The sequence below is a fragment of the Phaethon aethereus genome, assembly GCF_964289735.1.
Source record: "Phaethon aethereus genome assembly, chromosome: 2".
NCBI classification, from domain to species: Eukaryota; Metazoa; Chordata; class Aves; order Phaethontiformes; family Phaethontidae; genus Phaethon; species Phaethon aethereus.
In genome coordinates, this window is record NC_138582.1 from 95,758,540 (window position 1) to 95,902,718 (window position 144,179).

Consider the following 144,179-nt stretch of genomic DNA (forward strand, 5'->3'; position numbering starts at 1 on the left):
ACCCATTCACAGCAAACCTGTTGCCAATTGCCATGATAGGAAGGAAAATAAATTTTATCTTTAGAGCTTGTGTCCTTGTATTCTGCCTACCAGCAGTTTGCATTCAGATGAGCTTCTTGCCAAAGTTGCTGCTGCGGCTTCTGGCCAAATGTGTTAGGGAACAGGCAAGCCTTTGTACATGCCTGGAATTCTGTTTTAGATGAAAAATCCAGACAAGAAACTGCACCATCCATTCAATCAAGCAAACAGCAAAAATTGAATCAGTGTGAAGACACAGCATCTCAAATAAGCTTTTAGACTTCACTGGTTGTCTGGAGGATTAGAGCTGTCTGTAGAACATACTGAAAGGTCACCGCCTCGCTGCTTTTATCCACTGCACTTAAATGTGAAAAATAAAGCAAGCAACTTGCATCTTGTTGCAGTTCAGTACTTTATGGGTCTTCCTGTTCTGTAATATGAATCAAAAAATGATGACTACATGGATTCTGTCACAAACCGTAATGATAAGACACCCCCTGAACATATAGTAGGAAAGAGACATAGAATTTTACATAGAGTCATTAATCTTCAAATCTGAAAGTAAGACAAGCTTCACCGTTAAGTAAAAGCACTCTGCATTTGGCCAAGAGAAACCTTTTGTTCCTGGAGTGAGAAGGAAGCAAGTTCTGTTGGGGAATGGAGGCATCCTTCTTGTGGGAGGAGTAAGAAATGCCATTTTTTATTCACTTGGGGGATAAGTAGAAAACAGCATATAAAATTGAGTGAAACTAAGTGCAATCTTCAGGACAATGGGTGAAAAAGGAGAACTGTGAAGGAGAGAAAATTACTCTTGAAATAGGCCTCTAAGGTAATTTAACTTAATTTAATCACTGAATGCATTCAATATTCAGAATGAAAATGAATCCACTGCTCTTAAACTCTTGCTCAGTTAATTAGTTCGTTCTTTCCCCTTGGTTGTTAAGCTGCTCCTCCTCGTGACTCCAGCCTGATTAGTAAATCACTCCACAAGATAACTAAAGGCTCCAAATTTTTCTTCCCTAAGACTGGCCTGGCTACTCTTGATCTTGTTGAGTTGTCCTTATGTCTGCATATAAGATGCTCGGATGGAAAGGATCTAGGTTGGACTGCTTATATTAGTAGGAAATAGTGGTACGTAGGGGAGAGAGACATTAGCTACCAGAACTGAATTCATAATTGAGACTCTACAGTCTACAATTTACTGAAAAGATTCAGAGTTATATCCCGCACTCATTTACAGCAGCGTGAGTTTGGAATTATTCCCTTAATGTCAGTGAAGTTACTCATGGTGTAAAGCAACAAGTCCAATGTGATGCATGGACAGCGACCGCTGCTGTTGGGAACAGGATAACGTAGAACCGTAAAAAATTTCCGTTCGGTTTAATTGTGCTCATGCACTTCTGTTGTTTGGATGGGAGACAGAGCAGGGTGTGAACGGCGCCTCTTCTTATTCAGGAACATCTTTATTTTGAAAACAAAGTGTCTTCTTTCGACTGAATTGTTTTTGAACTCCTTACGGTGCGGCTTCTTCTTGAAATATTTTTAAACAGAAGTGTGTCGAGTTCTTCTGCTTCATCAAGTAAAAAGATAAACAACTCAGTTTTGGCACCATTAGGTTGCATTTACAGTCTATCGTATTACAGAGACATTAGGAATGATGTACTGATTCATGGAAGTAGCAGCCTTTAAATGTCTCATCAGTTTGGGAGTGAAAAGAAATGGTAGACGTGGGATTTGTCTTTTTGTTTTAGTTGGATATGAAAATGGACACAGAAGCAGAGTTACAGCAGATTAGTATTCCAGATACCAGCAAAGGAAACATATTTAGCCAAACTTATTCTTAAATATTTACTGTATGATAATGTGAACTATGTATTATCTGCAGATGGCTCATAAATGGAACTGCCCTGAATTTGTACCAAGTCAGTACTGGGAACAAACAGCCTGCAAGAACTTTTTTAAGGTTGCAGTCCCAATTCATGATGTCATAAGTCATGGTAATATTCTTTGATAAGGCTTCAATGCCACGATCACATACTACTTAGATGGCTGGAGGACTTGGACTTTATTTACTTCGAATTCAAAGCATGCAGGAAGGGAAAGGATGGTCCTGCCATGGAGGAAAGTGATTCTAGCCTAAAGGGACTAAATTTTATTGCTGCTTCTGACATAAAGCACCTAGCTATGTATGCTAGGTGTATGCTATGTATGCTATGCAAATTGCTTAAACTTACTTGGTGACCTACTGCATGTTGCTAACTTTCTACCCTGAGAACAGTCAGATTTCTGAGGTACTGAGAACTTAGAGCTCTAGCTGAAATCAAAAGGAGCGATGCTCTGAACCCATGAAAAATCTTCTATACTGATAAGCAACCTCAAAAGTCAAGTTGCACACTTCCAAAATCAGCACTTAGAATAAGTGGACACTTTTCACCTTTTTAGCTCTCTGCAGCTCAGCTCTCTAATGGTGAAATCGGGAATACTTCATCTCTTAGTAGTCTACTGTTTCTAAAGCACTTGGAAGATACTGTGGTGCTGAGCACTGTGGAGGATCCCATGAGGAAATCCGGCAACATCTCCAGAGCAGGACTGGAATGCTGTTCAATAAATAAGGCCTACAGCTACACATTAAGCAATGTAGAGAAAAGCAATGACAGCACCATTGAGTCTATCTTAATGTGCCTAATGAGACAGTCCTGAGGGAAAAATGGCCTAAGAATGCATAATTAAAGGCTGTAACCTAAATGATACACTCAAAAAAGCTGCATTAAGGTTACAAAGACAATGTGACTTCAGGCAATTTCTAGCGTATTGATGCTCAAATGTGTATTCTCAACATTCTTTTAACATGTTTTTTCGTGGGTAATTAATACTGAGCTCTGTTCCACTCTTTAGAAAAAAGTAACAATGCATTGATTTGACAAAACGCAGTGTATATCGCCATTTAAATGTGGGAACTACAAAACAGTAGACAAAGTATTTTTGTCAGCAGACTCAGTATTTACCTGAGTTTGCAGGACAAGGCTTATGTATATCTGTGTTTAAGATTGCTGTTATTTAGCAGAAACTTCAGCTAGGATACTGTCTTGAGAGAAATTGCCCTGAGTTCTTCAAGGAGCAGTAGCAGACGTGTTTGTACATGAAACTAGGCATAGAACTTCAGTGGCTAAGCCTAGTATCATTTAGCTAGTTACTCTTATATTTTACAATGCTTATAACATTTTATAACATTGTTGTGGTTTAACCTGGCAGTGAGCTAAACAGCACACAGCCATTCGCTCACTCCCCCAGTGAGATGGCGGAGAGAATTGGAAAAAAAGGTAAAATGCGTGGGTTGAGGTAAAGATAATTTAATAGGACAGAAAAAGACAGGAAAATAATAATAAGGATAAAAGAATATACAAAACAAGTGATGCACAATGCTTACATTGCTTACCACCCGCTGAACAATGCCCAGCCAGTCCCTGAGCGTCAGCCAACTCCCCCCAGTTTATATGTTCAGCATGACATCATATGATACAGAATACCCCTTTGGCCAATTGGGGTCAGCTGTCCTGGCTGTGTCCCCTCCTAGCTTCGTGTGCCCCCCCCAGCCTTCTCGCTGGCAGGGCAGCATGAGAAGCTGAGAGGTCCTTGACTTAGTGTAAGCACTGCTCAGCAACAACTAAAACATCAGTGTGTTATCAACATTATTCTCATCCCAAATCCAAAACACAGCACTATACCAGCTACTAGGAAGAAAATTAACTCTATCTCAGCTGAAAACAGGACAAACATCAGCTTGGGGAAACATATGTCCCAATCCTACAAAGCATTATCTTCATTGAAATGAACTCAGATGCTGCATCTACACATATATTTGCAATTGAATACTCGCTAAAATTATTTGTAGGTTTAGGTCAAATTATTTTATTTGACCATCAGTATCACTGCAGTTTCTCCAGCAATTCTTTGCAAATATTCAGTGCAGGTGTTGGTCAGCCTGTTCTTTATTTTTTCTAAGCTGTTCTGTGCATCCAGGTTCCTCTGTTGCATTTGTCAATGCATTGACACCAATTTTTATCACCATTTTCACAGCTCAGGCAATAAGAATATAGTGGAGGCAGGGAAAAGGAAAGCAGCTTCCTAAAACGTAGTCATTTTATTACATAAAAAAGTGATTAAAGAATCTGCTTTGGTTTTCATACTAAGATGTTGCAAATCTGTTACAGCTAGAACAGCTCAAGGTTTTCTGAAGACAGGAAACAGCATCTTTTCCAACAAAATTGCCACTTGTTCATTGAGGAAAGTTAATTCCTTATAAAAACAACCAATTGAAGAATAGTTTGTTTCCTTACTATGAGACACAGCAATAATTTTTTTAATACCTCTGTAAATTTTCCATAAACTTTTATATAACAGGTTCAGCAGCAACCCTGACTTCACATTCACACGCCTCCTTCCTCCTTCCTCCTCTCACCAATGATTCCTGCCTTCTCTTTTCCCCACCCCAGGCTGCAGCAGGTTACCTCTCAAAGTGTGCTAACACACCTGTTCATTTTTGTTTGACGATCTGTTTCTACCCTGGATTAGTACCCTGGCAGGATCACCTCTGCCTCTGTTGGAAGGCTTCAACTCCGGTTTGCTTCAGATAGAAGAAGATTCTGATTTTAAAGTGGTTTTGGATTTTAAAGTGTTAGGCAATGCTGGCTCAGTTTGCAGGATAGGTGATCCTTTACATGTTACTTCATTTTTTCATTTGGTTGCTGGAGAAGAATGCATTTGCAATTAAATGAGATTTAAAAGCAATTACAATCAACCACACCACCAGATGGAGCTTCTTTTCTGCCTTTCCCACTGAAGGTGCTGAAACTGTGGGACTGAACTCACTAGGACTGTGGGACACTGTACTTATAGTCAATGAAGTAGAAAACGCTCTTTTTTTATTTCTGGCGATGCAGGATTAAGCATGCCCGCATTCATATGTGGCTGTTTCAGTGATTTTTATTTGTATACTGTTAATGATAGCTATTGTGCCAGAACTTTGCTTTTGCAGGGTAAGGCTGTTATCATGCAGTCATGTTTCTTGTTTGTGCGCTTGAGAGTTTTCAAGTATAGGCTTACTTGTTAGGATGGTACAGCAGTACTAAAGCAGCACCTATTTCTGCTCTTTTTTTTCTACTGTAAAAACTATTAATGTTCTTTAGAAATACAAACCTCTCTTTTTTCAGACCACTACATAATCTATTTTACTCATTGAAAATCAACTCTTAAGTCTTCTTTTGTGCTTTTGGCAGTATTGTATTGTGTTACAATACTTAGTTGCTGGCATATATGTGTATCAGCTGAAGTTACGATGTTCATAAGTCATGAGAATCAATATAAATGAGTGTGATAAACATTCTCTCTCTTACAGGATATACTCTGTCAGGTACCTGGTTTGCTGTCTACTATCACAGCTTAGCAATTGAGAACAAACTGTAACTGAGGCAGTCCTGGGGACCTGCAGAGAGACAGGGTTAAACTTATTCCTTTTTCAGCAGTTTGGAAAACTACACATTCAAGCAAACCATTTTTAACATCGGGTTTATACAACGAGATTACTTGGACAGCTTATTCCCGTGTTTTAACGCAAGTGAAAAAAATGAGACTGACGTACAACTTACCCAGTCGTGACTGCTGGACTGAAAAGGTTGGCCTGCGTTTGCCAGGAGTTACTAGAACAGGCTACATTGCACAACTCCCAGAAGGTGGGGAGGTACTGAGCTGATGAGGTCAGGTTAACATTCCATTATGCCACGTCAAACACAACTCTAAAGACCAGCGGAGGTTTCGCCAGCTGACGTCATGAAGGTCCTTCTGACCAGCTGGCCAATTCTGTTGTCCTAGGAGAGACCAAATGAGTTCATGCCACTATTGATTTTGAGTGAGCTACACGCCTTGCTGCTTGGGAAAAAAACAAACACAGAAATACAAAATAGAATTAATGTGGGTACAAGTTCATGTCATTTTCCATTTTCATGTCTCATTTCCAGCGGGCCCTTAAGAGCAAAAAAAACAGAGGAAAAAAATCTAATGCATTGGACATCTAATGTTCATATGCTAACAACTGAAAAAGCCGGTCTAGAGATGTATTGTTCTGTCATTTATGTTTTACATACTTCCTAGGAGTTCATTGTGGAGGGTGTGTATGTCAAGCATTTGGAATTTTGGAGTGTCCTTAGTCAAGAGGTAAACATACCTTCTGTCTGAATAAGTTTCCTTTCAGAGTTTTAAGAAGACATTGTTTTTTGTTTTCCAGAGGCGGTCTGCTAGGTGGCAGGGCAGGAGCAAAATCCAGCCATTTCAGACAGACGGCAAGAAAAAATTGGATCCTTTTAATAGCCCAGCAATAGTTTTGGGGGTAGAATGCCCTTTATATCAAACTACTCTGGATAAGATGGAGCTCCTTTCTCACTGAAGTCCAAAGCAATATACTAGCATAACGTAGGGCAAGAATTTCATCCAAATTGTATTTTTCCTAGATTGCTAAATAAAAAATGTACATAATCGTAGAGGTTTTACACGTGAGAACCTGGATCGTACTGTTCATCAGAAACCTTTGAAAGAGATGTGGTTCTGCAGCTTTCTGGAGATCCACATTAACACGAACAAAACCCATAAAACAAAACCCTTTTCAACTCCTATGCTGTGAATACATTTTGGAAGCTGAAACGCTTTTTCTCACTGACAATCTGAACTTTTCCTTTTCAAAGACTATTTGGGTTAAATTGTTGAAATGCAAAAATAAGTCACTCTATTAGGATGGCAGTTTCTATGCGGGAGGTTTTTTTATCATAATGTAATTTACTGATTAAAAGTCTGACAAGTGGTTTAAGATTTTAAGTGTACCACATGAATATAAAAAGTTTAGATAAATATCTTATAAATATCAAAGGTATTAAAACAAATCTTGACACCTCTAAAAGCCACAAGAACCAAGCAACACTTCAGAAATTTTAGTAAATGGAAAGTTTTTGTGCAACGTGGTTTTGTCACGGCTAATGCCAACTCCGGTCTGAATTTAGTATTTGTTCAAGCACTTGGAATCTTTTCCATACAACTTCTGCAAAACAGATGAATCTTTTGTACCATTACAATGTATTTGCTTGTCATGAAGAATGGGCCCAATTTTGTACCAGATGCAGAGAAATCTCAGACTTACTGAAACCAAATACGAAACTCCACCTTCGAAGAGGTTAGCATTTCACCCAGATGAAGGGATATTCCTTGCCTTATTGCCAAATACTCAGTATTAGTAATTGAAAAGGATATTCCACATCATTGCAGGAAACACAGCCATTGCTGTAATTCAGGAACACTGAATAAATATATTTTAATATATTTAAAGTAATTTCTACATCCCATAAGGAACGTCAGGCGCAAGTCTGCTGAGACACAAGACAAAATATGCAGCAGACGTCTCTAAAAGTGATTGTCTGAGAGACTCGAAGTTCTAAAGGATTTTGTTTGCTGAACATCCTGCAGAAATTAGGTTTAAATCTTTGTATTTAAGATTTGGAAATGAAAGTAATTACTTCCAAATATTTGTTTCCATTTCAGTACTTTTTCCATTACAGATGTAGTGCATGCCTTTTTGGAGTACAGCTGCTTGGTTTTCCTGCATAAAGAAGAAAATCAGGTCTAATAATCTAACTTCTGGATAATTTCTATTCAGATTATAATAGACCCACTGACTTCTTCATTCAGTGTTTGACCATCCTCACAAACATAGTAAACTGAAACCCTATCCTTCTTAAAAACGCAGAGAAGCTGGAATTTCCCATGGGATAGGGAGCATTTTTTTCTTCAGTAAGTGAGGAGACTATTAATATCCTCCCTGCCATTTTTGTACAAGCAACGTGACTGTTAAAACTGGGATGAAGAACTACATGACTTTCAAAGTGAAGATCATTGAGAACTACTGCTGCTAGAATTTGAGAAAAGATCTTATTAATTTTGTGTATTAACTGTGATAATCCCTGCATATTTCTAAATTCCTGTAAATTGTTTCAGAGTGCTGAGGAGTTATTACTCATTCACGTTTTCTGATAAGCTATTGTCACAGGAGATTTTCTTAGAAAAGACTTGAGTGGAAAATTGGAGAAATTTCGCAGATTTGAACTAGGTACATCCAGAAGCAGAATACTTTCCTCTTGGACTAACTAGAAAATCTGCTAGTTTTGGATTTGAAGGTTGAAACTAATATTAAAAGCACATAAAAAGAAATGATGAACAGTGTTTGAATGGGCTTCTGGATTACATTGTGTGGTTGAGCTGAATCAACAGAACCCTCCAGTTACTTGACTCCAGGCGTCTGCAAACAAGTATTTTCCTGTTCATTTTGTGTCCAAATGATGACGACTGTTGATCCAAGCTTCTTGACCGATGTATTAAATCGCACATCAAATAGAGCTCCAAACCAAAACCTCTGATCTAACAAGTCCTGAGAAATACATACCCATGCAGTCATAGTGGGAACTGAGAAAGCAATACCATGGATCACTTACCAGTGATTTGCACATTCTTTTTTTTTTTTTTAATGTCATTCCATAGCCATCTTAGGATGCAAATGTTCCTGCAAGATGTGAGTGTTGAATGCAGGATGGGGACAAAGTGGGAAGCTGGGAAACAGGGAGGGGGGAAATGAAAGAAGAAGGTGCTGTGTCCATCCTGTGTGTAGTTTATGACAAACATAACTGGTCAAAGCTCAGGGAATGCAAAAAGCCTCCTGACTGCGAATCTACCATCTCTCTTTTACTAGGAAATCCCTCCGCTTTTATCTTAACATTTTCTTTAATAACAAATGTGGTAAATAGTACTTAGAAGGCTGAGACCCTGGTTGCCCCATTCTTTTAAGAGAATCCATTCTGAAACACCTAAGAGACAACACTAAACACCTCCTTAACTAATGTCCACTGGCATAGTTTGTCACATAGTTGGATATCTGTTCTAGAGGTTTATCTGATTTTAAATTACTCCCTTTCACAATGGTAGCAAATCTGACTTCCTTTTGTATGCCGTTAATTGCCCGATTTTAATTAACAGATTCCTGTTGCCTTAACTGCTTTTGCTTAATTTCTGTGAACAGTAGTCCTTTTTGCAGGCCTGTCTCCCAGAATTATGGAATATATAAGAAATGCATATTAATTGCTACAATATTACTTAACTTTTATCAATATTTACAGTAAGTTTCTCTTTTTGCTGTCCCTTATTTTGCTTGAACCTTTCACATTCCTCTGTAATTTCCAGTAGTCCAAATGGTTTTGCCTTATCAGCAAATGGCATGTTTTTTCCCCTTGCTGCTTAAAACATTTGTTAATGATTTGGCAAGCTGAGAAAGCCTGTGTTAGTGGGATAAACGCCACATGAGGAAGGGTGGGCTGGTTTCTTAATTTCTGTTTCCTCACCATAAAATAGATACCACTTTGGGAAAGTATAGTAGTAGTGTTGTCTTTTATCTGAGGAATCTTGAGGAATCTTGACAATATTGTAAGTACGAAGCACCGTTACCTACACATTATTCTATTCTTTTTTCTTCTTCCCAACTTGAGGTGCCGCCAGCCTCGGATGGGTGGATCATGAGGTCTCATTTCCAGGCACAGGTAAGAAGGTGCCTCCATTACAACCTGTTTTCGTGAGAGCTAATGCCAAGAGGAGAGTGGCCCAACGTTGTTGCCCACTGCTCTGTTACAGCCACCGGCAGGTCAGGAGTGGTGGTGAAAGCAGGTGAAACTGGTGCCTTCCCTGCCAACAGTCGTGTGTGGCTAGAACACCATTGTTCCGCTACTTGCACTGCGTCGCAGTCCTCAGCTGAGTTAACTCAGGAGCGTGCTCTGTGGTTTGGTACTATTAAGTTGAGGCTGCTTAGTTGAAAGAGCTTAAACGATGGCACACCAGCGTACTTGGACGGCGGTAGGCAGAGGAGCGCTCCTACGAACAGCCGGGGGAACGTGGCAGCTTGCAGCAGAGCGCTGGTGACGAGGAGCTCACGGCAAACTGGTACTCGTCATGTTTTCCATCAGCACGGCTGGTGCCAGCAAGAATGTTTGTCCTTCGTTCTTCTTCTTACAATGCAGAAACTAAACTGAACGGCCAACAAACGTCGAGAGCAGGGCAATAAGCTAAAGGAGTCAGATTGTTTGGCACTCCTGTTTGCTGTCCAACTCTTTGGTCGAGGTACAGTAAGAACATCCTCACAGCAGCATCTGCTAAGGAAACCGCTTAGTGGTGTTTCTGCCGCTTTGCCATTCATTCCTCTGCGAGACCCAGACTGCACACTCAGTTGAACTGCACTGTGTTCACTCACAGGGGGAGGCTGCTTTTTGGTAACCAGACTGATGCTAAAAATAAAACAAGCTATGCAAAACAAATTAAAAAACCCCCTCTGATAAATCCATAGCGGGAGTGTATTGCTTCAGAAAGTACCGTGTTATTTACATATGCTTTTTAGTGTCTCTTCCATGAGAACAAGTATGGAGGGAAGTTTTAATAATGTAGGATTCTTGCAATAATCCGTGCAAATCACCCCCAGACAATAGCAGTGGCACACACAAAGTACAGAGTTAAGTTTGGAAAATTCTCAGATATGGATCTCGCCATACTAATGAACGTATCGCATTATGAAGATGCTGTTTACTATACATCATGCTCAGCAAATAAAACTGAGGATGGTTGTAATTCTCTTAATTTGTTTGAAAGGTGAAGCCTGTATTTTGTTTTTTGTCCTTGATTTTTTTTTTTTTTGCTGTTGTTAAGTGGAAACTTTGAGGGCAGTCTGACCTTCAAAATATCTGTGCCTCCTGATCCTTTGGACTTTATTTTCCACAGAGTACCTCTGGTACCAAGTAAAATGGGAAAAAAATGGTTAAAGCGATTTGCTCACAGAAGATACCATACTTTTGAAAAGCGAATGCCTTTGGTTTCAGGTCTCAAAGCTTTTCGCTGCAGCTAGGATGGCTGGAAGCCAATTTAAACATAAAAGCTGGGCGGGGGGGACACGACTTGTCTCACAAACTCCCGGCTGCAGAAGACGGGCGTTTGGTGGCGACCGCGGCGCACGGGCGGCACCCAGAGCTCCTCCGGCCCGGGCGGGCGGAGGGGGCGGCCCAGCCCCGGACCCGAGGGGCCGCTGGGCTCCCCGCCGCCCCGCCAGCCTGGGGCTGCGCGACGTCCCGCTTAATCCTGACCCTCTGGGCCTTCTCTTCGGGCTGTCCCTGGTGGGTTGAAGCCTAAAAGATGATGATGAAGAGGATTATGAAAATAATTATAATTAACTATAGTAATAACGAAGTCCGCTCCAGCAGCCTATGCGTTTCCCCCCGGCCTGGCTTTGCGGGGCGGCAGCGGGAGGGGCCGCAGATCCGGACCCGCAGGCACGGCCTGCTCTGCCGGTGCGCCCGTCCTTCCTCCCCGTCTCTCCGCCAAAGCCCATAAAACGCCCGACAGCGTTGCTCGCAGCTCCCGCCTCCGCGCCCTGGTAACGGCGGCCGCGGCGGCGGGCCGCGGGCGGGAGGACGTGCGTGGCCGCCCGTCGCGGCCGCTCCGCTGCTCTGGCCCTATTGCCCGTCCCGGGAGGTCCCGCCCCCGCCCGCAGCCCCGCCGGGAGGCTCCGGGGCTGGCGGGGGGGCGCGCCCCCCGCCCGGGGCCTGCGGCGGGGGCGCCGGATAAAGCGGTGCCGGCCCGACCGCCTGCCGCCACAGGGGCGGCCGGGACCGGCCCAGCGGGGCGCCCCGCCATGGCGAGCCCCGCACGCCCGCGGCAGGAGCTGGCGGCGGAGGAGCGGCGGCTCCGCGGCGCGGCCCCGACGGTGCCCCGAGACGCCAAGCGGGAGGCGGCTGGGGAGCGGCTGCTGCTGCTGGGGCTGCGCCGCTGCGGGCGGCCGCCGGCCCCCGGCCCCGGCGAGCGGCGGGCGGAGGGGGAGGAGGAGGAGGAAGCGGAGGAGGAGGAGGAAGCGGCGGCGGGCGAAGGCTGCTGCAGCAAGTGCAAGAAGCGGGTGCAGTTCGCCGACTCTCTGGGGCTGAGCCTTGCCAGCGTCAAGCACTTCAGCGAGGCCGAGGAGCCGCAAGTGCCGCCCGCCGCGCTGTCCCGCCTGCAGAGCCCGCCCGCCGAGGAGCGGGACCCGCCGCCGCCCGGCGGGGACCCGCCGCCGCTCGCCCTGCTCCTGGTGCCCGACTTCCCCGACGGCGGGGAGCCCAGCGCCGAGCGGCTGCGGCGGCAGCGCGTCTGCCTGGAGCGGCTGGGGCGGCCCCCGGCGCCCGCCGACGTGCGGGGCACGGTGCAGGTGCTGGGCTGCCCCGGCCCCAGGGAGGTGACGGTGCGCTACACCTTCAACGAGTGGCTCTCCTTCGTGGACGTCCCGGCCGCCCCGCTGCCCTCGGCCCCAGCGGCCGCCGGCGACCCGCCGGCCGAGCGCTACAGCTTCAGCCTGTGCGTCCCGCCGAGCCTGCGGGAGGGCTCGGCCCTCCACTTCGCCATCCGCTACCGCAGCCCGCAGGGCGAGTTCTGGGACAACAACGGCGGCCGCAACTACACGCTGCGCTGCTGCGGGTCCCCCGGCGGCGGCCCCGCGCCCGCCGCCCCCTGCTACTGATGCCGGCCGGGCCAGGGGAGACGTGAGGGCCCGGCGGGACGGGAGCCGGCGGCCGGAGCCCCGCACCCTGAGGCCCGTCTCGGGAGGGCGGCCGCCGGCGCCCCGAGGTACCCGTTCCGGAGACTGCCCGAAATCTGGTTCTTAAGCGGGCACTTCGGTTTTGCCAGCGAAACGTGGATGTGCGTAGGCTCGCAGTGCTGTGGCTTGGGGAATCCTTTTCCCTTTATTTTTTTTGGACAGAACAAGGAGACTGAGTAGTGTGGGCTTTGATTTACCTCTCCTGAAGTGAATTTTTGAGGTCTTGATTTGGGCTTGACTTCACTTACCCGATTAGTCAAGAGACGGCACGGAGCACTTGTGTGAAAACTTAGCGGCGTGTCCTCTACAGATGTAACTTAGCATCCTGTCTCTGTCCTCCCGTTCTCACATCCATTTCAAAGACAGAATACTGCGACAGCAATAGTGGGCCTTTTATTATTTTTCGTTTAATGGACTCCATAACAATATGATTCACTGTTGTGAGCACCTGTCAAACTCAGGACAGACCTGCGTGCCCGTCCGACCTTCGCCGTGCCTCTGGCAGCTTTGAACGACAAGCAGCCAGTTTTGGGGGCTGGATCTGGGGCTGGACTGGGCTGCTCTGGTTTTTGTCATTCAGTACACTTTGATACTGCTTCCCGCCTCCCCCAGGCGTGTGCAGATCCCGTCTGGCTAATAGCAGCCAACAGGGACTTCTGCAAAAACGTTTTTGCTTAAAATAGACTGGTGACTTCTTTCCACACAATTGACAAGTCTAAAACTGGGACAAAGGAGGAGTTAAAATATTTGCTGATGCTGGGTTTATCAGGAGAACTTCGGTAGCACCTTTGAGTAATGCACTGTAAAGTAAAAGATGGCACCTGTCTCGCACACAGTTCTGTCTTTTCAGATTTGGGGAGCGGTGACTGATTTGGATGACCTTCTCACTGAGGAGTGATGAAGCGATACAGAGGGGGGGTCCTCAGTAATGAATGAAAACAGGTGCCTTAGTTCAGCTCTCCTTAGGTTACATTTTGCACCACATTTCTCAGTTATTCAGCTTATTTTGCTACATATTTTTTGGTATTTGTTTGTTGCTGGGAAAGGGGTTTGTTGTGCACACAGTTGGACTTTATAAGCGCCAGACACTTGAAATAATCTCGATAGTCTTCACTCTTACGTTGCAAGCCTAGAGGTTGACTACTGCTGGTGTCCCAAGTCCTGAAATTAAGCAAAAAGTACCAATGAAAATGGGTTTGTAAGAATAAAAAAAACTTTTCAAAAGTTAAAAAGCTCACCAATACAAATCTTTTTTTCCGTATAGCAAAATGTGACTGGATGCTTCTTAGTTTCGCAACCCGGTTGTGCCCCTACCCTAATGTGTGGGGTGCAGAGGGGACCAAGCTGTTGGTGTGCCTTGCTGTAGCCAGGGTCGCTGCCCGTCCGTCAGCAGCATCGAGGGCTATAGCTGGAAATGACTGTGGTCCTGCCAGAGCCCCGAGCACCAAGGCAAATCATGCTGGCAGTACGTTACAGCCCGGTACGCTTTTGTAACGGGTCTCTCGCAGAGCTGTGATGTGAGGAAGCTTTACTAGCAGTGGTGGAAAAGAGTTGGCTTTTGGTAGGCTCTACTTGTATTATTCTGATACAGTATCTCAAAATTCAGGTTAATTTTTTGGATGAAAAAATAAGTAGATAAGACATGGTCAGAATGCAGAAAACGTTTTGACCTTTGGATGCATGTTCGTCAAGTCCCTGAAAGATTATCTTCCTTTTTAAAACAGAGAGTACTGTGAGTTTTCTTGAGTCTTCATTTCCTCTGAAAATCAAAAACATTTTAAAGCCCATTATAAGCACCTTAGAAAAATTTGTACCTCTGTAAAATTCCCCATGCTTGAAAATAAGTCTTCAGATCACCTGCCCTCTCCAGAGAGCCGGTACAAAATCGGAGAGAAACGGGGCTTCCTGGGGAAAAGACGTGAAGCAGAGGGAGCTTCAGACTGAAGTTCCTGCAGCTCTGCTAACACATGCACCGCTTCTGAAAAGCAGCCTCCTGCCCTCCCTGCCCCCTAAAAAACCCGTATGTAAACCACAGTATGAGAATATGGCCGAGTATAAAGAGGTGTTTGATTCCCTCGGGATCCGGCTTGCTGTGAGAACGGTGGCCATCTGCGCTCCGAATAACGGCTTCGAAAATGCAGAGTACAAGCTCCGTGCGGGCAAACAGAAGTTCCTACTGTTGTTTTCCAAGTTACATGTAAACTCTTGCCAAAAGCATGAAAGGTTTTGAGGCAGAAGAATGAACTCTACTTCCCTACACAAGTTTGCTTTAAAACTATGGTGCGTTACAGGATATTACATGGAATAATCTGGTATGAATTGGCCTTTCTGCAGATAGTTGTGCCGATGAAATAGCGTGCTCTTAAGCTGGTATGTAATGCTAACGGCATTAGGCTTGATTCCTCACTGAAGTACAATGTAATATTTGGGGCTTCTGGAGCTCATTACTAATTCTGCGTTTTGTTTATTAATTGCTTCAGAGAAGGAGGAAACTTTGCCAAAAAAAGGAAGGGGTGGGATCTCTCCTTAAACAGAATTTAAAGGAGTAGCCGTATTCTGACGGCTGTATCTGGGCAGAGGTGCAGAGCTGGTACCTCGAAGAATCCCAGCTAGCTGTGCTTATTGATAGAGGGCTAGAAACGTTCTCTGGCACGCTGTAAACTATGGGCAACGGACGTAAAACACCCACATCCAGAAAATGTAACATTTCTGTGTTCTCTTCAGACGTCTGACCTGAAATTCAAAATGCAAGAAAGTATTTGCTGAGATGAAACAGTAAAATGCTTTGAGTGCTTCAGAAAATCGGTGCCAATTTAAAGTCCTGCAAATTGTGTTAACTAAAACACAACATTTTTGTGCTTTGATAACAGGTAAAGTGCTTTTATTTATTATTAAGAATAACTTTTTGTGAAAGAAAAGGGGGAACCTCTCTCAGATGAGAATCAAACACACTCACTTTTGAATAGACAGTACATTTTTGTACTTCTAAGGTTTTGCAGCAGTATAGATTTCCAAAGCAGGTTTCAAAGACTGCCTGTGCACAGTTCTCTCTATTTTCATAGCTGAGGTTCTGGGGGCTACAGAAAGGCAAGGCCTCACCAAAGATTTCACTGGGCAGCAGTGTAAAAATCAGAACTGGACCATGTGTGTACCTAATGCTTGCAAGCTCACATCACCAAAGCACAGGGCTGCTGCTCGCGGTCGTAAGTTGAGAGACATGGCACAATTGCAACTTTATTCTTGAAGAAATATATTCAAAACGAAGTGGTTCTATAGAATCAAAAGGCCCAACAGAGTAAAAGTTAAGTGATGCACTCTTCTTCTTTGGTTGCATTACTGGTAATGTAGTATTTTATAAAAAGATTCAGAGCATAACTTTTGGATGATGTGCTTATAAACACCCTCCCTCCCCTACCTCAAGAAATAAGAAACGACAAAAGATTTGTTAGCACTCTTGGAAAAACTCCAGCTCCAAAGATTTTAATTTTATGGAGATTTCAGGTTTTTTTTCCCCATGAATTAAGAGCTTAGGGGAGAACTAGCTGCCAAATGGTTTTATAGGTGTATATTAAACCAAAAGGTTTAATATGTTTGAAACTCTATAGTGGGTAACTGTGAAGGGCATCAAAGTTACATGTTCCTTAAGCAATTTTTTGCCGCTTACACTTACATTTAAATTCAGATTTAAATGAGTCAGAAAAGGACTGTGAAGCTAAATTTACCTTTGTGTCATGAAGAACTGCAAACTTGCATGCAAATTACTTCTGTTTTATTTAAAGCCAGGCCTTTCAGTCAGAACTTGAAAAGCCTGGCTTCTGCTCCCATTGGCTTCCCTGGGATTTGGATCCAGCCCAAAGTACTGCGGGAAGGTAGGGGAAATGATCTATGTTTAATTGTCTATTCTGTTCAGAGTCTTGTGTTATGGGGTTAGGATAACATGGCACTGTGATGAATGTTCATCTGTCAAAATCTGCTGTCTATGTGTGGCAGTAATTAAATCACCTTAATTGTTTTTCATGATTCTCTTTAAGAGAGGGAAAATTACTTGCCTTGGATTAGCATATTGCCAAAGACTCTATAAATATTTATGTGGTGCACTCTTGCAATGGAAAGCCTGTACATTCTTCACAGGTCTGCACAGTTCTCTTACTCTGAACACACAAGAGTAGTCATTTGAATGCACTACTTACCGTCACTTCCCTCTCTCGTAAAGCTGCAGTAGATATTGGGCTTAACAGTAAAAAAAAGGTAAGTAGTTTAGAAAGAAGCATCTCTTGCAACACATTGATATTTAATTTCCCGTGCAAGCTGCAGAATCTTTTGAAGATGCATGTTTGTGAAACAGGTTTGAGAGTTTCTCCTCTTACAGTTGTAGAAAATACACAGCGTTGGAAGAATTATTTGCTTCTCTCTCTTTTTTTCTTGCCTCCACATTAAGGGCTCGCGCACTATTCTTATATTCTAAAATACTGAAAAAAGAAAAAAGTAGGAATGTAAACTCTCAGTAAAAGGGCTACGCACCTTCCTTCTTTTTTTTATAAAGGTCATCAAGCAAAACATTCCTAAGAGTATGAAACAATTATGCCTGTGTTAAGAACCGTGGAACAAAGCGATCAGTATACTCCTGACTCAAATAATGCCTGGATTTCACTGTAGATCATTATGGAAAACTCAGGAAAACAGCCCGTGCGCAGCTCTTTCATGGCTCTGTTTATGTGCACGTATGGTACTTGCTGGGTATCTGGAGAGATGCATTTATGTTGCATTACAGGAAGTTAAGTGGAGGGGCTGGTGCTTCTCCACAAAATTATCATTCCACCTGCTGATGCTGGAAGGTGAAAGTAATGCTTTTAATGCCTGGTAACTTGGTGAAGTTTTATACAGAAATACCTTTCTAGAAATGTGAGTAGTAACTTAAAATCCTTCTTGGCCTATTTCAATGTTGTATGTAAAGTGTTGACATGCTACTCTCTTGGGTTGCTTTCCTCCAGGACAGAGCTGTACCTCTGATCTGCCTGGGCATTTTGAAACTGAGCTTTCAATTGCAGTAAAATCTCCTGAGAAGCTGTAACACACAACAGAAATGCCTGTCCTTTAAACAGTTACTAATATTAAACAAATGGTTCCTTTTTCTCTACCAGAGCGCCGTTTCCAAGTTTATACCGTAAAAGTCATGACAAACTTCAGGATATGTAAACATGCAAATTTTGGTGCATACTGCTGAGGTTAAGAGACAAACATTTTTAATATAATACAAAAGCAAGCTGGTTTTGCTAAGACATTGCAGCTTTAGTAAAGCTATTTATTGCGCTCCTTTCTAGTCTAAGGAAAAAGGTTATACTTTTTATAATAGTGGACATTTTACGTAAGTCATGGGATCATTCCTTTGTGTTTTAACTATTCCTGTTGTTTACACTGCTTTGACAAAATCCAGCAAAGCTCCTGACAGTGTGCCAAGAGAGAGATTTAATGAGGATTGCAACGTAAACGGAACTGGTGAAGCACAGAAGGTGCAGCTGTAAGAGCACAGCAACTCTGAGGCTGGACCACAGTGCCAGCTCTCCGGTGCGCTGGCTGCATCAGTGACGATGAGCGTACGCCTAGGCAAGAGTAAGAACAGGGCAAGTGGATATGACCATAATCCTGAAGTCATCCCAGCCTACAAGTATTTCTGTGCTGGACTTTCTAAGCTAGATGTGATTTTGAAGTATTTTCCTTCCGTAGTTTGTAGGATTTCAGTAATAAAGCATTTGGTAAGCTATGTTTTTATAAAGAACTGGGTATGTTACGACAAAATTTACTTACAATGCACATTAGGCAAGGAAAAAATAGTATTTCTAGGTATCTTCCAATCATGTACAACTGAATGCACATAACTAACTGTAATGGAGGGTGTGCTTACATGTGTGTTGGTGAGGAAAGGAAACCTATAGATCTGTCCAAAACAGAGAGGGAACGGACATTTAAAATGCAGTGATTGTGTGGGGTTTGAGTAGTAAATGTTAATACCTTTGCTAGCTTTGCACTTCTTAACAGAAGTTAGATAGTATTACATAGGCTTTTGGGCCTCAGCAGCAGAAGTTTTCTTATGTTACTTCTAATATGTAATGTATAAATACTGTATGGTAAGCTGATGGTTAATTTGCAGTAAGAGCTTAATTTTTCCTTGACTGAGAAAGTGAGCTGTCTTAACCTCCGCACTATGGATCGGGGAAGAGACGGAAATTACAGAACCTGATTATTTTTTTTTTTTTCTTGATGGGTCCTCTGGGAGAAGAGGAGGCTGAGGGGAGACCTTACCGCTCTCTACAACCACCTGAAAGGGGGCTGTGGTGAGGTGGATGTTGGTCTCTTCTCCCAAGTAACTAGCAATAGAACGAGAGGAAATGGCCTCAAGTTGCACCAGGGGAGGTTTAGACTGGATATTAGGAAAAATTTCTTTACTGAGAGAGTCAAATATTGGAACAGGCTGCCCAGGGAGGTGGTGGAGTCACCATCACTGGAGGTGTTCAAAAAATGTGTAGACGTGGCACTTCAGAAGATATGGTTTAGTGCGCTTGGTGGTGTTGGGTTGATGGTTGGACTTGATGATCTTAAAGGTCTTTTCCAAGCTTAATGATTCTGTGATTCTGAAGGTTACTCCTGCTTCTTTGCAGGTGTAAATAACTAAGGGAGAGATAATCTGAGTGGTAACCTTGAGACAGAAAGTAGGAGCACAAGGCATGAATTAGGAGTGCAGTAGTTTCTCTACCACCAAAACATAACAACAGAATTTTTAGGCATTAATGGAGAAGTAATCTCCTTCATACTTTTGAGGGAATTAATAAGAAATTTCACATTCCCATGACTGCACGCCTATATGACAGCATACCATCTGTAGCATCTACACCTGTATTCTTGGTGGAAACTGAATGGCAAAATTCACTGGAAAGGTATTGGTACTTTGGAAGAAGTATTTACAGGGCCACTATTTGAAAACAAACATTTTTTTTTTAAGACATGGTGAAAACTTAGATTTAAATAATAAAAATGTTACTGATGGAGTTGTCCCTCTTTATAAATTAGGGCTACACTATTTACAAGGATGTTTATTTTGTTTCCTAGCATTCATTTGCAGATCTTGAATTGGTATGCAGTGCTTGTTCCAGTAATTAAGCTGTTTTAAACAAGGGTTTTGCATGTACTGTTTTAGGAACCAAGTTCCTAAGAGTACAAAACTGGCAGGCCTTCCAAGCCTGTGTCCTCTAAAAGTCTAAGATGTTATTACATTTCTTGGAGGTCACTAGAAGCTTAAATAGTAACTAAACCTTTCTTCCCCTACACTTTCACCATTAACTTAAGTGCACTTAATTATCCAGTTGTGAATGTGGAGATTTAAAATACAGAATCGAATGTATTTTACCTATTAGAATAATTACATTCCATTTTAATAAAATGGCCACTAAAAGCAATTTACATTGCAATACGTAACACACCTAATAGGAGGAGAATTATTACTGTATTTGCCTTTTATTTGAAAGCGAGAATGGAGGCTACATTTGTAGTCTCAGGTAGTCACAGTAACTTGTTCTGTACACTGTTGTTAATAGAATGCATTACTACACATTTCAATCTAACTGTACAAAACTACAAAATACACTTCAAATGCTAGTGAGGAATGAGAGTTTGTTCTAAATTAGAACAAACTTCATCTGTCCTCTGCTTTGATAACGTTATCACACAGCATGAACAACACAAAACAACAGAAGTTCTAAACAAAGGTGAATTTGGGGAAGCAAGAAAAATAAGGGCAGGTATTCAAAGGCCACAGTGTCATGGAACTAGTTTTGAGTTTCTGTTTCTCTTATTAAAAAAAAACACCAAAACAATCTCCTGGGAAAAAAAAAAAGCTTTTTTCTGTATGCCATTAAAAAAACTTTGCACTGCTTAATTTTTCTGCAATTTCTAAGAGAAAAAAATTCAAGAACAGAACCTGATCAAAATGTTTGCCTTTTTTTTAACATTTGTCTTAAAAGTGTTGATTATTCTACAGATTTAATAGTAAGCAATAAAGAGCTATACCGAGCGCTCCACTTTGCTAGGCAAAGCTTGCTGCCAAATTACGACCTAACAGCACTTGAGTTATTGTCATAGTTAAGTTCTTTTCCTCCTGCAACATTCAGGAGCTTTATGTAAGGTTTCCCTTTTAAGTCATGTGGTTCTTTCTGCTAATAGCTGCACCTCAACACATTTGGAAAAGGACTTGGTGTTGAAAATGTATTTTAAAGCTCCCAAGCCTCTGTGAATGCAAATCTTTCTTACATTCTGCTATTCTGATTTGTTAATTATTAAAAGGAGGATGAGACTGGCTATTAACTCTTGAAAACTAAAGAAAGAACTAGTGAAATTTTTATGTCACCTCCTGAAATGTCAAGGGATGCTCTTTAAAGAAACCACACAATGCAGCTTGCGATATTTGTAAGTATCAAGGTCCAGAAGACGAAAACTCTTGTTCATCCCTGGTTTTAACATTTAAAATAAACTACGCATTTAGTAATTTAATTCAGATGCTGTACATTTTTAAATGAAACAGGCTCTTAGTTACTAGTCTTAATAACTGGGTGAGGGGTTTTACATCTAACACATCTTTTGTGCTCGGTGAGAAGAAGGGTCAGCAGCAGAATAATGTATCTGGTTACAGATAGTTCAATGAAGTTTATTGCCAAAGTGGGGCAGGAACTATTTCATCTCATGAGACATACAAGCAAACAGATTTCAAGACTACCTTACATGCTATTACAAATCACAGCAATATATTTTAGAACATGTGAACCATTAGAAAATAGTACTTTGGTTGCCAAAAACTGGGTCTCTCAGACATTTCTTCTGCTGAACAGAAAAGGTCAGACATGTGCAGTGAGTTTATGCATCTGTATGTGGCACTGTAGGATGCTGAAGATGGTCCAGTGTTGCTTCAGGATCACAGTCTTCTCGTAGCTATGTGTTTCCTGGACTCTCAATAACCAATTTCTGCGTGGAATACAGTTGGCCAATAGTAACCTGAAATCAACCCAAAATATCAGAAAGCTGAAACTGGGAAATAAACAGGTTATAATTTCAGCTTCACAAGAAAGATTAAAAATAAACCAGGAACTGAGTAGCCCATATATTAAGCTTTCTCATAATGACATTTTTCTTTCTATAAGCATTTTTAATGTAAAGAATACTGTTATCAACCTAGACCTTAAGAAAAATGACTGATACATAAAATATCTGGATATATAAAATCTTGAAATAATGACATTGAGGAATACTGTTCAAAGCTCATATTAAAAGTTAACATTAGAAGTTACTACAGAGGAAAAGCAAATAGGCTGTATGCTTAGAAAAATGCAAAGATGAATGTAAAGAAAAATAGAGGAATGGATATAGTCAGCAGATATTTCTTACTATGCTTTTTGGGTGGAGAGCCTATATATAAATTGCATGGCATTGTTTTCCAGTTTCTTTGGAACACTAATTTAATTTGCCTTACAAATGGTGAAAACACTTAGTTCAGCAGTAACATTTTACGCACACTGGAACTGACCTCTTGTTCACGATATGGTATTCACACCTCATACATTTGTGCTTTCTAGTGCAATGAGGAAATGAAAAATCACAAAAAGGCAACATTGATTTTTGATTCCTCTTGCTCTTTAGTACTTCCTAGTCTGCACTGTAATACTGGTAAATTGTAGTCAGACGCGCAGCTGGCGATAGTCCCAGCTCTCCGCTTAACAGTTGAGATGTGGAAGGGAGAAGTTTCATGCAAGTAGGCTAATGTAAGCAGGAGAAAACAACATTTATTTTAAAAGTATGAATTTTGGAGTCTAATTTGTAATATCTATTATGCCCTTTCTCACCCTTACTTTCTCCCCAAGGCCTGGATACACAGTAGCTCTGTGTCCTTTTCACACACACACCAAAAAAGTTAATATGTTTAAGTATGGAATTAGGACAAAAAAGGCTAGATGCTTAATTACACTAAGTGCAATATATTTAGTAGAATTTAATACTGCACAAACTAAGCCTGACAGCAAGTCACACTCTTAAAGCAGTAAAAAATTAGGGCAAGAAACTTTTTGTCATTTTTCATTTACCATTTTTGAGGGGAAAAAATCCTGGCAACTCTGAAATAAAAATTTCCCATCTATGCGCACACTCACATAAAATGTAAATATTATTGCCTTTTAGGAAATGAACTATTTCATCTTGATAAACAGCCTTGTCTGAAACTTGTAACACGTTGATTTTAATCTTGAAATCTTTATTACAAAGGAGGATTTATGAGACATTCTGAAAGGAACATAAATTCTCCTTGCCAGCAAATATTCCCCTCTTTTGGAACTCTGAACTAAGTCAGTAACAGCACATGAACAACTCTGATTATTTTTGAATTTACCTACGAAGTATGTTGCATACAGAATATTTAAAACAAAGGCCATACACAGCTGTGGCTGTGGTAACACAACTGTTACCAACAGAAATTTTAAGCTGTCAACAAGTGTGACTTCTCAAAGAGAACTCACTGCTCTGGGTTGTGTGGCAGGCTATACACTTTAGTTGCTGCCTTACCACAAACCATGCTGTAGTACTTAATTTTTTGTATACTGTGTTTTGGAGCCCAAAGAATCTTTAATCCTTTCCCACACAGTCGAGCAAATTTAATGGGAGGCTCAGAGGGATTACAAAAATGCTGAAACCTGAATTGCATTTTTTTTTTCTCCACCAACTGGGGAGATAGATGAGGCTGAGTACGTGACTTCTCAGTCAATCATACTCAGCCGGGGCAGCTGGCTGTGTAGGAGAAGGGTACGAGCTGTTGTTTGCCATCCCTGTGCTGAGAGGTGATGTTATCTACTGCTGTACCTCTTGACTCCAACGCAGTAAAATCATAGCTGTGTGTGTTGAGCTGCTTCCTTAGCAAACCGCGGGCGCGCAGGCATTTCGGCGAGCGCACAGCCGCCAGAGCTGTGCTGTCTGCCTTTGCTGGGCTGCCGCAGCTTGCCTGCGCTGGTGCCTCCCTTCCAGCAGCTATGCCATGACATTTTAAGCTGAACTTTGAAACGTAAGGATTTTTTTAAACCATTAGCCTTGAATTTCTAACACGACGGTCAAGCCTTTCCCATGCACTTTGGACAAAACAAGCAGACCTTCCCTTTATAGCTGCTGAAAAATTCACATCTATCAACATTCACTGCCTCAGCAGAAAGACTGCACCGGTATCGACACACTGACACTCATTAACCCTCTGAATCCAACCGGCGTTCTTGCAGTGGCCTCGCCAACGCTAAGTCTAAAGAAAGCACTTAAGCAGCAGGCATCGCTGTGGATCATTCTCCCAGATTAAAGACTTAAGTAAGTGGCTACCTGTTGTGTTCTTTTTTCATCATGCGTGTTTGCAGCTTGTATACCACATGTAATTTACTCTTCTGGTAGGTGGCTGGAAGCCAGTGCAGAGGTCAGTCTCAGGGTATTTTCATTAATCACAGGAAGCTTTTGTGGAAAAAGGCTCTACCATTTGCTCAGCAACTCTCGTTACCCAGAATTTTATTTATCTCTGTAAGGTAACACATTGCAATTACATTCTGCAGGACAGAATGCCCAGTAACGAACCACTTTGTCATCAAGAGAAGAGAATCATTAGAAATATAAAGGCTGCTTTTCAGATCTGACTGAATTGCCCAATGTTTAAATTCAGCCTGCAAAATTAGGTACTGTAAAAAGAAGTCTGACACGTCCAACCCTCAAAAGCTGATAATTTGTCCTTGTTCAAAGATTTGGTACAATTCAATATGGTCAGCTTTTTCTTGTGAACTTGAAGAACTTAGTCTTGCCTTCCACCTGAATCCAGGACAAGACTTAGGGTTTCAGAATGGGATTTATCAGAAGATATAAGTGAGACAACAAATGGAGAAAATTAAATTACCAAACAGTAACCACTGGTCCATCCTATAACTGAACCATTCTCTGATTATTAGGTGGTTGTGTGTTCACTTGGAAACAGTATTTTCCCTTGGTCGTGGCTGGCAGCAGTGATCATGGGCAGAAACTACTTCATGAAATCTTTCACAGCTATCAGGAAAAAAGTCAGTAGGAGAGGTTTTCCCCAGGTAACAGAGTCTCAGAGGTGTGTTATGCGGAGGTGTAGTAAGAATTAAATAGTAAAATTAAATAAGTAGAATTAAATATTGAAAAAAACCCCACCAAAACCAACGTCCTGAAGACATCAGAAGAACATGCTATCACCCTAGAAATTCAACAAATCCTGTTAAATTGCCAGCTCTGAAGTCTGTCCTTTCAAATGGTCTATGCCTGGCGAGTGCCTGCGAGTGGTGAACTGGGAGGTAACCTGAACCCTAGGGGCTGCGTTTCTATCTGACACAGCCAGTCGAGCAGATCCTGTAGACTCATTGCCACTGCTTGCAAAATACTGCTAGATGATCTTCTTCAGGTTTTGAAGGTATGTGGCATGTCTTGTGGTTCTTACCCATCTAAAGATTTTACTTTGAAGCACAGAATTGAGGGAGAAGTGACGGCTCCTATTTCTGCAGGGCTGAAAATAAGGTGACCGGCTTTTAAAATTTTTCTAATTTGCCTTGGTCATTTTAGACTGCATCGTTCTGCTCTGAAAAGTATGATGGCATCTTTCCTTGACAGCTCTGTGTATATTCAAAATGTCTGTCCACTTTAATAACCACCACATTTTCTCCTCCTTAGTTGTGTTGGCTCTGCAGTACAGAGATGGCCAGGCATCTCTTTTTCCCGTGCACTTTACAGAATCGTAGCTGTGTGGTGAATAACCTGTGAGCTCTTAACAAATCCTGCTGAGCCCTGATGAAGATACTTTTTCTCACTGTCACCAAACTACTCATCGTTATCTTCCCACCAAACTTGACAATCTCCAAACTACTAGCTACCTGCTTGGGTGAGGTCTCACTGACAAAGTTCGGCATGAATGCCCTAAAATTACTCAGGCAAGTACCTAGGCAGCAGACCTGAGGAAAGGTGATGTCCAGAAGGAAACGGCAATGTACAGCCAAAGTGTACACCCACGCGGGTGGATCTGAAGAAGGATGTCCACAGCTTCAGTAAACACATGCCAAGCCAAAATGACAAGAAATCTGGCTTGTAATATCTCTTAGCAGGATGGACACACGAGAAGGAAAGACAAGAAGTTAGGTCTCAGCCCTTAGCAGCTTGCACAGCTGGTGACATATCTTGAGTTCCCCAGCACATAGAAACATCATCCTCCTAATTGCAATCAGGGTATGCTCTTGTGTAAATGCAATATGACTACAGGCCCTCATAATGGTACTTTTACCATCGCTTTCTAAGCTAAGTCAACATAAGAGTTGTACAGAGGAGTTTCCCTTCTCTGTCTCACCCCTTTTGTAACACAAATAACAAAATTAACAAACAGCGTTTGTTTATTTAATAACTCTCCCCTCCTTTAAATATAGTTTCTGAAGTAATATGTAGGGAACAATTTTCTGCCCTCAAAGGCAAACCAACCCCCGGGGGTTTTCATGCCGCAATTTATTTTTCGATGGCAGACAGAAGCAGAAGCAGCCTGTCGGGAGATGGTGCAACGCTCTTAGTCTACATAGAATCACCTTATTGGAAAAGGCAAGGCCTAAACAGGTAAAGTGCCATCACAGCATAGGAATATGAAAACATCGTAAGACAGAAATGCCTTTAGCTCTCAATTATTTAAAAATTGATTTCCCTAGAGGGTCATCATAGGAGAAGTAAAAACCGTTTTTTTCTTGTTTTCCTTAAAGAAATGCAGATGATAACTAAAGTTGATGCACTACAGAAGGTTTTACATATTAAACACATTTACATATTTTAAAAAAGGTTCCTCTATATATACATGCATAAATATATATAAAATATATTTAAAAAATCTCTATATAAACATAGCCGTCTACTCTCTTTGCAAATTTTCTTGCAGGGAAGAAATGGTTACCTTATTACAGCCAGGGATCACATAAAAATATATGCATTTTCATGGTACTTTATTATGGAAAAAAGTAAAGAGTCCTGTTTATTAATACATCCATACCATACACAGACACACACACACACATATATTTTAAATCAGATTGGTTTGTCCTGTTGCACCTGAAAAGTTGACAGGTGTATCTCAAAGGCACACTGCTGAACCTTAACTAGAAGAAAAGTCACAGGAAACAAAGGAAGAAAAATCACCGACGACAGCGCAGTCATACCGCATATACTGCTGCTGATCTTGGCCTCTAACACCATATGAAGAAGTTTTCCATTCCTATTTTCTTGCACTATGATTATAAAATGCATATTAAGTGAACGCTGATGAAAATAGAAATGTGCAAGAGTAATGATTACTTTTAAGACCTGGGAACAGTGTTTTAAGTTGTTTATCTGCTATCTTTCCTGTTGGATGATGCCAGCCAGTTTGCAATCCTACTGCAAATGTAAGTGAACTGGTTATTGTTTTTAAGAAGCATTATCTTCCCCACCCGCCCCCAGGTCAGGCATGCTATACACAGCATACCTTATCATAAATATTCTCATATTAACTAAAGCCAGTTTAATGTTTTTTTTAAGGTAAATATGGACAGCAATTTTGGAAATCATCTAGTATTGCAATAATAAATACACCAACAATGTGGTACATCATAATTTAAAAAACTCAAACTGAACCAAAAACTTATCAGTAACTGTTCAGTGCTTTGCTAAATCCTTGTGTTGATACTAAATGCTGTGGCAGCAACCTTATTTATTTTTGCTTAGGAAACAATGTTGAAAAACTGCATTTAGCTCTTAAATACATAGGTTATTCCAGTTCTTCAGAGCTGGAATGAGTATGGAAAAAAACTGTATGATTTTGTAGACATTTCCCTTACTTTCAGTGATTCAATGTGTTTATACAGGAATGGGAAAGGAAGTGAAGGGAAGCACGGAGCTGAGAAGTTAAATTAATGTATATTTTATTTCTGCCTGTGTTTTGCAAATGCTTTTTACTTTGTTCTTTTGTGCCAAAATATATTTTACAGCCACTGCTACATGAAGCTTTTGAAAAGACAGGAAAATTAATATATAGCTACCATTTGTCTGGCTTTCACTAAGTAGGAAGGTGTGAAGTAAAGTAAACCAGCTAATAGGTGAGAATTTCTCTCAAAGTTATTTCTCTTAATAATGATAAATTATGTAATTTTTTAGAACTATACGCACTGTATCTTGGTACACTTTTATGCAGCCTATCAGAAGCAGGATGACATATTTATTTAACGTTCTTACTAATTCATTCTGTGGGTCTCCCTGAAGAGATACTCTTCAGTGAAAAGAGCAGAGAATCTTATCTAATCCAGCAATGATTAACACATAAAATACTATAAGCATATACACTCACGTGTACTTGTATATGACGGTCTACAATAGCACAGGATTCTTCTTTTTAAATGCTGATCATTTCTCCGTTGAGAGCGCCTCTTTTTTTTTTTAATTATACACAAACATGCTATTGTCTTTACAGACAACATGGGCATGACAGACATGGCCTTTGCTCTAAATAGCTACACACTTGATATAGCTTGAAATAACAAGGGTCCTCAACAATGAAAGAAAAACATTGGAAAGCCAAGCGGACAAGATGATGTGGTCCTTCAGTAAGTAAAGGCACGCTGTTTCACTCCTCATTTCCTGCAAGCCTCTCAGCCTACAGAAAAAAGGAGTGTGACAAGGACAATGCCATCTTGAAAGTAAGCAGGGCCCAACAGCAGATGGCACGGGCAGCAGCCTGCTGCAAAGGGGAAGAGGCATCCCTCTACTGCTGTGAAGGTAACCCTTCAAAGATGTCAGACAGCAGGTCACAGGAAAGCAAGCAGTGACTGATTTGGGGCTTAAACAGCCAGGTGAAGGTTTGCATCTGAGGAAGAATCAGATCTGCAGAGGAAGCACTCCGAACTGGTGTGACCTTTGCCTGCTTTCAGCATCCTGGCCATCTCCAGGCTCCCACCTCTCCTCTCCTCCTACTTGTTACCTGCTAACGTATTTCAGCATCTTGCCTTTTCTCTCTCATTTACGCATAAAGCCTCTACCTCCACAGAGCAGCTCAAACCCTTCGGAAAGCCAAAAAACAGAAGCAGCAGGTCTTCTAAAGAGTCAGTCCCGTGTGGGTAACGGGGAGAAACTTAACAGAGGCTGATCTCTTCTCAACACAGCATGCAGAAGATAAAAAAGATAAAAAGTTAAGATGCTGAGTATGGCAAGGAAAGGAATACAAAACATTAGTACTTGAAAATACAGAGACAAAGACCTGGATAACATTGTGCTGAGTGTGGTATAACAGGTACTCTAGTAATGCTGAGACATTTGGTATGTAAATGCCCAAACCATTCACAGAGGACCCTATGTTTTGTAGCAACTACATAAGCAGAATTCATCAAAGCCAGTGGGAATGCCTGCCTTACTTTTGTCAGTAGTATAATACAACAGCCACTGCCACAAAACACACATTCTGCACTATGTCCAGAAAAATACTGTAATGTTTGTGTATCACAGATGAACTAACTGCACAATACATAGAAAGACTAAATTGTCATTATAAAAGGAAAATATTTCACTCCTCACTGTCCTCTTGGCTCACTAATTGGGAGAGACTTGTGGAATGTAACACTGAAGAAAATGTAGTCCTTATAGACAGGTATAAACAAATAATAAATATGCTTACTGAGAAGTGTGATAAAGTAATTTCGTAGCACTAATAGGCTTTCATACTGTGCACTACAGCAGATCTAAAATGCACTGCCACTTTACACTCAACAAGTACACTCAAAAGACCTTCTTTTACAGCATTTGTATTTGAAATCAGATGCTAGAAATGCAATGTACCAAAAGAATCAACTTTAGCCTTGCTTCTCATGTAAACTGGGGAGCGTGGTTGCTGGGAAGAGCTGCAAAACAGTTACACAAGGGAGTGTTTATAGGCAAGCATCTTTCAGAAAATTACTTATCCACCTCTCTGCCCCCCCACCCAATATAGCACATCACCTTCTACATTTATCCTGCCTCCTAATTCCAGAAAATTTCTGATTTTGTCCCAAACCACTTAGAGAAAGTTCCAGACACAGCGAATGGCACATGGACTTTCTGTGTTTTCAGCTAAAATTTGCCTGTCTAAATGATGATGTCTAAAGCCTTGAAAAGCTTGCAGGCTTTATCTTCACCGTATTTTTGAGTGAATGATACATAAAGTTAAGTGCAAGGCATCAAAGTATGAGCATGGGGAAAGGATGAACTTCAGGAGCTAAGACATTTTGAGACAGCAGGTACCAAGGTATTAAGGACTGAAAAGCAAGACTGGCTGGCTGTAGTTCTGGGAAAATGCATCTGGGGGTTTATGTACAAGAAACCTGCCGGAGAAGATGTCAGAGCTCACCCAAATCAAAAGCAGTTCAGGAGTGTGCGAGCCCAGTGTGGTGAGAAGAGCCAAAGCCAAGGATTCTTCAATGAAGAAAATGCTGTCAGCGCAGTGGCACAAGGCAATGCAGATTGCTCTAGAAAATGTGTTTGGCTTGGCAGCATGGAAAACCATGGTCACCTGCTGCCCTTGAAGCCAGTAGCTATTCTGAGCCCAGCTGGGCCTGCGCTTGTCTCCGTTCCAAGTCCATACCTATAGTATCTTATGTGGCACAATAGTCACCCACACACATTTGCTCCATTTCCACTTTGATTTTTATAAACAAGGAGTTTTCACAGTATCTGCAGTACCAAAGCATGAGACTGCCCGTACACCTGCAGTAAAAACCCCAGGAGACAAATGGTAAACAAGTACACAACATGTATTATGCATGAGGACTCTCCAGCGGCAGCTGAGGGCACACCGCTCCTTGCAGGATCCTGCCCAATATTTTACAGAAAATATACATGTAGCACAAGTGCAGAGACGTATAATTACTCTCAGAGCTCAGATCTTAGATCACCTGTTTGAACAAAAGAATTAACTGCAACTAGTAGAAGTGCAGCAATTAAGACAGGTTGGCACAATCACTTATTACGGAAAGATGCACCAAATAAGGCAAATATTTCTCCTTTCAAGCAGAACATATTTGTGTACATCTGGTAAGGCTATACATTATTTAACTAAATAAACATGGATTTGTTCTTTTATTTATTCTGAATCTTATCCAATACAACAAACTTGAAGGGGAAAAGTTCAGGTGACGCTGAACTGTAATACCGTTTAACCTACCAATTAAAATTTTCTATTTTGTTAATGGCCCTTGAGCCACAAGAATATTAGGAAAAAAAAAAGGTGTTTTAATCTGCTACAGATGATTTTGGGAGGTGAAAGACACAGAGAGCTGCTGAATTTTAATGTGAATATGTGTTAGCCACAGTTTAATTATTTGGTGGTGATACATCTGCTTCAAGACTCCAGACTGTCCTTACTGAGATTCGTAGTGGTGGTTACAGGATGGCACCAGGTACACTGCATTTCGTAAAACTGCCAGCTGCTTTAATACCATTTTAAAGTAACAAGGCCTTTCGGAGTTTTGGGGAAAAAAAGTAAATCCTGTAACATATACACTTTTCCAAGACATTACACACAGAGAAGTTCCTTTTTTCCCTGTCCTTCAAGAAGGCCAAAACCAAGGATTAAACTTAATTTTATGAGAGGAACAACTTACTTTAAGGTTCCAATATGTCTCTCTCTCTGCACTGATGTTACCTTACCTGCACCTCAGACATGATTACAGGCTGAGCTTTTCTCTGTGCACATTCAAATTACAAAATTAAATTTGAAAGAGCAGAAATAACTAACTGAATTTAAGAAAATATATCTGTATTTCCAAAGATAAATTTTGTATTGGATGTTTTTGATTCAATCTGTATCTTCACCCAAAAAGGAGCACCTCATCTATGTAACTACTTACATGTCAAATTCCTATTCCAGTGTTTAGCTGATCTGTAAGCGTATAAGGAAAGAAATAAGAGTTTTTATTTTTTTGCATTAACAAGGTTTCCTTTTTTGGCAAAATTCTAACAGATTACTAAACTACAGTCATCTGTTCCTGACAGAATCACAAAGATAATTTCCTTGTTTATCTGACTTTCTCTGATGGAGGCTATCCAAAGATTTCTTTTCTCTTGCTCAGCCATCATTCTTGGTTTAATATCTCCAAATCCCACACCTGAAAGTGACCCCAGCTTCAAAGAACTGCCCCCTCCCCCCGAGTTCTCCTGACAGCTGTACAAAACACACAACACCTTTGTACCCTTGTTCTCACACCCTCAGGGGAACAGAGGTAGTTCCTTGAGCTCTTGGGAATCAAAGGCTTCAGCATTTTGAATTTCAGCTGGAAAAAGCATTGCCTGGACTGTCTGCACTTTTCAAAAACCTGAGGAGGGAGCAGATGAGAAGAAAGGACATTGATGTTTTAGGACTGAGAATGGATTTGTTGAACTTCAGTCAAGGTTTGTGACTCTGAGTTTTCACTTGCTGTCCATTGTACCATGGCCACCCTGAGACCAATTCTCTGGACTCAGCTTCCAAACCAACATCCCAGTCAAAAAAAAACGACTCTGATCAACTTTATTAGGCAGCCTCCACAGAGCTGTAACTGCAAACACGGGGAACCACTCTGTCCCTCTTGAAGATATTCCAGGTGAAGGCGGGTGGACTTCTGTCCTCCTACAGCCTCTCCCTTGGGGCAGGAATCGCTACCCCTAATCGCTTGCAGCACCACACCGAGCTGAATCCAAGCCCTTGCGCTCGAACCTGCCCAAGTTTAGGCCAATGTCCTGCCATAAGCTCATGCGCAGCCAGTTCCGTACACAAATGGGTTAATTTCCCAGTGCTCCTCAGGCCAGCCCTTTTTACAAATGTTAAGAAGAATTAACAAGGGAGAAAATAATTATTTGCAAACCCTCCAGCTTTTTGAGCAGGAGATGTCTATATTTGTGTGGATATAAGGTATAGCTTACATTAACTTGCTTAATTGGAATAAACTATAGCAGCACCTTTTTTTTTTTGGCAAAGATAAATTACTGGATTTAGCACAGCTGGTAAGAGCTAATTCTATACAAAGAGTTCTTTTCAGTAGTGTGGGTGGCAAAACACTTTCAGCAAGTGGCTTAATTAGTTCTTCCTTCTTTGCAATAGAACAGGACAGTTCACAGAAGGAAAAAAGAGAGATTGTAACAGAAGATGTGGTATAAAATAATCCTGTTTGCTCTTCTGGTTTTGCCAATTCTCCCTTATTTAATGTCACACCGAACAGGGGCTTGCCCTGGTATTTCCTAGCTCAGATAACAATTAGGAGTGAGAGGTTAGCACTTACTCCAAACATAGGCAGGGAGCAACCTCTGTTCCCCTGCACAGGATAAGAGTAGGGCATTCCTCAAACAAAACACCCCGGCCAAAACCAAACAGCACAGCAGTGGGAGCTCCACAGAGGGCTTTCCCCCCAGCAGAGCCACCATACGGCTCGTGGGTGGCTTGTTTAGCAAGGACCGGGAAGCCCGAGCTGCTAACGAGACCCGCTCCCCAGTGCAACCTCTCGGCGACAAATCATTTGTACGACAAAAAACAACAACGGGTGCCAAGTACAATCATTTCAGCTTCAGTGCTCCCAGCGTACAGCACGCCAGCTGCAGCATAACAACCCGCTGCCACAAACAAGCACTAACTGCAACACACAGACACCTTCCTTTCCGTATGCGCTGGCCAAAAGCGCTCGGGCTCTTGCCCCAGCACGCACATGGGCGTGCAAACGCCCCACAGCCGTCAGCAAGGCACGGCTCCTACCAGGCAACAACGGGGCTTGCAAGATCCACTTGACCTTCTGAATGTCAGTGAGATAGAGGGTGAAAGGCCAGGAAGGGCACAGATGTTTGTATTTACCTTCATTAGAGGCCATTTAGGAAACAGCTGGAAATTTTTTTCTAGCTGTTTTGTTTTGAATAATGGCTCTGGAGCTGTGCTTGAGTGAGTTACAAATCTATTTAAAGAACAATCCAAGGTGTTACAAGCCATTACCAATGTTTCTCTTTCTCCTAACTAGACTGAAGAAAACGAGGATTATGAAAAATTTCAGTTAGGAAAAACCGAACGTACAGTGGAAAAACAAATTAAAACTGAAGGAGTATTTTATGAAGACAAACAAAACAACCGATTAGCAAGGAACTCTCCACGTAGCTTCAAGAAAAAGCAGGCAGTGAAACTGCAAATAACAGTGTTTACCTGTATCTACAGTTCCTGTTTTTTCAGGAAATTATTTTTGTATTTGCCCATTCATTTCTTTTGGCAGCAAATGAAAGACAGAGGGTTACTCCTATAGCTAACATTAGGCAGACTGATTAAAAACAAGAAGCAATCAGAACTTCTTATAACTGCATACTGCTCATTTACGGTATGAGCAGCCTGATACTGAGAACAGTATTCTCTGATACATGCCGCTCTGTAACAGTTGTTAGAAAGCCTATGGAATTCTGGTCCTTGGAAGGTTGTTGATGACTTGTGAAAATACTGTTTAAACACATATTGGGTGGGTGGGTGGGGGGACGGAGACAATTAAAAGGAATATATTGAATCTAGGAATTTGTCAGTGAAGAATCCTGTCAGAACTAATTTCTAATAAAACAATCTCCAGTTTTTGTGGCTTGACAGCTCACATATTTCTTCCTTTTCTTTCTATTTATCTGTATAAAAACATTGAAACAAAAAGGGAAACCGACTGACTGTAGACAGGAAACAGTTAAGCTACTTGCACAAAAGCTACTACGAGGGACGTAAATGGAAGGCAGGGATTCCTCCATTATCTCAGCACTAATCATCTCAGAGTTACTTTTAACAAAAGGAGAGCAAGATTAACTGGCAAGAGGTTAGAAGTGATTCTTTAATATGTAAAGTATTATGTCCTATAACATACATATGCGTCCAAAAAGTATCTTGTTCGTTCCATGACAGCTTGTTTATTTTGCTATTTAAAAATACCGTATAAACCTTACATATAAGCCTGTGTACAAAAGAAAACCCCCTTTGGGGAAAAAACCCACAGAAAAGTAAGCCAGTAGATGGCGTTGTGGCACTTCAAAAGACATTCCAGAAAATTCCACTTAAAAAACATGCAAGCCTAAGTGCTGTGTTTAACCACTTACTGCCTAACCAATGCAATATTTTGCTGCTGCTCAATGCTACACATGCAGAACTGAATAAACAAAACCACACGATGTAGCTGCACTGTCATACTAGCCCTAAAACAAATCTTCTCTGCTCTGGTTCCCGAATCCAATTAGCTCTGTATGGTAGATTTACAATCCCAGACTTGAAAAGATGATCCTTATTTGATGACTAATGTCCCATGAGCCGTGGCCATCAAGGGGATACCAGGATGGATGCAATTAGTTGAAAAATATTTCCTAAACAGTAATCATATACAAGATCTTACAACCAATGCAGATGATACTACTTCCTGCCATACAGAAACTACTGTAGAATAGATATTATATCTTAAAAATAAATTTCTGGGGTATTTTATGAATACTCCCATTTTCTTTCAATTAAACTGCTGATATGGCCCTCACAGCTAGGGATGAGAAGACTGTAGCAAACAACCCACCAGTTTCTTGTGCAACACAGCTGTTCTCTGTATTGCTAAAACCACAAAAACTTGAAACCATTTTGCAGAACTCAATGTACAGAAAAACTCAGGAATTTACTTTAAGAATTATATTCCATAGACAGACAAACTTATTTAAACTGAAGTTAGAGTTGCAAGTATCAGTAGTTTATCTGCATGCTATGTTATAGATAAACCTGCTTTACCTTAACCAACTCTGAGCAGGACCAGAGACCTCCAGTGGGCCCTTCCAGTGTCAGGTATCCTGTGAGGCTTATATATCAATGCTTCTCATGATACTAGTCTTTATGAAAAGGTCTAGTTTCCCTGTGGTATTAATTTTGTCAGGAATTTCTAAAAATCCTTGTATTGTTTCAAAATAGTGTGTAATGGAATCTGCCTACCTTAAGGGCTCTTAATTATATTCAATAGTGCACTCTAAGTGTCCAGTTGTATTTATTAATGTTTTTTCCATGTCATTTCTACTACAGCAAGTTAAAGCAGTCAAGTTTTCCTGAAGCAGAATTTCAACTTCAGGTCTCCACCACCTGATAGACTAATACTTGGATTAAGAAACAAACAAGCAACCAAAACTTTATCCACAAATTAAAACAACAGCTCAAATATTTTTGCAAATTTAGTATGTGCAAAAACATCATGCTCACTTGAACAAAGCTGTTTTTTACATGTGGAGATTCCCTTCTTTTAATTAAATGTAGCTTTTAAAGACACAGCAGAATACAAGAAAAATGTTTCTTCCACTCCCTTTATGAAGTTACAAGCATTAATGTGAATGTTTAAATATTAAAAATTAATGCCTCCTTTCTGGAACAGAGGTGGTCAGGTTGGACTGGAGCACCCAGGAGACTAGGGAAACAGTTCCTTCCTCTTATCATCGCTTCTGTGATCCCATCTGTAGACGTAGATGACAAGTGTCACAAACCCCAAAGAATTTCAAAGAGAAAAGAACAGCATAAGAGAGAACATAAGCACTGTGGTACTGGATCAATTCAAGGATCCATCTTACACAGTATGTTGTCCCCACCACCGGCCACCAGCAGTTCCTCAGGGAAAGGGAGCATGAATATGACACACATGCATGCATCGTTCTGGTGGAATGCCTCCTCTGCTCCCAGGGACCACAACTTTTTGGCAACTGCAGGGCCACGTAGCTACGCCATACTACCATTTTAACAGACTTGATTAACTTGTTTGATCCCTGTTTGAGCTTATCTACCTGCTGGCCTCCCCAGCACGCTGTGGCAATGAGTTCTACCATAAAAATGTGCTTTACTTTTGAACTCTTAGGTTTTATGGCTGATCATTTTGCTTAGATCTTGTAATGCAGTAAAACCAGTAAAAAAATGCCACTTTGTTTTTATTTTCCTCCAAAATATTTTTCTCTTGGGAGAGCTTTCAAGTGGTAAGCTCCTCACGGAAAGATTCCTTCCTTTGTGTACAGATATGCAGATACCAGGAAGGAGGATAACAGCCTACACCTGAAGAACTAAACCAGTTAACATCCATGTGGTCAGGAGCAGACAAAGCAGGACTAATAATTGAACATTTAATTTCTGAACAGGCTAGGAAAGCACCTTGACACCTGCAACCCATCTGACAGTAGAAACCGGTTCAAGTAAGAAAAGGCGACCTGACCGACTGCTCTTACTATTATTGAGGCAGAGTCTTTTCAAGGGCCCAGCTGTGTCTAGTTACCATGCTCTGGTTCAGAGAATCTATTGTATTGGAGTGGACCCTTGGAATAAATACAGCGTGACCTTGCGTGGTGAACTCCAGAGTGAGGTGGCTCACAGGCAAAAGAAAGCATCCTTCACCATCTTATTTATGATGTCTGTTTGGTCTTGTACCCTGTGGGGCTCGGTGCTGGGGTCTGCCACAGAACCAGCAGGAAGATCATACCGTGTCACCCAATGGTTTTGCCTTCCAGGAAATTCACATGCAACATTGTTACAGGCCTGTACGGCCTGCATCGAACGGTGATTTGCAGGGGACACCACTTATGTGTCAATGAGAAAAGAAATTTGGTTATTGTCTTGTGTTCGTCGGTGACCCTCTATCACGAGAGTGATTTGGATGCCTTTATGAGGAAGGCAGCCTGACCCATACAAAACAGATGCTTTTTGTGGCAAGATTCAGTCATTTTTCCCTTGCAACAATATCTGCGGAATCTGATTTCTTCCCAAACACATCCAAATGCTTGAACTTTTTGTCCTTTGGCATACTTGTAGATGTTGATTCTTCTCATGCAGCCAGCACTTCAACAGAATCAAGAGTTGGAGCATGTGCAAAAGGATTTGTACTCTGATCACGCCAGGTGGTATTTTCTCCACCCATTCAGTGGTTCTTGGTGTAGTGGCCAGCCGCTACTAAACAAATCATGCCATATCTACTACTTGCTTGTTTTAGAGAATGGCAATTATAGCTAACCCCAAAGACAAGAGGTTGTTTGAAAATGACTATTGTTTCAAAATCCACATTGTAAACAATAGGTATAAATTACTTTGAAATTTTTTTAAATGGGCTTGGTGCTGATTCACCAGAGCCGAGGCCATTGTTTAACCCAGCACCAGTCAAAGGGGATTTTCTCAGATACTAAAAAAACGGTGACAACTGTGGTTGTGCCACAGGCTTTCATTGCTCTTCCAGACCAAAATTATAGTCAGAAAAAATTACCTGCCCTTACTTGCACAGACATAGGGAAGATTTGTTGTAGACTTCACACTAACATAGCCTCTGAAGTTTTCCCTTGTTGTTCCACTGCTTACAGGACTGGTAACTATTTGTGAAGGAGCAACTTCCTAAATCATACACACCTACAACTGCAGAGCATCTGCACCAGGTGGGGAGCTCAGTCTTATGGTTCCCTCAGGTTGGAGGCTTCCCACTGACAACATCTGTCCAGAAGGAGAAACAGATGGTCAACTTCTCTAGACTTTTCTCCCCACCTGACATGATGTTCTTTACACCAGTCACTCAGGCAGATTTAAAAGAGGCTGATAAAATCCCCATGGTAAATTAACGAGTTAATTATGTGACAATGCTTCTCAGTCCTAAACATTGGGCGTAATCACTGGAACTCTATGCACTTTCACTAAAAAAGCACACCAACAGAAAATGTATTATCCTCAAGATTCTACATTCCCTAATTTGCTGTACAATTCCAGGGTTAACTGACAACTTCTTGCCATTTCTGAAAGCAGTTTGACAGATTTTTCTAGGCATTCCGACACACGTACAGCAAATCTATGTGAGGTACAATAATACCTACGGCTCCCAAGTAAAAGAAAAAGCTCTCAACTCAGCAAGAATTATGTTTTTTAAAAAAATTGTAAAAAAAATCTTACAAACTGGTGCACAGGATCTCCTGCACAAATCAGCATTTATAGACTAACATTTCTCACTTTGTTGCAAGCTCACAATCCAATCAATAGTTACATTAAAATATACCAGCAAGGAAAAAAAAATACAAAGTAGCAGAGTTAGCCAATTAGAAATTTCTTTAAACTTCAAGCATGCAAATCAAATTTAACTAAAAAGTTAAAATTTTCTAACCTTGATTTTTGAGCATGTATATTCTTCCCTCCATATACTCATTCTTTAACTGCATAATTAGTTATAGGAAAATTATTTCAAGTGACATTTAAAACATTTTCCTAAGCCTAGTAGGTTTTTATGGTTATATTGTCTGCATTTGTGCTCGTAGTAACTTCTGAAAGCTGCCAAGTCACTTTTACAGCAAAGATACTAAGTTCTCACAAGTTCCTATGGATACCTGGCAACCACCTACTGGAGAAAACCAAATTAATGGCTTCTCTGGAGGAAAGGCTACAGCTTAAGTGCAAGTCTCTCTGTTTAGCCACCAGAGAATCAATTCAGGAGAGGGAAGTTGTAAATGTTTCAACCTCAGGGTAAGCTTACACAAGACCTTTTAAGTGATGAAAGAACCATGATAACTGAGCCATGAGACAACACAGAAAAGCAGACTTCCTAAATTCACATGTCCACAAACTGTCTTTTTAAAGTTCAGACAGGACAGACAAGCAAGCTACCACCAAATTCAGAGTCATTGCCAACTCCCATGTGCTCCTCCCCATGCAGTGGCTAGGTACCTCATCACCTACCTTTCATTACTGGTCCCCACTTCCAGTGCCCGCTAAAACTACTTTCTGCTGAACGCAGGGCAAAAGTTACACAATGTGATGGTCGCAAACTGCAAAGTCACACCGTAGCTTGTCCCACAGGGTGGCACATACCTGCCCATCTCTCTCTAGTTCAGATACAAACCCTCTAATACATATAAATTGGAAGCACCCACCACAAGAGCTTTTTATCTCACTGTGTTGCTTTGTCCCAGCTGATGTTAAGGGACATAAATTCAACTTTTTTCAGTCGTAGAGGGAAATGTTGTTAAAAGGATATTGTTAAAAGGATATTGTAAGAGACGGACTAAAACTTGCCCTAATAACAAGTATTACAAAACTTGCCATGCAAACTGAGGAAGTTAATCTTAGAAAAAAGAATGAGAAATACTGTGCTTTCATCAAAAAATGCTTTTCCGTTGAAGTTCTAATTAGGCAATAATAATGTATTAACCATTTTAGGGAGAAACTTGCTCAGAAAATATAGCGATAACACATTTATCATTTTCTGTGGCCCAGATGATATGACACAACTTCTCCCTAAGTTCCCTCCCTTCCCACCACCCAGCTAAACTCTGATGCCTTAGTTTTACAGTGATGCCAAGTTTCCTTTCATTACAAAGGCTATCAAGAACTGCAGAACAGCTCCTTAAGTCATGGTCTAGTTAAAAAAGCACAGAGCAAAACAGTCTGAGCAGACGCAATGTCTGGCTTGGCTCATGCTAGATGAGTTTTCTACTTTATGTTTTTATACCTGAAAAGTGAATGGAAGTATTTTCAGTCTTTGTTTTACTCTCCTTAAAAAAGGCGCAGCCCCTGCACACAGCACCTGAAGTAACCCTGCCAAAGAGGTATCACTCTTACATAAAGGAACTTGAGCAGTTTGTTCATGCAAGAATCCGGTCCAGGAGGAAAGCAAAGTCAGGTCACTCTGGATCTGACAGCGGACCCTAGATACCAGCGTTCCCTAGAGTATGGTTTCCTAAGGCAAAAGTCAGTCAAATGTATAGAATAAAATTATGGTGTTCAACAGCATCCAGTGTCCCACCTGCAGTCACTAGTTTCATGGTAAGGGAACTGAGAGAAGGGAAGCTATTTCCTAATGTGATAGCAAATCATCACTCACAGGTCTGTTCAGTAACACCCGTTGAGAAGGCCAGAAGCACTTACTAGCAGGCCACAGCTAATGTAAACAAATAAACCAAAACCAAACCCAAACAGTAGTCAATGTCAAACAAGAAGAAACCATCTTTTGGCGGGTGAAAAGATACTTGCAAAAACTGGCAATAAATGATAAACTATCCATTATTTTCATGAGGCAGGAGTTTTCCATCTATTTCAAAACACAGTAAGACCCCCTTGAAGTCAGATACCATTTACTGCTAAGTTAAATGATGGGAAAGAAAATGCTACATATGACTGCCCAGAATTTTAACACACTGCATTTGCTTTTATATCCATAAAGGACCATCTCTACACTGTAATGTTGAGAACATCAATTTTTACTGAACACGTTTTGCTTCCGCTTTAAAAATAGAAGAAGGAAAAAAGTCCCTGGCATAGAGATCTAGTCTCTTTATGCCAATAATGCTAGTCAATATTAGCATGTAAGTTTTTAATGATCCACTACACTGTTTGATTATCCACTTCCAAAACCCACCTTAATTAGCAGAAATATTGATTTTACAATGTTCTGTCCTACAAGCTTAAGAAATACGAGCTGATAAACCTAGTCCTGAATTATAAAAAATTAAACTGATATAGTAATACAATTGTAACAAAGGGAAAATGTCTTCCTGCACCTAAATTGAGTTGCAAGAGATAACGTTTTAAGTAATTTTCGTCTGAATCCTGCTGAGGCAATCATTTATGGAGTGCTGCCTTGCCAAGCAAGTCACCAAGTGCTCCTTGAGAGGATGAGATTGTACTGTTGCCACAATGTACTGTCTGGTTCAAAATATTCTCCCTGAAGTATAATAGAGTCATAGCACAAAGCTAACGGTGCCAAAGGTCTAGCTGACAATCTTTTCCTATCAAGGAGAAAAGCCACTTGGTCCAAATTCGGTTTTTGAAAAGAATGACATAAAGTTCGCGTTTTTTCATTCAGCATACAAAAAAAATCCTGTCAACAATTTTTTCCAGATTTCTATCCAATAAAAACAAACTTTCTCCTTCTCTTATAGGAATAGGAAATTCTGAGCATCTTTCCAGTCTTAGAAACCATAGCATAGTTATAGTCAACGGACATAAGATTAAAATAGCAAAAAGAATTCCGCTCTTCATAACACAGGCATAATATGTCAATGTTACCTTCTGTTTTAAAGCAGCCACGGTATTGCCAGTAATTCCCAAGATAAAACTGTAACTATTTAAGCTACAGAATCTTAACTTCTTTTAAATTCTTCATTTGCACAAGTGTATTTCAAATAAAATGTTAGCCACCTTCTATAATAAAAGATTAAACACTCTCATTAAGTGCCCAGAACGATCATTTAGTGGAAGACTCTTGTCACTTCTTATGTTTTAGTAAAAAAATAGACACTCCCCCACAAACACACCCCCCCCCCCCCATTTCTGTAAAGGACCAACCCACACCGCTAGGTCAGCACTCATAGAAAAGGAGGGAGCAAACGATTTTTAAGTAAAAACAACACATTTTAATCCATTCTTCCTTGAAAGTAAATGTATCTTTCAGGAGAGATAAAAAGCGTGTCTTAGCTGTAAGTCAGTCCTTATGTAAAGAACTAAAGTAAATAACTAAATCCTGGCTAATATTTGACAGTTGCTGCCTTATGGAAACACTGAGGTCTGCAAGGACAGTGGCAGAATGATTAAATGGTAAAACAGTATGTCAGCTGTTGAAGAGATTAGAAACCAACAGGCTGTGTAACAGCAACAACAAAAAAGATCAACAGGACAACAGCAAGCGGTGGCATCAGCATTACCAGAAACGTGTGTGTAGAAGAGGCTTTAGTTCCCATTTCACCATCTAAGCGAGTACCTTAATTCTCAAGCGTCCTGAGGTGTGAAAGGCAGTGGGACCTACTAAGGTTCAGCCCATTTAGCAAATTATCATTGTCTACACATTAACTTGGGAACTCTCCCCCCTCCCCCCCTCCTTTTTGGAGAGATTTTTGGTACTGCTGTTGTTCACAGCCGGTTCCAAGTGTTGGGTGCTCGGGCATGCCCCCTCCCCGCTGCTGGAGAGCTGCCTCCCCGGGGCCGGGGGCACGGCTGCTGGGCGGGAGCCGTGCGGAGCAGCTCCATGCCCGCTGCTCCCCGATGCTCAGGGTTATCAGATAGCACCGTGGGCACCTTGACACATCCATAATGTTTGTTATGAGTCATATACACAATGCAACACAGCCAGGACTCTAGTACCTCAGGCGGAGCGTACACTGGCACATTTCCTTCCCGCTTGCAAAAACCAAGACTCTGGATCTTGACTCCTTCGCTTCTCCAGAAAAAAGCATCACACAGTCAAAACCAACTAGTGGGGCAGGCTACGGAAGGTATTCAAACTCTCCTATGACTGTATACGTACAAGGGATGGTCTAAGGAGGGGACTGCCAGTATAAGCACAACCCCGAGCAGACCTGCCCTAAATGACATTTAATGAAGAGTTGTGTGGACTGTTAGCATCAGTCAAGAGCTGACACACATCAAGTCTCTCCCTGTTGTCAGCAATAGACAACGGTGAGAATAGCAGCCAGAAGGCAGCTGATTTGGGGAGTTTCTGGGTAATGGCTCTAGGCTAGACCAGGTACAAAACTAGTCACCCCAAGGTGGCTAGAGCTCAGCTGCAAGCAAGCAATGTTGTGGCAGCTCCAGCTTTCAACAAGTTGTTTCAAAGTTTTCCTTCAGATTGCTGTAGCTTTAGGTATGTTTTTGTTTTCCTTTCATTGACTTTATTGAGAAGATTCATGATGACAAACCAGATCTATGGGAACTTGCTTCTGTATGTGAATGGTACCTTCAAAGCTCATGTAGGACCTAGCAATAGAGTCCTTAAGGCTGCTGATAAAACTTCTAAAATCCTTAATTTGAATGGGTGCAGCATGCTGCTTGAACTGATCTTTAGCTATTTACCAGAAAAACCTTGATTTACATTGCTTAATTAGTAGAATTTACTGAGAAATTAATACACAGGACAGGTAGATGCATGGACTTAATTAATAAGGCAGCAAATAATGCAAACAGAAATAAAATATTATCTACTTAAAAATAATTAGGTAAATAGATTCCTATAGAGAAAGCACTTTTTAGGTCATAATCAGTGCAATCATAACAACTGAAATGGACTGGGTACTGATTTCTACCTGTTACTACAGCTTCCAAGTCTCACTGTTTTAGTGTTTTGTACTAAACATTGCATAGTGGGGTTTTTTTTTTTGCACTGCAAAGCTTTTTCTTAAATCAGTAATTTGGAAAAAATATGTTCAGTTCTGTGACAACAGATTTCATCATAGGTAATTCAAAACATTTTGCCAAATGGATCAGTAATATTTCACAAGTTTGCTGTGATGTAATGCAATAACACCAACTTTTTTAAACCCCTAGCTGGTTAAACTTTATGGCAAAAAACTTGAGTATTTGCATGTAAACAGAAAGTGATTTTTCAGCCATCAGGTCCGCTTGACATTGAGAAGAATGTCGTAGGCACTCACAAGCTACTTTTAGTTCCTGCTGATCAGATCCATGCTGCTGTCTCTGAGTCAGGATACACAGTGTCAACGGATAAAATTTGAGAAAAGTGAATCAGAGGACCCAAGCAGCACACAAATGAAGGTGAAATGTTACTATTTTGTCTAAAATATTCATTACGAATTATAACTTTCGTCCTTACAAATTTGTCTGTTGATGTCAGTTTCTGATCCAAAGAGCAATAGAACAGGCAGAGGCTGGTAATTTCTAACAGGGATGATGATTTACAACTGAACAATCAAACCAGATTGACAGGTCACTACCCCAGGTCACTACTCCATTATCATTGTTCCGCTACTGAACGTTGTAAGAAGATGGGTATACTTAGGAGACCTTTTAAGAATGCCAGCAAGAAGCTTCCTAAACATTATCTTCTCACAGCTGCAGAGCAACTTAGAAATGTTCTCTTGCAGTACAACCATGACTTCAATAACATGAATACAAAGGCCTTGCAAAAGCAAACACCAAGTAAAAATGACTGGTGGTGTCTGCAGGAAGGAACAGCTTAGATGTGGACCTCCAGGCACACAGTCCTGTCCGATCTCCTCTTCTAACCACAGAAGAAGTTAAAACATGCAAAACATAACTCGCATCTCCAGATTTGTCCCACGACTTAAGCATGGCTGCTGAGTTACGCACCTACACTGGCAGCTAAGACTTCCCAAATTTTGAAAACTTCCAGTTTCTGTAGAAGATGAGAGATTGTGGGTGAATAATGCCAGAGGCTGTGCATGTATGGGGAGACTACGTACCTCACTGATTTTTCCAAACTGCAGCTATTAAAGGATGATATATTGTGGACAGGAAATGGGGAAATGCCTGCATTTGCTATTAGAAATCTCTGGCCTCTGAAAGCATGCACTGTTCCATATGGTATTATCCCAGATGAGCAGGCAGGTATCTGATGACTAGATCTGCTTGCAAGCTCAAGTTCTTAGGCATGAGACTGATGGTTCAAAAACCACATCTTAGAGTCAAGTGGAACTACAGCCTTTATTTGTCGTAAAGAAATTTCTCTCAGTTATAATGTACTGATAGAACCTTCCAGCAGTCTCTCAGGTTGTGAGAGACACAAAAAAAAAAGTGAATACCCTTTTACAGTGTTACTTTCCCCACAATCTTTGGTGTTTGAGCATGTACCCTAACACATTGATCCATGTCAGGAATGTAACCAACAGGCAGTAGAAGAAACCTCTGCTGCCTTGGGTAGTTCTTGCAGTGCCAACTCGCTGCATGGCTCAAGCAACTCAAATGGGTGCCCTGTTGTTAATCTTCAGGTACCATGAAGAATACACTGGAGGACAAGGATGGGTGAAGTGTTCTATGCCCCTGGTCTGCAGATTCACTTTATGCTTTTCTGTTATGCAGCATCAATCCAAATAAAATCCAAAACTAATAAATGTTAGCATGTTGTCAGACACAGGTGCAGAAATAAAAAAAAAAACAAACCACAATTAACCTATTTACACAGAGGTAGGTTACATCAAAGAGATCTTTCTCTTCCTCCTTCATCTCACGTTCTCCTTTTCTTACAAGATGGCAGACAGATTTCCAGCCTTTGTCCATGTCCCCCCTTTTGAGAAAGTACCTTAGTTTTCACAACTGGTTCTATGACCGGGAACACATCCACTCACCCCACCATGCAATGAATAATATCCAATCTCTAAAGCGTAACTTAATATAGAACTTCTAACTTTTATATTGTGTGTCAAACGCATGACAAATGTCACTCTGAAATCTAGCAGCATTTTATTATGCAAAACTAAACAAAATTCACCCCGTAAAATAGTAGTATTTAATGGCAAATATATTAAGAATAATGTCATATTGATGAATACACTAATCTTCTTAATCTTTGTAAAGGAAATGCAGGGGTTCTGACTCCATTAGGTCCTCTCACCTTACTGACCTTCCTCGATAGCCATGAGACTGTGGCTGCAGAAAGTACAACTATCTGTACAGGTTCTTCTCTGCCCACATAAAATAAGATGCAAAATAGAATCACCAATCTACTTCTTGTATATGTTAATTAATTCATTGAGTAACTTAAGCCAGGTTACATTTAATAGGTGATTTTTTAACACACAGCTCAAATTCCCTAGGTTATTTTCCTACTGTATTTTCTGAGTAAGCATAAAGTAGCCTTGAAATAAAAAATAAAAAAACCAACAAACAACCCACAACAAAGCATTGAAACACAGAATGATGCAGCATATCAGATAAAAGAATTCTGATTCTGCACAGAAGGAGAAGCAAGGAACAACCAAACAACTTTATTTTGGAAAAATCAAATTCACAAGTTAGAGCAGAACTTGGGCAGGTCTACATCGACATTTTCTGCAGCAGAAATATTGCTTAAGCTCTTTTAGAACTTGTTTGCATGCCAGAGCAAATATTTTCATTTCATTGAACTTGCCAGGCAACTCCCCAACATAAAGTGTATGGTAAAAACTCTCTCCAGCAATATCAGACCTGGAATATTTATTAAAAACATTTGCAATCCATGAAAACAAAATCTAATTCTGCACATATTAAAACTATGAGCACCACTTTGTGTATTAAATAGCACAACAGAACCTCATCTAAAACAGTTTTTCATATGACGGATGAGAGGTAGGTGGTGAGTGGGTGCTCTTCTATACGTTATTGCTAAGATTTGACCTTCTGAGCCACCACTGACTAAAATTAGCATGCTTCATTTCGAGCTTGTTTGGATGCACACTGTACTATATTCCACTGCTCTACAGTGGAATTAGCAGCAGGATTTAGAAGCATTATAAGGTATCTTCTTATGAGAAAACAAAGGTCATATTAGGACATAAGTTGTGATTCTGTCTGTACTTTTCTCTCTGATACACCTAACATTGTACAGGCCTAAATGACTATACCTTTCCATCTGCGCCACCAAAAATCAGCATATGTTTACCTACCACTGTAGCCTCTAAATAACAGAAATGTTAGTGTGGAAGAGGTTCTGTTGTTGTGGTCTTATATGGGACAGCTTATATAATAATACCATTACATTCCAGGTGCCTCTACTTTGGAATACCTAGTCAATTTAGAAAAGAACTTGTTCTGGCATAACAGTTACGATTCTTCATCAAGATCCACCAAGATCACATTCTGTTCTTCTCTGACACTGTGGTTGACCCTGTTTTGTTAAGTAGAGGAAACAGGGAGCTTTTATATGACTGAACAAAGAATTATTATCATCCTGTTTCACCACATGGTTGAATGTAATGTTCAATGGTATTTATTTAAGCTGTTGCTTTAGTTTGCTGACAGTGAAATAGGAGGATTTCTACCATATACAAACCTAGAAGCAACATTTATTAGCGTTAACAATGGAAGACAGCCTGAAACATGCGTGCCTTTTGGAGGCCGATTTCTAGGATTTTTGGTGCTAAGCCTTAGTATCGTACACAAAATTACTAGCAAAATGGCCATTACTATCTTCATGGTTAAAGCCTGGTTCTTACAAAGACAGAAAGCTTGTTTGTATGGATTGTTATTTGCTGGGCTCTGATTCACATTCTCAGTGGAAACCCATCTCAGCAAAAGTGGTGTGAATTTCATTCTTGTCCTTGAAAGGATCACACAAGAAATGCACATAGACAGACTAGTTTTTGAATACTTGACATTTCTGACCAAGAACTACAAGTAGGAAAGAAAGAAAGGACAAGATCATAGTCACCGTCATCTTAATACTTCAAAAGAAGTAATGTTAAAGACAGAAAGATCAAGTACCTTACATCTTAAATGATTCACTGGAGTCTGGGGTCATCTTATAGTTTGACAAGCTTTTCCATAAAACCCAAAATCCCCTAACCACACAACCAGTCCCCACTGATGCGCATTCCCTGCTTTTTCACCTTCTTTTATAATAGCATCCAAGTATCAGACTGTAAATCCTGTACAACCACAAAAATAGCAATGCTCTTTGTAGTGGTTTTTACTGCCCTTTGGACTGAAACTGTCCTGGTGAAAAAGGAATTCACTATTGTACCTTCCTACTGGCCAATTTCTGTAAAATTCTGTAAAGAAAGCCCAGAAATAGCTTGTCTTTTTTTGGGCTTGACAGCAGAAATTAGAAACTGAATAACAGCCGGGACTTCCAAATGAGTATTGGAAAATGAGGACTAGGTGATACACGTTGGATCAGATGTAGAATGTGCAGAACAGACATACACATTAGACTATATTCACAGCCATAAGCTAGCAGAAGGTATTTAGAAAGATGAAACTAGAACAATGGGATAGAAAAATGTGCTGACATAACACTTGGACTTAAAAAACTTGTGACAGAAGAATACAAAGTGACATGCAGAAGGTCCCAAAGACAAGGAAGAAAAAAAATACAGTGGGAACTGTGATATTGTCTCTGGGTAACCTGTTGGTACTAATTTCTTCATTTTTAAGAAACAGTTTTCTGGGGTGACGGGGGAAAGAAATAGATCGGCTGGTTTTTGTTTGCCATTTCTATGTCATTTGAAATATTTTGCAATATCCACTGGAAATTTCCCCCTTAATTATGTGAATATCAACTTGTGAACTGTGAAAAGTTAGAAGAGTATGTATAGAAAAAATGAAAAACACATAAATGTTATTGGAAGAAGTACAGAGAATCACAGATTACCTGAAAGTAGGATGTTATCAACTATCACTGACTGCTCTTATTTTAGTTTACACATCTCTCCAGCTATGAGGAAGACACTAGGTCAGATCGCTAGAATCCAAGCAGCTTCAGAAAGCTGGGCATTTGCTACAGGCATGGTAGCCAACACGCTCAGTCCTACAAAACGCTGCAGTAGGACTGCATACCGGGCTAAACAGAGAAAAACAGAGACAGAGCTGGGAGTTCAGCATCCAACAAGCTTCACTAGTCTTGGGGGTTCACTGGCCCACCCAGCATCCCTGGTTTTGACAAAACATGCTGCTGGTTGCATGACATGAGACGTGCCTGAACCGCTTCCAAGTGCTAAGGAGTGCAAAAAGATGGGCTCTCCACCCGTGCTCCTCCAAAAGTTCATTGCTTAGACAGAGTCTTTACTGTGCGAATTGGCTGCACAGCGTGTTTCTCTCTTGTTTTGACTACCCAGAAAATGTGGACACTGCTAGTGAAATGAAATGATAAGCTATTTATTTACAGTGAATACTGAAAAGCAGATACTGAGGAGCAGGTAGTGGAGAGGAAGGTACTTAGCAAATTGACAAGTGAATCAATATTAAAACTACAAGTACCATTTTAAGCTCTTCACTTAGAATGTAAATCCCTTATCCAGAACCCAACTAAAGTAAAAAGAGTTGCTGGACAACGATGCACAGAATCTGCTAGAATTTGACATACTCAAAACAGCAACGTTGCAGTTACTGATTGCCAGTGCATACCTGTAAAGCATCAGCTTCAATATTGCACAAAAGGCAGCAACTTAAACAAAACATTGAAGCACCTCCCATGGATCTGTTCTTCAAAAAGATTTAAAGCCACTGATTTGCAAATGCAACACAGTTGTTTTAACTAGGGGGAAAAAAGCTAAGGCTTGTTTGAAGCTCGTACTAGTTAGCAAATAGGAATCTAATCCCCCAGGGTGATTTGAATAAATATATATATTTTTTGCAAGGGCAATGTAACTGTAGTAAAATATTACTTCATACCAGAGGATGAATGTACACATTTCTGAAAAATAAGTAACTGTAAAACAGTCTTGTTATAAGAAAATGCATTCCTCAACAGTGATTCCAAAGTGTGTGTGTAAGGCATCCAGGCCAGACTGGTGATGATACTTTCTGAAACATCTAAAAATATTAGAAATTTGCCACTTGCTGAGATAATCGACAGTAAGTGAGAGATGACAGAGCTTTTCAGGTACAATAATTTTGAAATTCAGACGCTAATCTCTCAACACATTGCTTATTTAAAATTCCCAAGAATCAACATGCAAGTGTCCTTTGGAGCAATGTAAAAATTCAAAAACTGTGTTTCAGCTTCAGCCTGCCTTTACTACCACAAACACTACTCCTGAGACTGTGTGACTACTTGAGAAAACTGCCTGCTCACATTTGCATCCATTAGAAAGACTGAAATTCACACCAAATACGAGTAAGCCTTTGACTGAAACTCAGCACGTATTTTACATTAGGCCTATACAGAAGCACTAACATACTAATCTTTCCAGGAGCTCTGATTTTTCTTCCTCCTTAGCATGCTCTTTATAAAACAAGAAACACATAATGCATTCATCCAAACCAAGGAAAACCACAGCATTTCTGTGCTAGGAGGTACAAGGCGCAGCATTAGCTCAGTTTATTTCTGGTTACCAAGGTCTCCTCACACAGCCACTGGCGCTGAAATCTGCCAGATATAATATATAAATGGAGCTGCCGCTGCATGTCCAAGATTCCAGCGTGCTCATCATGGGCAAAAATAACAACAGTACAGCTTAGCAGGAAAAGCACGTGGGGGAGACAACATTTTATAGGACAAATAAGAATAGTTAACAGTGGTGGTTTAGCCCTACTAAACCCTGAATTCATGCATCTGTATATTCATTATCGTAAAGGAGGTACTTCTCAGGAAGAGTCGTGTTCAACCGACTTAGTGGGGGAAAGGTGGAAGTTAAATCCTGTTCTTGCTGAATCAATTAGCAAAATTCCCACATGCTTTAGGTGGGATCAAACTTTATTTATGGGATAATTTTTTAATTTGGTTGTATGATTTTTGGATTAAATTTGAGAGATAAAAGATTTAAAAAAAGAGTTCAAACTGTTCTTAGATTTTCTAGAAACACAGAGGCAGCTTCAGCTCAAGATGAACTGTCTGCCTCAGAAAGCTCAAAAGTATCCATGTATCCAGAAAATAAATTTAGTTGGAGAGACTGAATTCACATGGAAATTCTCAGATTTATAAGGTTACCTATTCACATCTGTTTACCTCTCTGCCACTGAAGCATGAGGAATTACACTTATAAACCAAATGGAAACTACCAAACTGTACCAACAAAAAGGGGTTTTAAGAGCAAGATAGAGGCTTGTAAATGGTAGATGAATCAATAAGACTGCAATCCTTCATGGAGACTAAGGATCAATAAATGACCCTGATATTATTCCAGTGATGCTTGTAACGGATTTTGTTAGCATTCCAGAGAAGATGTGATTACAGGGCCGATCAGTGCTGTGCAACTTTGTCACACACTGTGATAAAGCCATGATTTTTCACTCTACAGCCAAAAAGTTGAGAGATTTTTGCCTCGCTTCTTGCGGTAACGTAAGAAGCATTCAGCATGCATGATGAAACACTGGCTAATCATATGCTCTAAAAAGTCTTGATCAAAGTGTTGTACAGCCCTGAGTCGTCCTAAGTTCTGCACAAAGTTTCAAAGTTTCACTTACTATGAAATTTTGCATTTAAGCTGGTTGTGTGTTACAGTGTGTCATGATGATAAGTATGTCACATTTCGATCTTCTGATTTACCATATAAAAATTGTCATCTTTGTTTACTGTCAGCATGAAATCAACATGCTACTTTTATAATAACTCCCTAAGACTGATAAGCCTGAATTTTGGCAGTGGTGGACAGAAAACAACAGCCATGCTACCACTTGCTTACTGTGCTGAGCTGGCAGAAGTAAAACAGAAGCCATAGAGAGAATCTGCATCTTCTTTCCTGTCGATAAATCCATTTCATGGCTGCAGAGAAACACGACTACACTTGGCAAGGGCTCCACTTAAAAGCAAAAATAGAAGTATCATTGTTTTAGTGGACATTACAGAAATGTAACTCCTCAAGTGAATCTGATGCATTAATACTACCTCTTAAACCGCCGTCTAATGATTTCTGCAGACATGAAATGGTATATTTTACTACTATTTTCAGCCATCTGTGCTGCTTTTTCTTTCAGCTCGGGTTTGCCAAAACTGTAGTGAAAAGTCCCTGTGTTTTACGCCATCACACTCTTCTTAGTATCAATACACCAATTAAACATGTCACTGTTGTCTCAGGCACTAATTGCTGAACTCTCACATTGGCAGAGGCACAGTTCAGTTGTGTATATAGCTAGAGCCTGCTAATTATTAAGCCATCCTCCTACTGTACTTTAAGGTTTCTCTCAGCAATAAAGGGAATTCAGAAGGAAGCTTGCCTAGAAGTTGTAACATGACAACAGGACTCGGAAGGCCATTGCTAATTTCTTGCTCGACCACACTCTCATCACTGTGGACAAGTAAGTCTTTTGGAGTGCATCTACACTGAGGTTTTACTTTGTACATGGACCGCACTTGTAAAGTGAATTTCTTCATCCTCCATGCTTTGCTCCACATTGGGGTCCAGCACCTGGGCTGGATTCTGCTCTGACTAAACCACCTGGGAGATCTTTTCCAGAACCACACCGAGTGTGCTCCAGCTGTAACTGAGCATTAAGCCACTGGGATTAAACAAGAGCAAGTACACAGTAAAAAACAAAACCCCAAAGCATATACAATGCAGACATCAGGTTCTTGGCACAAAATATTTTGCTTTACTTATATGTTTTTACAGATCTGCTCTATGCATTAGTACGGACATTGTCTCAAATTTTCAGCTCTCCAGATAGACTGCCGCTTTTGAGGATGGTGACGTTTGAGCCCACACCTATTTGGTGGTTGTGCTGCTTGTACCAACATCAGCTGGTCCTTCTGTAACCACCCGTTATTCCTTAATTATTGCAATAAATACTTTCATGACCATGAGGTGTGCAAGATAACTTTCCAACAAACGCTAAAAAATAGACTGGTCAGCGAATGACACCTCTCCTCTTCCACAACAATAAGACAAGTTACTTTTCATCACGATCAGCTTTGTTGATCTACATGGCTGTTTTGGCTTCACAGATTAGGACACTATCACAAAAAGGGTGAGGAGCTGCTTATTTTGACACTGAAAACATGTTAACCAAACTACAGCCTGAAGCACAGACATAAAGGTGCCACAAAATCTTCCAAAACAGACAGGAAAGTTACATTTATAATATTTACAATACTTAATCTATTCACAATAGAGACTATTCTAACTAGTAGCATAAAAAGCAGGGGCACAATATACAACCTGCAAGTTCAGAGTGAAAAGCGACAGTTCAACCAGCAATGTTTTCAGAAAGATTCACAAAACCTTGTAGAGGTTTCTCTTTGGAACAGGTCCTTGTGGTTGAAAGTTATTATCCTCTATTAATATGTAACCTGCTGTCAGCTCTTGTTCTACTTAGTGATATACTACTATTTTCCCTCCCTTCCCATTCCTCTACCAGTTGAGCAAAATGAACAGCATGTAAACTAAATAAGGGAAAAATTAGAAAGCAAACATCCTTATGCAGATAAGCAGTATCATCTGAGGTAGTGCACCTGAATTTATTTGCATACATAACTAGAGAAAGGCTGCTGCAAACTGACAAGACAAAAGGAGGCTAACTCATAGGTAGCAGCGATGGGACTGACAAATTACTCACTGCAGTAGAAAAGGATTACTTAGAAGGAAAAGACTTAAAGATACGTATGGAAAATAAAGTGATCTGTTCTTCCCTTTTACGCTGTTCCTTTAAAGAATGGCAGCTAAAACTAGAACTAATACATACAGCTGAAGGGCAATTCTGTACAACGCAACTGTCACACACAAATGGTGTATTTCGTTCCTTCGGTAGAGATGTATTTGTGAGCTGCAATGGTGCTGAGCAAGCCTGCAGTTTTCCTCACAATTCCCTGGATAAGGCATGTACTTCCCCCCGCCTTCGGGCAATCAGCTTCACCACACAAGCTTTCTCATTGACGACTTTTCCCAAAGCTAATTTACAAGCTGTTTTTCACACACCCATTTCCAAGGAGCATTTCTCGCACAACACGTGGCCGGACAAATGTGAGTACACACACATCAGACTGGCGTGAGAAGTTGTAACCTTTCAGCTGAGGTACAGCAACTAACTGCACCTGCCGTGACGCAAAATGAAGTAAGCTTAACTTAGGTACCAGCAGTTTTTATTTGCACCGCAGCAGGCTGGGGAGGTACCCACAGATGGTTACCGCACCTCAGCTAAGATAGCAGCAACTTTCAGCAGAAGGATCTGCTTCACCAAACCTAGCTCAGCTGCTCTCCTTTGTCTATACTCTCAAAGCTCTTCCCCAGCCCCACCTCTCATTCAGTACAGCAACAAAGCGTACGTATTTGTAGAGTGCTTTCTATAAGCTAAAACTACCAAATGTGAAGAAAGGAACAATTGATAGTATATGAAATGAGAATGCTGAGGAAGGAAGAAGATTGAGGAGGAATGCAAGTGCAAAAAAGGAGGAAGACAACTGGATTAAAAAATTTTCCATTAGGGCATGAAAATATACATCTCTATTAAGTGACATGGTCAAAATGTGTAAGTTCATCAAGTATCACTCAAGTAAATCAAGGTAAAGATCTGTACCTTCTAGAAGTTTTTACTCAATGTGGAAAAGTTAGACTAAAGCAATAATTTTAGACTGTGATCTATAGTAACATTCAGCTATTGGCTTGTAGGGGAAGACTAAAAAGAAATTTCATACAGTATTCCAATACCTATGCTAATATCATTGACAAAAAAGACATTTTGGCAGCATCTGGCACTAAGTAAATTGAAGCTGCTGTTACATATTTAATATGTAGTGTTATCTCCTCTCAAGCTATGGCCCAGCTGAGAATGGTCAGCATAAGAGGAAAATCTGAGTGCTGCCAGAAAGGTTTCTAATGATTTAATATGTGGCATCACTTATTTCAAGTTAGTCCTGGCAGAATTATTACTCAGAAGCGCTGAGGACCACTTGGCTGTTGTTTTTTTTAAACCCTGAGAAGCGATGGCGCTGAAGCTATCCCCACTTGCGTTGGTTGGGTTGATGCTTCTTTCTGTAGCAGTGCAGTCTGTCGTGGGCTCCCCCTTTGCCACCTGACTCTCTGCCATGAGCCGCTTGTAAGTGATTGATCCTCTGGTCTGGGGGCTACCTAGATGCCTTCACTGGGAAACCAACCTCCTGTTTCTCTAAGGTGGAACTGCTTCTACCAGCACTACTGCTGAAAGATGCTCTCTGTATACCTTTGATTAAGCTCCAGTTGCATCTTTCAGAAGATGAGGGATGTTATTCCACAGCTTTTAAAAATCAGCGGCTGTCATTTGATGTACGTTTTAGCCTCTTATTACCCACACAAGGGACCAGGCAGGACTGTCGTTTCCAGAGGCAGCGCGAACTTACAGCTTTTCTTCAACTACAGGCTGATGGTTGCAGCCTATCCCCATGAAATTCTTCTTTGGTTCGAAACATGTACCCCGCATTTTCTTCCCTCAGCTGCTGAGTGACTTGGCTTAATCCTACATCACAGGCACGTCTCAGTGAGGCAGCTAATTGATCTCTCTGAAGCGTTCCAGTTTCTACTTGAGAGCCAACAAAACTCTTTGGAATACTTCAATATCAAACACACTACACAAGATCTCATTTTTAATTGTGTTCAAACTGCAAGAAGAAAAAATGTGCCAAAAGTAACAGTTTTAAGCTACCGAGCAAGCAATTAAAGCAACAGCCACACTGCAAAATAAGTTACTTCTACTACAACAAAGATGCCTCTTAAGGGAAAAAAGTGCAGCAGTTCTATACAAAATATAGCCAGCATGTTTTGCAAACTTCAATAAAGAAAGCAAAATTTGTGCCCTAGGTGACAGCTGTCTGTTTGACAGTAGCAGGAGCCTTTTCATTTTCCAGTATACCAGGTACTACTTTACATCAAATATATTTATTAGAACAGCAACAGCTATCTTCTATGTCTGTCTTACCTGAGGAAAAGTATGTGGAAAGCACTGTTGTATAACAACATTAGATCCTTGCTGTGCATTTTTGTAGGGGTTTCTTCAGATTGCTACAGGCCATTAACCTTTCACTTCAGGTGAGTAATGAACAATGACTTTTCCAACAAAGGAAATCAGCTGTGCTACCAATGGCAACTCCACTTTTAAATACATGCACCAACTCCCTGTGCATGCACTTGTTATTTATTTTTTTAAAAAAATCAATTCTGGTATGAAATAAGAAAGGATCCCTTTGGTTTCACCTTGAGCTGATAATGAACAAACTGTCAGTGAAGCCTACTCCCAAGGAAGTCTTCCTTAATAGCACTGATTAAAAATAAAATGAAGTTTCTACTTAGGAAGCAAGATGTATTCCTTCCTGCTTTCCTTCACCAGGATATCTTGTAATTGGACCAGTGCTAATTGGACACTTCAGCCAAACAAGTTAATTTAAAAAGGAAAAAACAGGCTCCAATTTCCCTTGGTTTCTAACAGTGTCACTGGCCAACACCAATATGCTGAACTGTGAAATCAACACAGGACCTTAATTACACTGGGGGAAAGCGCAGGAAAACCCTGGTGGGGTCTGTCTTTTTCATTTTACTTATGTACCAGGTTAAGGTACATCTTCAACCAGAAACACAACAGGGTTTCTTAAAGAACCTGCTCTGATTTGACACATCTTGTACAACTGGAGGATGGGCAGAATAGGTGCAACTACCCCAGGTTGAAAAAATGTCTCTGTAACATTGGTGTGATTCTGTATCTGTATGAAATCAACTATAAAACAGGCTGAATTTTTTTCTCCTGAAATCAAGGCATATAATTTACAAAGGACGTGGTAAAAGCTGACAGATTCAGGACAGCAAGCTGGAAGAAATAGAGACACAATTAAAGAGTAGGTATTTCTTAGGCAGACACTAATTGGGAAAGCCTTGCATCTCTGGTTTTTGTTTATACGTAATGGTGGCCAAACCCACATAAATAATACCAGGGAGCTGAAAATCTTAAGTAGCTGGGGGAATGCAGTAACAACTAATACTTATTTTTCCCTTCCCACGCTGCTTCATTCTATCCATAAATTAATCCTTAACCCTTGTGTGCCCTTAAGTCTTCGCTTCCCTTCATAATTTCTCCTATTAACAGGGCTTCCTCCTCTCTAAAAGCAGCAGTTGTGAACTACTTCCTTTTAATGTCTCATTTCCAAAGCAAACTTCCTCCATGAAGCGGGCATGGCCCCAGCCCGTCTCAGCAGAACATGTAAGAGCCTTGGAAGGGTATTGGAGAAGAAAGGAGAGCTAGGGGAGGCTCTGCCTTGCATCTTCTAATGCTGCCTTTCCCTTTGTACTTTCTGTATGGCAAAACCACTAAAAAGGATACACTGAAAAACTACAGCCTACTACTTCTTTCCTTTAATTCCGTATCTTGGCATTCATAATTAGATTTTGTTTGTGAATTTTAAGATGGATTTTATTTCATGTTAATAGAGTGTTTTATTTCATGTTAATAGAGTGATAGCCTTTAATTTTCTACGAAATACTTGTAATACTTTTGCAGCAGCAATATATAGTTGTGTAATGCCTCAATTTATTTTATTAAACTTCATTCATACTTTGTTAATATTCTGCATGCAGAAACTAGAATCCAGCAAAGTGTTGATGGGCTACATTTCCAAATTCTGTATTGCCTCAAATACCAGCTTGGTAAAGACTTAAAAAAATCATAATTAGAAGCCCCAAGAGATCAGAGAGACTGCTATTCTAATCTGTTATGGAAAGATAGATTCAGGAGAGATCTCTGATTCTAGCATTATAAAATTCACAAGCCCAGAAAAACCCTCTTTTCTTTTTTGCCTATAGAATAAAATACATAATGCCAACATGTTAAAACAATGTTAAAAATGCATAACCAAAGACACAAAAGATGACTTGACATTTATTTGTGGAATTAAACAGGGCTTACAGCACATTTTGCATGTTTAGACCTTCTGCCATATAAACCTAATTTAGTTTCAATCAATCACTTCTGTATAGATGTGAAAGAAACAGTTCCCACAGTGAACCTCTGGATTCCACATTAATCATTGCTCTGAACGATCATTTAATTACAGCAAAAATTAAATACATCACAATATTTCCTCAAAATCGTTCTGCATTCTCACCAGAATTTTCTGCCATGTTCTGTCTTTGTATGAGATCCCTTGTTCCCCACTAACATTTAGGGAAGGTCTGCCTGCAAAATAAGATACAAATACAGACTTCTGCTATTCAGACTGCCTGGTAACTGTACACACTGGCTACTGCCCCATCCCAACTCCTTCAAAGTGGTTTGCAGGAGAAAATTATAGGAATGTCATAATGTCCAAATATTTGCACAAGGAAGACTTTTGAAGATTTCTCCCATTTCCTTCTTCTGTATGTTCAATTCATCATCTTACAACCCAGTATGAAGATGCTGACTGGGCTACCCTCAGCTGTAACAGTAGTTTGAACACATCATAGTTTCCCCAAAAAATTTAAACAGTGAGTGACACACAGACCTGTGGACACTGATGTAAACTTCCAACAACAATGGACCAAAGGAGACCCAGCCACAAACAGCAGGCTTTAAGAATATACTTTCAGGGGATTAAAGAAAAATAAATCCACTGCAACAGGTATATTAGCTATTCCTGTTCTTTACCTAAGTATTTGGAAAAGTATCCTGCCCAGCCTTTTTTTGTTGCTCAATTTAAAAAAAGCCAGAAGGCAACTAAAAAAATACAGAAAGAGAATACAAATCAGAGGGCAACTATTAATTTATACTTTATTAAGTCATTTTGTAGTAACTGATTTAATTCACCATCATGAGCAAAGTGTAGCACCAAACTTATAGGTGGTACCATTTTTTAATTCTAATTTTCAATCTAATATTTTTGTCAGCATCATGGTAGCATCAACTAATACAATGTAATCTCATACTAAAGATAACGAAGAGTAAGTCAAGTTCTTATAGATCAGTTCTTCTTTGCATGAACTTTGTTTTAGCAGTAAACATACAATCTCAAAAAACGAAGAAAAACCTCTTTATATATTGGCATGTCTTTAACAAAAGGGATTGCTCGGCTTGGGATTTAAAAAAAAAAGTATAGATAATGACTGAATAGTGTCCCTGTTAGGATGGGTACAATCCAACGAAAAGATACTGTATTGGTTTCTCACTTTACATAACAGTGATGTTAAAATAATATGTTGTCATGCAGAAAACAAAACAACTGCATTGGGTTGGGTTTTACATTACCCACATTGCCCAGAAACTATTAGATTGAGTCTTTCTTTTACGTACTTCTCTGCCTAATCCCTTGGTCCTCAGAGATACCATTCCAGACTGAGACCATGAAGTAGTTATACAGCACTGACTGACAGAGTGCTGTTAAACAAGCAGTTTCATTTGTTTGAGGCGTTTTTGTTGGATTGCTCAGCTGTAATGATCCTCTTGACGTACCATTACGGTTCTTAAAAACCACAACTCACTGCCACAGCAGCACTGCTATGCTGACATCATGACCATTACTGTGAAGAATTCTCCATTAATTTACAATCAGAAACAATCACAGGTTTCACTGTAGGCATCTTATAATGCCACACCAGATCTCTGAAGTTGTTCCTATTCAAATTTGAAGCATATTTTGTTTTAGCCTGCAGAAACCTTTCAGCATCCATTGCCAAGAGCCACATTATAGCTACATTAACAGGCGTTTTCTCAGGTATCATTAACGGTTAATACAACTCTACTGCAGAAGATAAAGCTGACTTAAAACAGCATGTATGTATTCACTGGGCTATGATGCATTCAAATTTTGTTCATAATAATAAAGAGAATGGGGTAGACTGGGAGGCTTTATTGAAAACTGCTGTTTATGTCCAGGCACACTTTATAAAGCAGAAGGCCACTGTTATTACATGTGGAGGATGCAGGAGATTCTCTAAGCAAAATTGAGATCTAAACACAGTAGATGTAGGCCTAGCAATCTGTGAAGTGAAACACAAATGTTCTGGCAGTACTACAAAAACAAATGCACACACACAATAACCAACTGCAAAAGATACAAATATTTTTGTGGAGAAAGTGACCCTACTTCTACAGGGGTCACTGGGGATATATATGGCACTGGCAGCAGACAATGCAACATAAATACCTGTGGTATAATAACTATAGATGGCTTGCACACCTACTAAAAACTTGGGTGATCATCAGCTAATAACTCAGTGTTGCCAATGGTTTCAACAGATGCCAGATAACAGCAATGAACAAGAGGTTGGTGAAGGAACACACAGCTCTCCCCGTTCTTCAAAGCATCTGCCACCCAAAAAGTGATGCAACAGCCTGGGAACCATTACGGATACCTGCCTGCATGGACATGACCTATGTGATAGTCATAGAATCACAGAATCATTAAGGTTGGAAAAGACCTTTAAGATCATCAAGCCCAACCATCAACCCAACACCACCAAGCCCACTAAACCATGTCCTGAAGTGCCACGTCCACGCATTTTTTTGAATGCCTCCAGTGATGGTGACTCCACCACCTCCCTGGGCAGCCTGTTCCAATGCCTGACCACTCTCTCAGTAAAGAAATTTTTCCTAATATCCAATCTAAACCTTCCCTGGTGCAACTTGAGGTCATTCCCTCTCATTCTATCACTAGGTACTTGGGAGAAGAGACCAACACCCACCTCGCCACAACCCCCTTTCAGGTAGTTGTAGAGAGTGATAAGGTCTCCCCCTCAGCCTCCTCTTCTCCAGACTAAACAACCACAGCTCCTTCAGCCGCTCCTTGTAAGACTGTTCTCCAGACCCCTCACCAGCTTCGTTGCCCTTCTCTGGACACGCTCCAGCACCTCAACATCCTTCTTCTAGTGAGGGTCCCAACACTGAACACAGGATTCAAGGTGTGGCCTCACCAGTGCCAAGTACAGGGGCATGATCACTTCCCTACTCCTGCTGGCCATGCTGTTTCTGATACAGGCCAGGCTACTGTTGGCCTTCTCGGCCACCTGGGCACACTGCTGGCTCATGTTCGGCCGGCTGTCAACCAGCACCCCCAGGTCCTTTTCCGCCAGGCAGCTCTCCAGCCACTCCTCCCCAAGCCTGTAGCGTCGCATGGGGTAGTTGTGACCCAAGTGCAGGACCCGGTACTTGGCCTTATTAAACCTCATACAGTTGACCTCTGCCCATCGATCCAGCCTGTCCAGATCCCTCTGCAGAGCCTTCCTGCCCTCAAGCAGATCAATACTCCAACTTGGTGTCATCTGCAACAGGAGATAATAAATACAACAAATGTCTCTTATACATGCATCATCACAAGGTCAGAAAGCGTTTGCCAGGATTCACTGAAAGAACTATACATAATCTGTGCTATCTTCCTTATTCAACATGAAAGCTTTCTGAAGAGGTGTGCAGAACTAGCTAACTTTCTTGTATACTGGAGCAAACAGTTGTACTTTCTACACATACAAGGAACAATATTTTGCTGCTTTGCAGAAGTGCAAAAATAGACTCAAAGTGGTCATTCAGGGAATTGCCTAATGTGAAGGAGGCATCCTTCAAACACGTTTTTAGAAAACAAAAGCATGGCTGTGATTACTTTCCTCACATGGTAAGAATGACATACACTCTTCTTCATTTTCTGGTCTACATATTTATTTTGGAATACGACTTTTCTTTCCAGTTGAGCCTTTAACTGTTTCCTACATGACAAACGGTGTGCTGTGGGGAGTGGAGCTTTATGTTAAGACTAAAATTCTCAGCCAGCTTCGCCCTTCCCTGCCTGGCTATATTTACAGCCACACCTTACACCACCGAGTCTTGAGCAAGCACAAAGTGCCTGCAGAAATGCTGCTGATTCAGAACTCTTCACCTACAGTGAGACAGGCTGTTACACCCACTGCAAACAGGGGTGGGTGGCCATGCAAGACATATAGCAGGGTAGCAGCAAACCTCTGCTATCATTCTTGTTATGTCTTTGGGAATTAACTTTTTTTTTTATTTATTGAAAAGAACAAGACATTAAAAAGCCAAAAGCTCTTCCCTCACCCCCAAATAAAGACATTCAATTCATATGTAGTTATTACTCACTTGAATCAACCATAATGTCCCAACAAGCCCTTCCCTAACTGAAATGTCATCTATACTACATACTTTATAACTGAGCGTAATGAGTGACAGGAATTTTTGCACAGCATTAAGGAAAACGTGACCAAGATCAAAAAGGAAGCAATGAAATTCTGATGCCCCTTCCTGAGCTGAGAACTGCAAAATGCTGCAACTTCCAGGGACATCACTCTTCCACCTAAGTACCAGATTGTAAAGGTATGAATGACAATTGATGCTTCCTCACAAGCTTAAAAGATTCTGGAGTGAGGATGCAATCAGAGGTTTCTGTGATGGAGCAAGTAAAAGTGACATAAAATGCATGAAGTTTCTCTGGCAAAAGAGAGGCAACAGCTAGATGCCATACCCTCTTAAGGCAGGTATTGGAGTATAACTAGTATTGAATGTAGAGCATGTCATTTTATCCTTCCCATCATAAGCAGCCATGTTCTGCTCTGCTGCAGGTATCTAGAGCTACAGGGGATTCAGGAAATTAAATATTCTATATTTAATAGTCTATATTCTAGAATTATTTCTGCTGAACGGATTATCTCCCCTACACAGTAGAAGGCAGCTGAACTCCTGCACAGCTGCCAAATACCTGCTGGAAGCTTGGAACAGAACACCACAAAGACAAAGGATTACCTTACCAGCTCTAATACCTGTTGCTATTAGAATTATCAGTATGGTATTTTATGTTTGACTCTCAGACAATACTAAAAGCCAGAAAATACTTGAGTGGAAAACTCAAAAAAGATCTAAGTAAGCAAAGAAGAAAGCAAAACCACGCAAGGAATTAGAAGCCAAAACAAGGCTGAGGATGTTAAGTCTGTACTGAGGATGTAAAGTTTTTACTCTTTCACATTCTGAGTTTGGGGGTAATTAAGTATTTTAAAAAATGTAAAAATACCTGACAAGTGCATTTACATAGCTGTTTATGAAGTTTAAAAACAAATCAAAACCCATCCTCATGGCAAATCATGTGGGCACGGTATTCTATTAATTCCATTACAGTCATATTGTGAAATAAGTCACCTCTTAAAATGTCTGAAAACAGTACTCACACATTATGTGACATGTGTGATACTTAGTTTTTTGGATTAAGAGATGTAAAAATATTTCAGTTGTATCTACTTATAATTTATTTGTTTTTAAAAGCATGTATAAATAACATGACACTTCGTAGAGCTAACATCTATTTTCTTAGTTCATAGAACTATCTGAAATAACGGAAAAGTTTAGTCCTTTGAAGAGACCACTAGTTTCACACTATGTCTGAAATGTATGCTATAGGTTTTCTAACGAACAGAGGAATGAGGGTGGGCTATGAATTTTTTTTTATGGACATCACATCTCTACGAACACCAAAGACTGATAAACAATCATCTTTTCAATAACTTGCCCTACATGCATTTGCAGCGGGCAGCCTGGGGAAGCTTAAGTGGAAGGGAGATCTTGGGAGTTTCCAGGCAAAGAGCATCTGTAGGACAAGTTTGCTAAATGTGGCATCACTCACAGACAGCTCTGAGATGCTGTAGGGGTTTGATGCCAGTGATCTCTGGACAAGGAACCAAACTGTCCTGTGCATGCTGCAGATATTCCCAGCAAGCAGCCAGGTGATCCTGCCTGTTACAAGCAGCAGAGGAAAGACTCAGGGGAAGTGGGCCCCAGGGAAGAAGGCAAGAAGTCACGGCAGGCCACAAGTTGCAATGCCAGGAGAGGACCACATTTTGAGCACCAACAGAGAAGTGATCTGTGAAATGAAGAAAACTGGAGCAAACTGCTGCAGTTCTAACAGGGCAGATCAACATTTTGTGCACCGATGGTGCAAGAGGTTGCACTAATGCTAGGTCCAGCAGGACTGACTGACAGAAGTGTGAAGTGCTCTAGCTCATCTCCTCTGGACATGACAGAGTTATTCAGCACCACCTGGCAGGAACAAAGTGGGAGAACAGTGCTGACAGATGGAAGAAAGGAACAAGATCCTGCAGTGTTTATGGTCCTGCTCATCAAGCTGGAAATGAGCTGGAGTGACAAGACCTCTGGTCCTTGAATTTCCTTATTAGAACTGACTCAGCTTGGGTAAGATCTCAATTTGCCTCACGGCTTATGAGCCTCTTAAGGCAACTTGTAGGGCCACGAAGTCTCAAAGCAAGGCCAGGAAGGAAAAACTCATTCTTGGGATCCACCTCAGCAGACCAAGACTCACTCCAGCATAGGAGGATGCAAGGTCACTTAAGAAAATACCAACCCTGTCATCTTGGTAACCAGCATGAACACGCCTGAGAACGAGCCTGCAGGAAGTACCTCTGGCAAGGGAGTGGCATTTGAGCAGAGACCTAACATCAGATACACAGCAGGAGTGAGGAGGAGAGAATTGCTCCTCAGCTACAAGAAATGGCTGAAAAGGAATAGCAACTGAAAGATCACGGGAGAAAAATCAAAGCAGAATGGAAACAGGACCCCCCCTGCCCCCCAACCCTAGCTCCATCCCAGGGAACCTGAGAGGAACTGCGATGCTCATCATAGAAGTTTTGCTCTGTATAAATAACATCTGTTTATTACTATAGTTACCAACAGGATATTTCTGGGGAATATTTCCCCTGGATGACTGCACTTTTAATAGCATGTATTACAGAACTTGGAATTATAGATATTCTGTTATGACCACAACAAATGTTTTATGTAAAAAACACTGAAGAATAAAAAAGTTGTCCAAAATGCCTCTAACTCTCCTAACACCCTCCTGCAAATATCCACACGCCATAGACAACACATCAGTGAGAAAGCTTCAAACTTGGAATGAAAGAACATTGATGGGAGACAATAAATGGAAAAAGATGCCCTCTTGCTTTTTTTCCCCTTCACCGCTTTGGATGTACACATTGTCAGGTCTTTGAGCTTTGTTTAATTATTTTGTGCAGGGGACTGTAATCCTCTAAGTATTTATGTGTGCATATGAGAGTGTGAACACATGGTGAAATTTGATAGCTACACAAACGAGTTAATAGGGCTTTCACACTACTGAATTATCCCTCAACTTCTACTGTTTCAATTTCTCATTCCTTAAAAATTCAATAAATCCAATACCAAACCATTAAGCAATTCTGTATCTGTTCAATAAACAACATTTGATTAATCATAAGAAGGATGACACAGGATGGTATTACCAAGAAGACCCATGCAGTGCAATATATTTCATCCATCCTACTGGAAAAAAAAAAATTGTTTTACTGAGAACAGTACTGTCTAGCAATGGTAGACCCTCCGACTGGAAATTCGAGGGTGCCAATACTGTATTTGTGACCTGTGCCAGGGCTGAACGGATCTGCTGCTTTTTATCTCCCCCAAGTGGCCAAGAGAGTTTGTAAGTCCGCCTGAGGGAAGCAGCTTCCTCCTGCTCTAGAGCATCTTCCACAGCGTTAGATGAAAAGGCTGAATGAGAATTCATTAATAATGGAGTAGAAAGCACAGGAAACGCCCAGTCTCAAAAGTAACTCAGTTACTCCACATATTCCCATATAACCCCTAAATTTAATTCCTAACTCCCTTTCCAGCATACAAGTGACTAAACTACAATGTGAAATAGCACCCATGTTTGACAGTGTACATGTGCATTTAATCACCTTGGTAAAGATTTACTAACAATTTATTATCCAATTTGTCTTCAAAATAACTAATATTTCAAGCACCTGACATCACAGCTATCTGAACTAGTATAATGTCATTGCAATTAATAGCCTCAAACCATTCAACTGCCATCTATCGCTACTTCTCAAACAGCACTGATTACAGTTACTTTCCATTTTTCTTTAATGTCTCCTGTAAATTATAGTAAATAAGCAGACAGCCTTCATGCTTTTAGTTATAGGTATGTTTAAAAAGTGGTGAAAAAGGTATGGAAAAAGAAGAGGAAATCCTTACTGCTATTCTAACTATACTCTACATCTGTTACAAACATTAATGTGGCTGTAGGCCAGGTTAGACAGGATATAAAAACGACTGTCCTCCACTTTGCTCTTTTCTTCAATCATTAAAGTTTACTTAATATTCATGAAAAATACTTTATATCCCTGGAAGCTAAAAGCCTCTCTTTACTCACAGAACAATTACACCTCTGGCTGTATCATAAATTACCTACATTGTCAGGACAACGTACTTACAACCTTATCTGGAGGACCAATCCTAGATATGAGAGATTTGTTTTCATACCTAATATTGCAGTTTATTTAAGTTAGAAAGAGTGTTTTTTATTTATGGTTGTCAAATATTATCGGGATCACTACGAAATCTTTCAAAGTCAGTGAAAAATTTGAAATAGGGAATTTCTACTGGTGTTTGTACTTACTGCTCACACACACTGCATTTCCCAAGAGATATATATGCAATTTTGTGATTGATCTTCCCAAAGAAAGATCTAGCTGGAGGCAGCTGGCTTGGGCTGGGAAAAAGCAGTCACCAAACAGGCATCTTTCTCATTATGACAGGCAAGGGTGGCATTGAAGGTGATATTAAAACACTTTTCTTGCCTTGTCAAAGCTGTCCCTGCAACTGGGATGAAACATGCACAGATTTCCACAAACTGAAGTTCAAAAGTACATCTTAACTTCCACTTCCATTAAAAAAAAAAACAAAAAAACAAGCAGAGTTTTGTGGAAACAACTTATGAATTACAACTTTGTCTTCAGGTGTAACCTTATGGATCCACTGCTGTGTTATGCCCACAACTTTATTTTTTATTTCTTATGGCAAGTTCTGGGTTCTACAACAGCTAAGACTAAGGAGCTGTTTTCGTCAAATTCCCATTCTCACCCTTTGAAAGTTTTCAGAAAAATTCATGATGTTGATTGCAATTCCAGTGTTTATCTATTCCCAAAGCAGTATTTTCTCCCACGAAGAGCAAGATCCTTCCTAGATCCGGTAGGAAATACAGTAAAGACCCATAAATGAAAACATCCTTTGGATTTAAAATATTTTAAATATTTTGATCTTAAGAAATAAGGCTAAAACAAACATGCTTAAAATCTGAAAGCTGACATGTATAGAAATCTCTGCTAAATACTACTCAAATGTCACTTGCTACACAAAAAATAATCTGTAGCACACATACCAATGAGCAGTCATAGGACTACTATTAAGAGGGAACAATGGAAATTACGCGTTTGATAAGCATATACCATGATCAAATTAACCATTGCTTTTCTGCTTTGCATAATTTACATATACAGAATTTGTTTTTTAAACAATATTGGCATTTTGAATTTGTTTCTATAACAATAAAAATATGCAACATTACTCCTGATCAAGTTCCCTAGCTCTTCGTGTATCTATACAATAATGTTACCCTTAGTTCATTGTAGTCGTTGTTGTAAAGTTTCTTTGTGACCAGTTCCTGTGTAAAAGAATTGAGTGCACAGGTAAAAGAACAAAACCAAAAATGAAGTCCTTAACGCACTTAACGTTAAGACTAACTTTTAGTCCTGTAAACTAAATGAGTCACTGCTGATGCTAGTTAATCTGGCAGCAGAAATTAGTATTAGCACTAGCAATTCAGGATAGGTTTGTAGCGATTTCCGACCTATGTTCGCTGTCCTTCCTGGCCTTCAACCTTACAAAAAAACCAAATTTGAACAGCAATGGTCAAATAACCACCAAAGAGAACAACGACTGGCTCTCACTTTGTTCTCATCGCTCACAAGCTAAGTAACAGCTGCCCTTTGTGTTTGTCCTTTTGTGTATCAGATACACAAAAGAAAGACCTAATTCTTAACCAGCTGCACACCCCAGTATGCACTGTACAGGGGACTTCATGCCCACCATACAACAAATACTGGGCTATGGAATTGGCTGCACAAACAGTAAGGTGGGTAAGTGGCTTTTTAATATTATTATATTGCGCGTTTCTCCTACACAAGTTTTACAATGTATCTGTATACCAACTCTGGATAACTTAAAAGCTGTGCAATATAATAAAGAAAAATGCCACTTACCTGACTTTCCATAATTTGGTCTATAAGAATTCAGTGTCTCACTAGTATGCTAAATATGGGGATGTCATAGGGAGCAAAGAGTCAGTCTTTTGACAACGAAGAATGTCGTGTAGCCTAAAAAAAAATTACAAAGGGTTTTTGCTTCTCTAAAGGAAAAAACAGACTAGATTTATTTTTCTATTAAGCCAACCATTTAAGTTTTTCTCCCAGTGAAACAGAAGGTGTTTCTGCCACTCCACATACCATTCCTATATTCCTTCAAAAGGGAGCCACAATTTTTTCCTAAACATTTTTCCTAAACCTGATTTCTCTGTTGATAAATAAAGATACCTTTGATACATACACCACTTTCTAAATCTATTTAAACCATGCTCTGGAGCAGGAACAAGGGTAAGAAAGCTGGTGGAATTTCATAGCCAGATGCAGAAAATTACTGTCAGTAACCAAAATAATTGTTTCTAAAACCACAGAAAATTTACTGCAACCTTATACACTGTTTAAGTGTTCAAGCAGGCTCATATAGTAAGAATAAAAAACCCCCTGGATTTAGAGAACATACCAGACCTGCAGGTGTCTTGACACAGCATGATAAGTAAAATTAATGAAAACATGACTTATAAAGGGCAGGGAAAAAAGGACAACTAACAAAAGCAAACAAAACTGAAAAACCCTACCAAATTCTAGAAGACTGAATTGCAGTGTACTATCAATAAAATACACACATCAAATTTTGCTTAAAAAAATAAAAATCACTTACCCTTTACATACACACAATACAAAAAGATTTACTGAAATACGGATATATATATAATATATATATATAAAAAATAACAGTGAGCACTCTAAGACTCTCTTAGTGCAACAGAAGCTGAATTGGTGGGAAAAAGTTTATAGGTATAACATACTTGTACCTCAGCATCAGGCTAGACAGCTACCTAATGCCTAAGTCTACAGCACCGTTTGCTAAGGTGTAAAGAAATCTCAGGTACAGAGCATTGTATGGAGGCAAAATTCAGCGACCTTCTGACTGAGGTCAACTGAAAGCCAGCTTTACATGTGAGATCAGTAAGAAAATGAATAACATTTCTAGCCTGACACTATGCAGTGGTGATTGTACGATACTGTTGATTCTTCCAAAGTAACAGTATGGTTTACAATGCTTTAATTTCCTTCTTATTCCCAATATCTCAAATTCAAATAAACAGACCTCTATAATGTAAAACTGGGTTAGATGCTTTTTGGGGTAGACTATAGCAATATATTTTCCTGTGATATTACATAGTATTCCAGCTAACATTTCTCGACTCCTGCAAGAAGTCCAGTTTTGCAAAGATATGTGCCAGTGAAATAACAAAGGCTGAACTTTAGGTTCATATACAATTCTACACAACTTCACAACAGAATTAAGAAAAAAGTACTACTCAGTATTAAAAAAACAGGAAACCCCCATTGTGCCTCTGTAATGTGTGGCCAAAAATCTTTCTGCATTTGGTGTTTTTCAACAATAATCAGGAAATTCATTACTAATGCTCACACGTTTTCTAATCTGGTAGGTGTCTATTGCTTATTAGTGTTTCCATCCACAGAAACTTAATGGGAGAACTCAAAACTGAGGAAGGACAAAGTATTTCTTCACAGATTACAAAGAAACGAAGACAAACTCTTTAGGACCCTTGAGAACAAATTCAAAACTCACATGAACTTTAAATCTAAACCACTATAAGTTCTCTAAAGCAAAGCTGAAAATCTAAAAAACATTTCCTAAAAGAAAAATGTACTCACAGCACCCAACACCAAAAAGCATCTTCATATTAAGTGAGCCTTAAAACATCTTTGTCATATATGCAACTGAAGAATTACCTGTTTTAAAAAGGGGGAATCCAAGACAACAGGTAAAGATAAAAAGGACAAATGGTGTTCTACACCGCCAAAGTTTGTGGCAGAACCAGAATTAAAAAGTGATTTTTCTAAACTTGTGTTCCTCGAAACTAAACACTTGATTATCTCACAGCCTTTGCAAGTTTCTTAGATACCAAAAAAAGAACATGCATAAATATACACCAATTTCCCATTAAGCTACAGCGCAAAGGGATTACTTTATTTTACCCTTGCAAAGTTTTATTAATACTACTTAAATCCTTTCTTTTGTCTCAGGAGAGACCTTCTTTCCAGTGTCATGTTCTTCACATTTGTTCTGTAGCCATGGCATTGCTCTCTATACATCCTCTTTTTGCTGACTACCATTTAGCATAGGTTACACTCTAATCAATCTAAAATTGTGTAACAGGAGCATGGTCCTTCCATGTGGGTTTCAATCTTTCAGATGAGAAGACTATGCCAACAACTATTTGTACCACAGGGGAAAAATCTCAAATTAATTTATTAAGGCATTTTACAACAGCACCTTTCTGTTGCCTTATAGCCAGTGCTCAAAGACAGCTTTGAAAGAAATGTGTTCCCATGCGAAAGGGCTATACAGCAAACACATAACTCTCTTATAATGCCTTTGAAAATTCTGGGGAGAAGAATGCATTACATGCCTTAGCCATTGTTTTCTAAAAGACTTCTGATGAAAATAAAGTCTGAGTTTAGCTAATGGTTAAAACAATCAAGTACTAGCACTAAGAATTTGTAAAGATCTCATTACAAAAACAAACAAAACCCACAAAATACTGAAAACAACAAGAACAAATCCTACCATGTATTTTAGATATAAAAGATCACCTGAATCTTCCACAATACTCCTACCAAAAAAAAGAATCTATCATGAAGTCACTAAACACTGCAGGACTATTAAATGTTTTGGACTTATGGTTCTCGGTCTCAAGGATGCTGCAAGGTGGAGCTGCTATGAGGAGGGATTTCCTTCCTCCCTTTGATGTGGTCCCTGTGGGAACTAGAAGCTCATCTCACAGGGTCTCAAGGAAGAACAGTCTATCTGCAAAATACAAGGTGGTACTGGCATCCTCTTCATTCTTCCCACCTGTGCATGGTACAGGACTTCTGCATCCCATGCCCAAGCCCTGGGATACAGGGACCCTCACTGGCTCCAATGGTGGAGTAACTCCTTGCTCTTCCTCCTGTCCAAAGAAGTGCTGGAGAGGGCAGGTGTGGGACCAGGACAGGAGTGCGGCCTCCTGTGGGGCAGGGAAGCAGAAACATTGTCAAAGTGGGCTGAGCAGCACCCTGAGTTGTATAGAGTCACTGCCTTGTAACTTTGGTATCATTCAGTGTCACATAAAGTCGGAACTGGTTTGTTGCCTACCTTGGTAGTCTTTCCTTCTGCTACATAACTGTAAACTCCTTGCATTTTAGTTCAGTTAGTAAAGAATGGTAGAAACAAGCCAAAAATAACTGTTCGTTGATACCAACACAGGAGGACAGTCTGCTAACAAGAACATACTAAATGTTCCTAGAAACTAGAAGTTTAGTGCATTTTTGTACTTACTACACTAGCAACAGAATGTTTAATTCTAAATATATAGTATTACAATCCAAACAAATATTTGAAAAATGATGTTTCCATTCCTGCCATCCCAAAATGTCCCTATACTTTCACAACCACAGATAAAGAACAATAGTGAATTTTCAAACAGGCCAATACCTCCAAAACCTGAATCTCAGCTAAAACCCAGTGGAAAATTTTTGCAACAATTATGTTTCTAAAAATGGCCCAATATATCAACGTACTACAGGACACATTTTTACTAAGGGTGTGGGTTTTTCTCAATGGGATACTGGAAACAGCATTTCAGCATCATTTTAGTCACAGTCTTCAGAATGTGATAATAGATAACAGGAACATTAATAGAAGAAGTGTTATCAACTCCTTCTCTTCTCAGGTTTTCTGGCACTTGAAGCATGTTGTTACCTTACTTGATCCAAAACCAATACAAATGTGACCCGGAGACGCAGACTGGCAGAACAGCCAGTTGGATCAGGGCAGATGTGGCTTCATATTTCAGGACTTACAGCCCTGCCTTTCACAGATTTGACCACAAGCTGCTCTTTCCTTTCCTTTTCCTTTCCTTTTCCTTTCCTTCCTTTTCCTTTCCTTTTCCTTTCCTTCCTTTTCCTTTCCTTTTCCTTTCCTTCCTTTTCCTTTCCTTTTCCTTTCCTTCCTTTTCCTTTCCTTTTCCTTTCCTTCCTTTTCCTTTCCTTTTCCTTTCCTTCCTTTTCCTTTCCTTTTCCTTTCCTTCCTTTTCCTTTCCTTTTCCTTTCCTTCCTTTTCCTTTCCTTTTCCTTTCCTTTTCCTTTCCTTCCTTTTCCTTTCCTTTTCCTTTCCTTCCTTTTCCTTTCCTTTTCCTTTCCTTCCTTTTCCTTTCCTTTTCCTTTCCTTCCTTTTCCTTTCCTTTTCCTTTCCTTCCTTTTCCTTTCCTTTTCCTTTCCTTCCTTTTCCTTTCCTTTTCCTTTCCTTCCTTTTCCTTTCCTTTTCCTTTCCTTCCTTTTCCTTTCCTTTTCCTTTCCTTTTCCTTTCCTTCCCTTCCCTTTTCCTTTCTTTCCTTTTCCTTTCCTTCCTTTTCCTTTCTTTCCTTTTCCTTTCCTTCCCTTTCCTTTCCTTTTCCTTTCCTTCCCTTTCCTTTCCTTTTCCTTTCCTTCCTTTTCCTTTCCTTTCCTTTTCCTTTCCTTCCTTTTCCTTTCCTTTCCTTTTCCTTTCCTTTCCTTTCCTTTCCTTTCCTTTTCCTTTCCTTCCTTTTCCTTTCCTTTCCTTTTCCTTTCCTTTCCTTTCCTTTCCTTTTCCTTTCCTTTTCCTTTTCCTTTCCTTTTCCTTTCCTTCCTTTTCCTTTCCTTTTCCTTTCCTTTCCTTTTCCTTTCCTTTTCCTTTTCCTTTCCTTTTCCTTTCCTTTTCCTTTCTTTTCCTTTCCTTTCCTTTTCCTTTCCTTTCTCCTTTTCCTTTCTTTCCTTTTCCTTTCTTTCCTTTTCCTTTCTTTCCTTTTCCTTTCTTTCCTTTTCCTTTCTTTCCTTTTCCTTTCTTTCCTTTTCCTTTCCTTTCTTGGATTGAAGTTTTAAATAAGGTTTAAGATTAAGGCTTAAAATAAACTGGAGGTGGGTAAGCACATACATGAAGCACCCAAAAGAAAGGAGATCACAGCACAATACCTAAAAAAGTACAGACTATCCAGAGCCATTTAAGATAAGAGCAGAATTGCAAGAGGAACTCCAATGGAGATAAAACCGCTGCGTGCAAGTCTTCTTCATGATGAGCACTGAGCACAAAAAAAGCACATGAAATCTGTACAGCTTCGTTTGCTTTTTAGCTTCTGACTGATCCTGGGATTAACAATCATGACATGAAACCAAAGGTAAAACTCCAGTTGATCGTATCACAGAATCATACAGAATCATGAAGGTTGGAAGAGACCTTTAAGATCATCAAGTCCAACCATCAACCCAACACCACCATGCCCACTAAACCATGTCCTGAAGTGCCACATCTACATGTCTTTTTAATACTTCCAGTGATGGTGATGATGCAGGACTTCCCATATCTGCCTTGAACCCTAGCATTTCCACATCACAAATATCTGCAATTGATTCTTTTAATATAGGATTATTCCAGAACAGATATTGCTTAAATGTATGTCAGTGACATAGAATTTACATTGTCCCCCTCAACATGATTTCTATCAACTGCTCCGCTTATCCAACATCATAAAAAAGAAAACAAGTGGAAATCTGAAATGCCCCCATTATTACTCTGCAGAAATGGCACTGAAAGTTTCTCTGTGTTAAATCAAGAGAACAAGGTATCGTTTTTTGGAAAAATTTTAGATGGGACTAGGAAGTATTTCATGCTTTTTACTACAAAAGCATTCTGACTTGGTGGGTTCACAGTAGTAAGCTGTTCAACACCATTCTTAAGAGATAGAGAGTAGTGTAGAGAGGAGCATTTATACATAAATGTAACAATACCACACATTAAAATGTCAGATTGAAACACCAAGTCTTTCTAATACTATATTCAAAGCTACTCAACTCTTACTTTCTGTGCAAGGAAAAGAGACGAATCTTTCTATTACTTACTGCAATGAGGGACATTCTCCCTAGAAATTAAAAAAGCCCCCATAAATTTCTGTCTCCACATTCCAGAAAACTCCAGATGTTAACTTGAGTGAGTTGGCTTAACTATTGCATCCATATCCCACACTGAGATACCCCATATCCCATGTTGGGTAGTTTGTTATGTGACTGTAATAGGTAGGGTAAAATTTCTATGTGGAATTGAAATTTTTTGCAAGAATGGCAGGGTTTTAAAATGTTGAATCTAGGCTAATAAGTGTTAAATACATGCTATTTGACAGATCTGAAAGCAGACTTATTCACAAGTGCTAATACAATTCGTACAGCACTTCAGAAGCTCCAGGCTAACAGCAATTCATACATGTATATTGCCAAGAATGCCAAGTTTCTTTTTTGCTGCCTTACCAAAATCCTTCAAAGAAACTTACCACTACTTCACAGCTGAGATCTACAGGAGAACTAAGGGAAAGCTCATCTCAAACACAGGAGCTTTTCTCTAAATAACTCAAGACAGATTATTAATTTAGTTGAAAAAAATCACGCTACCCATAGGGCTTTCTGATTATTCACTCATGTTTCTATCGTTAATACACAAACAAAGTTTTATAAATCAAATCTGGATTTTGGAAGACTTCATGTCTCTATGACTGAAAGTCAAGTTTTGAAAACAAATTCCCTATTCTACCATCATGTGATGTAGATTCTGATCTTTTCAAAGCACAGTTTAATTACTAATTATAGTAGGAACCCTCACACACAATTGCTTATTTAATTTACAAAGCAACAATCTGATCACGTCTCACAGTGACAGCAATGTCTCTCTCTGAATGAGCAATGTTAACCTACCTCAGAAACTGCAAGTTCAAACCACAGCAGGCTTCAGAATCATGCTTTTTGAAGTGTTTCAGGTCAGTAACATCATTTCATCTCAAGACCATTCTGCTTTAAAGTAGCTGCATTGCATCTCTGGTGCCAGAAATTAATTCCCTCTTGCGGCAGCAGGAAATATAAATTAAAATGTGTATGTCATAAGTAAAAAGCAATGAGCAGTTATTGATCAGGAGTGACCTCCCTCCACATGTCTGCATGTTGGCTGGGAGAAACCCCACACACTGTAGAAGTTATGTTTTTTACCACTGAAGTTCACCAAGTGTGTTGGCACTGTGGTATACATCCTACGAGCACCATATGATGCATGGCTAAGAGTAGACATCGAAAGCAATTAAAAAAAAAAAGAAGAAATGATGAGCAATAAGAAAGTGGGTGAAACATTATGATTGAGGATCATCATCTGTTGTTTTTTAATTACTGAAGCAGACTTAGCACAGGTATGTAAGCAACACTATGCAATACCAAAACTGCCCACATGCTGTGGGGTAGCCCAGATCAATTCTGCTTGTCATGGAGGTTGAAGGTGGGCAGAATACAGCTGCATGCATTTCAAAACTGGAATTGCCTTTGGAAAACAGCTTTTGTTGCCCCTCATTTCCAATCAATCGCATGTGGGTAAGAGGACATATCCCACTGTACATATGCTAGCCGAGTATGCAAGTAAGCAGCTGAATACCGATGCCAGTAATTTTCTTCTGTGCAGAGGCTGGCTTGTTTGGCAGCAATGAATGCCATGGGCAGTGAACTGTAAATGTATGTTTGTGGCTGGAGATACAAAAAGTATGACGCTTTAGGTAAGAAATTCTGGGCCCCAGGGAAAGACAGAGCACAAGGGGAAGATGATGGACCATAAGGGTGAAGATGGGCAAGTGTGAAGCCAGGTAGGGTGCAGGCGGCCAGATGTGGATACCAGGCAGGAGCATTCAGCTATGGCCAGGTTGGTCCTTTGAAACTGCAAAGGCCTGAGCTACCAGTTATGCTGAGGTGCGGGAACATGAATTACTACTTTGTATCCACAATCAAGAAAAGCATATCTAGCCCCACACCTAAAAGACTGGTCCACCATCACCCCAAAATACTAATCATGTGACCAAGGTACAATGTTTTAAAATACCTCTTCAGTTAAAAAGGACCATCCATGATATACACAGCTCCTAACATGCACCACTACAAACAGAAACTCGACACATTAGACAGCAGCTCTGGAAAAAGGAGGAAGTTGCATCCAGAAAACTGGCGTACAGCTAGTGCAGCTCATGCAGAGTTGATACTGAAGCCAAACCGACTCTCTCATAGTCGTGCGGAATTACACGGAGAACCATGACCACAGCACTCTGCATTTGCATTTATTTACTGCTACTGATCTACTTCCAATACAGTAGTAACAGATCTAGCAGTAGCATGCTAAGCATAAATTTGCATTCACACAAGAAATGTCACATTAACAATGCTGTTCTGAAAGTCACGTTGCAAAATAAGATGTGGCATTAATCTACAACTGCAGGACCCCAAATCCATGTGCCTCATTGTGATGAGCTGAAATTTGTCATTTTTAAATGAAACATAGGACAGTGGGTATTCAGTGTCTCTCCCCATGCGCCTAAGAGAAACTCCTTTAGCTGTACTTCTGTTCCATAACCCTAAAAGCACCAGGGCAAAATGAACTAAACATTGCGTGTTTAGGAATACCAACTTTTCAGAACTTACAAAGATGAATCTAACGCATAACAGTGGGATGAGAATTAAGGAAAGGAAATACAAGCCCCCAGTTATTCTGCAATAAGACAGGCTATGCTTTTATTCCCTTTGTTGAAGACACTCAGGAAAGCATTACTATAAAAACATGTTAAAATGAGAAGCAAATGGCATTTAAAACAGTATCACTTCCTACTTCGGGTAGACCTGAGAGCAAGGGGAGCAAGGATGTAGGAAGGAGAGTGCTTGAAGAAAGAAATAAAAGCACAGTAGCTGGCGCTTCTCTGCAATAATATTATCAGCCTGCTGAGAGCAATTACAATAGCACAGGCAGCACTTGCTTTATTGTGACCTTACTGAATTAAATCTGAGGAAAAAGACTCTGAGATTCAGCAGGGAATTTATTAGAAAATTTTAATACCAACTTAAATTTGATCCAAAGGCCCCAATATTAAAGGTCATATCCATTACTATACAGTGGGAAGCCCTGGATCTCTCTGTTCCTATGTTCCACCCTTTCTCAGTTTTGTTTTATTTTGTAAGAGTAGGTCAGACTCCTTCTCTCAGCTTTGCAGCACTCTGTATTAGAGGTACAAGACTTCTATTTACATTTGCCCTGGTTTTGTCTGGGATAGAGTGAATCTTCTTCCTAGCAGCTGGTATAGTGCTGTGCTTTGGATTTAGTATGAGAATAACATTGATAACACACTGATGTCTTAGTTGTTGCTGAGCAGTGCTTACACTAAGTCAAGGACTTTTCAGCTTCCCATGCTCTCTGCCAGCGAGGGGGTACACAAGAAGCTGGGAGGAGACACAGCCAGGACAGCTGACCCAAACTGGCCAAAGGGATATTCCACACCATATGACATCGTGCTCAATACATAAAGCTGGGGGGAGCTGGTCAGGGGACAGTGTATCGCTGCTTAGGGACGGGCTGGGCATTGGGCGGTTGGTGGTGAGCAATTGTTTTTTATTTGCATCACTTGTCTTTCTTGGGTTTTAAATATATTTCTCGTTATTTTCCTTTTTGTTACAATTTATTATTATTATTTTATTTCAATTATTAAACTGTTCTTATCTCAACCCACAAGTGTTGTCACTTTTACTCTTCTGATTCCATCCCCCATCCCACGGAGGGGGCAGGAGGGGAGGGAGTGAGCGAGCAGCTGTGTGGTGCTTAGTTGCCATCTGGGGTTAAACCACAACAACTTTTTTTAAAAGCCTTAGACAACAAGTCAAATAAATAACTCAACTCTTACTTTACATGAAGAGTTGAAAACGAAACCAAAATCAAGCAGCACTGACCTGTGGTATACAGGTAGATTTTACCACCTTACGTGGATATACACAACAAGTAACGTGATCTTCACTGAATTATCTGCCACTACTTCCAGATCAACTGTAATCATGACAGGGGAGTCAGGTATGAACTGACTGCTGACTTGCACAGAATGGTAAAAGCTGTGTAGTGTTCTTAAAACACAAATTCTTAACTCTAGATCATTGCAAGCCTTTGAAATTGGAAGTACCATCACTGAAGTCTGATCAGCTGAGCTTCAAAGGCTCGTTGTTTGTATGTCAGCAAACACAATGGTGGCAATGGTTACTGAGCACTCCTTCAAGCCCCATCATTCCCCTACCCAGAGCTTTCAGCTTTACAACAGGAGATACACATGCTAAGCACCTGTCAAAAATATAAAGTGCACTGTGTAGCTCATTAATTACTCCCTGAAGGAAGTATTCCCCACAGATCTGCAGGATAGCTAATTTTTTAGATGAAGATTTAGGAAAGAAATAGAAACATAGATGGCCTGTACTTTACCAAAAGATGAAAAAGACCACAAGTTCTACTTTTACACTGTATTGATTTTTTTCAAATATGAAACTGTATTAGTGGGAAAAAGTTCATGTTCTCAAATGCTTATGTAATTTTGAAGCTTACATTCTGGTGACTTCCAGAGTACATTAAGCTCTTAAGGCGCCATATTAGTCAACATAAATGTGTGAACACAAGTCCAGATCCTTGCTATCAATCTGCTTAGTCACTCTCTGAACAAAAGAGCCATCATCTCTTTTCTGCTTATGAGAATATATGTTATAGGTATTCATTACACTCATTAGTCTCAGTATTACAGAATGACAGAATCATTAAAGTTGGAAAAGACCTTTAAGATCATCAAGTCCAACCATCAACCCAACACAACCGTGCCCACTAAACCATAGCCTGAAGTGCCATGTCTACACGTTTTTTGAACGCTTCCAGTGATGGTGACTCCACCACCTCCCTGGGCAGCCTATTCCAGTGTTTGATCACCCTCTCAGTACAGAAATTTTACCTAATAACCAATCTAAACCTCCCCTGGTGCAACCTCAGGCCATTTCCTCTCATTCTATCGCTAGTTACTTGGGAGAAGAGACCAACGCCCACCTTGCTACAACCCCCTTTCAGGCAGTTGTAGAGTGCAATGAGGTCTTCCTCAGCCTCCTCTTCTCCAGACTGAACAACCCCATTCCCTCAGCCACTGAGGAAAGGAAGAAGGTTAAAAGACGAGTTTCCTGTACCAGGCACACTTAGGTTTCAAAATATATCCCACCTGATGACCAGGTAGCAGGAATTTGTCTTCCTCAAAAGTACTGGAAAATCTAGCAATTGAACTAGTTTAACCTACCGTTCAGTCTGTGCTGGCATTAAATATATTTTTGGAGGACAGTGCGTGAAAATAAACTTTTCTGAACTTAATTCACATAAGATTTTACATTCTTCATGCTAATAGCCAAACTAAACTTAGTTTCATGTACATCTTAGCAGGTTTGAAACCAAAAGGGCAAATACTATTTAAATGCCACTGAAAGGCCACCACTTCTTAAAGACTTGTGTTCACACATTCATACACTAACCCAAGCTTACTCTTCTAGACATGGATGCAAACAACCTCTAGCTCAGAACCTGCACAGCAGTATCTGGGCTGACAGCTGCATCCCAGGATGCCTACTTTTGAAACTAAATATAACTTATTCACACAAGCACCCTACTACAAAGCCTTCTACATGCAACATGAATGTACTCAATCTGCCACGCTAAAAAAAGTGTTGACGGTTTTGTCTTCTGAGTTGCTTTACCCTTCACAAAGAGATTGATTGTACATCCTTGCTTTAATGCCATTTGATTGGGTAACCACTGTACTTTTGTTTGTTAGATAGCTGTGTCTTATCAGCCTTGTCTCATTCAAAAAAGGAGGGAGAGGCTTAATTTATTACTTTTAACATTTGCAGGAAGTCAACAAAATGGCTGCTGGACTAAAACTGAAACATTGAATATTTTAATTTGTCTTTTCATATGAAACCTAATCTTGATGTTAGAGTACAGACATCTTATTTTTGTACACTGGCAACAAAATCTCTGGGTCTCTCTTTGGGTTTTTTTTAATGACCCAGGCAACACATGATTTCTTCAGTTAGTAAGAAGAGGGTAGGAATTACAGAAAAAGAAATTTCAGTCATGACACTGGGTAGGATGGCATCAGGCTTCATAATAGTATTTAACTCACCTGTTTGCCAGACATTTTTCTCTCATACAAGTTAAAAGAAGTGAAATAAAACCTATCAATCCATTAACAATAGTTTTCAACTGACAGTGTCTTATTTGAAATACAGAGAAATATAGTACTTTAGATTCTATGTGAGGATGGAGCCGGGATGGAGAATAAGAAAGGCAAGAGGAATGGGAATGCAGACATGGGTGATCTTGAATTGCTCAAATGACCTGCATCAAGATTTGGATGTTTAAATCAGTCCTTTTGTTTCGTAGGACTGATACCGTGGTAAATTTTTTACTCACCCCTTGATAGAGGCGTTTTTTTTATCATTGGGTATATAAATACTCTTTTCCTACTGTTTCAACTGATTAAAGAGATTAGTCATATTCATTCTCCAGCTCTTCCAACTCCTCACCTGTTGTTCTTTCCCAAAATAAGCATTTATTTTTCTAATCTAATTTTCAACTCAAGCAAATGGTGTATCTCTAACTCTATGTAAAATACCATTTAATTCTACAGCATTTCAGATAACTAATTTAGTCAACAGTTACTTTTACAAATAGCATTGTAAAATGAGGCCCTGTACAGTAAGGTATTAAAATAATTAATTTTATATCATATTTGAGTTTAACAACATTAATGACTTTTATCTGAATTTTAGTATGTATATGTATGTTTACTTGAAAAACTGCAGTTCACCTTTAGGATCTCAATTAAAACCACAAGTAAAATAGTAAAAACCACAAATAGGTGCTTCCCTACTTCTATCTTTTCCTATCCTGGTGTTCACACTGGCTCTCACTCAACTAGAAAATAACAGCGTTAACTATTAAGTCTTTCTTCACCACTCAGTAGGCAGGGTTTTTAATTCTTAAATTGTCTTTGGTGTGGCCCATAAAACATGGTAAGACCAACACAAACAATTTGGTCAGCATCCTGCCAGCTTTCTGCCTAAGCAGATTTTCCTCTCCAGTCTACTGCTACTTGGATCTAAAGGGGACAGAGAAGAGAGCGAGGCAGATGATAAAGGGATAGATACCTACTGAGATAGGCAGTGTTGTAAAACTTAGAATATCATGCTTTAATTCCTGCTGTGAGCATATTTTGGGAACCTGGGCAAATAATTTAGTTCCCTGTGCACCGAAGTCTTTAAATATATGCTTAAATTTAAACAGAGGTAGACTCCTTCATTTCCACCTCAATATCTTAAGGACGGACATGTGGTGAAATGCACAGTTAAAATCGGGGTGCCTTGCTCTCCCAGAGCTCACTGCTAATTCTGTAAAAGAGCAGTAGTAACTAGTAATTCTCTCTGCCCTCTGCCTTGCTTGTACAGCTGGGAGAAGGTAAACAGTCGCATCCCTGACAAGTCCTTTGGGATGGCACAACAAATGTACATGTACTGTCATACTCACAAAATTATTAGTAATAAAACTAGCACTTTGAAAAGACTTACTTACTTTTTTTACCTATAAAGCACATCATGTGGTAACGGTATTTTACTGTCAATGGGTTAGTTATTAAGTATCGTTCTAGAGCACAACTTTGCATACCAATTTTTTCTCCTCTTCCCCCATGAGCGTACATACAAATCATTTAAAAGCAATTTACAACATGTCAAACTGCATAAGGAGACTCTTAAAAAACTAATGTATTAAGTTAACCATTGGCATGATTTATTATTGAAGTCCTACTGTTATAACTTGACAATTAAGAAATATTGATAAATGTAAACACATTATTGATGTCAATTAAAAAGCACAAGATTGATTAACCTCCCAGAGGTATACTGGCACAAGCAGTTAAAGAATAATCACCCCCAATAAGTATTCACTACTGACAAATGTGCATAGAAATTAGACTGCTGTGAAACAAAAAGTACTTTCCATTAAAATAAAGTATCATTTCAACGCATAACCAAAGCATTGGGTCAACACAAATACAAACAAAACCTGTATTAATGTGAAAGGCTAAGTGATTAGGTCACATAGTGCTCTCCTTAACCATACACTCAGATGAAAATATAGTTAAAAATTACCAAAGCAACTGCTCAGCAAGTGAATTATGCTCACAGGAGAAAGACTATAAATGTATTATTTTGCCACTATACTGCAATATTCATAACTGTCCTGGTGAGGGACAAGACCTTGTTTACAGGACACACAGCAGATCTTTGTTTCAAAGTATGTATTTATGTACGTTCTACAAGTGACCAAATTAGAAAGGTGAACTCGAAACTCTGCTTAGTAATGGTTCACTTCCTGCAAAGCAAACAGCCTAGGAAGGACATTCAGGCAGTCCATACCTCGAAGGGGGGAAGCATACATCTGACATACCCCAGGGAGAGTAACAACAGGAATCAGTCAATTTGTGATTTAAATGTGACTGGAAGAGTTTGGGCTCCTTTTTTCTTCTTCTTTTTACTTGCTTTCAGAATTAATGTACTGGCATAATGCCTGTCACCAAGATGAAGGGCACTGCAGCTATAGCTTTTAATGGCCAAAAAAACCCCAGGCTCACCTCAGAAAGCACTGAGCTAAAGACAGCAGCAATGCACCAGTACCAAGGAGACTGCGTAAACACTAATTAAACTTCTCTCTACACTCTTGTCTAGAAAACAGTTTTCCCTGCTTAAACTTCCAAGGGCTGGATCACACATGCTCATATTGGAGTCTAGCAACTCTCTTCCCTAAAGCTTGACCTTCATCACAACTTCATGGATCAAACACATTTCCCTCAGATACAAGCAGCTTACTACAGCGACACTAGACAGAATCAAAAATACTGCAAAAAAGATAAAATTGAAACATAACACGTCATTGATAAAACTTGTTTGTTTCAAAGAGCTTTATGTGAAGGCCACACATAATATTTATTGTCAAAATAAAACTAGATCACTCTGAATTTATTTGGCTGCAAATTCAGTCAAATGGTATTAGTGACAGAGACCATGTTTGGTGCTATGCTAAGCCACAGGGGTATTCAATGGACCAGAATATAATAATACATGCAGACACACAAGACAGAGAGGACTGTGAAGGCGGCTTTTTTTTTTTTAAAGTAATTGTTTTTTCCATATTTTTATTAAATGACAGTTAATGTTGGTGGGGTTTATAAACAGGTTTCATTTTGAGAAACAATTTTAAAATAAGAAAATAACTGGCACCTTTGCAACTGGAATAATGGAAGAGTTTTAGTGATTGAACCAACAGAAGCAGCATGAAGATAATAAGATGGGGAAATAAAAAGCACTTGTGAAGCCATATTCTTGGAGTAAAGAGCTCTTTGCAGGTTGGCCTTATGCTGAGAATGAAGAGAACAATAAATTCTTTAGACTTGACAAACTATCTGTGGAAGACACAAAAAAAGGCATCTGACTTACAGTGGCAGGTGATGATTTTACATACTGTATTTTGAATGTGCCGAGGGGAGAAGCATGGCCATCTGAAAGGCCAGAAAAGAATGCAAGTAGCTTAAAGAGGAGCTAAAATGCTCCCTCTTTCCTTCATTAGCTGTAAAAGGAAAAACTGTAACTGTGTAATATGCTGAGAGACTGATGACTGAGCATGGAGGGGAGAAAATGTCATTAAAAACCCCCATTGTACCACAGCTACAGGGCTAGGTGACTTGTTGGATAGTGAAGGCATCAACACCAACATTGTCATCCTGAATTACAGACTGCAGTTCAAGGGCAGCAGAACACAGTCCTGGCAATCTGAGGCACCAGGCAAACTTGCCAAAGCTCGTCCTGGATGTAAGTGTGCCCGCTGAGTTGCGGTGCCATTGAACCTGACACTCTCAATAAGCAGCACAAAACCAGGAGGAAAGTGAAATAAAACAACAACAGATTAAAAAACGACCAACAAACTGTGGGAGATCAAAACAGAGATCACTGTTGTAACAACAGCACTGCTGTCTCTCTTTTTTCAGAAGTCCTCAAAACAGCAATCCCTTTCATTTCCTCAAGGTCTAGCTGTACTTTTAAAAACTGGTTTACTCCATGGCAACACCACTGAAAAGGAACGCTCAGGAGAGATGTATGTTCTGATGTTAACATAAGTCACAATACACATGCAAGGCTTATTCATAACACACAGAACTGCCATACTTACCTTTTTCCTATTCGGTAAAAAAATAGATCCTCCACAAATTTCTGCTCTGCAGCAGACACCACACAGCAAGAAAGACAGAAAGTTGCTGAAAGGTTAATATACTTGAATGCTAGAAACTCAATCTTCAAACTCTCCCTCGACTGGCGCCACTACAAACCAGACTGGCAGACATCAACTCAAGATCACGCAGGCAGATTAGAAACATAGCAGAAGTCATTTGAGCTGTGATCAAAACTACCAGCGCTTATTTCTACCTTCCCTCTCTTGGCAATATTTTATATTTATACTAGGACACACATGCACTTACTGTTACCTCATTTGGAAGAGGTCCCCTTTAAGTTTTGTTGTAACATCTACCCCTATGAACCATATTCATCTACACACTGGGCAGAAGCCCTTGAGACAGCAAGCACAGGCAAGCAGAAAGCACGAAGGGACAAGTGGCAGATGGACAAATCTCCCTGGAAACGTGAGCTTTCCTTGCTTCTGGAGCTTGCTTCAGCACAGGCTGGTTCAATCAGTGCTGCTAACTGTTTCAGGAAGCTCCTAACCAGCCAGGCTGATGAAACTTACTCTTTTCCATGTGGAAGTTTACACGTAGCATTTACTTGATCAGATGTGACATACTGCCACACCAAATCGCTCACTAGAAAGTCAGTCCTTCTCCTGTCCTTCAGACAGCCCTCCTCTGTGCAGAACATCAGATGCTCAGCGCTCTGGATGCATTATATAACTACTCACCATTTATGATAAGGCCCCAACCTCACTGGATTAGCCACTAATACATGTAACCAAAGTAACGACAGCGCTTTATGACAGATCATTAAAGTATTTTAAAAGCAGCTGATAACACACAACAGTCTTTTTCTTTTTAGAAAAGGTTACGGCGTACATCAAATGCTGCGTTCTACACTACGGTTCTTCAATCAGAAAGACAAAGTCTCATTCTACCTCCGAATTGCTTTTGCTTGGAGCCTAAAGGTTACTTTCAATGCAGGGTCTACTTTGGTATTTAATATTGCAGGCAGAACCTGCCACTCGTAATTTAGTCAGCAGGGCAAACAGCAGCAAATCACTTGTGAAAATACAATCTTGCTCTCCATCAGGAGAGTTAAATGAAAGCCTAAGAAGTAACACCGCTCTGGAGACTCACACAGGTGTAACCTGGAGAGCCATACCACCTAAAGATGGGTAAAATGTCTGCGCATTCAGATGCTAGAAATTAAGCTGATACGACAGCTCTGGGCTTTTGGCATCTGTTACAATATTGCCTATCTCCAAAGCTATCCTAGTGCCAAGATGAAAAAGCTATGTAAAAAGGCTGGCCAAAGTGGACCTCACTGCTAACATGTCCTGACAAGGGCCAAGTTTTGATTCACCTGGGATTCTGTTAAAATTTACTAAACTTTTTTCAAAGTCACTCCTATGACATTTTTTCCTTTGCTCCTACTCCCTCCCTTCCACGCCCAAAACCTTATGGACATTTACTGGACATAAAATGCATTTACTCTCATACTGGAACACAACCAGCTCTGAATGTAATGCCCCCCCATTTCAATTTCAAGCTTTCTCTTGTTTACTAAAAGACAGGTATTATCCATCCTATGTTACACCTTCCTCTAACTGCATCTGTTTTTCTTTCCAAGCAAAACCCAATGAAACTTAAAGTATGTTAAGGATTTCTGTTGCTTTCTTAATCATATTCTTCCTTGTAGGCTACTGTTAGAAAAGAAGAAATACACAAATGTGTATTTCCTGAGTTACGTATTGCACATAACATGAATATAACAAATAGGATCTAAATGACCTTGTGGAAAATAAAAGCATCTAAAAATATCACCCCGAAGAACTCTGGAATTTAAAAAATAAAAATTGACAGAAAAATCCCCCCAATGCCTTCTAAAAACCGAAGTCAGCTGATTTAAAGTCAGTGTGTGGCTTTGCCACAAGCTTCCAGCATCATTTTGGTAAATGCACATAGGGAACCGATCCAGTGAGAACTCACGATCTGCTGAAGCAATTAAAAACTGACTGCCAGCATTGCAACAGTCTAGGAGCGAGAGAAGTGCAAGAGGCTCATGCCAACCATTTGCCAAATTCTAGATGCCACTGCAAGTATAGAAGTGTATAGATGCTTGATTACCTTCAAAAACTTGATATCATGCAGTGACTTGATAAAACTGTTTCAATAGGATCTTTGTCAATTGTTGGACTATGCCATTCACCTCCTGCTCGTCTTCTGTGAATGATGCATTTGAAAAACTCTTTCCTGTGTCTACACTTAAACTAAATGGCTCCAGAGGTAGGAATAGTTCTCTCTGTGCATAATGTTGGCACTATCCTAGTTGGAACATGTAGGTACAACTGTAATACATAGAAATATATGACACTAATAAAAAAGCAGCAAAATTCCAAGGACATTCTCTTAGTTAAGAACTGTTAAGTCTATAAATTTTTGTAGAAAAATAGGTATTTGCCATTGTGAAGCTGGAAAAAAATTTTAAATAACATTCAAGGACCTTCTTAAGAAAAGCAGTAAATTAATTTGTGATTTTAAAATTTCCTTGCAGTCACAAACTTGGTAAAAGACCACCATATTAGAGGTCTATCGTACCCGGCTGCCAGCAGGAAAATGTGACTTGCCAGTATCATATACATCCCTGAACAGTAGTGTGGGTGCTGCACCCTGTATTGAGTGCTTAAAGAGCTCTTCCAGCTATTCTTTCCTCCTGGCTTCAAAACTGCTGCTAACATAATCAAATACATTATGCAGTATTTTGCAACTCTCTTATGTATTCATAAAAATTCAGACAGAAATATGACTTGCAGCCTGAAACTAAAATTACTAAGAATTTTCATAATGAACCTTCTCCTGCTAAAGGCATCCAGCCTACAGTGCTTTGCAGTATAATCACAGGTATCTTCAGATAAACAGAATAGTTCTTGAAGGTTGAGAAGTTCCTTGAGCCAGTCAATTCCAATGTCACTCACAACTGTGTAAACTGGTACCAGTCCCCTGAATGCTCAACAATATGCTTTCAGTACAGAAATAGACACACATTGGCATTTACTAATTTACCTGCTATTGCTGAAAATCAGTCACAGGATTACTAGAATTGAACTATGGAAAATAACGGGAGTATTTGCTGATAAAGTCACAAAGGACGAGCAATAAAATCCAAAGCAGGTTCAGTAAACTAGAGGTACTTCTACCTTTTGTTTTTTAGAGTAACTATAATTGAAAATGCTTGTCTTGCTAATATTTATTAAACATGCTTTAATATTTATACTACTTTGGTTAACAGAAAGACGCTTTATGCTGTGGCTATATTATTACCAGTTCATAATAATATGAGTGCTGTATCAGTACATTCACCCAGTACCATTTCCACTTCCATTCAACTGTTACTTGAAGCTATGACACCCCGAAGATGAGACACTGCTAATGACCACGTCCAGAAGGCGGAGTACTTGGCTACACACAGCTGCACTTGCAACTTTGCTAAAAAAGAAAAAGATCCAGAAGAACTGTTCAACTGTCCTTATTTTACACAAATTTCAAAACAAGACCATACTAATAATTTTTACTAGAAATGGCAAGTATGGAGAAACACAAGAACATGAGACTGAAATCTCATGCTAAGTATGATACGGGCTTTTATCAAGGCATAGTCGTGAAGCATTTCATTAAAAGAAAGGGAGCTAAAGTTACTATAACCAATGACTATTACAAGGATTAGAATGGACTTCAAAGATGGTGCGAACATGAAAAATGCTGCAAGTACTCAATATTTATCATTATCAGTGGAACCTTTTTAATAGAGTTCTCATACTTCAAAACCACGTTCCTTCATTCTTCTACACATCTGAAGGGAACCGTAAGAGAGGTCAAGCCTGAGGAAGAACAACTCAAACTCAAACGAAAAAGAAAAGGTCATCTGTTCCCTTAGAAAATGCTGATGACCAGCCAGCTGTAAAGGAAGCAGGTCCACATCCTGACAGTCTAACCACTCACAGTGCATCTGTCTCCCTGCTAAAGGTTTGTGCAAACCATGATTCTCATCAGTTTGGATTATTTAAAGGGACAAACAAAGGCTGTGAAATAACAAAACTGTTTTACTGAAGAGTACTGTAGTTGTGTGATGTCAAGAAGAGTACAACTGATACTAAAGCCTTCAGAGCTGCCAGGAAAACCAAATAATCCTTCTTAGCTGGACAACAAGATGACTGGTAGTTTCCAGCTACAATCTAAAACTGAGGAGAAAGTACAGTGAAGAAATACGTAAGAATGAGATGCCCTATAAATTAAAAGAGGGATTTAATCAGAGCACACAGGTCTAATAGAGCTTTTGAAATTAATTATATATTTTTAGTTCAAAACTTGAGATCCAGCATGCCACAAAGAAAAACAGTGAATACTTCAAAACACTCAGTATTATCCTATCTTCAAAGTGGCTTCTATAAATCTTGAATCTCAGTGACAGCAGTAACATTTCAGGGCAAATTCTCCTACTGCTAACATATTCCAATAGCGACAGAAACTCACAAATGAAGTCATACTAGCATAGCTGGGGAATGGCTGTTAGGATAATCCTCAAAGGACCTCAAGATTTAGCTTCAGAATGTTTTAAAACTTTCTATTTCAAACTTCCTTGTGACAATGCATTTCTCACAATGCCCTTCTTTACAGGGAAGACACCACATACTGTGCTGTTTACACAGTAAACACACGAAAAAAAAGCTTCACAAACAGTGTTGAGAAAAGCATCAGAGTTGTTCCTTTAGCCAGACTATTTTTAAATTGAAACCAATAACAAGCAGAGGAGGACTAAGGCAGAGATTAATATTCCTCCATGCTTTTCAGCTTTATAAAGCTACTTTTATAACGTTCACGCAAATTGTACAGTGACTGACATGAACAAAATGACAGTAATCTGTCACTATTTCACATTTCCCACTAGGCTGATTCAAATAGTTATTTATGAACCTTACACTTCAATGGTCACTTTGATGACTAAACCATAAATTAGAATGTAAAGTGAATTTAAATTTGATTTTAGAGTAACAACAAATTGTAAGCAAAGCGGGACATTATTTAATTTCTATTGACACACTATGAAAAAGTCAGCAATACTAAGATGCGCTACATCATAATAAAACCCAAACTTAGCAAAAAAATGTATGCTAGATCTCATGCTTGCTTCACTGCTCCTGCATTTAAAAATAAAAGCGCTTTATATTATGCTTGGTTAGTTTTAAATATAAAGTCTTAATAATGTCAGATGACTTCATTACTTCGATCTTCAATTAAACAGGGAGCAAGAATGAATTTTTTCCACAGAGCATGATTAAATTTGACAGCAAGTAAATATTAATATGAATTTGGATGCTAAGGTTTTTAATAGTCCTGATGAAGAGCTTACTTTTAGACAGCATTGCTGTTTTTCTAATACTTATCTCTTGCTTTACGGCTGCAAGTGAGATGAAAACATAATAGAAATTCTGCAAAGAACAACAGTTCTCAATTTTTTAGAAAAAAATTTGGGGGGGGGTGGGGTGGGGGGAGGGAATGACTCAGTAAAAAAAAAAATCTTTATTACCCAAACATCAAGTCTTGCAGGAACACAGATGTCAGAAAATAATCTTGATAAACTAATTTTCTTTTATCAGATTATTTTATGTTTAAAAAGTTCCATTGCGACATATAAGAGATGCTTCAATGTAAGTTTTAGGACTGTTAAAAATGGGAAGTTATGTTAGACTCTTCAATATTCCTTACTTTTCAAGTATATTTTTCCTGAAATTCTTACATGGAATGATACCAAAATGTGATCCAACTTAAAACTACTTCAGCTTTAGCAGATTGGTTTTGCATGTGGGCCAAACCCCCTAAATAGCAGAGATTTGAAACAACAAACAAGCAAAACCCTGCAGGTTTAGCAATAACTGAGGACATTCTGCGTTATTCTGGTCGGTCCCAGTGACAAAGACACCCTCCAAGTAACAAATGCATAGCAGAAAGATAGGTACTTAACGACTTAATGTCGTTTGCTTGACAACAGTTTGATTATAATATATTTAAGATATTTGTATTAAATACTAATTTTCTATGTTTGCAAAACTAAAACATATATGGAGAGATTTTCATATTCTGAAAATTCAAGCAAAGCTATTCCAGGGAACTAAAACCCTACATGCCCTTTTTGCTTCTGAACATCTTCCCAGATGAAAAATTCACACTCTACATATAAAACATTTTAAAGCAAGATTTATGTATTACGTGGTAGAGCAATATGCGGCTCTCAATGACTTCTCTCAATCTTGAGTCAAGAAAGATTTCTTACAAAATTTCTTTGCCATTACTACAAGGTAGCAAAATGGAAAAAGAAAAGGTAGCAGATTAAAATGGTTCTGCTGGTTTAATGAAAACAGCAGAATCCATGCTAAGAGAAAATAACAAGTCTTGTCTAAGCTTTTATTGCTGTCATTTTCTTGAGTGACGAATTAAATGCACAACATTTTTAACAGTGCAAAATACAGACCAGCATATGAAACAGTTGCCTTTTGTTCACATACAGGCTTGTTAGAGATAATTATTTACGTACAGGAACATGTATATGTTTATGTATGATCAAAACATTCACTAGCAACCAATGAATGCAAAATGTCCTTAAGGCTGATGACTCCTTTACAAAGGACAGTGAATGGGTATACCAGTCAGAGATTAACCAAACCTGCCTGCTCTTCCTACTTTTTCCAAGGCAGCTAGAAGACCTATCTGATGCTGAGGGACAATCTTTAGGCTAAAATGAAACTTCATAAAAGGTGCAAGACCCACACCTTAGAAGGAAAAGAGCCCGCCCTGTCAAGAGTCTGTTTTAGGGAAATGCTCTTTTTTCAGGGACTATAGTAACAAGGTAATCTGTGCGTTCACAGGACTCAGACAGGAGAGAGGAGTTTTATTTTAAAATCTGTCCCAGAGCTGTTATGGCTCAGATGAGGCAGTAGAACCGGCAGTAGAACCATGCTTTGTCAAAAGAAAAGGTGGAAAGCTTGTGCTTTAGCAAGACTTAGCTACCATCTGAATTAGAACTGCCTTTTATTATTTAGGCTCATAAAACCAGTGAGAGCCAAATCCTACCTACACCAAGTCAGGGTACCCTGAACACTAAGGTACTAGAAATCAGTGTCCTCATTTCAGCATTGCAGATACATAACTATAAAGCGGGAACAATGTTTCCCACCTATTTCAAGTACTTTGATACCTTGAAATTGAACTCTTTCTGAAAAGGAAGTATTTGCTGTAAGAGTTGTGCCAAGTAGGTCCTCATTAAGACATTTTAAAACAAAAATAGATTTAGTCCACTTCAGTCATACATTTCATGGCAAAACTGCTACTGTGGTAGCCTCACTAATTATCAAAGACATAAGGTTTACATTCTTACTTACAACTATCACAGAGCACGTTCTGACATGCTGACAGGAATTTATCTCCGCCACAATCTAGAAAAGATTTTCTGTAGCATTTTATTATGGGAGATCCCACATCCACAGCTTGTTATTTCTTTGATGCAGAATTCTGTAAGTGGCAGAATTTGACCATGCGCATTCGTATCTTTTGCCACCGCCTGTGACAGATGCACTCCTGTTTCAGCTAACTGAACTTTGGTCCAGGCAGATGCTCAGCAAGTAGGCCTAACCGAAATTAATCCCATTGTGTGAGACTATCAGTGAGAACTCAGCACCAACCCCCAAAAAACCCAGTGTGGCTGGAGATTGGGTTGATAAGTGGCTGAAACGGCATTAACACCGCAGAAAATCTGACTACAAATCAACCACTTTACACTGTAAGTATCTGCAGCCATCAGGGTCCGTTGAGCTCTCCCTCCATAGCAGCCGGCTGCGCAGCGGCGATCTCCCCTTGAGTAGGGGCACCTCTCAAGCTTACCCCTTGAGGATGGGAGATCCCTTACCTGACACCAAACATTGAATGGTTGGTAAGTGACATTTTTTGCATGCATGTAACATTTAAGATACATACAGTAAGCTTAAGCGATAACCTTTGTAAGCCATACTAACTTTAAGTGTAGTAAATGGCAGAGTATTGACCCCCAATCCGTTACATATTTTACATACCTAAATTTACTGATTAGAACTCAAAAAACTAACTACTAGCTCAGATCTGTTTGAGTGATGTCTGATTCTTCTCCTGTGACACCCCCTCCTTCATTGTCTTCTCCAGCCTCTAATACTTCCCTGGAGAATATTGGGTATCAAGGCTCTCCAAGATAAAACCTCAAAAAGAGCTGAAAATGTTACTCATCACCTACAGATACGAGAAAAAACACCCCAACATTTAAATATAAATGCATTGAATCAATCCAATCCCAATTGCTTCTTTGAGAAACACTTTTAAAACACAAAAATAGCAGTGTTTGGGTTAAAAAAAGATAGCAAAGCTATGGTAGCACAAAACAACACCTGCTCCTGGGAGTAGAAATTCCAAAGAAATAATTTAACTTGCACCAAAATATTCATACTTAATTGCCAAATCAAATGGCCCAGCTTCCTACTGAAATAAGAATCCAACTAACTGACCTGCTGGTTGTTAAAAGATTTATGTTAAAACAGACCATGGAGGAACAGGTACACATATTCATTCGATATTTAATAAAAGTACTACTGAGCTCTGACCAGTGTCAGTAAGTGCAGATTTTGCAAGGAGGGACAGCTTAAGCGTTGTGAGTGCCCTTAGAGAGTTCAGGTGGTAGGAGCTTGCTTTCTTCAAATTTCCAGTTGTCAGTGTAGGTAGACAGTGGGTATATATGAGAAGTAATAAAGTATCTAAAGTTCAACAAAGTGTAATTCATGCCTAAATAATATGGTACCCAGTGGAAGGAACAGAGATGCTATAAATGCTACTCAGACAAGGTCAGAGAAAAATATTGCCAGTGACTCAACTTTTTCCAAAGAAAAATCTATCAGCCTGCTTGGACATGTAGCCAGCATTTACTTAATTCACTTCAGGATTTTCTTGTTCTGCTACTGTTCTAACACTGTATCTGGAGGTGAAGAAAAACAAACACAAAAGGCAAGACTATTTGGAGTGAGTGTCCCAGCCCCTCTTTTAAATCTATGATGCAAGGAGGAAAGCGTGAGGAAAGAAATCTAATACACATGAGCTAGAGGAAACAGATCGAAAGGAAAATCTGAGCAGAACAAAACAGCAGAGTGAAGAGATAGTAAAACAGACAGCAGAAAAGGTAATGGAAGAGCACATACACTTTCAACAGCATGGAAGAAACATCCCTAAATCCCCTATTGCAACCCCCATGGATAAATACATCTTTCCCACCCTCTCAAACTCAGACATACAAAAACCACTGTTCATCCGGAGATGTTTTGAGCAAGGGTGTATTTTTTCCATCTGTAGTGACGTAAGACAGTTAACTGAGGAGCGTACAACTCTTAGATAAAATGAGAGAAATAAACATACCTGTCGATGAATAATCTCTAGGTTTGCTTTGGCTTTATTGACTAGTTCTTCTATTTTTTCAGAATCCTTTATATTCTTGTTTTCTCTGAAGGCATCTCTTATCCTTCTGATGGCATACATTCTAAACACAAACAATAAGAAGATGTGTAGTCATAGATGTGCCACAGTTTATGACATTGCAACATTCTTAAAACATGCTGCTTTTTAAAAATCAATACATATACACACACACAGACACACATATTTTGCCCAGTTTTATACATATATCTTTTTATTCAGGGTCTTGTCTTGCCTGAGTTGAAACAGTAACCAGATTCTTTAATGAAAAAAAGTGTTTTTACTGGAGGTTATTGTAGAAAAATCATATTTCACATATCAGTGCAGTCTTACTGCTTGTTGTTGCTATAAACACACTGTTGGATGCCCGGCATGGATACTGCTCAAGAACATAACAAAAAGCCTAAGAACCAAAAAATGAGCCCCCAAATAATTTTGAATCAGCGCCACTATTCTTATTCTGCATACTGTAAAGGTCATTGAGCTAATGATTAAATACATTATATCTTATTACTAGTTCTGACTTTGTAATCTAGCAGCAAACAAAGATAGACTGATGGACCAACCATAACAAAAAGGGCTCCTTCCCTGTCACCCCTTCCTCTCCTGACAAAAGCATATTTCACCCCTCAGTCCAACACCTCCTCATCCATTTCCCTGCTACGAAGGGATCTCTGCAAATAAGAAGAGGTTATGATCTCTGCTTTCAGAGAGCAAGGTCCAAAGCTGCAGCTCTCTCTGAATCTCTCTCCTTTCTTTTCAACCCAGTAAAGAACCTTTATGCAGTCTGTAGTGTACTTCTCAATAAAAAATAGGGCCAATGTCAATATTAAAATAAAATTTTCAGACTGAGCAGTAGATACTTTCGTTACACGTGCACTTGGGACGTGTAATGCCAGTAAATGCCAGGAAACTGATCCTGGTCAGCTATCTTGGATAACACCCACTTGTATACCACCACATCAAATCAGCATCATTTTTACCACAGAAAGTAAAACCTTATGTGCGGCACAGAAAGGGAAAAAAGGCTGCTGCAAACACCACAAATAGCGTAATATTTCTACAAACGTTTTCAATCTTGTATAAAAGTGAGACATGAGACAAAATTGTCTGAAATACAATCATAAAAAAACTCCAAAGATGATGTTGAAAAATAAAAATATTGAGGGAGGAGACTGAGGAGGGCAGAGGAAGAAGAGGGAAGATGAACAGCCAGTGGCACCCCACACCGTTAGATGGTGCTATCCAGCTCCTAATGCAGCCTCCACCAGCCAAGCAGCATATTTTCTTTTTGAGCTCATAAATAATACATTTCAATCACAGGAATCGAGATGGTTATGGAGTGCCACCCTGCTGCCACACACCGGCAGATGGTGCGCGCTTTTAATTAGAGCCTGTTCACCTATAATGTGACACTGGGGTGAGTGAGTGAGTGAGTGTGTGTTTGTATGTGTGAAGTTAATAGAATGTATTAAATATGGTAGCTCATTCTCCTTTGCAGCTGCTGTCCTAGCAAGATTTGAAGGGGAAGCTGCTTATTTCTTCTAGAAAGGAAACATCCCCAAACCATTAAGATGTAGTGTAATTTTGTGGCTTGATAATGGATGGATTTCAAATCACCTCATATACATATATAGGGTTAAACCATACAGAAACATATATTTTCTGCAAGAAAGGAAGGGTTTCCAAACGATAGAAAGACCTTATATATATACATTATTTTTTTAGCTTAAAAGAAGAAAAAACAACCAGCAAGTATCCATTACTGGGTACAAGTCTTTCAAAATGCAATACAAATGAGTAAATGTTATCTACATAAAAAAGATAGATGGGACTAAAACAAATTCTTGTTCAGTGTAACCCCTACAGACTGTTTTTTGTTTTGTACATATGGTGCATTAATTGTTCCATTTTCTCTTTCTTCCTCTCATTACACCCAACAGTTGTTGAGAAAGAAAAGATATGTACCTAGAAAACATCATTAGACCAAGTTTTTAACTATAGTCAGAAAGTTGCACTGTTTTTTCCTTTTACCGTTTCTTTAAACCTTTATGAACATTAACACCCAAATTAAGTTATTTTGCAAACGCTTGAACACAAACTTCTTTCTACAACTAAATCAACACATCCCCAGTATTCTCAAAATACACTTCAAACACTAGCGCTATATCCTGGTACTACTCTTTACTAAGGTTACGTTTAGATTCAATATATCATTTAAAGTAAGTACTATAATACTGTAATGACTGTAAAACACCCTTTCTTCCCCATTGAGAGGTGCCAGGGGAACATTTCGCCAACACTCAAATTCCTTCAAAAATATGAAAGTGTTAAGTCAAGATATAAACAAACTGGAAGTTTGGTTTTGTTTTTTTTTTTTTAAACAACAGCTTTTTATATGCAACAACAGTTGTGAGCAGTGTCAATTCTAAACCTCAATACCTCTACATTTCAAGAGTTTCTGAACTGAGTATGTACTAAAAGCTAATACTAACATTAGGGCTGTGATATTGCTGCAAGTCCATGAACAACTGAGCTCTTCTGAAAGTACAGCAATGTGTCTAACAACATGTAGTAAAGATACACGTACTATGAAAAGAACTTGTTCATTCTGACATATATCTGTTGGGTTTTTTTTAAAAAGCGCTACTCCAAAGATCTTCTGTTTGATGAACAGACTGGCCAGCTCATCAGCTACTCTAATAGTGTGTATTTTCAGTTCAATAAGCATAAACGCCAAAACCAATCATGTACCATTTAAAGGCACAGATCAAAATGCCAGTGGCAGAGAATACATGGCTATCTTCATAAAACTTTACATTAACCTAAAGAAGCACTATCTGAAGACAGAGTGACAGATGAAAAGCATACTGGCAAGTGAAATGGTTGCTGTACCTTATGGATGATTATTTGCCCAAGCTGGCACAAAAGAACTGAGGGCATACAGCACTGCAATGAATTTAAGCCAACGTGAGTGAAGGGGAGCTGCTGTAATTTTGCCACCATCCCTGGTAGGCACAGACCCTCCCTCTGCCTCCTTCACAACAGCACAGCCAGTCTGATATTTGGCCCTGAGGTGAGCCAGTCCAACTTGGTAACCTGACAGAAGGCCAACCTACTAAGAGTTAACTTCTTTTTTTGTTATTTTGGGTTTTTTTTTGCCTGGATTAGCAAGCTCCATCGGCTCTGCATGGGACTGGATGAGCATTAGTGCTGAAGAGAGAATACAGCAGTACTGATTGAGATGGGTACAGTTTGCCATAGATCCCACTCAGAAAGGCTGAACAAGTTAACAAAGGGGACCCTTCAGCGATAAGGTACCAAGCAAGCTCTCCAGAGATACAGAATAGGAAAGCAATTCTGCATACAGTACTCTCAAACAGCTCCTCCTGTAGACCTTTAGGAAAGGTTCTAGGAATGCAGTAATGTTCATTAAGAAACATCATTGCAAATGGAAACTCAAACTGCATTTCACAGTCTACTATTCTTCTCATGCTTCTTTGGAAACAAACACTGAAAAATGGCTGAAAGATGCAATAAGGCATTTTCTTTTCTTTCTGTCATGCAAGCACACTGAAATTTTAATAGAGAACAGCTCTGATCTTGTCTTCTCCAAAGACCTATCAAGCTAGTGGCAGCGGGACCCAAGTAAGAGTGTACAACTGAATATATTCACCCAGCACTCTCTTACATATGCACGTTTAAAACACTCTTTGCAATCCCTACTTACGTGCATCTGTCACACAATTAACTCCCAATTAAATCAAAAGTATGTACTCAATGGGTAATAGACAGTGTGATGGCTTCAGACCAAAGTCACTGCAGGTGGATGGCTATGCAAGGTAACAGATGCACATCAGTAGAAAATAGAAAGAGTGGTTGGGGGTTAATGCAAGAATAACGCCAGGGCCAAAACACTACCACAGGCTCACAGGGAATGGGCACTACCTGCTAATGTTAAGAGACAACAATGCCCCCAAATAATAGTAAAAACCACAGAGAAATGGTTAGAAAACAGTCTTTTTCCTAATGCTCAGTCATTCACCTCTACCTTCAAAGAGTTCATCTTTTTCCTTCCCTGAAGCACAATCGAAAACCTAACATGTGTCCTCATAAAAACTGAAGCCTACAAGAAGAAAAGTCTGAAACAATGGCTATCAAGGAAAAACGAAATCGCAACAGAGGTACTTCAGAAAATAATAGCTGCTTGGGGATTTAGATGTTTTTATTTCAAAATATTTACTTATGTCATGCCTGACAAGAAAATAAAAAAAATCCATTTCCTTTTCAAGTCTTCACTCTCGTATCATTGTGCTCTGCTAAACTAAGCTGTAAGAAAAGCAGCTGAAACACCGTGCAGAGATACTTGCTTTTAAGTACACAGTACTAGGCCTTTAAATTAAACCTGGCCAAGCACTCAGCACCACTTTGCATTTACCAGTATCACAGTACGCTAAAGGTTTAAGTCATCTTTCCAAGACAGCTTTACAAACATGTTGACATCTTTGTGATTGTGAACAAATATAATGTATTAATAGATCACATTGCAGTTATAGGCAACATAATGTGAAACATAATGGCTATTACAAATTGTAAGTCATTGAGCACATATGCAAAGCTTAGAAGAGGACCATTGTGGTACACAACCTGTGCAAGCAAAACAGATTACAATGGAAGAGGCCAGCAGGTTAGAATATTCAAGACTTAAAAAAAAAAAAAAAAAGTTATAAATTAAAATGCATTTTTCCTTATTAGCTTAAGTTGTATTTAATAAGTAACGCAAGCAATCAGTAGCCAACCTCTAGGAAGCCCACTGTAGTTAATAATTCTGAAATGAAGTATCGAACACTTTTGTTTAAGGACACAATGCGCAGAAGTGAGATACTGATTTAGAATACAGTAATATTATATCAAGTGAGGGATCATTTTTATAAAAGGTCATTGTTTCCCTTCGCTAAATATATTTTCTTACCACTTCTCCCTTCCAATTAACATCTATTAAGGTAGCAACAGCATGAATTTTCAGAATTTCCCATTATTCCTAGCAAAATATGCACCAGATGCAATTTGCCTAACTGAATTTTCAGAATTACATATAATTTAAAAATGGAAAGTGTTTGTAAAAAAAAAAAATCTGCAGAAAAATCATTTTAGCTTGCCTTAAACTTTTATTATCATTAGTGAGGATGTCTCCATGTACAGAATAACTTCAGAAGGAATGATTTTTTTTAATATATACATGTGTACACATACATATTTCCATATATATGTATGTATTTACATTCTTTTTTCTTCTATAAAAGTCTCATTAAAAGACACAAATAAAGGTGAGGCAAAAGCTGCATGCAATTATCATTTAATACTAAAAAAAGAAACATTTGACAACAGAAGTGTGTTTGAGACTGAGGTAAGTACTTCATAGGCAAGTAGTTGTGACTTGTCTAATTAAACACAGGACCGACAGAAGGGTGTGGATGCAATGTTTTATCAGCAAGGTGTTCCTCAAACTCCATCACTAGACACATATTCACCAGTGCCACCTCAAGTTACAGCACACCACCACCACCACCACTTGCCTGTTTTCTAAGTCAAAGAAAAGCCTATTTCTGGAACAGGATTTGCTTGGGGGAGTGGGGGTGGTGGCTGGAAGCTGGGAGGGAAGGAGAGAAGAGTAAAGAAACAGAAAAATTTGACTGTTCATTAACCTAGTATTACTTCCTTGAATTTTCTAATCAACTAGAGTCCCTAGCCAGTCTCAACAAAAAACCTATAGAATGAAACCTACAAGCCACTACTTGGTTTCCCTGCTACTATACAAAATATGAGTTCCAGTGGAATTGCCAAGAAATATGTCCGGAACAGCACTAGAAATACTTTATGAGAGAGGATTACCTGAAAGGAACAGAGGAGAGGGATAAAAATTGATGAATGTTAAAAAAAACACTCGAGAGCTGGTAACTGCGACCCAGTGCATATGATAACATGCTGTATGATCAGATACAAGGATTTGTAACTTACTTCTAAAGCAAACCTTGCTACTTTGTCTTCCATATCTCAAAACATCTAATGAAAACTTCAATCTTCTCTGTGCAAGTTGCCTTAGATGCAAAAGAGAAAAAACTTCTAGTATGCACACTTATTTCAATAGTTTCCTTTCACTTTCTTTAATCAACCTGAAAACTGAAAATGTCTCCCCACATTTATATATAGAGACAGAAACCTGTGGCTGTTTTTAGGAAAGGAAAACTTTTTTCCCTGACTGTATCCTTTCATCAGTTTGTGCCTGTACCTATTTCGAAGAAGAAAGCATGGATGACCACCTGATCAAGCGGATCATTCACATTGGAAAGCAGCTCAGGACGTCTCTAGTCCTACCTCCTCCTGAAAGGAGGATCAGCAATGGGATCAGACCAGGCTACTCATGGCTTTATCCAGTCAGGTCTTGCAAACCAGGATGGTGACCGGACCACCTCTCTGGGAAACATGCTCAATTGCTTGGCTGTCCTTGTGGAGAAAAGTCTTTTCCTCAAAGCCAGTCCGAAAACTTCTCTTCCTTCATTTTACATCTGCTGTCTTGTTCTCCTGCCAGGCACTTCTGGATACTCTGAGGTACTGGCTGCTGTTAGGTTCCCTCAATGTTGTTTCTTCTCCAGGCTGAACCAGCCCAGCTCCCTCAGCCTTTTCTCACAGGGCAAGTGCTTCAGCCCCCAACCACCTTGTTTTTTTCTGCTGAGCTTGCTTCAGGTTATCTGTGTCTTTCCTGTATGGGGGGCAAGCCTAGATGCAGCACTCCAGATGCAGTCTAAAAAGCACTCAGTAGAGGGAGATAATCACTCCCCTCAATCTGCTGGTTGAGCAACTGTTGATACATCTCGGGATGCTCCGGGCCTTCCTTGCTGCCAGGGCACACAGCTGTCTGTCTGCTGGGATCCCTAGCCCCTTCAGCAGAGCTGCTCCCTGGCCAGGCAGTCCCCAGCCTCTTCTGTGGCTGGGGCATGTCGTTCCCAGGTGTAGGACACTGCACTTGTCCTTACCAAATTTTGTAAGGCTGCTGTTGGCCTTTTCCTTCAGCCTTCTGAGGTCCCTCTGGATGACAGCCCTGCCCTTGCGCACATTAGCTCCCCAATTGGTGTCATCTGCAAACTTAATGATCGAGCGCCGTTACTTCCTCTGGGTCATTGATAAAGATATGAAACAGCATGAGCCCCAGAATCAACCCATGGAGACCCATTAACTACCATCCTCTAAGCCTCAGCATCCAACCAGTCTTAAAGGTGCATGGCTGTCCACCCATCCAGACCACAGCACCCTAACTTGGATACAAGAATGTTGTGGGAGTCACGTGTTGAAAGCCTCCCTAAAGTACAGGTAAACAACATCCACTGCTCTCTCCTTCTTCACAAATCCAGGCAATCATGTTGGTCAGGCATGATTTACCCTCAGTTCCCAAACACCTTCTTCTTCATGGTCCCAGAATACTATCAGTGCTATTCATAGTTAAGTATGATTATTTTTGCAGTTCTTTGAAATATACATTTTTGTTGCTATACTTATAAAAACAGGTGTTGGTGTAATTCTAAGTGTAAAGAATCTCTGCAGAAGGGAGTGCTTTTCAAGTCAAGGTTAAAAGAAAAAAGGAAAGATGTCCAAATGAAAGTGTTCTTTTAATCTTAATTGGAGTTTGTAACTGCAATGTTATATTGCAGAGAGTTTAAAAAAGAGGGTTACCAGTGAAGGACCTAATTGAACAAGTTGTTCACTTAACGAGGCACTGGGCAAGGATGTGCCGCAGGAACTAGAAACAGCATTTGCCACAGATGAAAAGTGTCCTGATGGCCTGAAATGACAAATAGTTTTCTGCTGAGCTTTCACTGCCAAGACCCTGCCAACTGCTCACCAGGACACTTGGGTAGCTCAGCAGTCCAATTACCAGGTGGGGAATGCCTTGAAACCACAAGTTGAAATCCTGACAAGGCTTATTTCTCTCTTCTTCCTTTTGAGGCAGATATATACTTTTACATTTTCTGTGCTGCTATTTCTAAACAGTTCTTAAAAAAGGCCTGGACTGCTGTGAATTGCCATTACAAATTCCATTATACTTTTCTGGAAAGATTAGAGTTTTAGTCCAACGCTGTGGCCAAAATTTCTCTCTTCAGCATAGCTAGGGGTTATTTACCATTCCAAGACGAGACGTAGTTTAGCTTGCGACTCAGGTACCCTGAAGAGGGCTAACTGTACTGCACCTCTTGGTGACTTGTAACCATACATTTAGAAACCCACTGGGTGCTAAGCAGCCTTGCTGGATGCATGTATTTCTCACTTGTCAGTGGAAAATTATTTCTTTGATGAAACAATGTGCTCAGTTTTTTTTTAATTAAGCAACAAGGCATAAAGTCTTAGGAAATTCTACCTTCTTGGGCTGCAGCGTGGTTGGTCTGGAAGATGATGAGATTTTGATAGGACATTTCTGAAGCACAGCTTTATTTCTGAAACTAAACATTTAGATTTAGTAAATATCTAGTTACAGTACCCATATTATTCTTTTAATATGGAAATGATAAAAATGTTAATTCCTTAAAAGAGAAAAGGGATCAAATATCAGAAATATGTTGACAGCATACAGTCTTAAAATAACAACAGGTATTTTGACTCAAGAAAGACTTTAAGAAACAGTTCTTTGAAGGTTATCTGAGGTGAAGCGTTTTTGGTCATTTTGACAAACTCGTGATTTGGAGTCTACAGAACAGACTCATAGCAAAGTTTTACTTTGCAAAAGCAATCCCTGGAATCTAGTAATAAAGACGATTAATTTTGCCTCTTGATTTTTGCTTGAATAAACCTATGCTTTTCGAGAAAGAAGAATTTAAGCATCATAGGTCCAAAATGAACCTAGCAAAAGAAATTACATTGCAACTAGATAGGAACCAGTCATTCCATGACAGACATCAATAAACCATAAACATAATTTATTAAAGAATCCGTATGAAGTAACAGACCACCTGTTCTGTCTGCTTATAGACAACTCACTAGAAGTTACAGGATTTGGAATATTGGAGTTATTCTCCAAACTTTATCTTCTCATCCATTTCTACCACCTTTACAATTTATCCAAAAATCTTGGTTTCTTATAATTCAGTCAGTAGTGACAAACATCTCCCATTGGACCTCCCATCACCATATGGCTCAATGACCTTCCCTCATTTATAGCAAAGCACTGCATGTTTAGTTTAACAAATTTTCAACATCAATTTTGACAATAATGATGGATATTTGAAATCACAATGTAATACTTAGCAGCACTGGAAATTTTAATATATGCAGAGCTTATTAGTCAAACCCAGAGCCTAAAAAAATGAGTTTGGAATGCTTAACACAAAATCACTGTCCTACTTTGTGCATACAACAAGAGTACTGAATATTATTTTTAGACATTTGGGATTGTAAATATAGTGCCTTTAGACAATACGTGAAATGTTTCAGGAAGCTCAGAAACAGATTACTGTGATTATCTTACCAGAGGCTCATAAAAAAAAATAAATGCAGTTTGTTTTGCACACTATGAATGCTACCTAAAGGCATAGAAAGTCAAGCGAACTAGATCTTTCCTTACGTATTTTTTCTATTTAATTAATTACAGGATATGGAAGTCTTCACAAGCTTTACAAATGGTAACACTAGCACAAACTGTAACCCAGAGACACAATGGGTACAAATTCTGGGTGTCACTTCATCTCCATGGGAAATCAGATGCAGCTTCTCACACAATGGAAGAGCAGAAGAAACCATGGGTGAGCAGAGGCAAGGTTTGAAGGGAAAAGAATATTCTGCTCGGCAAAGCTGAGTGACTGGTTCACTCATAGACCATGTCAGTGAGGCAGATTTGAGGGTTTGAGGCAGGCACAGCTGTTCCTCATCCACATAAATTGCATAGCAACTCTATGCACCAGGCGTAACATGCCAAAACTATCCACCACAGCTTTCCGCACCATACGGCTCACCACTCCTTGTACCACCCAGGTGCTATCAGCACAAACAAGCATTGAAAACAGCCAGACCCTTTGCAGGCTAGCTATGGAACAATATGCCCACAGCTCTTGATCTTTGGAGCATAACAATGATCAGCTACGACATACCTGAGACCTCTGCTAGCTCCAGTAAAATAAATTCAGCTTCTCAGGACCTATACATCCTACATATCTTTCTGGAGTCCAGAAATAACACATGAATCAAAGTAATACTAAATCCTAAGTGAAGTAATACAACATTCTTGAAACCTACTTAACATAAAATACAAAAAAAATTTCCTATTTTTCACAGTATCATTTAGGTTGGAAAAGACCTTTAAGATCATCAAGTCCAATCATCAAACCAACAGCACCAGGCCCACTAAACCGTGTCCTGAATTGCCACGTCTACACATTTTGTGAACACTTCCAGTGATGGTGACTCCACCACCTCCCTAGGCAGCCTGTTCCAATGCTTGACCACTCTCTCAGTAAAGAAATTTTACCTAATACCCAATCTAAACCTCCCCAGGTGCAACTTGAGGCTATTTCCTCTCACTCTATCAATAGGTTCTTGGGAGAAGAGCCTAACACCCACGTCGCCACAACCCCCTTTCAGGTAGTTGTAGAGAGTGATAAGGTCTCCCCTCAGCCTCCTCTTCTCCAGACTGAACAACCCCAGTTCCCTCAGCCGCTCCTTGTAAGACTTGTGCTCCAGACCCCTCACCAGCTTCGTTGCCCTTCATTGGACATGCTCGAGCACCTCAACATCTTCCTTTTCCTACATTTACTTCTTTTTCTTACTATTTTTCCTACAGTTACTCTAAAAAACAATGTAGGATGGATGATCTATCCACCAATTATGAAGCTAAGAGCATCTACCAGCCAAAATGTTTCTTTTGGGCTATGTATGGCCTGTACCTCTAAAACTGTGGTGCATACACTCTTATTCTCCAAACTGCAGATCCCAGCATGCAATGCAATACTTTGATCTGACAATACATAATTTAATGCCAGACAGAAAAATGTGATTATATTTAAAACCTAAGATATGCTAGTCCAGTGAACAGAAGCCATTCAATAAACCTGCCAACAGATCTTCTGCTCACTGAAGCAGTTTAATCTAACCACTATAACAGAAAGGGAGATTAGAAATATTCATGAAGACAAAGAGAGAGGTCAATTTTCTTTCTCCAAGAGAAACATTGACAAAGTATTGTCTTTTAATCTAGTCAAGCCTAAGTATGTTAAGTTCAGATGTTAAAATTTAAAGTTGAAGATAAAGGTAAGGTAAAGGTCAGTAATTTTTAGAGAGTTTTCCAGTCAAACTCTTAACACTCTTAGAGGCTTACACTATGAAGGGAAAAAAATCACCTTATTCTTTTTCTATAATATATATCTATTATTTTTCTATAATATATATCTATTCTATTGAACAAGAGTAAGTTCAGACTGGTGCATCTATATATCACAAAAGATTCTGCAATTTCAAGCCAAAAATGTGTTACGAAAAAACCCAGATAGTACTTAATAGCTAATTAAAAGTCACAAGAAAATATTCACTCACATGAGCGATGGTAGCACTTTTTGTCCTTTATCCGCGAGTAAGAAAAAAAATCCCATACAGCAAACACCAAGTCCTTTCCCTCCCATAAGCACATGGCTGTAAGAAGTTCTTCTCAGATAACAATTACTCAAAATGTGGAATTAACATCTGGCTTAAAACTCAGTAACTCGGATGAGTACTGGCTAAGGTTACCACAGGAGAGGAAAAGAGGTATGAAGAGTGGTCTATTTATCATAACAATGTTTTCAGTATAACGTTTTATGACCAGGGCAGATTACCTTCCCTTTGACATACAACATGACCTTCCATTCCCCAGGGTAGCAGAAAAAGTTTCCAATCTCGGAACAAATTACCCACAGAAGCTGCAGAAGCACCAGGTCCCTAGGTAATGGTAGCAATAACTTGCACTGATAGAGAATTTCTCCTTCAAGGATTCCAACAAATTGTTGGGAAATAAAATCCCACAATCAAGCTTCCAAATCCACATAGGTTAGTAAGTAGTGCCACTAGTTCACAGAATGAGGAGTTCTGTAATAAGTATAATATACTTATTTTACCAACTACAGCAATGCAGTATTGGGCAGACTATGTTCATCCTATGTTCTCACTGCTTTTGGAGGTGATTGTGAAGGTGCCACCACCAGTATGATAAATATTTATATTCACGTTCAAAATCTGCAAATAATAGGCAACAATTTTTGGTATAAATTACAAACTGAAAATAATGAATTAACAAATTCAGTAAAAACCGTGCTCCATAGCTCTGGAAATCAAGAAACCTATTTAGAGGTCTACACAAAATACTTTTCTTATTATTGTTTTGTAAACAAAACACTTGAACATTTATTTTCATATCATTAATTAGTCAGGTCAGGGAATAAGCATTATGAGAGAGACATCTAATTTACTTTGGACAGTGATAAAACTACTTAAACAATAAATGTTCCTCCCTTCAAAACTAGTTTACATACAAAGATCATTAATTTGAAAACCTATTTTCTAATTTATTGGACTAGAAAAATGCTGTGATATTTTAGATGAGTCAAAGATGCTTTCTGGAACTTAGTAGCAGGTTAGTTTCAAGGCAACACAACACACTTCTATTTGACATCCAGAAAATAATTCAAGCTATCAACTTCTAGGACGTACTCCAGCTTGTACTGTGTCTTAAGCACTTCATTTGAGCTGTATTGACTTTAAAACATTTTCCTGAGAAGGAAGCAGTCTGATGTTATTTAAATAAAGACATTGATTACAAGGGGAGGCACATTTCGATGAATGAATGAATGAATGATTGTTTCACAAAGAATTCTATTAGTGATTCAATCCAAAACTTGACGAAATGTGATGGCTTGTACCCAGCCCCTTCCACTCTCAGTTCCTTTGTTCTTAACTGTGATTAACAATGCAAATAAATGATGGTTTCTGAATCCCCCACCCCCCTGGGGTACATTTAGCTCTTTCACTGCTATTCTAACATAGGCTGCAGAAAAGCGTTTAACATTCACGGTGGCTATCCATAAGATAAACTGATTTCTTCCAACACCAAGGCTCCGAGAAAACATTTGTTCACGTTTCTCCTGCTTATGCAAATGATGAACAGATGTTTACATCTGCCTGTGACTGCAGCTGAGCATTGTGATAATCTGTACGTTTGTTGGAGAAACAAATAACACCAGTAAATAAATACTACCAAGCAAAAATACCATGTATCCTGCAAGCAAATATGAGTTAGCAGAAATCACATGATGTGCAAGAGAGAGATGGAGACACCTCTGTAAAGTCTGACCTCACAGGATACAAGAAATTATTCTCATAGGCACTTAAAAGTCACAGTTCATAAGTTCAATTATATAAGCTTCAATACCATAGTGAATTAATGATTACTGCCAATATATTAGCACTGATTATAGTTTCAGGGAAAGATTTTTATTTTTTTTTTTTTTCAATTTTAAACACATACTTTCTCTGGCACCTAAAATAAGACGATCTTACTTTTATACAAGCTAATGATTTAGAAACAGGTCTTTAATGGTTCCAGACCAGGATATGCCAGACAAGCAGACTCAGAAGGACCATCAAGACCTGTCAGTGAAGTTTGTGGAGAATCTGACTGCTGTCATATTCAGAATCCCACAACGCATTTTGAATCTCATTCTGATTTGATGTCAAATTATTATATTATGGAGCTGTATTTACTTACATACTACTTCCTTGCAAAGTACCTTAAAAATATATTTAATTATGTCAACTTATAAATCAGCGTTTTCTAAATTTAAGTTAAACATCTTTTGATCTAAATGCTATTGAGTTCAAGAAAGAAAACACCACCACCTTATTACAAATGAATCTCCATTGAATTGCGACTAACACACCTATCATACTTCCTCTAGCTTCCACAATGGCTTCACGCCTTGCTTTAAACAGGGATTTTTGAAAAAGTATTACTGGGATGGAGCAGAGGTGAATTCCTGACCTCTTGATACCAATACATTCATACATGCATACACACACATTTACTTTGTGCATGGGCTTCTTTTCTTTAGAAGACTTAAATGAGATTTAACCAATTTCTATTTGTTTAAAAAGTTAGAAAAATGTATCTAATCAGCAACTTTTCCCAAAACCTTGTAACAAATATGATGATGAAGAAAAGTCTAGTCCTAAATTCTATGAGTCTCTGAATACCAGCCAAGCCTGGCATTTAGCCATTCACAGTACAGGACCGTCAAATTTTCCTGAAGAATAATTTCATGATTTTATTTTATACACATTCTGTTAAGGGAGACTGCATCTGAACACAACCGAATTCTTTCACTGTTATCATATTAAATATTCAGTTGTGCATTGCATCCTGAGAAAAATGTTAGAATTTTATATTGCCGTCAGGTGAAAAGGAAGACAATAGAATAAAAAGTAGAAAAAATGTAAGGGAAAAAAGCCATTTTTCTATAATGCTATCCTAGCCAGAATACTGTCTGAATGATTTGTGGCATCTTCATTCTTGATAAAGAACTATAATATCAAGAAGAATCCCCCAAAAATATTCCTCACTGAGGACATTGTCTGTACCGGGTTCCGTGCAAAACAGTCATGGAACAGCTGACCCAAGTATACACACATGCATGAAAACAATCAGGAAAGTTTTCTTTTCTTGCTCATTTTTCTTGGAAAAACAGACAACCACGTACAATCTAGAATCATACTTTCTTGGTCAGCAAACCCAAAAAAACATAGGAAGAGCATTATCGAAGAGGTAGTTCAGACAGCGTCCCTGCTATTCACTGCTGCAGCAGTGGTTCTAAACACTGCCTGCTTGACTGCAGTTTCTTTTTTTTTCCCCCCAAATTTACTTTGAGTTTTTAAAAATCCAGAATGTGGATCTTCTAAAGAATTCTTGAAATAATAGCCTGTGTACTGGTCTTGAATAAGTCTTGATGTTACAAGGTCAGCATCTTGTCATCATGGGCAGCATACAGATGGATACAGTGAGGAACTAAATGCTAAAGCCACATACATCTAAGAGTAAGTAAAGGAGGAGGTGAGCTAGGACAGCATTTCAATACTTAAAAACTATTACTACATTACAAAGTGTTTTTCATTTACCAGAAATCATATGCTTATGTCGGTATGAATCACTGCCAGAGGCGGTAATTTTCCTATTACCCTATTACTCTCATTAGTTCTCAAACAAATTCTACTGGTAATTAAATCTTACATAAAAAGAAAAATGTTCTGTTCTACTGTGCTATACAAAGAACGCAAATAATGTCTTGGATAACAACCACATCAGATTTACTCAATTTGTTGCCGTTACTAAGATAACAAAATCCATTAATCAGGATTTTGAGGAAGCCCCCACTCGTTTGTCTTCCAACTATAACATTTCAATTTTCCCAGAACTCTGTATGCCATGTATGTGCTCCAAACTCTGCCTCCAAGTTACCACTATTCAAAAGTCTCCTCTGAGGAAAAAAAAAAAGGAAAAAAAGAAAAAAAAAAGAAGAAAATTACATGAAAAACAATGTGTAGATATCCTTTATTGCTTAGGAAGAGCATAACTTTACAAGGGTAAAGTGAATGTATTTGGAAAATGACAATCACCATTATATCTTTAGATCCAAGAAAGCAACTCCTAATGAACACTATCAACAGAACTTCGATGGAATCATTTTTCAGTTGGGAAATGTTACCACCAAAAAAATCAAAACATTTGGCACAATTGTTTCCATTTGGTTTAAAATGTCTTTTCAGAGAAATATACTTTGATGGTATCTAATGGTTTTGTTTTGACATTTTTGGAACAGAATGCTTTAGTTGTCTTTCCAAAATATTTTATATATAGAATACTGAAGTCAAATGGAAATACTTCAATACTGTCAGACCCACAGTCTGACAATTCAAAATCCTGTTCTTATGCCTCTAGATTTTCCCCAAAAGTGCATACATTTCCATGTTATACTACAATTCAGAGTGTAATCACCTCAATCCTTTTCACAGTTCCCATCCTAATCAGTGGATTGAGCACCATCCAGAGCTCTTAAAATACTGACATGTCTATTCAACTATACATGATTCCAATAGAATAAGGCAATATACATAAAAGACCCTAAAATAACACAAGAGCAAAATACCTGCATAGTATGTGGTCACTGAAGTAACAGCCAAATGTAAGTCCCCAAAGAAACAGATACTAATAACGCCAACCACAAACCTGTGTGAATGCTCTACAAAACTGATCTGCAAATGTGCAAGTGCCCATTTGCCCATGATTTTGGGTCATTGCAGCTGCCAGGCCAAAATAAATATCTGCAACAGTGTAGGATGGAAGTCACCCTGCATGCTGGGCTCAGGAATATCACAGCTGCTTGCAGCCCTGACCTTTTTTTTTTTTTTTACACCTTTCAAGTAGATTACAGAGATAGCCACGTACTCCTCATGTAGGAAATTAACTCAAAAACTCATAAATTTTATTACCACTCAGAACACAGACAGCAATTACAGAGAGAGAAGGAAAAAGAAGGTATCCACTTTCTTTGCACAGCTAAAAAAAAAGGTATTGTAAAGCTGCAGTTCAGTCACCTTTACTCCTACAGAAGTAGGAAATCAGAAATCAGACAGCTCTGCTGGACAGAACTGACAATTTTATTTTTTCCTGCATTTCTTATCTCAGCTACAGACTACGACTTTGGACAGAACACAGTACTTTCTATAACATGGCATGTCTCTGTTTTCTCATTATTGTTTTGGATTTAAAAAAAAAATTAAAAAAAAAATCACCATTTAGTCTTTTTTTCCTCCATAAACAGAAAACGTGATACCAAAAGTTGACAATCTGCTGGCAGATCTTGTCAATCACAAACTTCATTAGGAAAACCAGCAAGAAAAAAGCTTACCCAGCTTAGATAACTGTCAATGTACAATTTTAACATGGTTATTAAATTACCCGAGTGATAAAAGTGCAAAAAGAGCCAGTGACCACATTCTATATACCAGGGACTAAAAGCGAAGTAAGATTTTTCAGTTAAAGACACCAAACAAGGTATGTGGGAGGAAGAGAAAGAAATCCATTTTTTGAAAAAGTGTATTTTAAAAAAAATTTATTTGGTGTGAATTATGTTGTCAAAAGAGTTGATAGTAGAATCTTAAAAGAGTTATGCCTCCTTGAAGAACAGGTCATTATGCAAGTACAGGTCAACTCAACCTATACTTGTGCAAAAATCCAGCTGCTCTCAGGAATGCTCAGAACTGGTGCCCGTGTGTATCTGACTATTCCTACAGCCTGCTCCTTCCCTGGTTCGAGGAACCACTGAGACAAGCGCCACGCAGAAGCGGACAATCTGAATTGCTATAGCAGGAACAACTTACTCCTAGACATCCTCTTTCCTACTGTTACAGCAGTAGGAGAAGGCACCTTCTGAGCAGCTCCCTTCCTTTGCGTGGGCTCGTTTGCCACATCCAGAAGCAGCCTTTCCTGAAATTCAAGTGCATAAACCCTGCAGCCCATAGCCCATGAGCAGAAAGCCCTTGCAGCCTGCCAAGTCAACCAACCTACTTGATCACCTCTTAGCAGCCCTCTTTCCCAAAGGAATGGACTACAGGCTAGACTGACATGCAAAGCAACATGAGAAAAGTTAGTTTATTAAATGGACAAGATGAAATTTCATCTAAGGACAATGATTTTACCTGATATAACCACTCGTACATGTTTCTACATCAGGTACGCTGTAAAAGGACCCACAAAGGTCCTATATATACTGAATTAAGTTGCAACATTTAAGAAAGCTTCCAGGGCCTATACATAAGAACAGAATCAAGGAACAACTGCAATATACTGATTGTGCATTCATGCTCCGCCCAAGGGCCATTTCATTCCACGTGACACAAGGTATTAAGGGGCTAGATGCAGCATCTGTGCCCAGCTGCCAAGGAGGAAGAAAAAAGGTTGAATTCCTTATCAAACAACTAATAACAATTCTCAAACAACTCTGACACTGCAGATGACAATAAAACAAGTTTGTAAGAAAAACATAAGCACCTGGAAGACAGATAAAAACAAAGGAAGCAGAAAGCTAAGGTAGGATTTAATACAGACATGAAATTATTTTTCATGTTGCTTATTAAAAAAAATAAAGAATTGGAATTCCAACTGGGAAATGAGAGGATGAAAACATTTAGAATTTTTTTTAACATCTTGTGTTAAATTTATGTCCAAAGAGTATCCTAAAGCAGTTTCACATCTTTCTCCAGAGTGTAGTATCTAAGACTATTGCCATTCAGCATGCAGAAAAAGTAAAATAACAAAGCATATGATAATATACTGCCGTGTCCCAGCCTAAGAAGTTGATCAGCACACTCACTATTTGAGCAAGACTTTAATTTGGGTAGCAGATAGCAAGAAGTCTCAAAATGGAAAAGACTGACATTAGTGGAACAGCAACAGAAACAATGTGAAATGGCACATTGCTAAACCAGCCCCCTTGTCCAAATGTTCAAGGATAGCTCTTTCTTTGTGTTTAACCAGGAGTCACGATAAATCTTTACATAACAGCAGCTGGCATCCAACATAGTTCGGATTTGCAAAAAACAGACTAAATCTTGCATACACAGCAATGATCATCAGCTGAAATATTTTCTTAAACACAGATCAGCTTACTTATGTATTTCAGTAAGTTACCACCTCTACACATACAGAATACCTGGCCATCCATGGCAAATTTAATGACACTGACTATGAACAAGAGACTTTTCTTTTTCAGACCCATCTGGACTTGCAGAAGTAGCAACTCATTGCCAAGAAGAAAAACTAAGTAAGCATTTTATTTTAGTGATTGTCATTGTTCTTTACTCTGATTTTATGTATGCAGAAGGGCTCAAACTGTAGAAAAGTAAGTTCTAATGTTAAAACTTTGTCTCACCAAACTTTTACATTAAATTCAGATATTAAGCTTAGTGCAAAAACCCAGGAATCACAGACTTTTTTTTTGAGACAAACAACTTTAATGAGAAAAGACTAAACATACCTTAAGAACATGCTCTGCTCTGTATAGTGGAATGTCTGGATTTTTACTTCCTAAACTTCCATTCAAAACAAAAAAGCCACATTTATCATGAGCACCTTGAAATTTTTAAAATTAATATCTTCTGCATGTTGATAAAATCTTCCAGAGAAAGACTAAATCAAATTCTGTATGACGTTTAACAAATGCAAGTGTAAGGTCCTGCACCTGGGAGGACATAAGCAAACACCCAGTGCAAGCTAGGATCTGTGTGGCTGAGGAACAGCCTTACCAAGAGAGACCTGGGGCTCCTTGTGGACAGCAAGCTGAGCATGAGCCAGCCAGCAGTGTGCCGCTGCAGCAATTGAAGGCAAATTGGATCCTAGGCTGCATTTGCAGGGACATTACTAGCGGAGACAGAGACATGAGCATTCCACTCTACTCAGTGCTTGTCAGGCTGTATCTGGAGTACTGGGACCACTTCCAGTCCCCATGACTCAAGAAAAATGCAGACAGACTGGAGAGGTCCAAAGGAAGGCCACAAAGATGATCAAAGGGCTGGAGAACTTGCCCTATGAGGAAAGACTGAAGGAGTTAGGTCTCTTCTACCTGGAGGAAGCTCAAGGGAGATCTCATCACAGCTTTCCAGTACTTAAAGGGCAGCTACAAAGAGGATGGAGACTCTCTGTTCACAAGGAGCCACATGGAGAGGACAAGGGGCAATGGGTACAAGTTGCATTGGCAGCAGTTTCATCTGGACATGAGAAAAATTTTTTACAGGGAGAACAATCAATCACTGGAACACCCTCCCCAGGGATGTGATAAAGTCCCAATCACTGGAGGTTTTCAAGATGCAACTGGACAGGGTGCAAGATAATCTCACACAGGCTCCCTTTCCCATGAAAGTTTGGACCAGATGATCTTTGGAGGTCCCTTCCAGCCTGGGCTGTTCTGTGGTTCTGTGTTCTATGGCTCCCTAAAATCAGATCAACAACTATGCCGTTCAAAGCAGGAGAAGCAACTGTCACTGAAGAAACAGTATAACTTATTTTGCTCTGTTTTTGTTCTCAGATTAGGAGACATTTGCAAAAATCAGATTTACTAGTTTTAAAATCTTGAAGGACATGTCTCAAATGAAACTGCATGCATTCAGTTAACTGGTTTCCAATGCAAAACCTGTTTTGACAAATTTCCTTCCCTGATTCTTCTATATTCTGGGTAGTTCTATTAATTAATCAAATAATATTGCACATTCTAATAGAAAAATCAAATTCTATTAAAATGCAATTTACACAGACAAGAAACAATATAAACAAAAAACGCAACACCCACCAGTTAACAGAGAACATAATGGATAACTGAAATAAACATACAATAAATCAAGAAATACTTTAAAAAAAACATAAATTATTTGCAGAAGAATTCCAACAGAGGGGCTTAAACCTTCTGACATTGCTCATATCTACAAGAAATGAAAGGATTAAAAAGGAGACCAGCCAGAAGCATGTCATATGATGTTACCCAGAACTTAATAGACAGTGTTCGTATCTTTATAGGCAAAGGAAGGCTGGGGACCTGAAATCACAGTAATGTTGGTTAGCTAGAATCTCTGGAGCTTATCCAAGCCAAGAACCCACTTGAAGTAGGCCTACCTGCAACAAGGTCAGGTCAGCCATGGTGCTGTTCAGTTAAACCTGTCATGAAAACCGTCAAAGATGGAGATGTCAAAATCCCTTGGGGCTACCTGCTCCAGTCCTGTGCTACCCGCCTAGAGAAAACTCTCTTCCACTAAATTCCCACATGTTTTGACCACTGAACTTCAGTCATGTTAAACAAACAAGAAACTTTAAAGTTCAGATTATCCTCATTTGCAACCAGATGTGTTTTAACACCTTTCACAAGTTTATAAATTCTTTTGTTTTTTGTAACAAAAAAGAGACACAACATAAAGGCATTATTTAAATCACAAACGAAATTTTATTTAGAAATTATCCCTTAAATCAATTTAGTTGAGACTGTAATCCAACACATTATAAACTGTCAGAGGATCTACTTTTTGTCAACCAAGCAGAAGAAAACAGTATGCTTACTAAGAACCACCCTTTTGTCTCAAAATCTAACATCTTCCCTCTTCGCATATTGATTTTCCTCCAGTACAAGCCACGCTTCCTTCCTCAGACTGTTTGCATGGGTAATAGGGCAGAAGGGCAGACATGAAATTACTTACAGTCTACTCTCCCTGCTATAAACCTGGCCTACACATCTGGGCCTCCAAACACTCCAGAACATTTACTGCAGGACTCTGGAGATGCACCTGTGTGTTGTTATTCTGAAGGCTGTCAGTGGTGACCTCAGTTAACGTTATTCTTAACAGTTATGGCACTGAAAGTTCTTTTGGGTGGTAGAAGAAACTTTCGTACCACCAGATGACATATAGAATATCTTTACCAGGAAAGTCACAAAACAAAAACATTGAATTTTCCATCACAATCTATATGTACACATTTAAGAGAAAAAGCACAGCAAGCAAATAAGATAATAACCAGCCGATCATACTCCAGGCATACACTTACAAATATGCACCGCTTGCAATAATAAAAGATTTTGAAATTTTCTAACTGAAATCATGAATCAATAAGATTAACCTTTAATACTTTCTACTTTGCTACAAGTTGGTTCTTTACAAAGTCATTAGGTTTACTCCAGGGTATTACCATATCACATTACAGCAGCCCTGAGGACACAACAGGACTGCTTATCTTGGCTTGGAAGAAGCTAGTGGGGTGTCCATTTTAGCTGTGGGTGCGGCATAAACACCAAAGCAGAATTATTGTTGTGGTCCCAGCAGATCTCTAAATCTAATAGCTGCTGATCATTTCTTGCTAGAAACTGCTATTGCTTTTAGTGCTCACAAATGTGTATACACTGCAGGATTCTATACAGTTGCTGATTTTATAATATCTAAGGATAGACCCACCAAAAACTGAGACCTTTCATTTAAGGGAAGCGAAAACTTGCACCATAATATGGTGCCAAAAAATCAGAAATCCAAATTTCCACAAAAAAAAAATCCACACATATCTTATTTCTATCTTTTAAAATTTGCTAGTATAAAAACACTAAAACACTAAAAGAAAAAGAATGAAAAGTTTTACTCGTGTCAAGCAGAAAACTCATTGGTGCATCTACTGTGTGATAGTTAGCCTTGTCTTTGAGCTGCATGCCAAAATTTCCACACAGCCAAGACCCCTGAATACTTCAATTCTGGGGGATCTGGGGAGCGGGGCTAGGCTCCAGGTATGGTTTATAGAGAAGAAATGACAACAATTTCCCAAGTCCTCTGTGCTCCATCAGCAAGGGCCTGGGCAGAGGGGGGTCCACATGTGGTCTGTGAGGCTGGTGCCACTAATTACTGGAGTAACTGCTGTGAGGTGGTGCTGGCTTGCTTTCTCCCACTGCTGTGGACTCAGCTTCATCACTGATCAACCCCCAGCACAAATCCTTTGCTGAAAACACGCTGTGGCCCAGATAGGAGCTACATTCAACTGTTCACCAACTGCACATCTCAGGGGCTTCAAGTCATCCCCATTACATACAATCGTCTCTTTGTTAGCCAGAATAACGGCGAGCTGGGATACTCAGGACAGCAAAGAACAGAAAGCGGCCTTTATAGCAGGGGAATTAAAGAAAGAGGAAGGGAACATGATGCACACACATGCTGCTGCATGGAGTTAGCAATGAAGGTTTATTAGCTCCAGCTCAGTTTCAGCCCCACAGCCTTTCTTCTCAGGGTACTGCCTCACACATGAGGTTTGGGAAATACTTATGTCTTGAAGAGTGCATAGCTCACCATGGTTATGCAAGTTCAAAGGCTTCTGTCCCCAATTCTTGCCAAGCTGGAGATGATTCACAGAAAAGGTAGCTCACGTGTCTCTGCCCATGGTCCAACTGAGCGGTGATGTGAATAAACTACCAGTGGGTAATACAATTTTGCCAGTGCAGGTGGGGAGCACCCCCTGTGAACGCAGCAGATATCTAAATGGAGACCAGGCCTATGCCTGTATCATGTAGTCAGGCATACTCTTTTTTTGCCAAAAAAATAGGTGCATGTCTTTCACCAACAGACAGAGAAGGCAGCCGTCCACACAGCCTGGCATCTTGTGCAGCGAGACAAGTGAACTCTGCTCCCTCATCGTGCACAGCACCCCGAACTTGGGCACAGCACATGGTGCCAAGGTTTGGCAGGGAGCCAGCCTCCTCCAGCACAACCAGGGCTGCAACCTGGCCCCGGCTGGGCCCTGCCAGGAGAGGGGCAGCATCAGACCAGATACGAGGTCTTTCAGGCTGGGACAATCTCTGTCCTATCCCTTCCTCTTACAACAGGGAGGGCCCACAATCTGGTGCTTTTGAGGCAGCCCGGGGCCAGGCATAGGGACCGACCCTCCCCTGCGACCCGAGCTGGGCCCGGGCCCGGGCCCAGGCCCAGGCCGCCCGCCGCGGTGGAGCCCGCTCTCGCTCCCGCCCCCAGGGCACGGCTCGGCCTGGGCGGCCGCCCAGTCCTCCGCAGAGTCCCCGGAGATCACAGCTCCCCTGCGCCCGCCAAAACCGACCCTCTCACACGGCCCCTGCCCAGCCCCAGGCAACAGCGGTATTCTTCCCCCCCCCTCCCCGCTCCACGGGAAAAAGCGAGGCCGGGGCCGCTGCCCGCCCTGACTCCCGTCCCTGCCCGAGCCGGGAGCGCACCTGTAGTTGTAGGCGCCGAAGCGCTGGCTCTCCCGCAGCAGGGCCCGGTACAGCCGCAGCACCTGGGCCCGGCTGGACGCTGCCATGTTGCCGGCACCAGGCGGGTCCTCCCGCGGCGAGGCCCCTTTCCCCGCCCGCAGCGCCCGGGGCCGCGCCGGCTCCCGGAGCCGCCTCCCGCTGCCCGCGCCGGCCTCTCTGCGCGCTTCCGCGGCGGGCAGGCAGGGGCGGGGGCAGCCGCGGCAGGAACCGGAGCGCACGGCCGGGCGGTGAGTGGCGGATCGGTGAGGCAGTGGTTGCGACTGGGCCCGGGCCCAGCGCAAGGCCCGGGGCGCGGGCGAGGCCGTGGCCTGAGGGCTCTTCCCTGGCTGAGGCAGCCTCGAGGGGCGGCGGGCGCCTTTCCTGGTGGAGGGCTCGGGCGGGGGGGTGTCCCAGGCCCGCTGGATCGGCCCCGGCCGGCGCCGCAGGTGTGGTGGCTCCGCCGCGGTCTTACTGCTCAAGCCTCGGCCTGCCTTGAAGCGCTGCCGCCGCTTACCCCGCGGGGGCTCCAGTCGGTGCGGCTGTGAACGGCCCGAGCGCTGGCAGAGCGGGGAAAGGCCCGAGCGATGGGGAAAGGAAATCCCACGTTCAAATGAACTGGCCGGCGGCAGTAGCGCGTTTGTGTGCACTCAGGCTGCTTGTGTCGGTGCGTTGCGTCGGGAGGTGCCCGCTGGGCAGGTGGGGCTGGTAGAGGGCCTGGGAAGGAGCGGTGCGTGCGCTGCGGTCGCTGCAAGAAGTTTGGAGCTGAACGTGCTCACTTGTGGTAGCGCACCAGAGCCTGGCGCGGTTCCTCTCTCTCGGTATCCTGTTTTAAGTTGAATTCTGTTATTTGAACTGGCTTGACCTGTGTACTTATAGTTCGGGTACTGTTTAAGTTAAGTAGTGAGACTCTCTGAAGGAGATTAGCGGGGATTTCCTGCTTCTGTGCTTTTATTTTCAATGGGAAGTTTCCATTTACCATTTTTCTTGCTTTTTCCACAGTCCTGAGAAACGACTACGCGCTGGTTTTATTAGTGTTCTCCCCTAGGATTCCCCGTTTGTGCAAATTTTTAGGAAGTGAGTAACTATTGAATGTTAGGTGGATTTAACAGGCCCACGCATGTTGAAACTGGCCTTGAGGAGGGCAGTACCCAGGTACACAATGCTTGTGGGCTGTACAGCCCATACAACAACAGATTATGTGAACTATTTAAAATGTGGGTTCTGCCTCTTTACTTGTGAAATCTTGGATTTTATTCCTCCCTGCTGTGACGCTGAGGCTCTTTTTCTGCTTAAGCACCTCTCATTGTTTATACCTGATCCTTTTGTTGCTGGAAACAGCATGTACCTCACGTCTTCTTCTGCTGAGAGTTTTGCCACTCTAGGATAAACTTGACTTTGTAATTTAGAGGTATGATGCCCCAGCTGTATTTAATATTGATTTTTTAATATTATCAATAATGTAATTTATTTATAATCATTACATGGTTCCTACTTTCTTCACAGTGTGTTCTGTATGTCGTAGATATTTATATACATTCTATATGTCCCTGGCAAAAGTGCTTCAATCGCTGCTGCTAACTGAACTCATATTTTATTATATATACATGTTGAGTATTTTTATTTGTGTCAGTTGTACATCTGATGCAATTTACAGTTTATTGTGTATAGTTCTATGCTTCTGTGTGTAAATAATATAGACATACATGGAGTTATCTCAAATTTATCCTAGCAAGTGTGCCCTATTTTAGCAGCCCTTTTAGGCTTTTGGAAACAGAGGTTTTCTACACATAACAAATTTCTTGGATATTCTCTTTATCAAAACAAAACTAGAAATGCTAGAGGAGATTTTGCATTTTTGTAGAAAAAGGCAAGCAACTGAGTGTGACAAGCATCGTGTTTCTGAGGCCTTTCCTTGTAAGTTACAAAACAGTGTGTTTTGGGCTAGCTTTTGGCATTCAGGAAATCCAAACAGGAAAATAAAAAGCAAGCATGCCCTTTAGTTGCTTGTGGGGCCAACCAAATCTTGTAGCCCAAGCCATGTTGTTGACACAGATTGCCATGTTAGAAATGGGGTCTGTCTGAGGTGCTGGTGCTCCCCAATCTTTGGAGCCGTTGGTGGCTGGAGTGCTTAATATGTGTTAAAGCGTTAATTCTTGCTTTGTGTCTGCAGATTTATCATCTTCCCTGAAAGCAGCAGTGGCAGCCCTGCCCTTTGTTTTGATCGTAGGCTTCAGACAGCTTAAAAGATACAGGTCCATCATGTGCAGAGTAAATCCTATCTTTGAGAGTTTAGCAAAGTTATGTGAAATCATTCTGTAGATAAGCATGGAAATTATTCCACCTAATTTTACAACAACCCTCTTTGTTTTTGTGAGAAATAGAGTTTTGATGCTATGGTCCAGTTCTAAAAGATGAGAGAGTAATTGGGAAGAAGGTAAAATGCATTAAACAAGTTCTGTTTACAAGAACACTGTTGATTTAATATTTGTAAAGTAATTATAAATGATTTTGGAATAGCCACAGGTGCTAATCCTGTTCTGAACCTCCGTGACAGTTTTTGTGATTTTTTTTTTTTTTTTTTTGTTACATAACTGTATTTTTCTCTTAAAGAAGCATGGAAACCTCCTCTGTTTAGAATAAACAATAAACACATGCAATGTACTATCAAATGCAAAGTAAACATACCAAAGGAAAAGAGTCTTTCCTCTTGTCTCCCTTTCCCGGCTTAACCTTTATTACACTCAAGGAGGGAAGAACAATTTTTAGCAGAATCTTGTCATCTTTGTGCAGTTGGGTTGGTGCTGTTGACTGAAATTAACTGTTTTCCTATGTATTCTATTATTGTGTTTTCTTCGAAGCAATGTATTATGGTCTCAGAAGTCCTGTCATTCTGCAGTAAGTGGGCATTGCCTGTGCTGTGACCAAGGTACACACGTTTCTGCTAGCCTTCTGTTTGCGTGCATCCCTGCAAGCCTGGAGAGAATTTGAAAGACAGGCAAGGCCCGAACGACCACTGTTGTGTCCTGTGACACTGGAGGCTATGTATTAACTACTCCCTCATTCCCTAAGGGGAATCCACACCTGAATTTAACCTAGACACCAAGCCAGGACCAATCAAGACATGGGCGTATGATTTCCCCCCACCCCGCAACCTTCTCTGGTTTAAAACTCAGTGCTGTTTTATTATTGCATTTTAAGTAGATGTTTTTCTTGCTTGGAGTGATACATATAATCGTTGTTGAAGGGGGTTGGTGGGTGTTCATTTGTACAGAAGTCTTTGCTTATGGTATTTGGTCTGAGGAAGGAAGGTGGCCTGTGCCTTTCTGCATCTCTTGGGATAAATAAGCACTCTGAGAATTATATAGTAGTATCAGTATCTGGAATAGTTAGTAATATTTTAAATATGTAGCTCCAAAAAAAAAAAAGGGCGTGTGTGTGTGGAATTTGGATGACATACCTGCAGAGGCTGTGGACTGGTGTGAAAGGAAACAGCTGTTATATTCTCCAGGGCATACTGGATGTTTTATCGTACATTGCCAAATTGCTCCTTCCAGTACACTATTTCAGCTTTATGATGTGGTACTCGACACTTTAAAAGAGCATGTGCTTTCCTGTTACACTACTTCGTGTTCATTATTTTTCTTTGGGGGTCAGAATGATAATTGATTGTCTTGATATTATAATCTCTTTTAATTATTGTTTTTCGGTTTGTGAAAATGTGCTAACTTTTCCCTGCTGCTGTGGTGCAGTTTTTCTCTTGTTGCCTGCTGTTAGTTCTTGATGGACAGTGTCAGGTACAGTGAAATCCTATCCAGTGCAGAGAGTAAGACCTTTAAAATAAGAACTATAAATCACAAGAATTTTGGGATTTTGGTCACAAATGTAACAGACTATAATTCAACTGTGTCCTATAATGAGTAAGATTTACACACACGTTGCTTTTTTAAAAAATATGTATTTATTTGGTTGCCCTATCGAAAAAACATTTTTAATCAGGAGGAGAAACTTCCATGTTTCAAATTAAGCTATGCTCCTAAATCATTTGTGCATTTTGGAAAATTCTACCTATGAGTTCAGAGGGAAGAAAAAAACACAACAAAACTCTTCTCTCAGTCACTTTTTGTGAGCTACCCGATTTCTTTCTGAACTGAATTGCTAAATGTTGTGCATTGTTTAAGGTAAAACTGTAAGAGTATTACTGATAGGAAAAAACCCAAACCCAGTAGTGGGTTTTCTGTTGTAATATTTGGTCGTGTAAGGGAATACCTGTTTTACCACTGCTCCTAAACCTTTGCTGGTTCATGCTGCAGGCATCAAACTGAAAGAAACAGTAACTTTTGTTTTTCTTGTTGGCCTCAGTTTTAATCTTCTAATTTCCTGTGGCCATGTGCAACACCAGAGGGTTTCATGGGCATCATGTTGCCTGCTAATTATGTATCATGTTAAGCAGCTGGACAGTTCAGCAATCATGGGATAACATCTGAGTCAATGACATGCAATCTTGATATATGCCATATTGATTTTGAAAGATGTTGATAGTGAACGTATGTTGGTAAAGTACTTTGAAATGGCTGAGAGAAAAATGCTGTAAAAGTCCAGAACAAAAAGGATAATTTTGAGTTACAGCAATAAACAAGAGAATAACTAATAGGGGATTAAAATGACAAATAATACTTAAATAGTTCAGTGTGTAATAGTTGCATCGAATGCAAATGACACTTTAACCTTAATGCTAATGAAATCCAAGGTATTTTTTGAGACAAGAACCCAACAAGAAGTAAACATATTTACTGAAATCTTACTGAGCAACCTAATCATGAGAAGCGGGAAGGACAGGATTTATTAAGTATTCTCATCCATGACCTCATCGATTCAGAAGTACTTTCTTTGCTGCACTTTCCAGTGTTTTATCTAATTTAGTGTTAAATAGCTTCCCTTTCCATGGGAAAAAATACTCTATATTGTATCTTGCTGTTATAAGAAATGTTTTCTGATGCTTAGCCTATGCCACCCTCTTTCCGAAGTTCATCACACTCTTTCATTTGTGCCCCTGAGAGTCATGCTGTGTAATACCTCTCCCTCCTCCGAGATTTACATTATCATCATATTTCTCCATAGCTGTCATCCAGCCAGGTGAACTTATTTCATAGAATCTTTGGGTTGCAAGGGATCTTTAAAGGTCATCTAGCCCAACTCCCCTGCAATGAGCAGGGACATCTTCAAACAGACCAGGTTGCTCAGAGCCCCATCCAACCTGACTTTGAATGATTCCACGGATGGGGCATCTACCGCCTCTCTGGGCAACCTCTGCCAGTGTTTCACCACCCTCATTGTGAAAAATGTCTTCCTTAGACGTAGTCTAAACCTGCCCTCTTTTAGTTTAAAACCGTTACCCCTTGTCCTATCGCTACAGGCCCTGCTAAAACGTCTGTCCCCATCTTTCTTATAGGCCCCCTGTAAGTACTTGGAAGGCTGCAGTAAGGTCTCCCTGGAGCCTTTTCTTCTCCAGGCTGAACAACCACAGCTCTGTCAGCCTCTCCTCATAGGAGAGGTGTTCCATCCCTCTGATCATTTTTGTGGCCCCCTTCTGGACTTTCTCCAACAGGTCCATGTATTTCCTGTGCTGAGGGCTCCAGAGCTGGATGCAGGACTCGAGGTGGGGGTCTTCCCAGAGCAGAGCAGAGGGGCAGAATCACCTCCCTCGGCCTGCTGGCCATGCTGCTTTGGATGCAGCCCAGGATATGGTTGGCCTTCTGGCTTAGTTAGTTTTGATTTATTTTTTCCCCGTCCTTTTTTAGTGGGTGCTGGAATTTTTTAGCTTGGGGAGCAAACTTAGGAAAACAAGGACTGGTGCTGTGTTTAAAAGCAACTGAGAATCTCTTTTTAGCCACCCCTGTATCTTTTTTGCTAACTTTTGCTTTCCAGTTCCCCAGGTTGGTTAAAAATGGTACTCCCAAACTTTTTTGTTAAAGATCGTGATTGCATCTAAGATGTCTTGCTAGAGCAAAATTATGTCTTCTCTTGAATTTATTTGTGTCATATATGAATGTGTATGTGAATACATATGCATGCGTGAATGTGTATAAAAGCATGCATACAGTCATGCTGTTCATCCCACATTCTCTGTGCTGCAGCACAGGATTTATGCACAGCTAGCACAGTGCTGTAGTTTTTTTTTTTTTTTCTTGTTACGCTGTTCAGTGTCCCAGGTATGGGAAATCAAAGACAATATGCCGCTTGGGTGCATCCCAGTTCTTCTCCTGCTCCTGACATTTCAGGCATGGGCTCTCTGGTCACACGATACAAGGGGATACCTCCACTCAAGTATTGCTTAAGTCCTTCCCTGAAAATCCATTTTCTTGTGAATATGTATTCTGTGATTATTTCCTGGAAGCAATTCCTAGAGCGAAGTGTCAAAGGAAGTAGTAGTATCAAATTGCTATAAGGTAGAATTGCAGCAAGGATTAAGTGGATTGTAAGTAGCCTGTCTAGTTTTCTGACTGTGTGATGAGGGGAGGGGAAATCTGACTTTTCACTTGCGATGTGTTTTCTTTTTATATGATAGTATGCATCCATACGACTTTCTGTTCTGGTAGCTTGGGCTTTTGGTCCAGAAAAAAACCCCAGTTTAAATATGAAACTGAAGCAAAGAAATCTAAAGAGAGTATTTCTGGAGGACGAAGGAAACTATGGGGCAATGTTTTCATTTAAATGAGGAAAACAATATACCTGTATTAGTGAACTGGAGTAATAGTAGAGTTTAAGATAATAACTTAATTTTGCATGATCCTTGGCATTTTTTGTCTTTCATCTTGTGTTGTTACCGGTTTTCTGTCCCCAGAGCTCTGGCCAGCATTCTTGGTAGTGCATTAGGGACATTGTTTCTAAATATATCAAGCTTCTGATGAATTTGTAAGACAATATGAATTTTTGATATTTCCTACATGTCTTCACACTTCTAGACAGAACTTTCTTTTTATTTTGTTCCTGTTTCAATCTTTTTATATCTGAGGTGACTGTTTCAAAACTTATCTTTCAGCTAGTCCCTGGAGATAAGAAACAAAACACTGACTAAAGCTAATGGGCAAAGGAAGCAAGGCTGAGGAAAGATCATCTCTGGTTGCAGGTAAGTGAATAAATTTAGCTTTCTGAATCGTTCTTTGACACTAGCACTGCCAACCTCTTCAGGCAACAGCAAATTTTCAGTCCTAGGTACGCTATCTAACTTTGCTTACCATATAAAATTCATTAATTTCCTCTCTTCTAATACCAAGACAAAGAAAATGAGACTAAAGATAGGAAGATGGGTAGATAATAATAGGTAGATAGGCAGAAGATAATAATCTTCTGAAGGACAGATTATGTCCATATCTTTGAATATAATCCCTTTGAAATCTGTCCAACTACATAAGCAGTAAGTTGCTGTTCAGTGCAAGAACAGGTGGCAGAATTAGATTCTCCTTACTTTACAAACCACATATAATTGAAGCAAGTTAGAATCCAGCACGGGATGCTCTGGTAAATGGGGAGTGAGCTCAGTGAGATCTTGGGAGAGGCAACAGTTATGGCCTTACAAATCTCACCGTTGACTTTTCCAGGCTGTTATGTTCCTTTTCCTGTAGCAGAATAACCTAAAGGCAATGTGTGTCTGTCTCTTCATAAAGCTTTGTGTCTTACCTCAAACTGGGGATGAGGGTGGATTTAGTGGGGATGCAGACCTATGAAATAGAGCTGCCAGCTTTCCTATAGGGATGGGTTTAACATCCTGCAGAAAGGAGGAAAGAGGAATGGAGGAAAGAATAATTTGAAGTACTGTTCTGGGAAGATTTATGAGCGTTCATCTGTCTGAAGTCCTGAAAAGTATCTCCCTGTTCTAGAATTTCTATGATTAGCTTTTTCTGGTGTGCTTCATAGCCCAGGGTCAGTTTTGCCTGAGATCAGTTTGTTTTGTCATGGGTTTTGTTTTGTGTGTTGTTCTGCCCGCCCCCCTGCCTCCCCACCCCCTGGTGCTCTACATGCTTTGTTTCCATTCATTTATTTTTATGCAGGTGACTTTTTCAGAATTGTTTAACTCTTGCCTTTTTGGGAAATGATTCTAGGTGAAATATGTCTGCTGCATTTAAAATGGAGAAAACTGATAAACAGAGCAAATTAGCAGTGTCCTCACAGAGTTTTAATGTCCTGTGAAAATTTTTTTTGTATTTGACTTTCAAGACAGTGTTCCAGACCTTCATTGATAGTGTTCTTATTTTTGGGAGCATTAGCATTATCTTTTCATTGTTTACTTACTTATTTTGGCTGTAAACATAGCCTTTTTTGCAACACTTGTTTAACTTCAATTTTATTATATTAATTACTTTCAGAGTGAAAAATTGTGTAGTGCATTACATCAGCTCTTCCCTTGGGAAGATGATGTTCTAAAATGGACAGATACAGTATAGCACATGTAAAATTATCAGATATTGAAGAGGTAATTAAACATCAGCGCTATATAGGTTTGTTGAACTTAGAAAAGCTACTTGCTTTTTATGTTGGCATACTAGCTTTGTCAAGTTTTATGGAAGAAAGTTATTCTAAACAGATAGAGAGATGTTGCTTCATAAAGGTTAGCTTTTTCTTTTTCTGTCTTCCCTTCTGTCCCTCTCCCTCCCTGCACAGATTGTGTTTCTTATTCTCCCACCCTTCTGGTCTCAGTGTGTCTTGCTCTGGTACTGCTATTTTTTCCACCGTTTTCTTGTGGTAGGTTATATTCTTAATATAATATTGATTCTACAAACAGAAACTTTGCTGAATAGATGAAGACTTTGAGTACGTGTGTGGGAACACCATGCTTATTCTACTTATTCTAGTTTCTTTTATCAGACTCCCTGTGTTGTTTTTGAATTTTGTTTTTTTTCTCTATAAACACCATTTAAAAGACGCTGCAGCTTTACAAAATCCTATTTCCTCACCTGATATTAGCAGTTCATTTGACACCAGTTTCTCCTGACTGCTCTCATTCCAGACCCTGAGTGACAGAGCCTGCTGAGCCTCTCTGGAACTTGGTCTTTCAGAATGTTGCAAGTTGCAATTCTACAAATGATTTCAAAGAAAAAAAAAAAAAAGAACAATTACTATGTGTTAATTTTGATTCAGTATGTAGTGGGTGTAGTATTAACTGAAAATTGTTTTGTCATCTGTGACCTTGAGTTATAATAACACCTTATTCTTCATTAATAATGATGATTTGATTCTTTCATGTTATGGTTTGTTTCTTTTCCCTAACTTATATAGCTTTTCCACCCTGTCAATGTCTTTATCTTGGCACAAAATGCAAGGTGAGGGACTGTTGCCTTTGTTATCTAAAGACTGGACAGAGAAATACTTCTGTCTGCCGTAGTTTGAGATGTGTATCATGAGCTCTGCCTAAATATTCTTTCACTGAGGCTTGCTTTGGAGGGAAGTGTGACTATCAAGTATCTGGTGCCACAGAAGGGTTCTCAAACATAATGAAAACATATGGCTTTCTCAAGGTCTTTCAGACAAAGGTTTTCTTTTGTTCTTTGTGCTGTGCTTTAATGTATATCAACATTAGCAAGCCTTATAGGAGATATTACCTGGTAGTGTTAAAGATAATAAAGCACAAAGCTTGGGAGCACATTATCCTAGGGCGCTGTGAGCCATGGACCCAAATATGTCCTATTTTCTAGCATTAATGACAAAGAAATAAGTTAGTGATACTAGTCTTGTTCTTACTACTGTAACACTCTCAAACTTCTTTTTGTCCTGTGTTAGCAGGACTAGATGGAGGCACAATTTAAACCTTTATTTTAAGTCATACTTTCCCTTGCTTTGGGGAAATACAGTGTTACAAGGTAGGTGTGCCTAATACATGTGAAGTGTCATTGACTAAATTAATCCTGGCTGTAAAGTAACAGAACCAGAACACAGTTGTGTCAGGAAATTAGAACAGGATTAAGCAAATACATTTTAAATTTTGACTTGTATTTATTTGAGTAGGCAGAACTTTAAATTGAGGGATTTTATTATAAAATTTCTAATGAATATTTCTCAGCAGCTTTGTCTATAATTCAGTATCACTTCTTGCAGTTAAAGTATTTTTAAGGAAAAAGACAACACTTTTTTACCCTTAGGCTTTAAACACAGTTAATACATTTCTTTAGCTACAGTTACAGAAGATGTTTCATAATGTAAGTAAAAATATCAGCAAGTTGGGTTTTCTGTCTTTTGGTAATTCATATACATTCATAAATGTAGAATATACAAAGTTAAATTTTTAAGCTTGCTAATGGTGGTTGGCTAGGCAGTTAATTCTTGTGCGTCTTCTTGAGTACACTTGTTTCCAAAACAGCAGTGTCTTGCATCTTGCAGCCCAGCAATGTGTTGGAAGACTGATGAGGCAGCAGAAAGACTTGATAAAGTCATGTGGGATTTTGAAGAAATACATTGTCCATCCACCTGTGATAAATGTTAGTGCTGGAATCAAGGAAATAACACCAGAGTGGATTGAAAAAAAAAAAAAATATATATATAGTAAATAAGCTTTCGGAAAAAAACAGGGTAAAGGAAGCCAAACTGCAAATGTTTAGCAGTGCAATATTGCTTCGTTTTTGTTTTACCTACTGAAATTTGTATTGCTGTGAGACCAGCCCTATCTAGATGAATGCTGTGATTGTGTGAGACTTGCTGGCAGAGCTGTTTGTATTGCTTGCAAATCCTGCTGTTCGTGTGCATCCGGCATTTTGTATGGGTTAAATGGCTTGGAATGAACTGTGTCATTTAGAAACTTACGTGATGGGTTGTTTTTTTTCCTTTTACAACATGCCTGTCAATACTGCACTCTGTGTAGGCTAGCTGCTTTTTTCTATGCTTTTATTTTTTTCCTGCTTTATTACTATCTGCAACCCATGTGATTTGGATCGAATGTAAATGATGATACAGAGTTTCTAAAGAGATTTTCTTTGCTGTAACATAGTATGTATTTGTAATTCCAGCCTCAGACTTTGGGTTAATGTTTCTTGTGAGACGAAGGGGTCTTCTGCTTCTAAACCCCATTAACACTAAGGGAACACAAAAGCCTAAATCACTAGCACATAAATGGAAGAATAAAAAAAATCTGGTCATTGATTTACATTTTGCTCAGTCAACAAAAAAGAGCTTCAGCAATAGGGAGTCATACTAAAGCAATAAAGGCTTTTGCATTATGTAAAGAAAGTGTTGGACTAAACAGAATTTACTTCTTAGTAGAACTCGTAGGTCCCACTTACATGTTTCAGAGATAATGGGCCCTTATTAAGGCGAGTGAGCCAACAGCAGTGTTTTAAAGTAGAGGAAAGTCTCTCAAGTCTTTTCAAGAGCAATATTGGTATATTTACAGGACTCAGTTTTTACTTATTGTATCTTAAACTACAATATTATGTTATTCTGCTGCTATTTCTGTATTCAGTCAAGATCTGAGTTTAGAACCATATCTTACACATCTGGACCCAGTCAAAAAAACCTACTAGCATTGTTTTTAATTGGCTGCCTAAAAGTGGCTCTGCAGAAATCTCCTCTGGCAAAGCAGAAGCATGGTAGGAATTTCAGTCACAGTTTTGACACATCTCCCTTGAGTCTTGGACAGGGGTTGAGCAAAAAGGGGCAAGCAGACTGGGAGATTCTTTCACAGTCCAATTATGGATTTCAGGGCTCCATGAGGGATGTTTTTGCACTGCATGGGAATAAAATCATGGTGCTCTGTCTCCCTGGCCAAGAAATGCTTGAAATCTGTTTTAGAGTAGGAAGGATGTAAGGTGGCCAGCTAGGCTGTGTTGCATACACAAGTTTTATTGAAACTATGTCTAAACTCTATTTTTAATTTAAACTTATGTCCCTGTATAGCTGGAATGTGAAGTTTTAGGCACAAGATAGCAGTTTTCCTCTTGAAAGCTGACAACTTCAGTTTTCATTTAACTGACTCTTGATTCTTGAACAGAAAAGATTATTTTTTTATTATTTAATTTCCTATGCAATGTTTGTGAGATTTAAGACATTGTTTATGTGATGGCTAACAGCAGTGATGCATATATTGGATTCTCAAACAAAGATTTTGCAGCAACTTCTGTCCAGCTCTGCTTTAAACGAATGAGAGCCTTTAGGCTGATCTGAATGGACATAGCTGAAAACCTGAGTACAGAGTGGCAGAACTAAGCATCTGTGCAGCACTGGGAGCTGAGTTTTGAGGTGCTGAAATTAAATTCTCATTTTTAATACAAGCATTTAGTGAAAAACAGAATGTGAAAAAGCATTGTTAACAAGAATTGAATTGAATTGAACCTATTCAGATAGGTTTCACAAATGTAAGCCCCAGTTTACTGCAGTTGTCTGACAATTGTGACATGGCATTTTAAATGTAATTAAAAATATAGTTATTTGATCTGAACATTCATTCTTTATTTCTAGATGACTTTCTGTTAATCTTAGGAAGCCTTTTAAATTTCCTGCTCTATTTTCATCACATTGGACTGACATTTTCCATGCTCATATAGGGCAATGTATTGCTGCAGTGGTGAACAATGTGGTACATTAAATAAATTTATAAGGGTAAAAAAAAAAGTGGAAGAAATAGTTGAAATCTCTTAAAGTCTGTTTTCTTTAAAATCTGGAGCAAGCTTGGGAAATGCTGGTATGTTGGCTTTTGTAGTGTCTTACTTGTGAGATGGTAATTACATAAACCAGTATATTTGTATTATCTATGGTATGGCAAATGCAGAAGTACCCACAGTTGGCTTTCCTAGTGTTGGACCTTCATTGAAAGATAGACATTTTACTGCTAAACCTCTTTTTCTTTGTAATTATAACATCATATCTTATCATCTTATTACACATGGAAATAGATCTGTTTTATGTCATTGAAAATATTTTTATGCTTACTAAAGGGTGCAGATTGTAGATTTATTGTATGTCTACTTTTTGATGATATAAAAAACCCAAACCCCGTACGTTATTTTAATGTCAAGGGTTAAAAATGCAAACTTTTGATAGTTTGTCTTCACCTGAGAACAAAAAGGAGGTCCTCTATTGTCTAATGTTTACTTGTCCAATAAAGTATGTTTTTGTTATGGATCATGTTGAAGGTATCTCTAGTAATGCTGTCATTTTGGTTTTGGGTTGGGTTTTTTTTTTTATTGTGTAATGTGGTGTAGCTTCAAGTTGGGAGGTGCCTTTACAGTTTTTATGAGTTTGAGGGGCCACCGGAGGAAACCTCTCTGCATAAAGCCGAGTTTGAAGTAGGTTTGTAGGCAAAGCCATTGCAGAGTCATGGTTCAGAATGATCCAAATGGCTCATCTGAGCGTTTGAAACATTTTCACCCTCAGACAGATTTCGATCGCATTAATCCATGTTGTGTTGTACCTTATTAGGTGAGCTGCCCCAACACCTTAGCTGTGGCAGTTCATGAAGTTAAGATACGGCGTGAATGAGGAAGGGTGGTGGGAGCTGGCTGTGGGTATTGGCACTGAACGCAGATTCCATGTAGATCCTGTGTTTGCTTTGAAAATATTGGCAGACTCTGTTATGAGTCTGAATGATTTACAGTCTAAGAGTTTATGAAAGCTACCAGACTTCTTATGTATTAATGGCATAAACAGGAACGGTAGGTATAAATACCAACTACTTGGGTGTTAGCTTGTAAGCCTTTCTCAATTTAGCAGTTTTGTAACTAGCCATAAATCTGTTGCTTGGGTTTGCTTATACTTTTGATAGTTTGCACCCAATTTTTAGCACAATAAATAGGGATTCTCTAAGGTGTCAGTTGTATACCTGTCAATGAAAACTATTGTTAAAAAAAATTAGGTCTGTGTCAGTCAAAAACTATTAAAAGGACCTTCAGTTATTTTCACAGAGTCATTTAAGAATTACTGAAGCAATGTCAAATATTGTACCAACAAGATGCTGAGACTTTATTTTCTCTGTTGCTTTACAGGAGAAAAGTTTCCGTAGAGACTGCAACATTGCACAGGACATACGCTATTTTTGAGGCAGGCATTACCTTCTTAAATAAGCATGACATATGCGCAGGCTATGCTGATGTGTGATGATTGTGTATCATCTCAACGATGTTGGGGGACATCTATTACAGGAATATCTCTGTATGCTTTAGGGAGTGATCCAGACATCAGAAAAGGAATAGAGTAGGTGATCAAAGTAGTTATTTTTTTGTCTTGAGCTGCTGATTGATGAGCTTACATTGCTACTTCTGTGTTTGCATTTGAGAATGGACCTAGGTAAACAAATGATTTTTCTCACTTGCCTTTGTTTCTCAAAAAAATTAGTAACTCCTTTTAGAAGGAGAACTATATTTTTCAGGTACAAATCTGAGAAACAGGAGAATGGAAATGTATGCGTGGTCTACTTTTTTGGTGTCAAATGGGAATAAAAGCAGAAAGATATTGTTTAACATATTAGTTAATGTATTGTGAAGCAAGATATTGTATCTTGGTTATTATATATCTTGAAAAAGTATAGGTAAATGATTAGGGTATTGTACAAGTCAGGAAAATTTATCTTGCTCGATCACAAACCTGCTGTTCAATGGCTGCCACAAGAGTTTCAAGGATGTAAATAGAGAGTAGTTATCTGACCTCTACTGATTAGGAATTGGGATTTGGTTTCTTGTGTTTGAATACATCAGTTCATCAACTTCTTTGGCTCTAATGTACCTTATTGTTTCTTTGTAGTCTACTGTTTCAAAAAATAAGCAACATTGCGGTCATATCTCCCCACACCTTTGAGAAAGCAGATCTTTAAAAAACAGTGACCCTCGTTTCTTTTCTGCCCAGGATCACCCATGTAGTCTGTGCTGCACAGCCCCTCTGCACACATATGGTTTGACTCTGCAAAGTCTCTGTAGTAATCCCTATCCATCTACAGTGAAATGCAATGGCAGCTTGTTTCAGACTTCTGGGTGTTAATCAGTCTGTTCAGTTAACCATGTTGCAGCCCCGTGAAAGCAGTGAGCATCCTGGATGAATGATATGAAAGAAGTGAAGTGGATGTACATAAGCGTAGTCTGCCTCCAGAGTGGCAGGTTGCCTGTGTATTCTCTAGCAACAACCTTTATCAGGGAGAATAGACTAAAGTTGTATCATTTTTGAGAACCAGAGTGCTACTTTCATTTAAGCTGTTGCTGGGTGTGCTATGTTTTGCCATCACTTTTTGAAGACACTGTTGTGTTGAGTGTGTATATTTATTCTTAAATTCCAGTTTTTAAGCATAGATTCCTGAGGAAATAACAGCTGTGACTTCAGTCAAATTTCAGAAGGGATGTCCAGATTCCCAAAGACAGCAAGTTACAAGGTGTTGTGTGAGAATAAAGGGCTTAATTAATGAGAAAGACCCTATTAATGCCTTGGCTAAAGCAGAGGTAGCAGGATGAATTTGTCCCTTACCACTGAATCTGCAAACAAGCTTTGCCTCCAGACACAGAGAAATAAAGTTTTGCTGGTTCTGCTGCTTGCAAAAAAAGCTTACTCTATACTGCTTACCCTGAGGATAAATTATATTCCATTCGCTGACACGTCTTACAGAAGTGGAAAAGAGAATAGTGCTATCTGAAATATGTTCAAAGAACTGAGAATGGATGCTTTATGAAAAAGAAGTGCATGTATTGTCTTTCAGACTATTTTGGACTATTTTAGAAAAATGGTGTGTCTACAGGAGAGGGCTTGAAACAGAAGACACTGTTTTTCCCAGTCTTGGAGATCATTAGCAAATGTTGGAATTTTATGGAATGGTAATCAACTGTAAATGTAAGCTGTTAGATTGCTGCAGAGGGAGAAGGCTGCTTAGACAATAAACCTTACAGTAACACGTCTACTTCTTTAAAGCTGTCAGCGTGTTGCCATCATCTGGAAAAGTACACAATACCTTGCCATAAACGTATCAACTTTCCTGCTCAAATGAACATCTCTGTTGGTGATGTATGAGATCTTAAATGAATTGTTTCTAAATGAAATCTGTTCTTACTTTGCGGTTTTAAGCCCCCCTTGACACAACAAACTTCTGAAGTAGGAATGTTCTATATATTTGAAATATAAATCCAAAACTTAAGAAAAATAATTTTACAAACAGAAGTCCAAAAAATCAATTAATCTTTAAATTTTTTTTAATTCTTGTTGTTTGCTTCGCTATAGAAATCACAAAAATCTTCCAGCATATTTTGGTTTTTGTCAGCATTGTGGATAAGTGGCTTTGCAGAAGGATTCTGTTGTCTTCACCTTACAGAGTTGTGAAGTTCATCAGTATGTTGTGTTGGTAGCTAGATGCAGAAAGAAAAGGTAGGGTGTTTATCATACATTGTGTACTTCACGTCGGGCTTAGACAAGGTAGTTAGTAAACAGAGATTCTAAGACCTGAGAAGTGAATGTATAGATGTGGGATTTCTCTTTGTACGACTTGAGATACTTGTGCACCTTTGAATCTTTGCTAAGTCTTGCACATATAGTCCCTGCCCATTCTCCCTTTTTGAAAATATGTTAGCTCAACTATAGGCTTGTTTTTGTGTGTCAGTAAGCAAGGGTATTTTGCAGGTCTCTGTATGAGGAACTCATGTGGGAGAGCATTAAATTCAAATTACCTATATAATGAGGTTGCCCAGAGAGGTTGTGGAAACTCTATCCCTGGAGATATTCAAGCCCAACTAGACAAGTCCCTGAGTGATCTGCTTTGAACAGAGTGTTGGAATAGACCACCTCCAGTGGTCTCTTTGAACCTGAATTATTCTATCATTCTGTTATTCTATGAATTACGGAAGTAAAGTTTGTATTCACTTCTAAAGGAGGCTGGTCCTGGGGTTATTGTTATCTTTAGCAGGTGTTACGTCCTGTCATCCCTAAACCCAGCCCTGTGACTGTCCTCTGTTGCTGTCATTAGGCTTTGCTTTCATTGTGGGCAATTTTGCTCCTCAGGAGACTGTAACCATCATGAGAAGTTAGAAAGTGGGAGATAGACCTTCACCATAATGGATGCATTAATTCTGTGGAGGACTTATAATTGAGGGTTTAAACAAGAGCGTGCATGCTGTGAGTAACTGGGATGGGGAGGAGAATTCCAGTTGCTAAAACACTAGGTTCTTTGTATCTGGATCATGTTATGCTGGAGCCTGGACTTTTTTCTGGAGTGGACTAAGTTGGAATGACTGAACCCAAAGAGAGGGCTCATAAAACTCCATTTCTCTAATCTTCCACTTGTACTGAGAAAGCTGCTCCTTTGTGGTACCTATCACAAGTGAGGCGAAGCCACAGTAACAGCAGTAGTTAATTACCTATTTTGAGAATTAGATATATCGATTTTTCCCATTCCAGGGGAAATTACTGCAATTCCAAACTGTGGTAGAGAAATGCAACTTTTGCTGTATTTTCTGTATCCCTTTCTCATTACTTCTGTTGAAGTTTTTTTTTGAGCAGTAGCAATGTAGAAATGCATGCTTGAGCAATTAGTACAGTTGGCCGTCTGATGCCAACTGAGCACCATAGTACGTGGAAAAATTGTCTATGCAACCTGAAGTGGTTTGACGAAGGAGGGTGTATTTTTTCTGGTACCTGTTCCCCACGTGTATACCTGCAGAAACACACCCCCCACCCCCAATTCCCCCACCCCCACCCCCATTGCAACCAAACAGTCTGCCCTTTGGAGATCGTGCTTCAGGTGTGCATGGTCAAGCCAGAATCTGGACTTAGTTGACCTTATTCTGTTACTGGAAATAGTCAAACTAATTTGACTTAAAGAAAGAATGCTAGTGATTTAAAATTGAATTGCTTTCCATTGCTTGAAATATGAGGTGCTGTATAAAAAAAAAGACAACAAGCTAGTAATATTTTTACAGGCTCTCCTTCAAGATGCTGTTTTGCCAAGCATATATTAGGCAATATGGTGTCGTCTTATACTTCACTCTTAAAATGTAATATCATGTAGTACCTGAGGCTTATATCTGTCAAACTGTACCCATTCAGAGCATCACTGATGAGGTTTTATAAAGATCTCATCACCAAATGTGAATAAAAAAATTCTTGGAAAACGATGGTGATATTTTCTACTGATGATTGCTAATAGACCTTCCCTTCTGATGGCCTGGCCAGCACCTTTTGATATTTATAACCTGTGATTTGCACTTGGAACTAGGCGCTCTAGCTTTTACCCTCATAGGAAGCCAGAGTGTAAACAGAGCAAGATGGGAAGCATCCTTTCAGTAGAAAGCTGCTTATGGCAATTCTTGAGGGTTTGCTATTGATCCTGAACAAAAATCATAGTTACAAATAAACCACACCCTGGGGAATGAATGTGCACCAGGTACTGACAACTGCTATGTAATGCAGAGGGAGTTTTTTGCCTCTTCTAGTCGTCATCATCTCTTTGTATATAAGGTAATAAATAATACAAATAATTTTAAAAAGCTGATTCTTGAATATTCAGGGGTAAAGGCTCTGGGCTGATCATTGCACCTAAGACAGCTCTCTGCCATTGCTTAGTAGCAACAGGATGTCTTAAAAGTGGCATAAAAAACTGAAAACCTCCCTTTCTTGGCTTCTTTAGATGCTCTAGAAAAAGATATTGTTAAGTTCACTTCATGCCTTTACTCTCTCTTTGATTGTTGCAAGAAAAAAATGGGCTGTTTATTTTCTCAATGAAATGCCGAGTACTCCAAGATGAGGTTAACTCAACAGAGGAATGCAAAACCTTGACACAATGAGCAACTTTACCCAGATGATTTATTTGCTGAAAATAATTGAGGATGTCTGGGTAGCTGAAAACTTTCATGTACTGTGCACCAGAAGGAGCATCTGGTTTATTTTGCTCATTTGTTTGCTTTGCTCATAGAATTTTCCTCATTTTCCAAGCCAGCCAGGGAAACCAGCAGAATTATTTAAACAAAACTTTCCCTAGCACACTATGATAAAGCCAAATAATTAGATTCATACCCTTAGAATGGATACACAGAACAGCTTAGAAACAAAACCACACAGCCCCCTCCACCCCTCAATTCACCTGACACAAGTTGTTTTCTGGTATAGGAGGACAGAGAACAGAGTTCACCTGTCTGACAGTAGGCTGGTTGCACTTTGCCAGCACTAGGACTGCTGTCTTAGAAAGACTCTGATGTTCCTGAGGTAGAGTGGGAGCTGAAATAACCTGGTGCTAGCATCAGCAAAGATTTCATGTATTTAAGTTGTTCTTCCAATGTGACTAAAATAATTCCATTCCAGATGTCCACTCTCTTAGGAAGGAGTCTTTTTAAGCAGGTAAATATTGTACTTTTAAAGCCATTTTCCACAAAATACCTGTGTTTTTGACTAGAAATAAGACAAAATGAACTTACTAAAAAAACTTGTGTTACATGACGAAACTGATGTTCTGTACTTACTGTGTCATTGATTCCCCATTGATCTTTTTATATGAAAGTAATACTTTTTTCAAACTACTGGCCCTTCAGGCTCTGATTCAGATAGTTAAATTGAAATGGATCCTTTTGCTGGTTGTACTTCTTATAAATGGTGGTTTCCAGCAGTATAATTGTAATGGGTGGGCTAGTTACCAAGTTCTTTATTTTCAGGGAGGCTGGCACTAACTGTTAAGTCTGGTAACCTGGATGGAATGGGAAGAAAAACCCTGCTTTTTGTATTGTGATGTACAGATAATCAATAATTCTGGATGCATTCAAGAAAAAGATCTGTTGACCAAAGCTGTAACAATTTATAGTTGCATGTAGAGTAAAATTTCATCTCTAAGAGAAATCATAAGAGATCAAAACCTGAACGTGCTTCCACTGAGACAAATAGAAATGTTTCTTCCTAAGAAGATTTTTGAGCCCAAATTCTAAAATACTGAAATATTTTTCAGATCTGCTAGAGTAATTCTTACTAGCTATCTGTATTTAATCAAATGTGAATGCAAGGCAGATTAGAAAAAAGTAAAACGCACTGTAAAATTAAGACCTGGAGAATTAAGTCAAGTTTTGTTGCTGTCATGCACATTGTTTTTTTCCCCAGGTTTTTAGCATTTTCTCTAAAAAGCAAAACACAACAAAATTTCATCAAAGTGAAATGTTTTTGAAGGTTTAGGAATATATCTGCTTAGGTGATCAGAGTTTCTTCTTTAAATAAGTCACGGGTGTTTTGCACACTGGAGGCAGGATGCCATGCTCTGGGATGAATCCAGTCCCAAGACCATTATAAAAGGATATGAAACGGTTTCAGTGGGTTGTGTAACTATACATCAGTGATACTGCTTATGGGTATGCTTTTTTCCTTTTCATAATGAGAACGATGTAATACTTGATAAAATGAGAAAATGTGTTGTATCTTAAAATAATTTTTGGTGTGTGCTGTTGTCAGAGGTATGAGGAGAAGCCTTCAACAGGGGGTGCAAAACCATATCCAAGACCTTCTAAAAATTATTTGGCTGTGGGCACTAGATGCCTCTGTTCTTGTAGCATGGGCAAGATCTCCCTGCCGCAGCAATGTACCTTGCTCATACCGTATTGAAACACAGTGTTTTAAAAATAAGATGCCATAAAGTAAAGGAGGAAATAGAAGGAATATTTTGCTACTAACGTTGGGTGATTACTGTTACAGGAACGTATAAATTTTCTCCTAATGCATTTTTATAATGGTTAAAAAGTAAGGTCGTCCGTTTTGCATGCAAGTTTTCACTGATGCAGACGTCGCTCCCACTGTTTCATAAAAATATTTCTTAAAAAAACCAAACAGATGTTTTTATTGGACTAGAACAGGGATGCCATGTGAATAACGCTACAGTTAAAAACCTGTAACCCGACCTCGAGAGTTTATTTGCTTTGGTGGAAGGCTTTGTTCATTTGGATTTAAATGTTTGGTGTTGTATCTGAGAGTTCCCACTCTTCACTTGCGCTATTTCAAAACGTGCAGGCCAGTTCACGGATGAACCAAATCACGTTAGCTGCTTTTTATTACTTGACTGTGGGTTGATGCTAATGCAAGGAATACAAAACGGTGGGAATAATTTGCATGGCTACAGTGTTGTCTTTTCTGCTTCAGCTGGAAGAGATGTGTTTTGCAACTAGTACTTGGTAAAGGTGCTTAGAATCATAGAGTCATAGGTTCATTTACGTTGGAAAAGACCTTTAAGATTAAGAACCAAGTGTCTTGCTTCAGTCCCAGAACAGTTGGTCAGACTTTTTGGAGCTTTTGTTGAGATGCAAAATTTTGAAGACAACTAAGTTTAAAGGAATTTACACAATCAAAATAACTTTAATTTTGAAGAAATAAGTTTCTTGAATATTAAATTGAACAGACAAATAAGCTTTCAGTGGTGCATAGCTTTTCTGTATTGCACCCAGTGGGGTATCTGTTTGCTTCAATTTTAGTATGAGTGGTTTTTAAAACTGCTGTTTGGAAGTTTTTTTAAAAAAAATCTGTTCTAGTAACTGTGAAAGGAACCCTGGCCTCCTGCATACAGACATGTACAGAGGTTTTGACAGTGTAGATACATGTCTGCTCACATTTTGTGATATATATTTTGTCAAAAGTGCTTTTTGTTATGTTCTTTTTTTTCTTCATACATGTTTAAGCATATTTTAAGTAAGTTTAATTCTGTCACACTCTTGCTATATGAAAAGCAAAATTTATCATGAAGCATTTATGCACAAGTTCAAGTGTAAAGGAAACTAAAATAGTGTAATAACTTTGTATTTGCAAAGATGGTTGTGACCTGTCCTGTTCTGGATAACTTTATGTGAATCCAGACAGTTTCATATGATTGAATCACTTTTGTTGAGGAGGTAGAATTGATGATGTTAAACAGAACAGGTGTGTTTTTTTCAGCAGCATGCATATGAAAAATAAAAGTATCTCTGAATCAAAAGGCCAGCTTGCAAACATCTCAGTCTTAGAAAGTTTGAATTTCTGCTCCTAACTCTTCTGCCCTCATTCATTGCCGAAACAATGTTTGGAGCTGATAAAGGTTAGTGCTAGAGAAGAGGCATTTTGCTGTTGAACTCATGAAGGCAAACCAACCTGTATGCTTTAGTTTTCTCTTCCATTTCTTTGTGTAGTGGTACTTTGAGGAACCTGAGCATTCCTCATTCCACCATCTGCCAACTCTGATCTCCTTTCTCAATCCACATTTAGAATCAGCAGTAGGAGATACTTGTCGCCACTTGGGGAAGCCAGCAGAGGAGGTAAATTGATCTTGTACTGTGGTTCTTGTACTTCTTTTTGAATGGTGATACTTTCCACTGCTGTTACCTCCAGAGGAGTGCTAACTTTTCAAGTTCTGAACAGCCCCTCCTGTTTAGGGCTTTGCCATGAGTCCATTCAGTTGGCCAGCAATACCTTTCTAAAGGCATTTTGAAGGCAGGGGTAGCTACACAGCTTTTGCTTATTTAAAAGGAAGCTGTTGGAGCTTTCCGTTCTTGTGAATTCTTACAGCAACTGACTTGCCATATATTTCAAGGGTCATCTTAGAGCAGTATTATGTTCATGGCAAGTAGTTGTTAAGCCATGTAATACCCAAATAAATATTTTAAACAAACAGGTCTGCTGAAAGCATATGAGTAGTGCTGAGGGAATTGTATTCTTTTACATTTTTTCTAGTAAAGGATATTTATTAGGGTGAGCAGATGGGCACTACTCATTTTTGGCATTCATTGATAGCCCTGCTACCTCTCCAGGTGGCTCAACAAAAATGATAACATTGTGGCACTGCTCCCATTTTATTTTTATTCCTCTCAGACTAGTTTGTTACCTGTCTCTGTTCTCTCCATTTAAAGCCATCTGCTGGATTTTTTGCTTCATTTTTTTTTGTTGTTCTCTGTTCTAAAGTCACCAAAGGATCTCCAGTAGGGGCTGATGCAAAGTCTTTGCATGTTTGCTGTGCATTGGGCTCAAGGATACCTTCTTTCAGTCATCTTCTCAGTAGCCAGCTTGCAAGTTATGTTTTCCCCAGCCTGTCCTTATGAACTAATCCATGCAACGCTAAATTGTGCTTGTCCTCTAGTGGACTATTCTACCACTTTTCATTATTAATATAGTGGTTCTCTTTTTTGTTTTGAAATATTGAAAGAATGAAGAGCAAGTGAGAGTCCATCCTCTGTTGCAGTTGTTTTCATCACAAGAGAGCAGAACAGAAAATTGTCACACAAGTGATTAAAACACAAGCTTTATCTATATAAAATACATTTTAAAAAGTTTAATCAGCAGTTAAATCTTTTAAAAAGTTTAATCAGCAGTTAAATCTTTCTCTGAAGAAAAAAGATGGGGAACATATTTTTTAAGTGGATAAGTTTTTATGGTGAGTGCGTGAGACTGTCTAGACTGTGTTAGAGCTAACTGTGTGGGACTAACCGGCACCTGTCATGAGCATGCTGCTTTGACGTAGGCCAGTAGCGTCTTTTCCCTGTTTGCTCACTCTTTGTGTTGAAGTCTCCTCACTTGAGTATTTTCATTACGATAAATGTGCTGCATTTTCTTAGTAAGACTTTTGCGTATATGTAGTTTTCCTGTGTATTAGTTTAAAATGTATCACCTGGTTGGATTTAATAATCGGATCAACAAAAGGCATATACTTGATACCAGACCAAACAGTTTCTCTGGCTGGAGGGCCATGGCTTTCTCTGTTGGCTTTTGTTGAACCTGTATTTGGCATAGAGCCATGCTTTTCCACCCACTTCCTGTTGAGTCCAACCTTAATCCTTGGCGGATTCTATTGAAATCAATGGGCCTTCTTGGGGACTGAGGAGCTGTTGTTTGCAAAACTGCTCTGATGGGAGCCACAGAGATGAACTCTTTAAACAGTTTCTGAGAGAGCTCAGCTTCCCCTATCCCTTTGGAGAGCCAGTACTAAGCTATTGGACTTTATTCCCAGATTTCCATTTGTAATTGCAAATTTTATTCTCTAATGTGTTACTAAAACTGGCAACACTAGAAGAAAAGTCAATATAGATGAACATACAGTTTAACTTTAAACGTTTAAGTATGTATTATGTGTGGCCACAGGTACAGCAAAAACAGAGAAATCTGATCATATTGAACTTGTACTTATTTGTTACTTGTTGGTTAAGTATTGTGTCATGTTGCTCTTAAGCTTTGGGAGCACTGATATACCTGGTCTTACTGCGTAGTGGTAGTGCCATAAAGAATATGAAGTTTGAGTTTCAGTTCCAATTCCCCTTTCTTGAATATGTTTACTAGAAAACAATAGAAATATTTTTTTTCCTTACAGACACCTGGGATGTCTTTTCCTCCTTTTCCTTCCAAACATTATACTGTCAGTGCATTCTTTTGCAGCTCTTGCTCCCAGTTGCTTCTATTGGGACCTGAATATTACCAGATCTTTCTCATTTCTTGGCTTGTCCCTGCCCTTTTTCCCCCCATCAGATTAGTTGTATGATTCCTGCTACCCTATACTGTATTTTGTTATACGTAGCTATTAAATAGATGGCTGGTGGCAAGAGAAACTCTTTCAAGGAAATGGCTGAGCATCCCATTATCTTCATTATAGTTACTGCATTATTGTCTCATTACCATTCTCTATCCTTATGTCTGTTCTTGGTCTGCTGTTTTAATGAATAGCCATTGTCTGTGATATAGAAAGGATAGAGATAAATGACAGATGATAGATTTGAGGAGGTAAACAGTGAAGTTCTACAGATTAGGTTTTTTGTTTTGTTGGTTTGAGGTTTTATAGTTTATTTTTCTGAGTGATAGTGTAATATCTATTCTGGGATTTATACTAATAATATGTTACTGTAATTGGTTCAATCAGCAATGACTTGAAACCACCGAGAACAGGTGTATTCCACAGTGATAAAGCTACTTGATAATCAAGAGTGAAATTTAGAGATACTTACATTTTTACAGAGTCCTTACTATGTTCTTGCAACTTTTCTGTATGCCAGTTTGCCTCTGGTGAATGACACATTTTATCCATGGCTTTGAACTCTTAGTAACTGGGGTTTTTTTCTGTGCACAATTATTCAGTTTGACTCTGCATTTCTGTGATATTGAGCTTTAAACTACAGTAAACAGACTGAAGTGATGATAGCAGTAATTTGTCATTTGTGATAGACAGCCATGTCAACATAGATGAATTTAGTTTGACTGCAATGATTCCCTTACCTCCACAAATTTCAGTACAAAAAAATGATCTTGATGTTTTCAGGAGGGATTTCTATACAAAAGGGGGTCAACCTATGTATCTGGGTTTTAACATTGGTCTGGACCATATGTTTTCCACCTGTGTCAGTCAGAACTGCTCGAGGGAGAACGTATGTATGTTTTTGTCACTAGAGTCTGTATTGTTTTTATTTCAGTAGTTTAAGTCCCTCATCTCAAGTTCAAGGTATACTGCTGATATGTGAAGGTTTGGAGTAACTTTCTGTGGTTTTCCACTAACCTCTGAAATAAGGCAGTACTTGAGTCACAGAATGGATTGGTAAAGAACAATTAGATTTTAATGCAAAAAAAACCCTCTAAATGAATTTGACAGCTGAAGACGGTGTATGTTTCTCATCCTACTTCATTCCTCATAATTCATTTTCTATTCCAACTCACACCTGTAGAGAAACCTGCCTAGTGGATATAAAATAAGCTGTCTTTTGGAAGAAGATTGAAAATGTAGACCCCAAAGCAGTGACTGATAACAGATGTGTCCCTGCCACTTTAAATCACAGTACAAAGAGCCCAGTGTCTAATGCAAGGCATATATAACGAATTATTTCATTGAATCAAGGCAGACATATGTAGCTAATAGCACTGAGGCATTCCTACATTTGTTCAATTAGTAATGTAGAAGAAGAAGTGTTTTAAGAGAGTTATAAAACAATATGGTCAAAGTGTAGGTACTAACCAAAATGCCTTGTGATTGAGCATTTTTAACAGGTTTTTTTGGTGAAACTTGCTCGTTTGCCTCATTTGAGGTAAATGAGCCCTTCAAATTGAAGCAAATTTGGAAGAGTCTGTCAGTTCTAAATTTCCATTGCTGCTGTTGCACATCTTTATGTTTAAAGTATTCTCACTTACTGCTGATCTTCTACTTTGTGCTTTTTTAAGCAAATGGGCTCAATCCTGCTGTCAGTTAAACTAGTACAGCTACATGAAGCATCTGACCCATAAGTCAGTGTTCTGTCTTTTGCTCTCATAGAGGACTGAGATATTGTTATAATCGTCTACAGAAGATTGCAGTGTGGTGGAGAGGGGATGGCATGCTAATATGGGAGATCTTTGACTAAAACTCATGTCTTTTTGAAATGGAGAGGTGAAAATAAAAAAAAAAAAGTGGATGACTACTAAATATTAGAACTTGACCCTGCTTGGAAATGCACCTTAAGGAAGGTTGTCTAGAGAGGAGATAAGTAGAGGGAAATGCATATAAACCTTCAGTTC

The 144,179-nt window shown here is 39.6% G+C and overlaps 2 protein-coding genes across 2 annotated transcripts; one reads left to right on the plus strand and one right to left on the minus strand.

Moving 5' to 3' along the window:
- Nucleotides 1-11,773: 11,773 nt before the first annotated feature.
- On the plus strand, nucleotides 11,774-12,628 carry PPP1R3G (protein phosphatase 1 regulatory subunit 3G; the record flags this gene model as incomplete). Its single annotated transcript, XM_082015121.1, has 1 exon — nucleotides 11,774-12,628. The coding sequence occupies one exon, from the start codon at nucleotides 11,774-11,776 to the stop codon at nucleotides 12,626-12,628; it is 855 nt and encodes a 284-aa protein (XP_081871247.1).
- Nucleotides 12,629-21,682: 9,054 nt separating this feature from the next.
- LYRM4 (LYR motif containing 4) lies at nucleotides 21,683-117,850 on the minus strand (the record flags this gene model as incomplete). Its single annotated transcript, XM_082014955.1, has 3 exons — nucleotides 21,683-21,745; nucleotides 93,895-94,015; nucleotides 117,765-117,850. 3 exons carry the CDS (start codon nucleotides 117,848-117,850, stop codon nucleotides 21,683-21,685), a joined length of 270 nt encoding a protein of 89 aa, XP_081871081.1.
- Nucleotides 117,851-144,179: the final 26,329 nt, after the last annotated feature.